The following is a 115,322-nucleotide window of genomic DNA, read 5'->3' as shown; positions in this document are numbered from 1 at the left end:
TAAGCTCTTAAAAACTCTCTTTACACTCCTCTTTCCAATTGTACTTAACTTCTTTTCTCGGTCTTGCTATCATGGAAAATCCTTTAATAAACCTCTGATAGTATCCTGCTAAACCTAAAAAGTTGCGAATCTCGTTAGGCGTAGTTGGTGATCTTCACTCATGTACAACTTGTACCTTGACGGGGTCAACTTTAATTCCTTCGGATGATACAATATGTCCTAGAAAAGTTACTTCGTTCAACCAAAACTCGCACTTGGTGAATTTGGCAAAAAGCTTCTCAACTCTTAGCGTTTCCAACATCGTTCTCAAATGTTTTGGCGCTCCTTCTCATTCTTCGAATAGATGAGAATATCATCTATGAAAACTAGGATAAATTTATCCAGTTATTGATGGAACACTCGATTCATGTGATCCATGAAAACTACTGGTGCCTTCGTCAAACCGAATGGCATAACTATGAACTCATAGTGCTCATACCTCATTTGAAAAGCTGTCTTAGGTGTATCCTCCTGTCAAAATTTGAACTGGTGGTATTATGATCTCAAGTCAACTTTCAAGAAAAACTCGCTCTTCGCAATTGATCAAACAAGTCATCTATCCTCGGCAAAGGATATTTGTTCTTGAGTGTCAATTTATTCAGCTCTCGATAATCTATGCACATTCTTAACGTGTCATCCTTCTTTTTGACAAAAAGGACTGGTGCTCCCCACGGGGATACACTACGTCTAATAAAACCTAACTCGAGCAATTCTTTTAGCTGAATCTTCAGCTCTTGTAGCTCCTTAGGCGCCATTCTATATGGTGCCTTCGACACTGGTGCTGATCCAGGTTCTAGGTCGATAGTGAACTCCAACTATCTTGTTGGTGGCAATCCTGGTAAGACCTCGGGAAATACATCTCTATGTTCCCTTACCACTGCTACATCCTCAAAGTTTTTTTTTTTTTTTTTTACTTGATTCTCCTTCATCATTCAAGTAAACTAGGTAAGCTTGTTCTCCTTTCTTCTTTACCAATTTCGACGCTTGAAGTGCCGAAACGATTGGAACTCTCTTCTTTCTATCAATGCCGTGAAAACATGTCTGTTCCTTCCCAGGTGGTTGGAAAGTTATCTGTCTCTTCTTACAATCAATCGGGGCAAAGTTCTCTTCTAACCAGTCCATCCTTAGAATAATGTCTACGTTCCACATAGGCATTAAGTGCAAGGTTCTTGCTTTCATCTTTAGTGATCCTAGCTCAAGCTCTAAGTTAGAAATCATGTGAGAAACTGTAGTAGCTCTTCCTACAGGAGTGATTACTCTCAACTCGGGACTAGCTTGTTTTGGTTCGAGTTTGAAGGTAACATTCTTCAACCAATTAAAGAATGCGAAGCTCCTGTATTAAACAGGATTCTAACTGATGCATCCAATAACTTGCCCAATACTACCTTAAAGTCCTGCCTTAAACCGGCACATAAAACTCAGACATCTCATCATCAGTATCCATCTTCTGATGAGCAAATCGTGATAGTTCACAGAATTCTCGGTTATACTCTACAACCGATTTCTTTCCTTGCATCAAACTTCGATAATCAGCCTCTCGCTGCTTACTGTACTCCTCTGTACATACTTCTCAAGAGTAGCCTTGAATTGTTTTCAGGTGTAGTTTACCAGTTGCTCGGGTGTTAAAGTCCTCTGACGTGCCTCTCACTAGTCTTATACATCAAAAGAATCTACTAGGATAACTCAAAAGTTGTAAGGGTTCAACCCTAGAATGACATCAAAACAAATTGTTCAAGAGACTCAAATGAATGACCAGAGGGTAGAATGAAGTAACTACCAGGTCGAACAAAAATGACCTAGAGTAAGAACTCATCTGGCTTTTCAACCGAAAGTTGAAACACATGGGTTTATAAACCCAAAACACGTCTACTGAGATTTGGATCATGCGGACTGGCCAGGTCCAACATAATCACTCCCCAGTCACACGGGATATACTATCCCGAACTTGGAAATTCTGTGTCTTCTAAACCCTCAACATACTATACATAACAAAACTTAAGTTCACACCAGCAAGCTAAAAGCTTAAACTCAGGGTCCTATGTTCTAGACTCTTGTTTCGAAAGTTCAATATTTTTCGACTCTCCTCTCATGTTGCGGTGGTGGTGGCGGAGTATTATCCCGCCTATCCTTCACATCACACTCTTGATGACATCTTTGAGGCATTTTTGAAATCACAAAAGGAAAACTCAACTCGACCAACGCTCTAAGCATCCTCAAAACTCAAGTTCAATTTACTAACTCAACTTTAAGGAAACCCTCACGGTCACCTTAACATTCATCTGTAAGGCAATAAGCACTCACGAAATGCTAACAAAAAGACCACTCTGGTCAACCTAATATATCCATCAGTAGAATGCCTCTTTTTAGAGGGCTTACATAAAGGGGTTATTTAAACCCTACAAAAACCATAGTATCTATCGTAATGTCCCTTCTAAACCGACACCATTAATAGTACTATGTCTCGGTCTGGACCTCCTACGGTAATTGCTACCAGTTAACTCATCTAGTTGCTACTTTAGCACACTAGGAACATCCATCTACTTAACATCAGTAGGGTACTATATTCGCATGCTTATCTATCATCATGTCAAAATCTCAAGTACCAGTATCTCCTAAGTAAGTTATATACATCGCAATGTAATTGCAACTAATCAAAAACGAGGGTGTACCGCGCATACTCTCAAGATCATCCTTAGCTCTAGCCTACATCGACTTCTCTTCTCATCCTCATCAACTCTAGCCCTCCTCGGCTACTTCTCATCCTCATTATCGTTTATCATTTTATCATCTTTGGTAACTGATACTCAAGGATCGACTCGATATCTACTACACTCTTCTAGAGTCCCTGGTAGAAAACAAGCATCCGGTCAGTAGATCCGCATAGAAAATCTGGGTATCTGTAACAAATCCCATCTCCTGTGGGTCCAATGCTCAAGACGACATGTCCCATCATATTGAGTGGATTTCTTCCTTGCTCAATCCTACCACTCGATTGGTAGCACGGGGACTAGGTGCACGATGCCATCCAGTCTAGTAACAACCATAAGGCTTTCATCCTTTCATAGTCTATGAACATGTGTTTGAAAATCTGCTAGGGTATCTCTGTACCACATACTGTACGCCTCGTCCTCGTATCCGATCTTTCCTGAGTTCAATCTCACAACAGTCCACTTTCGTACAGTGCCAACAGTCCTGGCCAACCTATAAGGAGAACTTAAAGGTGACTCTAGGAACTAACTCTACTTGGCTCCAGCAACAGAAATAAACAAAACATAACTTAGCAAAACTCCTATTAAGTAGTACTGTTATCTTAAAACTCAAGCTCAAAATATCTAAATTCTCATCTCGTCCCATCTTTACTTAGTAGGGAATCTCTCTAAACAATGATATTAGATCCCTTAATCTAAATCATCGTGACTCAGTAAGACAACTCAACAATTCTCTCTCAAAGCCATCTCCAAAGACTATGGCTCATGATACCTCCTCAAGTACCATTAAGGTTGCGTGAGCAAAACTCGCGTCACAAAACAACTCAACATATCGTACAATATCTCATTGCAGCATGCTAATAACTCATCATTAATCATGCTATTATACTCAAGCTCATAACTCAAACTCATAACTCAAACCAACAAGTACTTAAAGCAATTGCTAATTCTCTCAAGCTTTAGCTCTAAGTTCTCATTTCATCCTTCTACTTAGTAAAAAAAAATCTCTCTTAACAATGACATTAGATTCCTTCATCTAAATCATCGTGACTTATCACAACTGCTCAAACAGTTCTCATCACAAAACATCTCAAATACATCACATCATAACTCATAATTATGCATCCTCAATCATATAACATCATACAATACAAACGCTCTCATGATTCATCATGTAACATCAACATATGCTCTTACAACATAATAACTCATTATTAATCATGTTGTCATCCTCAAACTCAAACTATGCACCTTTAAAGTGTAACATCATAACTCATCATATAACCTCAACATCATGCTCTTCAAAATTTAACGTCAAATAAACTTTGAAATTTTACATACCTCGTTGAGCCTGGTGTGATGGTGCGCTGAGCTCACGGTTGTTAATAACTATTAGTCTAGTGACTCATTCTAGACTAAACTCAAGACTTCTAATTCAGAGCTTTCCTTCGCTCTGATACCACTCTGTCACAGCCCGCCCTAACTATGGATAGTTAGGCCGAGTGATCCACGACTAGGGATGGGGTTAAAGAAGAAGGGGAAGAAAAGGGGCGTCATTTATAGCCGTAAAACTTACTCATCTTAATAAAACTCGTCATTTTTATTCATTAATACTCAATTGAAAACAGTCTATGAAAGACAGCATAAAACTTAATTAATATCATTAATCAAGTTATACATCGTATGAAACCATTCTCTTAAGACTCAAAGTATGACATAACATACTATAACATCAACAACATCTTACAGCGGAAAGTAGCTAGACATATGTATGAAGACATATTCTAGACAGGTTAACTATTTATTAACAACCCTGGAGACTCCGCTCATTGCAGCACCATCATCACATCAGCTCAACCTGCACATTTAGAAAACATATGCAGGGCTGAGTACAAAAGCACTCAGTGGGCACGTATGCCTAGGTATAAAAATACATGCTTCAAAACTGTAAATTGTCATGCCATCATAATCAGTACAGCAAGGGAGTTTTTCGCTAAAAATGCCCAAGCTTACTAAGTTCATTTGTGATTCTTAAAGTTCGTCTGATCAGACTAAGTTCTTTTGTAATCTATCATATCTGAAACTGTGTGCCGGAGAGGTGGCCACCTCTCACGGTCACTTGACCGGCCAACCCGCTAGATGACTCACGGTCACTGGTGTACACTAGCCCTGGCAGGATAGCTATCAACTGCTCAGGACCCGAATTCGATTGCATCATTGGCAAAGCCAAAGCAGATAGATATCATACTAAAATTTAAACATTTTATGGCAAGACAATACTTGAAATAACTTTAACTCAAATATTTTGTAACGAAATAACTTGCTCAAATGTAACATTAAATTCATTTGATAGATATATAAAACTGAAATTAACAGTTAAATCATCTCATGCATTCATTCGTATAAGAGGCCTACGACAAGCAGGGGATCTCTATATACGTATAGTAAAAGTAATGCCCACCTCGTTGTGTCTCTGTATCAATGAGTAACGTCACTCTCTCCCTCAAGTCGTTACTTCCCAACAGGACCTTCATCGTTATGAAGAATTGGTGAGAAGTTATAAAAGAAACCTCGATTAATAATCTAATTTCTTTTATGAAACATTAGTATCTCTAATGTTCATCTCTCTTGATTGTTAATCAATATAACAATTATTATCTCTCGTCATTACTCATTAATTATAACATCCTTATGTTATAATTAGCAGCGCTTCAATTAAAAGAAATATTTAACACATCGAAAAGTCCACTTTCTTAGCAGATCTATTCGCTCTCATCTCGTCTAATTAACCAATTAGAAAGTTAAACTTTCCATTAGGCATGTATTTGAGTCACGGGTCAACAAGAATTGACTATGCTCAAATTCTAATTTCACTAAAAATTTCGGCATGACCTATTCATATATAATGTCAGCCACGAGATTTCAACGCGTGAATCTCACTACGTGAACTCGTCTCTCGACTCAAAACTTAACATCTTGACATCTTTTCAACGCAAACCAAACAATTCAAAATCATCAAAACTCTTTATCAGTAAACTATCATTTATACTCGACACCAATTGTTCGAGTGTCAGATACCAACATTTATGTGCGTTAATCATAACTCTCACAACTCACACCATTTAGTCATATCGTATCATCCATCAAAACAAATATAATCAAGTTGTTTTCTAGAAAGTTTTGCTGTTTTTGTGTCATCTTTAAAAATTCATAACAACCAACTCAATCATCATAAACTCTCATACCAATTGATCTCAAAAACTCCATGAAGTGTAGTTCACTCTAAAAATGGTAGTTAACCAAAAAGGTTAAAGGTTTTTGGAGATATTGCTCTTTTAGTGCAGGCTGTCAAAGATTGACAGTTTCTGCCAATTTTGTTTAGGCCATTAGAAACCAAGGCAAACCTTAATAAAATTCCATCAAATTTAATCAGCCAAAACTAAAGGTATCCTTGAAGATTTGGTTAAAATTTCACAAGAGAAAACGTTCATATGATCTGCCAAATAAACAATGAAACTCATACACTTTTACTGTTGGAAAAATATGACAGCAGAACAGGGCATTTTTGAAATAATAAACTGCTCTGTTTCAGAGGTCATAAAAATCGAAATCTTATGTTTTTAGAAAAGTATTGAAGTCTAGTTTCGTTTAAAAAAAACGGTGATGCAAAATCCTTCATGGATTAATAGATATAAACGTTTTTGTGAAGTCTACCAATAGTTGACAGATTCTGTCAAGGATTTTTCAAAATATCTTTAAAATAGCAAACATCATCCAAAAGACATGAAATTTTGCAGCGACGAAATACAGATATCATAGATAAACATACTAAAATTTCAGAGCCATCAAGCAATGAAAACTCATCGAAACATAAGCTTGAAACTGCTGTAAAATTTTGACAGAATTCCAGTTTTAATTTCGTTCAACAATTATCATCCATAAATTGTAAATCAATTAGCATGCTCATGTGATATCGTAGAACACATATACGCAATAATATTCATTATGCAACGTCTCAAACTTCACGAATTTAAATAATCATACTCTAAAAATTTATACAATTTTCGTGCTTGGAAAAATACGAATTTAATATATATCGATTCTAGCATACCCTTAAGCACAAATATCAAGTCAAAACGATCAAACAAAAATCGAAAGACAAGCTAATATGTGAAAAATGGGGCTGCCCTCATGGGTTTCATAGCTACGGTCCGTTCCGTTCTTACTCCCTTCATTAAACATGCTCAACATCTACCCAAGAACAACATACTAAAATTTCACGACGATCCGACGTCGTTTCAAAATAAAGTCGAGAATCGACGTTTTTCGACGTCGACGAAAATCGAAAAGAAAACCATCAAAACGTAGGTAGAGATCTTACCTACTTAGATACGTGATCGAAAAGATGATCGGCGCTCGTCTCGGTGCTCAAATCGGAAGTCAAAAGCTTGAGCTCAAGCTAAAATGAAAATGGCGTGAAGTGTGTGTGTGTTTTAGGTGTTGTGTGTGTGAATGTGTTTGTTGTTGTGTGAGTTGGCTGATATAGCCGTGTAATAAATGTGAGTGGGTGGGTTTGGTTGGTTGGGGGGTGGTTTGGGGTAGGGTAGGTTTAGATATTTAGGATATTAACCCGTTAGTCGTTAAATATCTCGTTTCGTCTCGTTTTAACGACTAACTACCCATACTCTTCGTTACTCGCCCTCTCAACCTCTACTCACTTTCATTGCACTCGTAATTCTATATAAATAAAGAAAACGCAAGCTCGTTCTCGAAATTCTGATAAACGAGCTCATTTCGTTTATCGAGAAATCCTGATTTACTATTCACTCGTCGTCCAAAAATAAAAACTTTCATTATTGGACTCGTATCGAAAAACTAAGAATATTTCTCGACGACGTGCACATAAGATTTTGAAAGTCGACAAAAAGACGAAATAGCAGTATTTTACTATTCATCGTCAAAAAGTCAAAATTTTGAAAAACGTCTTAACGGACTCAGATCTCACTTCCGAGTTCATCGTTCTCATTCAAATAATTATCTCGAATTATTCAAATACTCAAACTCAAATACGGATATAAAATCTCACATCATTCTCACATCATCGAAAGAACATCTCAACATCTTAAAAAAAATAACAAGAAAACTTCATATAACTCCTCATCTCTTTACAAAGTAAATCAAACAAGGGATCTAAACCCTAATTACTCAAACTCAAGAAATTAAACACGTCATCAAAAGCCCGGGTATTACAGCGAGGCAGCGCCGCCACCGCCAGCATCTTCCTCACCATCGCATTATTGGGCGGCGGAACCCTAGGATCGTACACGGCGAAGAATTTCCCCTTCCTTATCAACGGAATCGCCCAATCCACCGTGCTCTACGTGCGAGATCTACGCCTGGAGCAGCGGAGGAAGCCGATCGCCGCCGCAGTCCTCGGCCTCAGCAAGCTCAGATCGAGAAGAGAGAGAGAGAGAGAGAGCGAGAGAGAAGAGAGCGTGCGTGCAGAGAGAGAAGAGAAAGAGAAAAAAATGAGAGAGCGAGAGAGAAGAGAGCGTGCCTGCAGAGAGAGAAGAGAGAGAAAAAAATGAGAGGTTTGCCCATTTATATAGAAGGGCAATTTAGTCTTTTTACACAAAAAGTGGGTAAAATTTTAAGTTTTAATTTGAGTGGGTAAAATTTATTTTTGTTATAAGAAAGTGGGTACTTTGATATATTAACACTTTTTTTTTTGCTTTTTAAGGAATATATTTTAATCTTATGTAGTCTTTAGTAATTTAATATTTATATTTTTTATATAAATGATGAATTATATAAATAAATTTGATATGCATGCAAGAAAAATATATAAATAAATAAATATCCGTCTCACAAAAACATGAACGTTTTTCCATTTTGGGGTGTCTCACAAAAAACATGAACCTTTACTTTTTAGTACATCATGGCTCACCACTACTTTTCCTTAATTAATTCATTACTCTCACAACACCTTTTAAAGTGGGACTAGGGATGGCAATGGGCCGGATCTGGACCGGATCTTGCTTGGTCCAGATCCAGATCCGAATTTTTTGACTTAGGCCCAGATCCGGTCCAGATCCATTGGATCCAAAAAAATGAGATCCAGGTCCAGATCCATAAGATCCACAGGGTCTCGGGTCCAGACCCGGATCCATACTTTTTGTCTTTTAAAATAAATTTGTAAATCTTAAATTAATCCCAAATAAAATTATAATTATTGTCTAGATTTTCAACAATTATTCAAAATAAATGAATTAACCATATTCTACAAAAATATTATCAAAGTTTAATAACAATAAGAATATAATAATCAAGTACTAAATAACAGTGGAACAATGTGTCCTCTATTTTACATAGAAAAAAGAAAATTAATATTATCAATACAAATAATAATAATAATAACAATAATAATAATGATAATGATAACTAAAATTTAAATTAAAATAAAAGTAAAATATTATCTTTAATTGCATTATATATTATTTATGAAAAGAGATATATAGATTAGTCATAGATATTAGATTAGAGTTAGATAAAAATAAATAACATTATATATACTTATATATATTTTTATATATAAATGGATCCATGGACCGGATCTGGACCGGATCTGGGTCTCAGATTTTTTGCTCCAGATCCAGATTCGGAAATTATAGAAATAATCCAGATCCGGTCCAGATCCATTGGGTCCATTTTTCCTAAGGTCCAGATCCTAAAAAAAGGATCTGGATCTGCGGATCTGGATCGGGTCCAAGATCCATTGCCATCCCTAAGTGGGACCCATTTTTCACTTACTTTAACTCTCAATTAACATTTCTTAAAACCCGTGCATTTTTCTTTGTTCATGTTTTTGTGAGACGGATAATAATGAAAAGAAACACGTACCATATATGTATGTTAGCAATACTATCATTATTTTATAATATAAATAAATGTCATTGTTGTGATGTTATCGACTAATTTATATAAAAATATATAACATCGTATAAGATATACTGTATTACATTAGTTGAAAATAGAGAATACAAAAATAATAGACACATGTATGAAATCTTCCCCTCCAATGGCGTCTGCGCGCATTTAGACACAATTAATTTTCATTTTTAAATTTTACATGTGCACAAATTTGTTAGATCTCTATCCAATTTATGATGAGCCATCGAAGTCAACTACCGTGTGTAGAAGGGTATTATGGTCAATAACATATTAAATCCCAATGCAACTTCATAGTCATCCAAAAGCCAGCCTCGTTATAAAAAAAGAAAAAAAATGCCAGTCTCGTCATCAAAATCCGACTCGCCGCGTAAACTTTCTCGAGTATTCCATAATTTATTTTTCATGAGGTACGTCGCTCGTTGTTATTAATGAGTATTATAGCTTACAATCTATTCCTCAATAATAGTATTGATTTTATTTTCTGTCACTTGAAAATATTGTTGAGTTGTTGTATCTGCGAATGATGAAATACAAGTTTAGTTGCGAAAGAAATTAATGCGTTAACTGTTTTTATTACTATTTATTAGTCTATAGTTTTAATTTTAAGTTTGGTACTAATATATTAGTATTAAAAAAAGACTTAGGGGTACAAATTTTAACACCACTAGCTGAACACCTACCAGAAAATTAGTAGTTACATGCTCTATTACCTCTTTCATCTCATCATTTAGCATCGAAATTAAAGAATTTATATCTCGCAATGTTTTATTAGAAAAATCGTGCATGCATCATAAATTAGTTTTATACTCGAATTTTCAGTTGATGAAGTTATCAGTCGGCTGAGGTTGTGAGCTAAAGGTCAGCTGAAAGATTGTTAGCTAAGGTTGCGTTATCTTTTATTGATAAATTTATCATGGGAAAATGAGGGATAACAAAAATTAATGTCTTTAAATATCTCATTCCCCCCCCCCCCATTTTCTACAAAAGTGAAGAAACAAATGAGGTATTTATTTAAAAACTAATATTTTTGTTATCATTCATTTTTTCATGATAAATTTATGAATTAAAAAGAACACACCCTAAAGGTTAACTGAGAGAAAGTTGTTAATTAGCTTACTAAGTTTTTTTAGTTGAGAGGAGATTAATTAACAGCTAATTACTAAGATGATCGGCTAGTGGAGTTTGTTAGCGCTACGGCTGTCTAATTGGTTATTGGGTTTTGGATAATCCGTTAACCGAACCGAAATTCCCAGGTTTAGGTATCTAATAACCGAATTTTTTGGTTATCGATTCGGTTTCGAATATCATTTTTTTAAAAAAATTGGGTATCGGTTAACCCGATAACCGAAACGGGTTAACCGAAATAACCGAAAATTATTTAATATATATATTATATACATTTTAATTATTTATTCATTAATTTGTTTTTTTTTAATCGATTCTTAGTTTAAATAAAATTATGATATATTTAAAGTATAAGAATGAGCTTTAATTATCTAGCGAATAAGTTGCTTTGGTGTATTTTTTGGAGACTAGGGTTCAAATCCTTTATCTAGAAAATTATTTGGATTTTAATTTTTTAAATGAGTATTTCGGATACCCAAATAACCGAAGCGGTTATTGGGTAACCGAACACCTAAAACGGTTCGGGAACGGTTAGTGAAATATGGAAATTTCGGGTTCGGTTATCCGTACCCGAAACCGGTCGACATCCCTAGTTAGCACAATGGCTATTCGATTAGGTAGTTACTTTCTTGGAATTAAGCTAATCTCCAACGTTGTTCTTGTGGCTATAAATACAAGTTGATGCGCTACATTTGACTAAAGAAATTCTTGTATTCAGTTTAACTATAGGGGTAATTACCTGTAAATTCATAACGTTTACATCGAATTGGTTTTTGCACCTAATTTTATTTTTCTACTTTTAAATACCTAACCTTTCATTTTTGTCTCAAAATTGTCTGGTGCCCGATTTTTTTTACGCCGGCGCCGAAAATGCCACTGTGGCAGCCGAAATTGATGAGGTGGCAGCCGAAAATTAACATGGTGGTACTTTTGTGACATATGGAAAAAATATCTGAAAAAATTTAAAATAAAAAATACATGTGGAAAAAAATTAAAAAAAAAGAAAAAGAAAAGGAAACCCCCCTCCCCCATCGTCTTTTCCCCCTTCCTCCCACCCCAAACCCTAACCCCCCCTTCCCCCACCCTCTGTTGCCACTCCCAAACAGAAGCACACAATTTGAGGGAGAAGAGTCGAGCCCCCTTTGTTTTCTTCGAATCCAAGCTCTGGAAATCCGGACTTCAGCGACGACGCGGCGCACAAAATTCAGCGTCTGAGTTTTTGAAATTATGCAATTTTATGGTGAATTCGAGTTTTTGATTTTCTGAGTTTTTGTATTTTGGATATGTTGGTGCGGGCGGCGGAGAGAGAGTTGTGCTGGTGTGGAGGAAGAGAGGTGGATGCGGAGGCGGAGGTGCCTCTGTTGACTGTTGCCCGTCTGTTGAGGAAGAATTTGGCCATTGCGGGTCTAGGGAGGGGGATGGAGAAGTGGAGGTGCCGAGGTGGGGGCCGGATTTGGGGATTTAGGGCTTTGGGTTATAGTGCCGAGATGAGGTTTGAGGGAGAGACGACAGCTGTTGTCGTCGAAATTTCGGAGAGGAGAGGTTGGCGAGATTTGGGGTGGGGGAGGAGAAGGCCGGCGAGGTCTGGGGAAAGGGAGGGTGCGGCTGGAGTATGCCATGGCGGTGGAGCGAGATCCGGTGAAGCGGGTGGTCATGACCTGGGGTTTTTGGTCGAGAGGCAGGGGGCGGTGAATGGTGGCGGCAGCAGCAGGTGGGGGGAAGGGGGAAGAAGGGGGGAGAGGTGAATTAGGTTGAGGAAGATGATGATTTGGTAATTTTTTTTTTTTTGCCACATGTAAAAAATATATTTAGGTGTCAATTTCGACTGCCACCTCATCAATTCCGACTGTCACAGTGGCATTTTCGGCGCCGGCGTAAGAAAAAATTGGTCACCGGATAAATTTGAGACAAAAATGAAAAATTAGGTATTTAAAAGTAGAAAAATAAAATTAGGTATAAAAATCAATTCGGTGTAAACGTTATGAATTTACAAACAATTACCTCTTAATTATATTACAAAGAAGAGCACTTATAGTAGAGAAAGAAGGGAAAATAGTATTCAATGTTCTTGACTTGCAAGTTATATTATATGGGTTAGTTGTGATGTTGTAATTTCCATCAAGATAAATAAATTTATCTTTTCCCATCTCATGTACGCAGGTTTTATAATCAAACCAAGTAAATTTTGTATGTGCCGTATTCTTATTTTTTATTTGTTGATTGAGTTTGAAGATTCTTGGTGATTGAACGTGCTGCTCTAAACTTTGGCAATGGGTTTTTTTTGTTGACATATACTCCCTCCGTCCACGAAAGAACTTCCTATTTTTCCTTTTTGGGACGTTCACAAAAGAACTTCCTACCTATTTTTGGACTATACCCCACCACTTATAATCCTCTTACTTTTCACTTTTCACAACTCTCAATATTAATTATAACACTTTTGCACCACTCCCAATACACTCAACTACCTTTTATCCACTCTCAATACACTCAACAATATTTTTTTCTTAAAACCCGTGTCACTCCCTTCTAAGAAGTTCTTTCATGGACGGAGGGAGTAAATTTTTGCGACTATCATTGCTATTGAAATAACTCATGAGCGTAATTGGCATCATATATATAATATATCTATAGTGAAACTAGCTCTACTTAATTATGTGGCTCAAATTCTTTCATCTAAAGTCACAACTATATATCACTTGGTGGAATAAATTTGGTTAGTTACATGTTAATTCACACACAAAAAAAGGTCGTTAGTTACATGTCTTCAATCTTCTTATGAACATGGAGTGTCATATCACTCACATTTTTCGCGAATATAATATTGTAGCTAACTTTCTATAAAAACATCTCATGGAACACATGTGGGCCCTCCCCATGTTCGTATATCATTATTCACTTAGTTTTGAAGGATACATTTTCTCCTTTTTATGTTAGATCTTCAAAGAGATACTATGTTTTTTGTAACTCTTTTAGACTTTTAGTTGAACGTACGAGTATTCATTTCATGCTTCACGACTTCTCCATATGAATCTATCTAGCAAAGTCTGATTAAGAGGGCGCACCATTGAATTTATAAATTGTTTATGGGCTAATAAACTTCTTTAAAATATTTGATAAAATAAACTAAATTTTAAAATATTCCCTCCAAAAAATTACTTCATCTATCTTAAATTATTTTTTTGTAATCTTATATGTAACAAATATTTTTTAATTATAAATTTATTATTTTCATCACATATTCTTTTAAGTTTCATTTATTTTCAATTTTCTCTTTCTAATAAAAATTTCCCCTTTTTAACTTAGAGCAACAACACCGTGATTCACTGAGAGGTCGCGAACCCAACTTTAATGAGCCGCACAATGATACCAAGGGGGGTGACTTGGGCCGAGGTACACAAGGAGAGAGAAAAGGACGTGTTGCACACACTGCCCAATAATCGATTTTTGTTTTAAAAATAGTTTAAAACTTAAAATTTTACAATCTATCTATACATATATAAAAGCTGGTCCATCTAGCAAAAAAATTTTCCCGCTCTTTTACTCAATCTATTTTTGGAAAGTTAATTTATATTTAGAAAGTTCACTAATTCATAGGATGATATATATAAGTTGCGGGGCCCACTTGCTACAATCTATACAATGCTCTTTTATATCATGCAATTTATAGTTTTGTGAAAAATATCCTTTATTTTTGTGAATTTATATTTTTTTAGATAAATTTATATAAATATCCAATATTTAAAATTTAAAGTCACCAATATTTTTCAGTGTGAATTTATATAAATTTATATATATATATATATATATATATATATACACACATATATATATTGTGAATTTACCCGTGTGAATTTAAATATCCAATATTTAAAATTTAAAATCACCAATAGTAGATTTATGAATTTATACTTAGAATTTATATATTTTTAGATAAATTTATATTGAAATATCCAATATAAATTTATAGTTTTGTGAAAATTTATCAATTTCAATTAAATCTTTTGTGAAAAACATCCAATATTTAAAATTCATAATATAAATACATATAAATTGCATGGGATCTTGTAGTCATTTGCAAATGTGAATATTATTTTTCATTTACACGCAATTTTTGACTATAGATTGTTTTTCAATTCAAGAGAATAAAAACTTATTTACGAACTCTAGCAATATCTCATATTAATTCTTACTGATTTACACACTAAACAAAGGGATTGGTATGCATGATCAATGGGATTTTTTGTATGATCAGACGATGAAGAAGCCTTATTTCAAGGTATGCATGGCGTCAAATTTGTGGGAGAGAGAGAGTGATAGAGTGAAATGTGTAATTTGACAACATTCCTTATATATCTCCAAAAATGCAGCAACTTTTTATTATATCAAACCAAAATCAACTCCATTATCAAAGCATCTCATTTAATATAATATATTAAATATATAAGTTTCATATATATCTCCCATGAAATGTGCATCCCCATGGCCTATATAAACTAACTTTTCATGTTAAAATTTTACTTACACTCCCTTCTCATTTTGATATTCATCATTTCTCTAATCACAAGCATGCCGACCATGTGGTCTATAATAAAAAACTTGCAACCAAATAATGCCATATCTACAATTAAAATGAGACTTGTGCGTGCATACAACCGCTCATCTCAAAGCACCAACAATGTTATCAGCTATGAGTGTATTTTTCTTGATCGTGAGGTAAAAATTCTCTATTCACTAAACTATTATGTATTTAAGCATTTTTGCAACATTATTATGTTTTTCTAATTTAGTTATTTTTTTTTTAATATAGGGTGACCACATTCATGCTACACTTGATCGCACATTGATCCCCAAGTTCAAACATATCTTGAAAAAAGACAGTATTTATGCCATAAATTTTTTTTTGGTGATGCATGATTCCAACAAAAAGTATAGAACAACAACAAATGTCTACTATATTAAATTTATTAATAGTAGTCATATAGTTGAAATTTATGAAGAAGGTTTTCCACGCCAACTATTTAACTTTAAAAGTTTTGAAGAAGTGGCCTCCATTGCAATGACAATATGCTATTTGGTAATGTGTTTATTTCATTATTTCCTTATACATGCATATTCAATTGATAAACTCAAAATTCATATTTTTATAAACTCAACATTTTGATATATCTACATTATTGGTATGCATTTATATATGTAGATGTAATTGGTGTGGTTTATCACAAAGTAGTTAAACTGTACTTTGCAATGATGGAAGACAAGTTGAAGGGGTCTGAAATCTTGATATATAATGAAGACAAAGTAGAATGTTCGTCTACTACAAATGTTGTATATAAAGAAATTTTCCAAAATTTATAATAATAAGATGAGAAGTTTCCAATTGTCTTTTCATGTATTATTATTTTTACATTGATTTTCATGTAATTAAAAATGATAGTCTTAAATATATTTTTGTAGTAATATAATTGGTATAACAGTTGTATAATAAAATATTTTTAAAACTCATTTATTTTAGAGATTATACAAAAATGTCTTCGAGAATATGTTACAATAAAACTTTAACAACATATGTAATCCCGTGCATCGCACGGGTAAAACACTAGTTTTAACTAAATGTAACTTCATCTTTTATAGTATGCTACACATTGTACAGAAGCCTACACTCTTTAATGTGAGATTCAATACGAAATCAATTTAATGTGGCTTTTTTTATATATAATGCACAACACACCCTATAGAGAAGCATACTATTCTTTATGTGAGATTCAATACAAAATCAACTTAATGTAGCTTCTCTTTTTATAGTGTACTACACATTGTAGAGAAACATATATTTTTCCATGTGAGATTCAATACAAAATTAACTTAATGCAACTTCTCTTTTTATAATGCACTACACATTATAGAAAAACATACACTCTTTGATTTGAGGTTCAATACAAAATCAATTTAATGTAGCATCAACATATTTTTAATTCTAATTTTCAATTTTTATTTTTTTTAATTATAGTACTATTTTTCGATTGCTGCAATTTTTTAATCATTGTCTTTAATATTTTTATATTATTATAATGGGTTAATTACGCCAAAAACCATTAACTATACCTCTATTTCCAACTTTTCCATGAACTTTTATTTGTTTTTTTTTTATTATCAAAATTCCCTGAATTTAAAGGGTTGAACAATTTTTCCATGCTTTTTTGCTTCGGTGAAGCTCCGAGCTGACATGGCGCCGACATGATGCCTACTATGACTGAAAATTGACATATGGCAATTACGAGCTGACATGGCGCCGCCCTCTGAGTACTCTTGCCTCTGCCGTCGCCCTCTGTCGCCGCCCTTCTCCACCACCATCACCATATCCGCCACCCTCTGCTGCCTTCCTCTACCACCACACCAGATCCGCCGCCTTCATCTTCCCCCTCGCGCCGCCTAGGGCCTTCTTCTCCACCAGAAATTCTTCTTCTCCCACAGACCTCGTGCCCTAGCTTCTCCATCAAAGACTTGGCCGCCACCTTGGCCTTCGAACTCCGGCGCCATTGCCGTTTCCCTCCCTCTTTCCTGCGCCTCCCACACCCAAATCGAAACCCTAGGATCGTAAAGGTGGCGGCGCGCGACCTGGTGGCGAAAAGAAGGGGCCGTGTTGTGCGACCTGGCATTCAAAATCACAGCAGCAGCGGCGGCGTTGCAGCAGACCCGAGGCTGGAAATCTGATTTCGGCGACGTCTAGTGAGTTTTCCGGCTAGGAGGCATGGTTGGGGCTCAAAATGACGTCGTTTTACCCCCCAACTAAACGATGTCGTTTTGATTCACTGTCGGCGACGTCATGTCAGCATTCAATTGGGGGATTCTTGAAAGTCATGGAAAAATTATTTAACCCTTTAAATTTAAAGAATTTTTGATTAAAAAAAAAGTTCATGAAAAAGTTGAAAATGGAGGTATAGTTCTTGATTTTTGGCGTAATTAATCTTATTATAATCTTGAAATTTAAATTTAGGATAATTTTTTATTTAAAATTGGATATTTATTTTAATCTACAAATACGTTTAAATTGAGGAGAAAATCTAAATAAAGTTAGAAAGCCCAATTACAAAAAGCCCCAATGTATAAGAGGAGCTCTCTAAAAACGAAGACCATTCTGACAACTTAAAAAATCGTGAACTCGGTTTGAATGAGTGGTCTATTCTTAATTATTTCTTTCGATAATAAACTCATTCTATCTAAATTTGGAAGCTTGTGTTTCATAAATCATATAAACTCTACTAGCATCTTCCAAACTTCAATTTGGAGCTCGTGTTTAATCCAGATATGTCCTTTTTCCCTTTTCACAAGGTCCACCATTTTCTTGGATTTATATGTATACCACATGCTGTATATTGTAGTTGTAGACCACTAGAACCCCCTACCCCCCTTCTCACTTTATCTCAACTCTCAATTATCACGTGCTCAATTCATCCATTAAAGACACCTTTTTCTCTATCACACAAATTCAAAAAATATTAGACTTATTCAAGCACAAGAATTTGGTTAAAACTATTCCAACTGTTTGTCCGCCTAACTTCCCTTTTCCCATTTACTCCCAAATTTGTTTCCCCAACTTTTAAATAGGAGCATTCATCAACCACAATTTTCAGCTCAAAACATCTGCCCAAGGAAGGCTCTTTTTCCCCCCTATTCAGTTTGTCATTTCGTCAAACATGTGGAGTACGAAGAACTCATCCCATGGCCAGGGGAAAGGGAAAGCGCTCGAGATATCGAATTTCGCCCAAACCTGCAATCTTCTCAGTCGGTACATGAAGGAGAAGGGCACGCTTCGAGATTTGAATCTCGAAATCGGTGGAAAAGTTGAAAGCCTCGAAGCTCTAGGTAAAGCTTAATTTCTTGCAGCATACGTAGATCTGGCGAATTTTGGGATACTTTAAACTACTTTTTTTTTCCCCTTGTTTTTTTCCCTATTCTACAAGAAAACAACACTGATTATTCACCCTTTTCAGCTGGTAAAATCAGTTTTTTCCCTTTAATTTCAGTGAAGCCTGGATCATCTCTTGTTGCGCCGACACCTGCGAGCTCCGATTTAGCGATAAACAGTGGGAAATCGGCGCATACGGCGTTGGAAAATCCGGTGGATGATGCTTCCAATAAAGCTAGCACAAGGTTCTTTTTCTTTTTTCTGTTGTCTTCTTTCTCCAACTGCTTTGCTGCTTCCATTTTTTCAGGGCACTCACTGTTTAAACGTTTAATTCACTATCTTACCGTACAGCACGTTGAAAATGTTTTTCAATTCATTAATTAATTAATTAATACTATGAGCCATTATTCGTTTTAAAAAAAAAAAAGAATTAATTGGAGCCATTAAAATATTGACCCTCCGTGGCCTGTGAATTTTGATGCAATTAACTATGGGTCCGTAAAATTACTCTAGATTATATCATTATATTGGTTCGAGATTGAGTAGGCCCAAAATTATTTGAGATAAATAAATTTTATAATAGAGGGAAGGTCAGAGTCATAAGCGAATATTAGTTCTAAGTAGCAATGTCTCGAGATTAAGTCTGAGGTATGACATATATACATGAGAATATGTGTTTGTAGTTGAGAGGGATCGTCGCTAATTAACGAGGAAGTACAAGTATTTTTTTATCCAAGGTAACATAAGTTCAAATTGATATTTCCCACGAAGCAAAAAATGTCCTGTATTCTTAGAAAAATCTTTAAATTATTGTTTTTTTCTTTGCAATTTTTTTGTGCAAACAACCCTTATTATGAAATTAAATACTACAGCTCTTCCAAAACTCTCGAATTCAAAATTTTGAAAATCCAGCTCTTTATATATCAAGGATTTTCTGTGTGTCCGCTCCTGTGTTTACGATCAATGCGTTGAACTGAATTTCCCATCTCTTGTATTTCTCTTTTCAGCAAAGATGGAAGAAGCAAAGATCCCAAGAGCGCGCAATTGACCATTTTTTACTCCGGGAAAGTGTTGGTTTTCGACGATTTTCCGGCGGATAAGGTTCGAGAAGTCGTGCACGTAGCGAAAAAGAGCAGTTCGAAAATGTCTTACGGCATCACATCGAGCGGGGCCGTTCCGGAGAGACCGAACCCTGTGGCCTCGACGTCGGGTCCTCGAGAAGGGCTGCCGCCACGGCCTCAAGGTAAGCAGCCCGTTGGCATTTCGTCGAACACCTGCAAGGAGAGGATGAGTGGTAGCACAAATGAAGCTGGGCCGTCGAGTTCGGAAGCTCGAGAAGAGCTCTCACCTACTACTTCTGAGGGTAGTGGATCAGGTGATTGAGTCGTTTATTTCTTAGAATTAGCCTAAATAAATAAAAAGAGCATTGGATAATCAATTATTTACTAATATGAATTGAAACTTTGGAATATTATAAGACTATTGGTTATTTTATCTGATTTATGCCTCATTGAAAATGAAATCATACTAATGTGAATAAAAATACTTGATCATATATCTTATCAATCATAAAAAAATAAACTTCATTTTAAGAAAATGAATAATTTCTTTGAATTTTGTGCTTGTATATAATTTTATTTTGTTTGCAGATTTGCCAATTGCAAGGAGATCATCGCTTCATAGGTTTCTTGAGAAGAGGAAAGATAGGTATGCAACTTCTATTCTTTTATTTATTTATTTATAGTTTTGAATTGGAAGTATGATTTTGGAGGGGAAAACTTGATTTTTGAATACGGTTAATTAATTATTGGAAATATAAGGAGAGTCTTGTGCGAGAATATTGACAGGAATTTATAAATTTTAGTTGAGATCTTGAATTAAGAGATGAAATATCATTCAATAAGTTGAATATTTTCTTCGGTTACATCATTCGAAAAATATTTTTTAGGTTGAAACATGAATGATATTTATGATCTAGAATTGCTGATATGGAGTCTGGATTTTATCAATTTTGCAAGTGTGAATCATGGTTTAATACTATAAATTTCAGCTTTAATCCATGACTATCCACTTTCTTTTATTATTTGAAAATGCAAAAATATTAGTTCGTGGGATTATTCTAATTTTGTTATTAACCTTTCTTTTCTCTTGTTTGCAATGATAATTTAGCAGATGTATTTTATATGTATATATCGATGTAAATAGAGTAATTCAATTTAAAAGGTAACGGTGAGATTCTAACGATAGGATTTTTTTTTTCTTGTCTTACTGTGTTGTAGTTAAATAGAATTTTCATCAACGGCATGCAATATATATATATATATATATATATATATATATTTTTCCGATTGTGACATGAAATTAAATAAAATACATTAGATCCTATTTCTAATTAATTCTAATTTTGGATACTTATTAATCCATGCTTGTGGTTCCAGAGCTGCTGTCAGAGGGCCATACCATAATCAAGATCATATTGCCCCAATCTTCAAGGGTGATGAACCGATTGACCTAAACAACTTCCCTTCTCAAAAAGATTAGGGTTTCAAATTTTTCTAAGTTGTATAATTCTTTTATTAGATTAATTATAGTAACTTCTTGATCAATAAAGTCGTAGTATTGGTAAGCATTATTACATAACTTTTGTTAGATTCGAATATATTTTTATTTGGGTTAATAGCTGGAAAATACACGAACTATCACTGGATTTGCATATTGCACACGACCTTCAAAAATAGCTTTACAATACATCATCTTTTAATTTAGTTGCAATTTGCACACGACAAAAGTTCCGATTACTCTTAAGTTTGACCGGTGATGATGTGGACAATATTTAACATTACATGGCATTACTCATAACTTTTTTTACATGCTTGTCTTCTCTTTTGATATTTTGAAGAATTTCTTCAAAATAAATAAATAAATAAATAAATTTTTAAGAACCCCTCTCCCCTCTCAGAGGCCGAGCAATCCCCCTCGCTCCAACATCGAAAAATCGTAGATCTGGGGATTTTCCCCTAGGTTCGCGCGATGTCTCCGGTGATCCCGTTCAATGGCTCCAAGTCTGCACCGACCTCGAGAACCTCAAGTCGACGATGGGTTCATTTGCTGTTCATTTGGAACTAGCCCTTGTCGGATTTGCTTCAAGTCTGCACCGACCTCTAGGGTTTTAGGGATGGTTAGCAGATTTTCGTATTTTTTTTATAAATTTAAAAGAGCTTGACAAAATGACGTCATTTTACATGACTGCTGGTGCATCCACGACTGCAAATTTTGGGAGACACGTCATCTAAGATTTTATAGGGATTGTCAACTCATGTGCAAATTGCAATTAAATCAAAAGGTGATGTATTGTGGAGCTATTTTTGAAGGTCATGTGCAATATGCAAATTCGATGATAGTTCGTGTATTTTCGGGCTATTAATTGTAACACCCCAATTTTCTTAAACTTTTCAAACTAAAAACTTGAAGAACTAATAGTTAAAAATAAAATTTCTTGACTTTCAAAATTTAAACTAATTTAAAATCAACTTTTCGAAATCAAAGTAGTAACATGGAAGAAAAAGATAAACTAAAAGAAAGTGACATGTTCAACTTAAATTTCTATGGAAATACTAAATCTCTAGTCATTCTCGACTTCCATGGCCACCTCGAATTCAAAACTGCAAAACTGAAAAGATAGGGGGTGAGCGTATTTAAAATATACTCAGTGAGGAAACATGCACATATTCACAGACGCTTAAACATGCAAATAATTCACATTGTCATACACATATACTGAATTCTGAGTGTTTCTGAATTTCTGATCCATATTCCACCTTCTTCTCCGGCCTCTCTGGTCGGAAATCAAGTTTAGCAGGGGATTCAGTCGAGCCGCCCCCTACTCACTGAAAATTCCGGCGGGCGTCGCCGTCGGCCATAGATCCAGATCCTGCCATCACCCTCTCCAACGCCAGTCTTTACCTAGGAAAGAAAAAAAATTCTCCGATCCAAAATTCCTAGAAATCTGTCGCTCCTTTCTCAGAATTGATGGGCAATCGCCGCCCTATCGCCGGGGGTTATGTGATTCCGGTGGCTTATAGTCGCACTCACCTTCCCGTCTGAATTCCTCTCGCTCGAGTCTACTGAAGAAAATAAGCAAAGAAGCTCTAATTTCTCTCATCTGAAATCGTAATCGCCACCACCCTGCAACCTTCAGGGTCGTCGTCGCCTCAAGGCCGGAGTTCTCCTGTCTGCTCTCGTCTCTCTTTCTCTCTGCACGCCTTCGTCCAAACCGGCAGCCACCATCTGCGGTTCCCGGTGAAGCTAGCGCCTCGCTGCTTATCCCTCGCCCTCCTTAATTTCTCTTTGGAATCATATGCTCAAGGCAAAGTGGTAAGCCCTAATTCCTTACCCACCTTGGACTGCTGCTGTTGCCGCTGGAGTCCGGCGAACAGCCGCCACCTGCGCGGTCCGGGGAACGACAACCACCTACGCTGCTGTGTACTCAGATTCTGGCGATGCAGCTCTCCGTCGTCATCTCCCCGGGCTCGATTGAACAGGACAGTCGATTCCCTCCCTCAAGCTAAGTCCTATTTGGCCTCATTTGCTTTCCATACTGATAGAGTATCAATGGGGAACACAGATACTGGGCTTATCATCAATATTGGACTTATGCCATGAATTAGGGCAGAGTTTACACATACAAACACAATGAACAATCTTTTGATGTGTTTGCAATGTAAATCATTTTTTTGTAAGCATATTAGTCTCTGCCATTTCTTTAGCATCATTGACTGCATAATTTTGTTTATATTCAACCTCCAAGAGTGAATTGATGGCTGAATACAAACAACCCTCAGACTATAAAGTCATCACAGGGTCAGCTTACTCATAGATACACATAGATACACAGATAAGAAGGCATCACATGGTCAGCTTCCCACCAAAGATACACAAATTGGCACCACCTTAGATACACAAATTGGCACCTTAGATACACAAAGACAACACCAATACAGCAGAACATGCAATCGGCAGCAAAGACACACAATCGGCAGCAAAGACACACATTCGACAGCAAAGACACACATTCGGCAGCAACCACATAGAATAACAAGGCATCACCAGCCAATCCCCACCAAAGCACAACAACATAGCATAACAAGGCATCACCAGCCAATCCCCACCAAAGAAAACAACAATCACAGAACGAAATCACCTTAATCGCTCGGCCTCTTCCCGATCACGTCTGAAAGACTCTCTGATTTCGGCGATTCGTTGTGCCTCTTCCCGATCGCGTCTGAAAGATTCTCGGAGGGCTGCAATTCGCTTGGCCTTTTCCTTATCTCTTCTAATTTGTTCAGAGAGATGGAAGCCATCGGAATCGTATTCCGGCGGTTCAGAGAGAGGTTCCGGCGATGGTGAGAGAGAGAGGGCCGCCGGCTCAGTTTCCGGTAGCAACCATGGCGCAGCTTCGTAAGGAGGCAAAATCTGCTCCGATTCAGAGCGAGGGAGGGAGGCTGCCTCGGTTCGGATTCCGGTGGCGACGACTCCGATCCGGTGACAGGGAGCAACGACGACTCCGACTTCGACCCAGTTTCAGTTTCAGGCACGAATTCAACCGATTCAGAGATAGGGAGGCGCGCCGCTACGGATTCCGGCAGCAACCACGGCGCCGCTTTGGTTTCAGGCACGAATTCAACCGATTCAGAGAGATCGGGAAGAGGAAATTCAGTTTTTGGCACAAACGTCTCCCGCAACACAAATCCATCCAAAGAATCCATAAAAATGCCCTCCATCGATGAAGATGGAGGAGATTTGGATGGAGGTGGATTCATGAATGGAGAGGCCACAAAATCGGGAGAGAGAGAGGAAGCGGCGCTAGGGTTTTCAGAATGGAGAGTGAGAGAGATGAAGCGGCGCTAGGGTTCGAATGAATGAAGAGGCCAAAAAATAAGATTGCATCGTGCAAATAGGGAGAGAGTAATTAGGTGTTAATGATGATTTAATTAACTAACTTCACAATAAGGGGTGGGGTAATGAATGGCAAAGGGTAGCAATTTTAAATAAAGAGGGAGGGTAAAAGGGTACAAAAAGCAAAACAGGGCATTCAATTGTGGACACTTTTTAAAGGCCAAACAGGGCACTGAATCATGGACGGAGGGAGTATTCTACATGTGCATAAAAATAATTAAGTATATTGGTATCTTTGCTTTGCTGTTTGAGCTAGATGAATTTATGACTTACGAGCATGCTCTTCTTCATTTATAATGTGAATGTTCGTAATAAAATTTTACTACTCCATCCATCCACCAAAAATGGGGCACATTCTTTAGGCACGAATTTTAATAAAATGAATGATTAGTGGAGAAAAAGTCCCATCATTATTTGAAATGAGTGGTTGAGATTGAATTAAAATTTGGATTTTTGTGAATAAGGGGTATTTATGAGGATGAAATATACTCTCTCCATCCACGAAATGAGTATCCATATTTCTTTTTTCGTTCATCCACGAAATGAGTGCACATTTCCCTTTTTGGCAAATGTATCCCACAAAATTCTTTAATTAATACACTAAAAAAATGTGGGACCCTTATTCTATTCACACTACACCCAATACATTTCTTGAAACCCGTATCGTCGACAAATGATACTCATTTCGTGGACGGAAGAAGTAAGAAAAAGAGGTGTGTCCATGTCTTAAAAGAGAAAATGCTCCATTTTTTGTGATTGCCAGATATAGTAATTGTGCCATATTTTTTTATGGACGTAGGGAGTATTATAATATGTGTTTCTTTGATTGATAAATTTATCATGAAAAAATTAGGAATAACAAAAGAAATTATCTTTAAATTCTCTTTTTCTTTTTCCTTATTTTCTACAAAAGGGAATTTCATTATTTTCATTCAACCTCTTCACTTCAAGGTGGATAATATCACACCATTTGTAAAAAATGAGAAAAAATAAAGAGAATATTTAAATAGAGAATTTTTGTTATCCCTTTTTCGGGATGATAAATTTGTCAATATAACAAAGCACTTAACAAAAATAAAAATAGAAAATAATATTTTATTTGGGCCAGAAATTATGGGCCAATAGTGGAGGCCCAAATTAATTTACTAGTCAGTAGTCAGAAACTCAGAATTACGGTGTGAAGCACGACTCGGTAAAAGCTCGTCTAGACGTCTAGTCGTCTATATATAGCCCCTAAAAATGCCAATAAATTTCCCCCTTTTTTTGTGAGGCCTCTCTTTCATTCTTCATCTGTCATTTTCTTTTCTTTTTCTTTTTCTTTCTCTCTCTCTCTCTCTTTTTTTTTTTTTTTTTCCTTCTTCTTCTTTATTTTTTATTTTTTAATTTATTTTCGTTTCTTCCCTTTTCCTCTCGCGACAAACCCTACCACTGGAGAAAAAAATTCTAAAAAATTTCTTCGATCATCTCATCCGGATAAAATCATCGGTTACATTTCAATCGAAAATGCTGAATCAAAGAATAAAGCAGCAGCAACACCAGGCGTTGATGCAACAAGCTCTCATCCAACAGCAGTCGCTGTATCACCCCGGTCTCTTAGCTGCTCCGCAGGTTTTGAGTGTTTTTTGGTGCGATTGTTTTGAGTGTTTTTTGGTGCGATTGTTTGTTGCGTTTCACTGTTTCGAAAGAGATCTCGAGGATGTGAATGTTTGTCTCGTTCATTTATGCGATGTAAATGAAGTTTGTGATGGCTGTTGTCTGTTTTGCTATGCTGCGTTAATTGTCTAAGAGTGTGTAATTGTTTTCGTCCTCGGTAACATTGTGTTAATCTATTACAATTGCAAGTTCTCCAGGAACTGTTTTATGTTTGAGCTCGTTGGCCATTTTCTAGATTACATGCTTACATGTGTGTTAATTTGAGCTCATTTACTGTTTTAGAGGTTAATTTTTTAATTTATGTGCGCAAGTTGAGTTTAGTTCACTGACCTGAACTTTGAGCTTGCAACTTAATGTGAGGTTCCATGATTAAGTGATACTTGAGTGTTGAATGTAATGGCAGATATTGTTTTGAGTTCTTGCTCCAACCTCGTACGCTCCTTGAGTGTTGAGCTTGTGGGTGTACATAATGAACAGCGGGTAGCTATGATGATGTTTGCTTAGAGATGTCAATTTATTGTTGGGGTGAAGGAGAATGGTTGGTGTACAGCAAGCAGTGTCCTCCCCTTAAAGAAATAGAGATTGGTTGCTTACTATCGACACTGTTCATCCTCAGCAGAGAAAGGTGGATGGTAGCGGATGGATAAATTGATCGCAATCTGTGTAGGACACGAACTTTTGGAAAATAGACAACAGAAGCTGTCCTTAAACATTGAAGTAGACGTGCTAGGCTGATGTGAGGGTCGTTGTTCTTTGCTGTAGGTGAAGGGTACTTCATCCTAGGTTTATGTTCTGAGTCCTATCTAATCATGTCAGGCTAGTTCATCCATTTTATCAAAATTTTGCAGAACCTCCCTTCCCGGAAGGAAGAGCGTGAATGGAGACATGGAAGTTTATTTAAAAAACAGTACTATTTGGTTTCTAATGTGCTGTTAGTGATGTTATGGGAAACAAGTGTTATTTGGTATATGGAATGTGATTAGTTACAAATGGTTACAACTTACAATTTAGATGTTTCACATGCTAGTGGCCCAAGTTTTTCAATAAAATTCAATTTCACTTTGCATTTTTATTTCCATTTTGCACTTTTACTGCTGCCAGATTTCAAGACCTGTACCATGTGCATAAGCTTTTTTTCCTCTTCAGGCAGTGGATTACCTTAGGGGTGGATATAGTCAATTTGGGCAGATAGACTAGGTTTTTTTTTTTTCTTTATTTTTATTTCTTTTTTCTTTTCGCCTTCCATTTTGCAGATCGAACCAATTCCAAGTGGAAATCTGCCTCCTGGGTTTGATCCAAGTACATGCCGCAGTGTGTGAGTGTTGTTCAGACAATTTTTACCTTTTCTTTATTGTTCCCCTCTTCAATGCATGCTCCTGTAGCTTGCAAATGCCTTGTATAGTTCAAGTCACAATTTACTTTTTTGGGTGTAGATTGTGAGCAAAGTCTTTGCATCAATAGTCCTGCTTTCTGTCTTGTCTTAATGTATATGCCATTAAGGCCAACATGTGTGCAATATGTTGGGGGTTTTGTAATGTCTCCAACTCTCCTGTCATTGTATTATATGTGAAGCTGTTATGCTTGTTAGGCTATCGTTTGAAATCTGGAGGAGATTACTACTCTATTTCATTCTTTTGTATTTTGGAAGTTCATGGTTTTTGATATTTTGAGACAATGCAGGTATGTGGGGAATATTCACACACAGGTGACTGAACCACTTCTTCAAGAAGTTTTTGCTAGTACAGGTCCTGTGGAGGCTTGCAAGCTTATTAGAAAAGAAAAGGTACTCATGTCTCATATTTCTTGAATATTGTTTTTCACACTATTATTATCCATGTACGGGTTTGCATTGTGTGTATATAGCTGATGTTAACATTCATCACCTTTTTGCTCTACGCAGTCATCCTATGGCTTTATACACTACTTTGATCGTAGGTCAGCTTCACTTGCAATATTGACCCTGAATGGGAGACATCTGTAAGTGGGATATATTTGGATGTTAGAGCTTGCATTTTCATTTAAATTTTGATAGTAATGTGTAATTGTGTATTGTGATATTTAGGTTTGGGCAGCCCATCAAAGTTAACTGGGCATATGCCAGTGGTCAGAGGGAGGACACATCAAGTGAGTTTACATTATGATGTTTCACATTCATGTGGTATTTGTTCAACTTTTGTATATAACAAGATACCTTAGACTATTTTTTGCTCCATATAATCTCTTTTTGTAACTTAAAAAAATGTCTACTATACAGGCCATTACAACATTTTTGTTGGTGATCTAAGCCCAGAGGTTACTGATGCAATGCTGTTTGCCTGCTTTTCTGTGTACCCTAGTTGTTCGTAAGTTCCTCTTTTTCTCTCTGTTCAATTATTCAGAATGGAGCACATGGCCTTGACACTGCAGATTACTTTGACTTTGTTCTCGATAAGAAATGAATAGTGGGTCATAAGTTTCCTTTGGTAGCTATGTGTGGTTGGCCTAGTTTAGTAGTTGCTGATTGTCTCTCTCTTGGTCATAGAGATGCAAGGGTTATGTGGGATCAAAAGACTGGGCGTTCAAGGGGGTTTGGATTTGTGTCTTTCAGAAACCAACAGGTATTCTGCAGACTTCACCCGAATCATCTGAAAGAAACACTTTCCTTCACTTGGCTGAATCATTTGGATTTCTTGTGCAGGATGCGCAAAGTGCAATTAATGATTTAACTGGTGAGAACAGTTTGGATTGCAATCTTTGGATTACTTCGCTTTATTTAGAAAAAAGAATTGTCATTTGGCATCTTTAATCTCTTTAAATCGACAAGGGGGAAAACATCTACTTACCACTTTTCATTCGGCAACTTCTCAGGTAAATGGCTTGGCAGCAGGCAGATACGTTGCAACTGGGCCACAAAGGGTGCTGGTACCAGTGAGGACAAGCAAAATTCAGATTCTAAAAGTGTTGTAGAACTTACCACCTCAGGTCAGTAACAACGAAATGGAAGATGGTAACAATTGATGGGGGAATATGGGAAAGAAAACCTTTTGAGTTAAGCTGATACAGCATAAATTCAATAAACCTATCTGAAGCTTTTTGAGTTTATAAGATGATATTTTGGTTGTACAAAAATTGGCACTGAGGCACTGTTTTTCTGTCTAGAGTTCAACAAGAATTTTATGTTTCTGGACTTCATGCCTAACATTTTGCAAAACATTTTATCTCTGTGATCTCCTTGGCCGGAAATCGATGCTGAAAATGACTCCTTTTACAGAGGATGTTAAAGAGGCTGCAGGTAGTGATGCTCCTGAGAATAACCCTCAATATACAACTGTGTATGTTGGCAACCTCGCTCCAGAGGCAAGTCTGCTTTTGCTCTTTGCCACATCTCATTTACTGAAAGCATTTCGTACTCCAGAGTCCTTAACATATGTCTCTGGTATCAGTGCACCCCAACCTATATGTTTACTGTAGTTACGAAGTACTCCCTCCGTCCCATTATTAATGGCACGTATTCTATTTTGTGTTGTCCCACGTAATATGGCCTATTTCCATTTTGGGCCAGAATTAGGGGTTCATTAAGAATTTAATTAAGGCCCATATATAAGCCTAATTTATACCCTAACCTAAAACATTTTCGGTCCCTCACAAATCTTAATTATCATTTCATAGTCCTCTCTGTCTCTCTAACAATTTCTTCGCCGCCTTCCCTCCCCTCTTCTCCTCTTCTTCATTGCCTTCTTTTTCTCCCGAGTAAGATGACTGCGACGAAGACGCTGAGCGTGACAGCATCATCTCGCTTGACTCGGCTGCTCTATCCTTGTTCCCTTTCTCCTCTACTCTTCTTTGCCTCCTCTCTCCTCTTCTCTTCGATGGTGGTGCCTACAGCTCTGCAGTTCGCGAGCTTCACGCCCCACAACCTCAGAAAATTGAGGGAAATGCTTTATGTGTAATTGAGGGAAAAGCTTTGTGTGTAATTGAGGGAATTGTTGCTTGACGGCAGTTGCTTGGTTGCTTGGTAATTGAGGGAAAAGCTTTGTGTATAATTTGATTTGGAATGCCTATTCAATTTTTCAATTTTGTGAATTTGAGTTTGGAATTCGCTTGGTAATGGAGGACAGAGCTTTGATTGTAAACTCTGGCAGAGCTTTGTGTGTGAATTTGATTCAGGAGGCTGGGGTGGCTGAGTTGAAGAATCCGACCTTCGCCACTTCTTGTCGCACGATGACCGGGAATAGGAGAAATGCAGTTGGGTTGAAGACTTTATTTGATTACACTAATAAAAATTTAATTACCATTAAAATTTACACCACACATTTTCTTCCTAATTTTAATCTCCTAAATACCTGTGTCCAAAAGCAATGTGCCATAAATAATGTGATGGAAGGAGTATATTTTAATATTATCCAGAACTGGTATTTTGGAGGTTTATGTCCAAACATTCCTCCCTGTATATTTGGTCCGTCAATCGAAAATACCCTTGAGTGTTTAGTAAACTCAATTGAGTCCCTCTCCTGTGGTTAAACATAACCTTTCAAATTTGAATCTACTACACAATTTCTATATCTTTCTTTCTTGGTTGTGATCGCCAGGTAGCCCAGGTTGACCTTCATCGCCACTTTCATGCACTTGGAGCTGGATCAATTGAGGAAGTAAGGGTCCAGCGTGATAAAGGTTTTGGCTTTGTTAGGTACAGTACTCATGCAGGCGCAGCAATGGCTATTTCAATGGGAAATGGTCAGTCGTATCTCTGCGGTAAACAAATTAAGGTGTGTACTCGTCTACTTGTAATTGCCTCTTTCCATTGTTTTGCTGCTCATTTACGTTCCAACTCCTAATACGAGCATTTAGACTTCTTCGTCCAGCTCTATCTCTTAGTGGCATAACTTTGTTAATACATTCTTGTGCTCAGTGCTCATGGGGAAACAAGCCTACTCCAGCTGGAACTGGCTCAAACCCACTACCCCCACCCGCACCAGCATCCATGCCGGGCCTCTCCGCGGCTGACCTTCTAGCTTATGAGCGGCAAATTGCAATCGCCAAAATGGGCAGCATTCATCCTCTAATGCATCCACAGGGGCAGCATCCTCTGAAGCAAGCGTCCATGGGGATGGGCGCCGGTGCAAGCCAGGCCATCTACGACGGTGGCTATCAGAATGTTGCTGCGGCCCAGCATCATCTCATGTACTACCAGTAATGATGACAGATTTATCGGTATGTGAAACCTAAAACAACGGCCCCTCAGATCGAAGCTGTTGTTTGAGTGTTTTATGTTTGTAGGGTATTTTGTAAGATTTATGGTGGGCGGCCGAAAAACTAAAATTTGGTCGTTCACATATTACCTATGTAATGCTTTTTTTCCCCCTATCGAAATGAATGTTGAGTGGCTTCTTCAGTCATTTGCGTAGCTATATACGTATATTGTTTTGGCAAATTTCGTTGATAGCTTGTTTGCTTCAGATAGTTTGTACGCAAATTAGGCTTTTGATTTTGTTGCCTTTTCAAGTTGGTAGTATTTGAGGTTCGATTTGAGCCCTTCCATTTTGATAGGTGGAAATAGAAGAAAAGAAAAAAAAGGAAAAAATTGTTCCAGGTTGGTTTATGTTTCATTTGTTTAAATTTTGAGGAGTTGCTGAGATATCATTATTTTGATTTTGGAGGGAAACATAACTATTTATTTGTGATCATTTTCATTTAATATTGAGATTGTCATTATTTATTTCTGGACGGAAAAGTGTCTTTGTTTAATCATCATTATCATTTAATTTAGGGTTAATGACATGTAAATTACTAAACTATAGCCAAATTCTGGTCTGTGTACCGAATTTCAAAGTGTATTAAGGAAATTTCTAAACTATTAATTTGATCTGATTTGGGATCTCCGGAAAAGTTTCGGCGAATTATTGATGACATGGACCTCCAGAAAATCCTACGTATTAAGGCCGGACCTAATTCTAAACGCAGTCGTTTAGTCTTCAGAAAACTTCGTCGTTTTCACAGAAATTGCACTTAACCTTCTTCAATAAATTCGTATACCCATAACCCTAATTCACACTTGCGTAGCTTTATTTGCACATCATTCGAATCCGTCTCCATGGGCAAGTCGTCGAACTGGAACAGTGAAACTGGAGAGTCATTCTCCAGCTCGGGGTCGTCGGACCTAGGGTATAACCCACCCAACAACGCGCATTTGTGTAATTGGGCTCCTCGTCCAAAGCTCTGCAAACATGGCTTTGCGTCCTTGCGGACTTCGCACACTTCCGTAAACCCTTTTCGCCGCTTCTACTGCTGCAGCCTTCGAGGGGTAAGTTATTGAGTTATGGCGTATTTATTTGTGTTGATTTAGTATTCTGGTAAATTTTGATGTAGATTAGTTATGGCGAATTTATTGTGTTGAATTAGTCCAGAGAAGCATGTGGGCTTTGGGAATGGTTTGATCCGGAGTTGAATGACTACTACAAAGAGCAGATTTTAAAACTCAGGCTTCAATCGATTAGTGCTGAAGAGGAGCGTGATCAAGCCACAATGAATGCTGCTTTGAGCCGTGAAAGGATGGATACCAGAGAGCGTGAAAGCCATTCAGTGGTTGTGGAGCTGGATTTACTGAAGGCGAAGAACGACGTACTTGAAGGCACAGTGTGCAAAGATTCGGATGACGAAATGGTTTATTTGTGTGGTGGCTGTCTTGTTTGCTATGCTGTGGCTCTTGAAGTAATGTAGGGATTTGCTTAGGTTTTAGATAGGTTGAAGAGGACTTAGGTAATCTTCCTTTCGTATTAGATAGACCTATCTACAGTTGTAGGTAAACTTTGTTATCAATCAAGACTTGTGAAGTCTTGCTTTTGGCTGGTTAATGTAATTCTAATACTTCATCTTTAGTAATGTTAAAAGTTTGAGTATACCTTCGTTTCAGTTTAAATTAACAAATACAGAAAACACAAAACCAAAGCTGAGATCAATATATATGGAAATAACCTGGAATAAATATCATCTTGTTTCTTAAACTTCAATCCACAACATATACATCATCTTGTTTCATAAATCAAAATATACATCACCTTGAACTTGTAGCCACATCTTTTTGCCATGAATTGGTTTGATACCATGCTCATAAGCAGACAAATAAGTGTTGACAGAAAAATATTCAGACACATAATCAATAGGGTCACGGTCCATGTACTTGATCGCAGAAACAATATGCTTGCAAGGGATCCCTGTCAAATCCCACTCTCTACAAGAACATTTATTATGTCCATTGTTTCCCATTTTTACATGAACAACAAATATGTCACCTTCATAGTGTACTTGGAATGAATCATACATGGCAGGAAGTGCAATGCAATATGCACTTGCCATCAAATTCTTCTCCAACAACTTGCTTATGTTCGGAGTTATCTTACCCTTGACAAGACTCATGGCTTTGAATTTCTGTACCTGCCTAACCATCAAAGAAGACCTAATTTCTTCTAGCATGTGAATAACATGTTTACCCCGAGCATTTAATATATAACCATTAAAGCACTCACTAATGTTGTTATCCACACTATCATTCTTGGGGTAGGTTGAGATGAAGGCCTTGCAGAATTTGGTTGTGTCTCGTGCCATGAAATCCTCGAAGGCTGTAGGTGACTCCTCTTTCATTTCTTGAAGCGCAATTTTGAAATCAGCTTCGAATGTAGCATAAACTGCTCGAAAGAAAAGGTTTTTTAGGGTTTGACCCTTGTGAACCTTCTTCCAATTCATGTAGATATGGCGAGCACAATTCCTATGCTCGGCCTGTGGTGCCAACCTAGAAACCGCATTTTGTAATCCCTACAAAATGCAAGCTGACAATTACAAAGATACCTTGCATATGAATGTTAAGATTAAAATAGGAATAAGACATAACTGAATTTTATTACCTTTTGTTGGTCACTAATGAAGGTCCATCCACTTCCATCACCAAGCTCTAATTCCTTAAATAAAATTTCCAAGAACCAAGTCCAGCAGGCTTCATTTTCAGCGTTCACCACAGCCCATGCTAAGGGAAACATCCCATTATTGCCATCTTTTCCTGTTGCACAGAGAAGATGCCCCCCCCCCCCAAGTATGTTTTAAGAAAGCAACCATCAGTACCAATCACTGGTCTGCAGCTCGCTTTGAAGCCCTTTCTCAAAGCACTCAAACCAATATAAAGTGCTTTAAAAGTGTTATCAGCTTGTAAAACAAGCTCAAACTTCCCCTCAGGATCCACTCTTCTAAGCTCAGCAACATAATTCTTTATCATTCCATAGTGTTGGTCAACAGAACCTCTCACCATCTCTTGAGCCATTCTTCTGGCCTTGTATAGTCTGTCCTTAGGCACTCTAACTTTGAACCTCTCAAGTATGTCAGCACTCAAATCTTTTACTGATAGATTATATCTAACTCTGTAGACGTTCAAGTATCTTGTTGCTATCCACTGAGAACTCAACAGTTTGTTACTCATGGCTTTAGCACAAGTATGATCCCCACCACAAGATCTAATCATAAAAGTCCCATTAGACTGGACAGAACTAGCATAAAGCTTCCAAGGGCAGGGTAGAGTACATTCGGCCAACAATTTCTTCTTAGACACTCCCTTAAAACGGACATATCTACCGTTTTCTATGGCCCATGTTGTCAAAGCAGCCCTACATTGAAGACCATCCTGGAAATACATGCCAATAACTGGCTGCATTTTGCTGTGGTCACAACTAGGATCGTATACAACCCTCTTTACCCTCAACCTATTTTCGAACTCAGAATCTATTTCATCAGAGACAAATTCCTTTTCATCATTTTCATAATCAGAATGGTATGTGTGTTCCACATCGGCCTCAAATCCATCTTTTTCATTCATCAACTTAAAAACACTGTCAACTTTTTTTAATTTCTTTCGCATTTGAATGTTTTCTTCATTAGATATATAGTCTAGGTCTCCTAAGCTAACATCTGACAACTCACTCTCACTAGGTACATAATCTTCCTCACTACTATCATCAAAATATTCCATATTGATAAGATCATCAATCTCGGAATATGTAGCATTATCTAGAGGTCCCCAATCACCATCATCATATGAACCCTTTTCACACTCTACCACTGTGTCATGTAAACTATCACCATCACCCTCCCCTTCATCCTCGGAATCTCCCTCCCCCGCAAAGAAATCATCAAGATCACCATCACGCACACCATCATCATCTCCCTCAGACCAGACCCACTCTCACCATCAGCTTCATTAAAATATTCATCAATGCCCTCAGTATGTACTTCAGGCTCCCTCTCCCTCTCCTCAGTGACTTTGCCCTCAGAAACACCAAGATCTGTCCCAATCTTACCCCCATCCACACATACAGTAACTATTGGGTATCTACCCCTACATCTCAACATTTCCATTACACATTCGTCATTTGTTATTAGCTTATGTGTTTGAGTTGTAGGTATTCTGTAATACAACCCAGCCCAAGCCACATAATTCTTTCACATAATCAACAAGATCAAAGTACCCAAACCTATCGGGATCTAAGCCAACCTTAGTGTGAAACCCCCCACCTATATAATGTTGTTTAAGTTCATAGTGTAATGCCCCGCTCTTTTAAATATATATTAGATTAAACATGTGCATTAGTTATAAAATTCTTTTAATTATTTATTGTGACTATTTTATTCAGATAATATTATTTCAGCAAAAGTCTGTATAAGAGATACAGAGCTGCGATTTAATATTCAATCATGAATCAAACCAATAATTAAATTATTGGTTTAGCTACACGTTTGAGACCTTGCATTACCAGTTGATTGATTTAATAGTATTAGAAATTTTAGATTTATAACCGATTTCATAAATCGTGTTATTTAAATCAAATTGCTAGAATTATAATTTGAGATCATATGCATAATAATTTTATTATTTCGCGTTATATGTGTTAAGGTATTAAGTCGCGAATTAATTCCGACTTTCACGTATTAAATCTCAAGATTGAGGATTTAATTTATATAAATACGACGAGTATTTATTAAACGAGAATTGGAGAATTATTACAGGAACTAGGAGAAACTAGATCACGGCACTACACGTATTTCTCGATTTTTCATCCAACACATCAATTCCTACACTATTCCACCTTCCTCTCAATGCATCATTACTGCAGAAAATTTTCAAAGCTGCAATATCTTCCATGCAATCCAAAAAAAAAAGCCCCAATTTCAGGAGCAGATGATCACGCCGAGGCAAAGTTTTCAAAGGCGGCAGAAGAAAATCACGCCAATATCCACAATTTTCAAAAGCTGCAGATTTTCATCGTCTGCAATCCAAAATCTTCAAAGATTCTACAGTAATCTTCTCCTACTCCCTTCAAAAAAAATTTCAACCATCTTAAATTCCGTTGTCTGCGGAAGCTCCTCTATATAAACTCACAATTGTCAGTTCAATACTCATCACTTTCACTCCCGCAAAAGCAATACTCCATTGTATTGAAAACTCTTAATTTCTTCATTGCAAGAGCTCAAGTGAGCTCCCTTCGCCGGGCCGTTTATTCGCCGACCGGCCACTAGGCTCTGAACCGAGAACGTGTACTCGTTCCTCCATCTTCAGGCTACCAAATCCAACAATCGAAAGGCCGAAGCCTTCTCTGTTTTTCCCTGATCAAAGACCGCAATATCCTTCGGCGGCCAACGTCGAATTCCCGACTTAGCCACCGGCCAACTTACGGCTTTCGTTTCTCACTATCCTTACGACGAAAAAGGATCGAGAAACCACCGTTGTGTAGCCTGATCTACCTCGCACGAGGAATACTAAGTCGTAGACCTTCGCGGCTAAACACCATAGCGGAACGACGACCAGAAAACCCCCGACGAACAACTTCCATTAGTGCTCACTTGGACAAGGGTAAGTTGACGCCCTTATTTCGATGCATTCCCGTTTCTATTATATTATGGGAAATTTCTGGGGTATAGATGGGAGTGTGGTGAATATTTGTACAAAGTTTCATGTTATTTGAACTTCGTTTACTACCCTTTTAAAATTTGAGAAGTCTACTGCCAGTATCTGCTGAAACTGTCGTGAGGCAGATGATTAGGTTAATTATTTCAGTAACCATATTTTGATATTTAGCTCTCACATTTTTATTGTATGAATATATATGTGTTAGCTATCTGCATATAAAATTTGAGGTTATTCCGGTAACGTTTGCTATTTTTTCAAAAATCTGGACTTTCAGTTGGCAGAAACTGCCGAATCTGGTAGGCGATGGGAAAATCGCTATATCTCTTAAACTACTTGGAGTTTTTCAACATACTTTTTTTTCAATTAAACTAGACTCAAAGAGGTTTCTATTGATATGAAATTCGACTCCATACGAGTTCGGAGTAAAAACAGTTTATTAGTTGAAGTTGAATCTATACAGTTTTGTTGAGATGGAAATGATTCAAAATAATTCCTATTAAGGATTTTAAAGTTTTATTGTTGATAAAATATCACTTTTAGTTTATAAATGAGCTATTGATGTGTATATATATATATTGGTGATTGGCATTATTAAATGGGGAAAAGGAAAACGTTTTATGTTTATAGAATTATTCTTTATTTATAATAGATAAATAAATGAATAATATAAAATGGAATTTCCTACATCCTCAAAGGTACATGAAATATTTTGATAAAGGAAGAACGATTGTATATGAGTTAGATATAGTCGTTTAAGGAAATATGGGTAGTTAGAGAAATGAGTGAATAGTGATTCACTGCATTTGTTGTTATCTTTTCTATTATTCACTCGAACACATGTTTTCGTGTTATCAAATGTTCAAATAAACAAAAGCGTCTGAGTAACCTATCGCGCTAAGGAAAGAGAATCATTGTCTTAAGTAGCAAAACACTGCAATCAGGTGGGCATTACTTTTACTATACGTATATAGAGATCCCCTGCGTGTCGTAGGCCTCTTATACGAATGAATGCATGAGATGATCTAACTGTTAATTTCAGTTTCATATATATCAAATGAGTTTAAATGTTACATTCAAGCAAGTTATTTCATGACAAAATCTTTGAGTTAAAGTTATTTCAAGTATTGTCTTGCCATAAAATGTTTAAATTTTAGTATGATATCTATTTGCTTTGGCTTTGCCAATGATGCAATCGAATTCGGGTCCTGAGCAGTGGATAGCTATCCTGCCTTGACTAGTGTACACCAGTGACCGTGAGTCATCTAGCGGGTTGGCCGGTCAAGTGACCGTGAGAGGTGGCCACCTCTCCGGCACAAAGTTCCAGATATGATAGATTACAAGAGAACTTAGACTGCAGTCGAACTTTAAGAATCACAACTGAATTTAGTAAGCTTGGGCCTTTTTAGCGAAAAACCCCTTGCTGTACTGCTTATGATGGCATGACAATTTAAATCTTTACGAAGCATGTTATATTTCATAGTAGGCATATGTGCCCACTGAGTATTTTTATACTCAGCCCTGCATGTATTTCTAAATGTGCAGGTTGAGCAGCTGATGGAATGGAATGATGTTGAGCGGGTGTTCCTTTGACATTTCAAGAAATGTAACCTTGAGTATACATCTTCATATGTATATCTCACACGTTTTCCGCTGCAAAACACTTTAATTAGAATAACTCTATGTTATGAAGTTGTGACACGTGTTATTGGGTAACCCACCTTAATCAGTTCTCCTTTATGTGTATGTTTTATAAGTATCCAAATGATCATATATGATCCTAGCATTTTATCTATGAGTGACATTTCCATATACTTTAATGTTAAGTAATTGTCCATATCCGTTCCCACTCATTAATTCTCATCCCAAGTCATAATCCCGGATAAATTTGTCATTATGGGTTGCGGGCTGTGACACATAGTTAATGAACCTACCCCCATGGCAAATATGTAAACCAAATTCATCGTCACTGCAAATATGAAAATGAAATTTAAAATTACACACAACCCACAAAAAATTTACATAATCACAGCAGTCATAAGTGATAAATGGTCTAAACTTCAACATGCAAAACCCTAGAACAGTTTGTAGCCCAATATAAATGCACATAACGACACAAAGGTAGAATTTACTACAACAATAAATCAATTTTAACAATTTTGAAACCCTAAAGGTCCAAAATGCGACAACTTCTGATTTTGTCAGTATAAACAAAGAATATAATACACTTATTCCTCAAAAAAGTTAAACAAAGATAGAGGAAAGCATAATAAATTGGTTATTAATTTATCTTTTCGCCATTGTATACTGCTTGGGACCACAAAGCCACAGATACCCACGTTCTCGATTCGACAGCAAAGAGACAACGCACCAAAAACAAGCCCTGGGACCTAGTGTACTCTCCGAAACACGACAACTTTGGCGAGCATTACAAAAGCGAAGAATGAAAAATGAAAAAGTAGAAGAAACTCCTTCTTCAATTATTGAGAGGAGAGTTGACACAGAAATGAAGAGAATGATTAAAGCAACGAATGGAAAATGAAAAAAAAAATGATAAGGAAAGGAAATGGCACGACTTTTCAGTTTTTCCCCCCTAAACCCTAAACGACGACGTTTTCGTGCAGGGGTCCATTCGGATGACAGCTGGATAAATTTGTCCATATCCGTTCCCACTCATTAATTCTCATCCCAAGTCATAATCCCGGATAAATTTGTCATTATGGGTTGCGGGCTGTGACAGAGTGGTATCAGAGCGGTTCGTTCGCTCTGGCCCTAGAAACCTTATTCTATAAGAGTCGAGTCTAGTTTGATTCTTTAGACTTACATGGGTTTATACGGCACCGCTCAACACTCCATTGCATCGTGCTCAATCAAGGAAAGAAGGTAACTGTAGTTCAACGTGTTAAAGATGTTATTGTTCTAAGATGTTTTATGAATATGTTTATGTAAAGAGCATGCTATGATGAAATGTTGAATGTTTTGCCTTTCATGGCATATTTTCGCAATCTATGATGTTATGATCAGACGAATAATAGAAAAATTGACATATGTTTTCCCAGAGAACATAGATTGCTATAAGTTGCATGATCACAATTTCAAAAAGAACATAGACTACTAGGTTAGTAGGATATCTCTACAATCTAGATTCTTAAGGTGATGATGTAGAAGAATGAAAGAGAACTTAGAGCATTTCAGCTCCCTCAAGAAAACAATGATTCTTTTGAACTACAAAGAGGAATGAAAAGATATGTACGAGGTAAAGGAAAAGCACAGAATGACGATACGCGACGAATTCAAGGTAAACGTTGCATCAAAGGTTGAACCATAGTCTCTACGTTCGAATGTTCAAGTGCGACGGAACATCGAATCGACTTTTGCTATACGATAGATTTTAAGAATAGTGTGTTTCGCCTGTGTACGTATGTCTGTGTGTATATGTCTTAAGAAAGGTTTGGGGTTTGAGATCAATAGGATAGGGAACCTTAAGATAAGTTTAGTTGTCATGATGAGCTTATGTTTTGTTATGTATAGTATGTTCATGGCTCTCCAAGTTCGGGACGATGTTTCCCGTGTGACTGGGAGGTGATGATGTTGGACCTGGCCAGTCCACATGATCCAAATCTCAGTAGACGTCTTTTGGGTTGAAAATCCATGTGTTTCAACTTTCGGTTGAAAAGCCAGATGGGTTCATACTCGAGGTCATTTTGTTTGACCTAGTAGTTAATCATTTCATACCCTATGGTCATTCTTTTGATTCTCTTGAACAATTTCTACAACACCTTGCTTTGATGTTGTGTTGAGTTTGAGCCTTGCAACTCGTGAGTTGTCATAATAAGATCCCCTTGTTTGATAAGACCAAGAAGTGTTAGTCTACCGATATAGTATACTACCCAAACTATGGCTTCATATAATTGTGTCTCATTGTGATTAATTTCCTTAGCCTTACTTGAAGTGGACGTGTGGTATGAAGGTGAAGGGAAGGGAATTAGTGTATAGGTTTAGGGGGGGGACAAGTATTAAATGGTGAATAGTATTTGGTCTCCAATCATCCTTCCTAAGCAAGACAAATTCACTTCATTTTCCTCATTTTCTTCACCATTCGGCCACTCTCAATTTCTCTCCCTCTCTTCCGATTTTGCTCCAAAAGATCACCATAGATGAATCACCAAAGCTTCCAAGTTCACCTCAAGATCAAATCCTCCACCAAATCAACATAAACACCTTTCAATTCTTGAAGATTTCAAGAGGACCGTGGGTTTTGGTTTGAAGAGTGAGAAAGGAAAACTTTGATCTTTGTTTAATCTTGGGTAAGTGATTCTTATTTTTATAGATCTAGATTGTATGATGTTATATGTATATGCCTTGAGATGTGAAAGTTCGATGGAGTTTAGTTTACCCAAAATTGGGAACTTTTGAGTCAATGGTTAAGATGATTAATAGATGATGAAGATGAGTCCATGAGATGTATATGATGATGATTGATGGAGTAAATTGAGTATATGATGTCAATTGATGATTTTGATATGAGTTAGTTTAATAAAATTAGGGATATGTGTATCTATGCTCTAATTTGTAAATTGATGGGTTATATGTGAGATTAATTGGCTAAGATTGATAGATCTATGAATGGATTAAGGTATCATGTGTGTTTATTAAATTTCAAAGAGTTTACTTTAATAAAAATCAGGACTTTTTGCCTATGTGTTATTTAAGTGATTTTGGCTTAAGATATATGTATTTGAGCATGATATTAGTGTATAATTATGTTTGAGTAAGTCTTTTGTTGGCTAAGAAATTTTTTTGACTTAGTTTAGTTTGTATGAGTTTTTGAGTTTTCATATTTTGAGAAGTCGATGATTGATAAAATGAGGTCTAATTGCTTTATGACCATTATGTGAAAGTTTGTCATGTTTTATTAAGAGTTTTATGATGATACATGAAGTTTCATTAGAGTTTAGTTTACATGATAAAAAGGAATCTATATGTGTATAATGATTTATATGATAAATGAGATCATGTTTGAGTATTTGAGTAATTTTGAGCACGAAAATGAGAAGAGAATTTTAATGATGCGTTCGTTGAAATGTTTTACTTAAGATTTGAGGTTATGATGTAAGAAGAGAGTCAAGATTGAGTATGATGAGTATTATAATGTGCTTGAATGTTTTCAAGTGCTATATGTGTTTAAAATGAGCTTTGATTGGTTTTCATTGAAGGGATGTTGGGTTGAGCATTTAAGAGTTTGAGATGAGATTTTGGTGAATTTCGTAGGCCTACTGACCTACTGTGATCTATGGTTTTTAGATGTCTAATAGCTTTGAAAATTTTATATCAAATCCCTACATGAGTCTTAAGCACACCGGTAAAATTTTAAGTCATTTGGACTTCGTTTACTATTTTTATAAAATACAAAACCTAAACTGCACATTAATTACTACCGAGAATTTCAGAGAACAGGAGAAAGAGTCATTCATTTCAGTAGCTTCCTGTGTGATCTAGATTTCAACATTTTTATGGTATTAACCTTATTGTGTTATCTAGATATCCACCAAAGTTGAGCCCAGTTTGACAACGTTTACTAATTTTCAAAAATCCAAGTTTTCGATTGCTCAAAACTGCCGAATATGGTAGACTGTAGTAAAACAGTCATATTTCCTACAATACTTGGAGTTTTTGACTCTACTTTTTTTTATATGAAACAAGACTCGAAGACCTTTCTTTTGGTATGAGTCTCGAGTCCAAGAGGTGTCGGAGTCAGAACAGGTTAGATTTTGAAGTTGAGTCAGTGTAAACACAGAGCATGTTTTGATAATGTTTGATTGTGTTTTCTTATGGGCCTTAGGTGATTGTGTTGTCTATGTGTTTGAATGAGATTAGAAGAGCCTTATATGAGAGACAAATCGAGACTTAGAACCATGATTTTCTTGAAACCTATCCTTGAACTTAAGGATTTGAGATGAGTGGAGAGTTTATATAGAGTTAAGTAAGGAGATAGAATATGAGATAGAGCATAAGTTTCCTTTCATGTCTCTGATAACCATAAGTTTTTGATGTCGAGTCTAGAATAGTATCTCTAGACTTCTAAGAATGTCAGTAACCCTCAGCTCGCAGTCACACTGCCGCAACAAAGGTACAATAATAGTTTCAAAAATATACATATATGTATTTCAGACGTTATGAAAGTTTTTCAAGAAAATGTGCGCCTTATGTTTACGATGCTATGTGAATGCTTTTTGTCGTGTTTGGGACTACCCGAACCCATAACGACTCAATGAATGTATTTCGTGTTTGGGACAACCCGAGCCCTTAACGAATCAATGTATGTATGTATGTATGGTCGAGTTAGATTCCTTGAATCTTTCCGGCATAAGCAAAGTTTTCATGAAAGGGACATTAAATGTCCATATATGTTAAGGTTTCAAAAGAAACAGAAGTATGTATGTATGAAAGAATGAGAAAGCTTTATGTTGTCGTTTTAGGCTAGCTGCCTATACGATTAGAATGATGGGTCCTCTTACAAATCGTTTGAGTACCACCCAAGAATGCTTTGAGAATGTTAATCGTGATAGCACCGCTTGATCGATTTAAGTAAAGACTGGTAAGATAGAAATGTTTAACATAGAGATGTTACAACATAGAGGCAATGCTTTAAGACTAAGGATTCACTTGAGCTATTTCAATAGCGGTGAGATTAAGTTTTTCACATAAGAACTTATGTTGCTTATGATTATGATGTTAGTCGTGATAGCTTGGCTAGAACAACATAGAATGGACTTTCATGGTATCAGTAACTTATGATGAAGTACTTATTAGTAAGTGCTTTAAGTTAGAAGTTGACTTAGAGCTTTATAAGAGATAAGAAGTTGACATGATTGGGGGCGAAGCTCCCATTTGACTGAGTGATTCATCGTGCTGGGTCTGGTCAGCCCATATAACTAAGATCTCGGTGATTGTCAATTAGGATTTTGACCTTGAGTAGGGCGTCATCCCAATGTATAGACTCACACTATGTAGTTGTCACAATAAGATCTTATTTTACCACGATAAGCACAGTAATGACTAGAATGACTTAGTTTGCTGTCAGTTCTCGAAGTACTAGAAGGTGATATTCTCACAGTTAGAAAGATACACTAAGCATCAACCTATCTTTTGACCGATAGTCGGTAGAAACAAAGCAACTTCTGGAATCCCAAGTGGAGAACCAGGGCAGATAACTAGTATGATAGAGTTTTCAACAAAATGTCAGGACGTGCTCCAAATATGGTGGACACTTATGAGAAACGCGTGAAGGAGTTCGCAAACGAATGGCGTCATGAGATATTCAATTCCCCTACCAAGCCAAAGAAATATTACGTAGGAACAACCAACGAGCAAGACTCTCACCATCGAATCACTGCTACCAAGGGAGAATGGGAAGACTCCGACACAATCTGGATATACACCACCTCAAGATGTGGTGAAGGAAAGAAAATGGAATGAAGAAAACAACAGAAAATTCGAGAATAGAAAAAGAACTTTAGAATAAGACTTAAGATCTAACCCAGCCTCAGAGCCAACAACCTCACACTAGAAGGGTGATTGTTTCGGCTATAGTATCAAAAGCTCCATCAATAGGAATGTTCAAAGGAAGCAAGTATTTGTTTTAAACTTCAGAGAACTTGAGCACTATGTCTCATTAGCCCCAAAGTTGAATTACTTGACTTATGACTTAGAACTCGTTGTGGTTGTGCACGTGTTGGAAATTTGGAGATACTATCTCTACGGAGTTAAGTGTGAGGTCCTTATAGCTGACAAGAATTTGAAGTGCTTTTTTGAGCAAAGAGATTTCAATGTAAGACAACAGAGACGATTCGAATTAGTGAAGAATTATGATGGTACTATCAATTGGAAATTAAGATAAGATGTTTCACCACTAAATATGAAGTACTGATTGGTGATTGCCTTATTCGGTTTAGTAATTATTCACCATCCGGAGACAATATCAAGCTGTGTAGTTGCATCAATAGTTAAGTGTGAATTGCAAGAAAGGATTATGAAAGCACGAAATGAAAATGGATATTGGTGAGAAAATGTGTCTCGCCTCAAGAATAAGAAAAACGAAAGGATTCACGAAAGTCAGGAATAGTGCACTAATGGTTAGTGGAGGATTGTGGATGTATACACTGAATATTACGTCTCGCAGTTAAGAAAGTATGTGATTAAGAAAGATGAGATAGTCCAAGCTCAGGGCTTAAGTTATGAAGAGAAATCAGTTTAGTGACTAGATTGCAAGGTTCAAGTGTTACGAGGCAATAATATTGTTCTCGTCATGTAGTGGAACCATCACAGGATGGAAAAGGCTACAAAAGAGATGAATGAAACGAATGACTAGTATCACAAGCTAGAATACCAGGTATGCAAATTTCGGGACGAAATTTATTTTAAGGGGGGTAGTATGTAATGCCCCGCTCTTTTAAATATATATTAGATTAAACATGTGCATTAGTTATAAAATTCTTTTAATTATTTATTGTGACTATTTTATTCAGATAATATTATTTCAGCAAAAGTCTGTATAAGAGATACAGAGCTGCGATTTAATATTCAATCATGAATCAAACCAATAATTAAATTATTGGTTTAGCTACACGTTTGAGACCTTGCATTACCAGTTGATTGATTTAATCAATAGTATTAGAAATTTTAGATTTATAACCGATTTCATAAATCGTGTTATTTAAATCAAATTGCTAGAATTATAATTTGAGATCATATGCATAATAATTTTATTATTTCGCGTTATATGTGTTAAGGTATTAAGTCGCGAATTAATTCCGACTTTCACGTATTAAATCTCAAGATTGAGGATTTAATTTATATAAATACGACAAGTATTTATTAAACGAGAATTGGAGAATTATTACAGGAACTAGGAGAAACTAGATCACGGCACTACACGTATTTCTCGATTTTTCATCCAACACATCAATTCCTACACTATTCCACCTTCCTCTCAACGCATCATTACTGCAGAAAATTTTCAAAGCTGCAATATCTTCCATGCAATCCAAAAAAAAAAAAGCCCCAATTTCAGGAGCAGATGATCACGCCGAGGCAAAGTTTTCAAAGGCGGCAGAAGAAAATCACGCCAATATCCACAATTTTCAAAAGCTGCAGATTTTCATCGTCTGCAATCCAAAATCTTCAAAGATTCTACAGTAATCTTCTCCTACTCCCTTCAAAAAAAATTTCAACCATCTTAAATTCCGTTGTCTGCGGAAGCTCCTCTATATAAACTCACAATTGTCAGTTCAATACTCATCACTTTCACTCCCGCAAAAGCAATACTCCATTGTATTGAAAACTCTTAATTTCTTCATTGCAAGAGCTCAAGTGAGCTCCCTTCGCCGGGCCGTTTATTCGCCGACCGGCCACTAGGCTCTGAACCGAGAACGTGTACTCGTTCCTCCATCTTCAGGCTACCAAATCCAACAATCGAAAGGCCGAAGCCTTCTCTGTTTTTCCCTGATCAAAGACCGCAATATCCTTCGGCGGCCAACGTCGAATTCCCGACTTAGCCACCGGCCAACTTACGGCTTTCGTTTCTCACTATCCTTACGACGAAAAAGGATCGAGAAACCACCGTTGTGTAGCCTGATCTACCTCGCACGAGGAATACTAAGTCGTAGACCTTCGCGGCTAAACACCATAGCGGAACGACGACCAGAAAACCCCCGACGAACAACTTCCATTAGTGCTCACTTGGACAAGGGTAAGTTGACGCCCTTATTTCGATGCATTCCCGTTTCTATTATATTATGGGAAATTTCTGGGGTATAGATGGGAGTGTGGTGAATATTTGTACAAAGTTTCATGTTATTTGAACTTCGTTTACTACCCTTTTAAAATTTGAGAAGTCTACTGCCAGTATCTGCTGAAACTGTCGTGAGGCAGATGATTAGGTTAATTATTTCAGTAACCATATGTTGATATTTAGCTCTCAAATTTTTATTGTATGAAGATATATGTGTTAGCTATCTGCATATAAAATTTGAGATTATTCCGGTAACGTTTGCTATTTTTTCAAAAATCTGGACTTTCAGTTGGCAGAAACTGCCGAATCTGGTAGGCGATGGGAAAATCGCTATATCTCTTAAACTACTTGGAGTTTTTCAACATACTTTTTTTTCAATTAAACTAGACTCAAAGAGGTTTCTATTGATATGAAATTCGACTCCATACGAGTTCGGAGTAAAAACAGTTTATTAGTTGAAGTTGAATCTATACAGTTTTGTTGAGATGGAAATGATTCAAAATAATTCCTATTAAGGATTTTAAAGTTTTATTGTTGATAAAATATTACTTTTAGTTTATAAATGAGCTATTGATGTGTATATATATATATTGGTGATTGGCATTATTAAATGGGGAAAAGGAAAACGTTTTATGTTTATAGAATTATTCTTTATTTATAATAGATAAATAAATGAATAATATAAAATGAAATTTCCTACATCCTCAAAGGTACATGAAATATTTTGATAAAGGAAGAACGATTGTATATGAGTTAGATATAGTCGTTTAAGGAAATATGGGTAGTTAGAGAAATGAGTGAATAGTGATTCACTGCATTTGTTGTTATCTTTTCTATTATTCACTCGAACACATGTTTTCGTGTTATCAAAGGTTCAAATAAACAAAAGCGTCTGAGTAACCTATCGCGCTAAGGAAAGAGAATCATTGTCTTAAGTAGCAAAACACTGCAATCAGGTGGGCATTACTTTTACTATACGTATATAGAGATCCCCTGCGTGTCGTAGGCCTCTTATACGAATGAATGCATGGGATAATCTAACTGTTAATTTCAGTTTCATATATATCAAATGAGTTTAAATGTTACATTCAAGCAAGTTATTTCATGACAAAATCTTTGAGTTAAAGTTATTTCAAGTATTGTCTTGCCATAAAATGTTTAAATTTTAGTATGATATCTATTTGTTTTGGCTTTGCCAATGATGCAATCGAATTCGGGTCCTGAGCAGTGGATAGCTATCCTGCCTTGACTAGTGTACACCAGTGACCGTGAGTCATCTAGCGGGTTGGCCGGTCAAGTGACCGTGAGAGGTGGCCACCTCTCCGGCACAAAGTTCCAGATATGATAGATTACAAGAGAACTTAGACTGCAGTCGAACTTTAAGAATCACAACTGAATTTAGTAAGCTTGGGCCTTTTTAGCGAAAAAACCCCTTGCTGTACTGCTTATGATGGCATGACAATTTAAATCTTTACGAAGCATGTTATATTTCATAGTAAGCATATGTGCCCACTGAGTATTTTTATACTCAGCCCTGCATGTATTTCTAAATGTGCAGGTTGAGCAGCTGATGGAATGGAATGATGTTGAGCGGGTGTTCCTTTGACATTTCAAGAAATGTAACCTTGAGTATACATCTTCATATGTATATCTCACACGTTTTCCGCTGCAAAACACTTTAATTAGAATAACTCTATGTTATGAAGTTGTGACACGTGTTATTGGGTAACCCACCTTAATCAGTTCTCCTTTATGTGTATGTTTTATAAGTATCCAAATGATCATATATGATCCTAGCATTTTATCTATGAGTGACATTTCCATATACTTTAATGTTAAGTAATTGTCCATATCCGTTCCCACTCATTAATTCTCATCCCAAGTCATAATCCCGGATAAATTTGTCATTATGGGTTGCGGGCTGTGACACATAGTTAATGAACCTACCCCCATGGCAAATATGTAAACCAAATTCATCGTCACTGCAAATATGAAAATGAAATTTAAAATTACACACAACCCACAAAAAATTTACATAATCACAGCAGTCATAAGTGATAAATGGTCTAAACTTCAACATGCAAAACCCTAGAACAGTTTGTAGCCCAATATAAATGCACATAACGACACAAAGGTAGAATTTACTACAACAATAAATCAATTTTAACAATTTTGAAACCCTAAAGGTCCAAAATGCGACAACTTCTGATTTTGTCAGTATAAACAAAGAATACAATACACTTATTCCTCAAAAAAGTTAAACAAAGATAGAGGAAAGCATAATAAATTGGTTATTAATTTATCTTTTCGCCATTGTATACTGCTTGGGACCACAAAGCCACAGATACCCACGTTCTCGATTCGACAGCAAAGAGACAACGCACCAAAAACAAGCCCTGGGACCTAGTGTACTCTCCGAAACACGACAACTTTGGCGAGCATTACAAAAGCGAAGAATGAAAAATGAAAAAGTAGAAGAAACTCCTTCTTCAATTATTGAGAGGAGAGTTGACACAGAAATGAAGAGAATGATTAAAGCAACGAATGGAAAATGAAAAAAAAATGATAAGGAAAGGAAATGGCACGACTTTTCAGTTTTTCCCCCCCTAAACCCTAAACGACGACGTTTTCGTGCAGGGGTCCATTCGGATGACAGCTGGATGCCAACTTCGTTCCAGCGCAACAAAAAATCGCCACATGTGTAGATTACCCAAAATACCCTTGCCAGAAAATGGCCGAAGATCCCAAATCAGATCAAATTAATAGTTTAGGAATTTCCTTAATAAACTTTGAAATTCGGTGCACAGACCAGGATTTGGCTATAGTTTAGTAATTTACATGCCATTAACCCTTTAATTTAATATCAACTATATAACATTGACGATCTATTTCATAATGTCTTTGCCGAAACTTATTGATGTGATATTTCAACATTATGAAAGTTCATTGCTTCAAGTATTTTTATTTTCCCTTAATACTTATTTTGGCTAGTATAATAAATTGGTTTTTTGCACTACTCATATTTCAATACATGCATTCTTATAGATTCTCTCTAAATCTTTTAGAATAATAATCAATAAAGTTTTAGATAAAGTCAACCAAAACTTGGAGACTAAACTAGACTTTCCCATTCAAATTACGTGGATTTTATTCTATGTTTCAAATTTCTTAAGATATTTTTGGAAATTGCTACACTTGTTGAAGAAAAATATTTAGAAAAAAAAACCCTTTAAAATATACCAACATTTGGTGAAGTGCAAAACTCAAATGATTAATGTGAAAATGCCTTGGATAAAGTTAGTAATTCGACATTCACTAATATTTTAATTTTTTAAAGAGGCGTGCAAATAGTTCAAAATTTACAGTTAAAAATAGAGTAACCGAAAATTGACAATCCAAACACTGCTCAATTAATCTTTACTATAAATATACAGCAGATTTTAATTTTAGTTTCCTGCAAATAATACACAGAGCTCAACTCAAGTCTGCGCTCTCTCCTTCTCTCTCATCACAGGCACACAGCGAAGAACAAGCAAATCAATTTCTGCAATTGTCTCTTCAATTCATGAATTATATGCATTTTATCTGATTTTTCAAGTTGCCGAGACAGTGAATTCAGTTTGTAGAGATCCCTATAGTTATGGGGATCTCGTTTAAGGTCTCCAAAACCGGTAGGCGGTTTCGCCCGAAACCGGTGCCGTCAACCGCCGCCGTTTTACGCGCCGACGATGAGGAATTGAACGATGCGCCAATTGCTGTGTCGAAGCCCAGAACTGATGCCATTTCGGTGTCTGCTCGGAAGCTGGTGAGCTCGTCAATTTCCCTTTTCTATTTTTCGTAATTTGGCGATTTTGCAATTGTATACACCGGTGTTATAGGTTGTATGAATTGTAGAATTACTTTGCTGAGTCTTTGTGTGTGAGAAGGATTATCAATTTTGGTGAGTATTTGGAGTTAGAGCTTTTCATTCAGAATGAGTTCTACACGAGCAATTATGCTTTGGAGAACTCGTTTTTCCCTGTAGATTTTGGGTCTCAACATGTGATTTGGGTTTTTTATAATGAAATTGTATTGAGAATAGATGTTAATTGCCATGTTTGTTTTAAATATTAAAGATGATGAATTGTGTTTTAACCCAGTGAGAGCATTTTGTAACGATGTCTATTTTTATTTGACAGGTAGAGGCCAGGGAGCACAGGGGAATAACTAAAATTGGCGGTATGCTGATGTCTTCTTAAATATATACTTAAGATTTTGATTTTGCTCTACACATCTTTAAATATTTAGCTTCATGGTATGGTATTAATAACTATTGTGCTTTGTCTACGTTCCTTCTTCTCCAGATAATGAAGTTTCGTTCACTCTTAAACTTTTTCCGGATGGATATTCAGTTGGGAAACCTGTTGAGGTCTGCCATTCTTTGTCCCATATAATTTTTGCATGAAAGTAATTAAGGCTCCCATGTTAAAAATGGGATTTTTTTTGTGCTAAGTGTGTAATTTACGTGTTGCTTGACTATATTTACTATGAATCTTCAGAATGAATCTGGAAATCAGACATCTATTGATGTACCAAAGTTCTTGCATCCATATGATAGAGCATCTGAGGCTCTTTTTTCGGTAGGTCTGCTGTTTATATCTCCATTTTAGAGGAATTTAGCTCGTTGCATGTTTTATTCTTTATTTATAGCAGTAGGTTTTATAGTTCTATAAATTGTTCATATTAGAACTTATCTGGTTTTTCTTGTTAATTACTATTTTGAAGATCTTATTTTCTATTTTGGTGGAAGGCAATTGAATCTGGTCGATTGCCGGGAGATATTCTGGAAGATATACCATGCAAATATATTGATGGGACACTTATCTGTGAGGTGAGTTATCCAATGTTCATAATAGAGTTGTTAATGATATTTTGTCCCAACTTCTAGATCTTCATGTCTTGTTTACTTGTTGGCAGTAATGAAATATGAAAAGTGGAATAAGGAATATAACAGATCCTTATTTAATGTAATTCTTACCACAGGTGCGAGATTATCGGAAGTGCTTTCCTGAAGGAGTTAATGTGACTTCTGGCGAAAGCTCACCTGCAATTAACAGAGTGTCTCTTAAAATGTCGCTAGAAAATATAGTGAAGGATATTCCAGCTATTTCAGAAAATGGTTGGACATATGGTGATCTAATGGTAAGTAATCCTCTATCTAACTCGGTGCAGTGGAAGTGTATTTTTCTTACTTGGAATTATTATTTTTTTGGGTAAAGGAGGTGGAGTCTAGAATTTTGAAAGCTATACAACCGCAACTTTGCCTAGATCCATCCCCACAGCTAGACAAACTATCAGAAGATCCAGTTCAAAATAAGGTTTGTCCATTTTTTTTTCTTTACTTTATATGGTGATTAAATTTCATGTTTTAATTTTTGGTGTACCTTTATGTTTAGTTGAATTTAGAACTACGCAGCATGCGAAGGAAAAGATTGAGGCAGATTTCTGAAGCTAATAACCATGGAAAGAAGGCAAGCCTTGATAGAGTTCCGGAAAGTTCTAGGTTGGGAGATACAGGAACTTTAGTGCAGCAACTTGCCTATGAGAATACGAACAGTCAAAATAATGTTTCGAGTGCTATGCTTCAACTAAGGAGCAATAGCTTTGGGTCAGATGGTTCTCTTCTGCCCTCACCTATGGCTCCTTACCAGTCAAAATATAGTGGAGGTGGAAGCCCGAGAATGATGAAGGATCAGCGGACAGGAGCACTTTTGAATGCATCTGTAGGTTCTCCTGGTGGGCAGGACATGATGATCCCTTTCACTGATAACATTGCTGCTTCTCTTCATGGCAAGAGGGAAAATCCAGATGGACAATCATCTCCATTGACCAACAAGAAGGCTAGGATTGCGCATACAGGTGCTGAGGGGAATATGCAGCATTTAGGTTCGCAGATGGATACTTTACATGGATCTGAGTTGCACTGGAAGAACACATTAATGCAGCAGCAGTCAATTGGAAGAGGAATGCAGTATGCTAACAATGGCATGCAAAAGTTCCCTCAGCAGGTATTTGAAGGGGGTCTAAATCAGGAAGGAGGGCAGATGCCGTTCACTGTTGGACAGCAAGGAATAAGATACAACATGAAGGAAGAACCAGTCGAGACAGATAGATTGGACAAACCAGATGGTCGTGTGGCCATGGGAGAAACAGAATTAACAAATATTGACTCCCAGCAGTCACGGTTGCAGCAAAGGATGCCACATCAGATGATGAGATCCGGCTTCCCTCAGTCTCCATGGAACAATCTTGGACAGCCTCTTGATAATAATTCTAGAAAGGAGGACCCTTTCCAGAAGAGAAAATTGGTTCAGAGTCCTCATGTTTCTGGTGGAGGCTTACCTCAATCTCCTTTGTCGTCAAGATCTGGAGAATTTTCTAGTGGTTCTATGGGGCATCAATTTGGAGCTGTTGTAACTAGTGGGCTCGTATCATCACAAAAGGAGAAACCTGCAGTCACATCTGTTGGTGTTGGTGGCAACCCGTCTTTCACTTCAAGTGCTAATGACTCTGTGCAGAGGCAACATCATGCACAGGCAGCTGTAAAACGCAGATCTAATTCTCTTCCTAAGACCCCTGCAATAAGTGGAGTTGGATCTCCAGCAAGTGTCGGCAATATGAGCTTACCAATAAGTGCAAGCAGCCCTCCTGTTGGAGGTCAGGCTTTGGGTGATCAGACCACATTGGAGAGATTCTCGAAGATAGAAATGGTGGCTATGAGGTATCTCGATCAATCAATATTTCCTAATTTTTGTCATCATTTTGTTTTTTTCAGCCCACCAAATTATCAACTTAGACACCATATTTATATATTCATTATTCTGAGGTAAGCTTGATTAAATGACATTTTCATTAGTGTTTGTCCTTCTGAGCATGAAATAAGTCAGAACAACCATTAAAACCGGTTACTGAATCCACGCTAGGGAAACAAACTTCTAATGGCTTTCTTGTAATATGTGATATTAGATAATAGGTTGAATTCTAATCTGTTCTCAGATGTTGTCTTGTCTCAAATTATTGGTTTGATTTGTTAGATATATAATGAAACCTCCTTCGTGTTCCTTGTGCATGTTATCTTTTGCTTCAGGTTTCAACTTAATTGCAAAAAGGGTAAGGTGGATGAGTATCCTATCAGGAAGCCTACATATTCAGCTCAACAGCTGATGTCTTATTTCTCGAGTGATTCAGTCAATGAGAATTTGAAAGATGAAACATGTCAAATGCCACTGTCAAAGTCCCTGGTTGGTGGCAGCATGAATGTTTGCAAGACCAGGATTTTGAACTTTATCCAGACAGAGCGCATTCTTCAAGGTGAATTAACATTCTAAACTTTTTTACCATAACATCGGTAAACTGAATTTGGCTGATCGTTACAATTGATCTGTCAGGTAATAGCTTACAAGTTGTTCCAAAGTCCAGGACTAGGATGATCATGTCGGAGAAACCAAATGATGGTGCTGTCGCAATTCATATAGGGGAAATAGAGGACACTGAATACTTGGCTGCAGAGGATTACCTTCCAACATTGCCAAATACTGTAAGCTTTTATAATTTTTCTCTCGGCTCAGTGGGGATGGGTTGGTTCATGACAAAGAATCTGTTTTGCGGAAGTATCAATTTTTCCTATTAATAAGCACAATGGTTATTGCCAAAAAGGCCATATTTATATGATAGACTAGAAGATGGTTTCTATACATGGTGTTTCTTGTTTCTGTAATTGATTACTCATTTTGCTCCTTTCTTGAATGTTTGCTTACACAGCATATGGCCGACCTACTTGCAGCGCAGTATTCTTCACTGGTATGTTAGCACTTCCTAGTTAAAAAATTCAGTGATTGCGATTTAGTCTCATCTGCTGCTAATAATATATAGTTGAGCAGATGACACGGGAAGGTTATCACATGGAGGATCTCGTCCAACCAAAACCTGTTCGGATGAATCCTAACTCAGGGGCCCAGCCTAGTACTCCGGGAATTTCTCCCACCAATGCAGCACCTGAGATGCAGCAGTTTTCTGAAGGTGTTTCCATGCAACAATCGAGCGATGTTGCAAAACCTAGTAATAGTGGTAATTCAACCCCATCGCAGAACCTACAAGGCCAAAGGATGCTGCCTCCAGGAAGTAATCAGGCGATTCAAATGTCTCAAGGACTTCTACCTGGTGTTTCAGTGTCTTCAAGGCCTCAACAATCTGAACAACTGCCGCCTATGCAACAGCAACCTCAACAGCCACAGCAGCATCCCCAGTTCCAAAGGATGCTCCCAACGAACTCGATGCAGCATCTGAATAACATAGCTCAGAATGCTAGTATGCAGTTGGGACCTCATACGACAAGCAAGACTACAGCTCTTCAATTTCAGCTGATGCAACAGCAGCAGCAGCAGCAATCGCAACATCTTCAGCCACAGCAGCAGCAGCAGCAGCAGGCAGCAATGCAGAGAAAAATGATGCCTGGCCTTGGAAATGTTGGCATGGGCAATATTGGCAATAATATGGTGGGGCTTGGAGGCTTGGGTAATGTCATGGGAATTGGGGCTAGGGGTGTGAGTGGATCGGGTATTTCTGCACCGATGGGGTCTATGTCAAACATAGGAAACATGAATCAGAACCCCATGAATCTGACTTCTGCCACAAGTTTTGCTAATGCCATTAGAACCGGGGGGCTTACACAGCCGCAGGCAGCTTTCATGAAAATGAGGATGGGAAACCAAAACAGAATGAATATGTTGGGGAACCCACAATCAAGTATTGGAGGCATACCCGGAGCTAGACAGATGCATCCAGGATCTGGTCTTTCCATGCTCGGCCCCGCTCTAAACCGGGCCAATATGACCCAGATGCAACGTACAGCTATGGGTCCACCGAAGGTACCAGGAATGAATCTTTACATGAACCAGCAGCAACAACAACAACAACAACACCAACTTCAGCAGCAGCTGCAGTTGCAGCAGCAGCAACAGCAACTGCAGCTACAGCAGCAGCAGCAGCAGCAACAGCAACAGCTGCAGCAACAGCTGCAACAACAGCAACTACAGCAGCAGCCGCAGCCACAGCAGCAAGAAACAACATCACCACTGCAAGCTGTTGTTTCGCCTCCACAAGTTGGATCACCTTCAAGCGTGGGGATTTCCCACCAAATGAATCAGCAACAGCAACAGCAGGCCAGCCCCCAGCCAATGAGCCAGAGAACTCCAATGAGCCCACAACTGAGTTCAGGAGCCATTCATCCGATGGGTGCTAGTAATCCAGAAGCCTGTCCAGCCAGTCCTCAGTTGAGCTCACAGACCATGGGCTCAGTCGGTAGTATCGCAAACTCTCCAATGGAGCTGCAGGGTGTCAATAAAAGCAACTCTGTGAATAATGCTTAGTGCTGATGAGTTTCTCCATCTTCAATTAGGCCTCGTGACAACCAGGTAAGGCGTATGTAATTGGTCAAAATGAGAAGTCGAAATTGGAATCGAGGAGCATTGATAATTGATTGTGTGCCCGTTTAGCGAATAAAACATAGAATGAAGAAGCCCTTTTTAGTGGGAGAGAGTACATAATTCCTTTTCTCTTCAAAGATGAATGTGGTAACTGATAGAAATACTTATGTTGTAAAGCTGGGAGATATCATGCTTATTGTTGGACTAGGCTGATTTTGTTTATTCGATTTTATGTATTAAGTAGTAGAAGTTGGAGTATTACATTAACTTTGTTTAAGCTGTTAGCTGTCTCTTCCTTTTCAGTTCATCAAATGTACTAGGATGAATTATGCATTGCCATCTGTGTAGATGGACTACTGCGGTGGAAAAATAATCAAAGATGGCCACATTCAGCCCATCGATTGACCCGAAAAATTACTCCCTCCGTCTCACTTGACTTGGCTTGTATTATGTTTTGGATTGTCCTATTCGACTTGATTTATTTCCTTTTTGTATGATCAATTCTCACCATAATAAATCGTGGTCCACACATCTTTACAATATAATCTCATTCTTCTAAATAGTCACGCGAAAGGAATTAGGCCAAGTGAGTGGGACAAAGAGATTAGTATTTTGTAATTTATGCCATAATTTTTAAATCTATTTAATTTTAAGAAAATTATGAAAATACATCTCATGACTACCATGTATCAATAAACAAAATTATTGTGCAAAATTTAATTAATTTTATGCGAAGTTTGTTAAATTTAAAATTATCATTAATTAGTATTCCCTCCGTCCCACTTTAATAGGTTCACTTCTTTTGAACATGAAAATTAAAAAAAACTTATTTTTTAGTAGGATAGTAAAGTGGTGTGGTCCACACCAATTAAGTACAATTTTTTTACCTAAAAAAGAAAATAAGCCTATTGGAGTGAGACGGGGGAGTAACATTTTTAATTATAATGAATAGCGGGATAGTAATACTAATAAATTTATAATTTCTTTTTCAGTTTTCGGGTTATCCTAGGTATTACTAGAAAAATCAAGATGATAATAATAATAATAATAATAATAATAATAATAATAATTATTATTATTATTATTATTATTATTATTATTATTATTATTATTCAAAAATTAAAAACTGAAAAATCACACAACAAATGCCTAGAGTACGGATCGTAAACACTACACTGCAATTGAAGTTCAAAAATCAAATTACACACACAACCCTAGCCGCCGCATCACCACCTCTCCTCCGCCGGCCCGCCGTGCCAGCAGAGCCCGCAGGCTGCAGCCTCCCGCGTGCCCAGCACCGCGAATCCGCGAGCTCGCAGCCACCCACGCACCACTGGAGGTCCGCTACAGCCCGCCGCGCCGCTGCTCCGCCGCCCCCTGCCTACTCGCCCAGCTCAGGTAGTATAGATAATTAGATTGTTGATTGTTGAATTGTAGATTGTTTAATGTTGATGCCTATAACTATTTCAACTATGTTTTTAAAATAAATGCTATTTGCAGCTCAAGTAAAATGCTATTCCGGCAGCGTATTGATTTTACTCCTCTCATAGGTGGTGTGGTTTCTTGGTTTCAAATTGGATAATTAGACTTTTGATTCTTATAATTTGGAGCTCACACCACTGTGTGCATTTCTCCTTTTATTTTTTTGGATTTTAGGTTTATATGTTTTGCTTTAAGTGTAGCTAGTGCTGATGCTTGGTTGTATTGAATTCAGAATAGTTGTGTATCCTTGGTTTTCGAGCTTCTTGTGTTGGTCGTTTACTCTCGGATTTACAGATTAGGCGATGAGCTTATACTTTTCTAGTTGAAGTCTTTAATAGGCTCGTTTTTGAAGTCGTTGAAGAACTATGTTAGCTGCCAATATCCACCCGATTAGTTCCCCTTCTCCTGCAGTTGTTGAAAAATCTAGTAGTTTCGCTCTTTCTTGGCACACCGCAGCCCCTTTGGCCAAATTCAAGCCCAACCGTATAAGCACAAGCCTCAAATCATCTCTACAGTCGATTGCAGTTCCGGAGGTTGATAAAGATGCCACCTCTGCTCAAACCCGAGTCGAGATTTTATCTGAAGCATTGCCCTTTATCCAAAAATTCCGTGGCAAAACTATTGTTGTTAAGTATGGGGGAGCAGCAATGAAATCTGAGGCCCTGCGGGCATCTGTGATTGCTGATGTTGTGCTTCTTTCGTGCGTTGGCCTTCGTATTGTCTTTGTCCATGGAGGCGGACCCGAGATCAACCAGTGGCTTGGCAAGCTAAACATCGAGCCAAATTTCCTCAACGGGCTCCGTGTCACGGATGCATCGACAATGGAGATTGTGTCGATGGTGTTGGTTGGGAAAGTGAACAAGCAGCTCGTTGCGCTGATCAACAAAGCTGGTGGGACCGCGGTGGGGCTATCGGGGATCGACGGTCGGCTTCTGATGGCCCGGCCCTCGCCAAACTCCTCGCAGCTCGGTTTTGTCGGGGACATTGTGAGTGTCGACCCCACGATAATCCGCCCGCTCATTGATAACAACCATCTACCCGTGATTGCCTCGGTAGCTGCTGATTCAACGGGACAGGCCTACAACATAAATGCGGACACAGCAGCCGGTGAGCTGGCGGCAGCATTGGGGGCAGAGAAGTTGATATTGTTGACGGACGTGGCCGGGATACTTGAGGATCGCAATGATCCGGAAAGTTTGGTGAGGGAGATTGACATCAAGGGAGTGAAGAAGATGATTCGAGACGGGAAGATAGCTGGTGGGATGATCCCGAAGGTCGACTGCTGCGTGAGGTCGCTGGCTCAAGGCGTTCGGACGACGAGCATCATCGACGGGCGGTTGAAGCACTCTCTACTTCTTGAGATTCTCACCGATGAAGGCGCTGGAACGATGATCACTGGATGAGTATTGCTGGTAAACTAGTCATGCTTTTTAGCAATGTCAGTTTTAATTGCTTATGCGGAAAGGGAACCTTGTTGGATTTTATATTTATTTTCTATTTCCCCTTAAAGTTGAGAAATTGTCATATACTTTTGTGCTTGAGTTCTTGGAATGAAGCTCTCTCTCTCTCTCCCTGTGCATTGTAGCCATATAGTTTTAAACTAGTTTTTAAATTCCTTATTATTTTTATTTTTCTTACGGTTGTTTAAGTCAAATGGGACGAAGAGAATAATAAATTCGTAGCTCTCATTATTTCTTGAGCAATCAGATCGAGCGGGTCAAATGGATCGAAGGAAGTAATAAATTTGTAGCTTTCATTATTTCTTGAGCACTCAGATTGAGTAGAATTCTAGATCAAGATCACATTTGGTATCTCGCCTTTCATCTTCAATTTCAATTTTATATTTCAATTGTATATGCTTTACGTTTATTTTTATAATAATAATAATAATACTCCCCCCATCACAGCTTTTAGTATCCATTTGAAAGTGACGAATTTTAATAAAGTGGTTGAATGTGTTGTGATTGGAATAAGAGTTCACTTTTTTTGCGAGTGTTAAAATAATTAAAGTGAAGTAAGAATCTCACTTATTTTTATTAAAAATATAAATGAATACCAAAATATGGGACTGTCAAAATAGTTAGATTATATAATTAATTTTAATTTAATTTTTTGTTATTAAATTTCACTTTTATTAAGTAATTATTAAAAATGAAATTAATAAAATCATATATGATTTTTTTATTAAGTTAAATATATAGTAAATAATAGGTATAATTGGTGGGACAGTGGATCCTATCTGAAAAGCCCGAGTAGCATTCCATGGGTAATTGCTCCAAAAAGAAAAGGAAATAAAAATAAGACATGACGAAAAATATAAACAATTTACTAAAGAAAATTTCCTCATGCAAGATACTGTTTCTGTTTCAAAACGGATTCCAATCGTATTCTTTCACACTGAGTCCTGAGAAACTAAATTTCGACTCAACAAAGAGATAGAATGAACTTGTTTCAAGCTAATTCATGCAAAAACTTGCATCTATCCCCAAAGTGACACCTTCCTTGACCAAAATATCGACATCTCTGCTGGTGAATTGGTCGATTCCCTACTGCATTTGGTCGATCAGCACGGATTTGCTGTGAATATCCGACGTTTTCCTTATGTGTATGTTGTACTGGAAACTTGGGATGTCTGGGATTTGAAGAAATGATCCGAGGGTGAATAGGATAGTTCAGACGACGTTCTTCATGAAAGCTCCCCCTTGTCGGACTCTTTGAAAAAGGAACTATACTGGGATGCGAATCTGTGTGCTGGGCTCTTTGAAAGTTGCAGTTGGTAGCCAGCAAAGGTTGTCTTTGATGAAGATTTACTGGATGAATTGGAATGTTCAATTCTTGAGTTCTAGTATAGAACTGAGCTTCATGCTGCTGCTGTTGAAGGTGGTTGATCACTTCGTCTGGCTTTCTTCTCTCGTGTTCTTGTTTTCTGTTAGGATGCTCGTTTCTTACAACCCTGATATATACAAGTGACGTGATGATCATACACTAGGGTACATGTTTTGGCACGAGAAAATTCGTTATGGAAGATACTCTACACAAACAGAACTCGAGATTGAGAACATGATATAACTAGAGAGGTTTACTTACCTTGTTGATCTCTGCATTTTTCGCTTTTCTTTCTGCTGTATGCGCACCTCCCTATTTGAACGAGCAGCATCGCCTCTAGCATGCTTTTCGAACAAAATCCTCTGCCTTTCTCCTTCATCTTCCCATTTCTGATTGACCAGATGGGAAATTAATTATAACACTTGAATGATGGATAGATGCCTAAATATAAACACACACACACACACACCTGTCTCATCGTTTTCAACCTATAAAGATTCCTGCCTTTGATGAGCAAGGGATGCAGTGGAGGCAGTGGTTTCTCTCCTTTACTCCATAGCACTTCGATCTGCTCCAAGAAGGAAGATTGTTATTTTATCAGAGAAAGAGAGAGAGACACACACAGAGCCAAGTGCTGCTAATGCATTGCAAGAAGTACAACAAGAATCAAAGTTGATCGATGTGCTCACCGTGAACGTGTGCTGCTGCTTGGCAGCACCATAGCTCTCCTTCAAGATCCTCCCCGCAACAATCCTTGTTCCTAAAGGACCAGCCGTTGCACTACGAGACACTATACTAAACCTGAAAGATAAATCAAAACTCAACCACATCACCCAATAAGTTCGTATCAATTATGACATTTTACTTCCATTCAAATTCATCAGTAATGGTAAGAAATTGAGAAAATTTTGAGTGAGATGGAGAGTTACTCTTCATAAACATTCTGTTCAAAGATGACGATGTCTCCCTTGCAAGCATCACCTGCCACAATTTCGAAGTTCAGTTCAGACATGGAAGATCCCAAAATCGGCTCTTGGAGCAAAACACGTTAGAAAAGAAAACTCCCTAACTTTTTCATATACAATAATTACCTTTGCAATTCAACACAAAACTAGATGCTGGATACTTAGCCTCCCCACCACCATTGACAATACTGAAAAATATAATTACAGAGATGAATGACAAGGTGTAAACGAATATAAGAAAAGATTCAAACTCGGCTAAATTCGTGTGTAGAATCTTACTCTACGTGCTCCTTAATCCGTTCTATCAGTGTCTCTTTCTTGCCACTCAGTCTTAAACCATGTTTCCTTAAGTAAATCTTGCATTGCTCCACTTTCAATCTATCAACCCTACCATCTGCCATCCAACATTGCATAAGACCTCATTGATTCTCAGAAAATGTATAATCACACACACAGTCATGAAAATGCTCAACTAAAACACTAAGCAAACCTTCGATGATTTTCTGAATAATTTCATAGCTCTTTTTATCCTTCTCATCAAGCTCATCTCCCTCTTCTTCAACATCCATTTCCTCATCACCACTGGACAAATAAAACACTTCTCCATTTATATTTCAAAACAAACAATGCTCCAGCATTGATAAATTAAAATATAATCTCTACGCTAATGCACAAATCATTAGCAAAATATGGAAGCTCAAACATTTAAAAAACAAAAAACAAAATTAACACAAGTAGGCATCAACATTGAAGCTGAAAATGCTAAGTAAATAATAATTTTCTTCGAGATAGAACAAAATGCCGGATTAAATGTCGAGCGAGAGAGAGAGAGCTAATCGATTACTTGATCTTCGATCTCTTTGATTTCCTCTTTAGCGAGAGATTTGAGAGCGTCAACGTGGTCTCCTCGATATCGAAATCCGGGTCGTTTTGCGAATCATCGGAGAATCGCGAACTGGATTCGGATTCACTGAGACAGTCTTCCTCTGAAAAATCCATTATCCAAATCGAAATGTTGAGACCGCTTCAAAAAACAGGGATTTTTGGGAGTTTTAAGTTGGCTTCACTTCGTTGATTTGTGTGCTGTCTTCCATTTCCGGAAAATGTAACCGTTGCAAAAATTGAAGAGGCTTCTCAAAATGGATTTTGAACTTTTGGGCCAAATGCAAACTCTGTCGAATATGGGCTTTATAATAGTGTGCTTAAAGAATTACAAATTATAATTTTTAATCGGATAATTCTATTCTTTTTATTCACTATATCAAATTAAGATTTACTGCAATATCAAAAAAAAAAAAAGAAAAACAAAACCCTAATATCTTAATTATAAGGTTTAAATAAATATTACTTGATGGATAAGTTTGGTCAATTAGGGTTTCTGATAACTACCACGTTGATAGAACGTGTATAAATATATGTGCATCAGAAACTGGTTGCATCAGAAACTGGTCTTCTCACCACCCATAAAAAGAAAAAACACAATTATATTCTCTATGGCCTGACGTCTGTGTGCTAAGGAAAGGTCAAGGAAGAGAAATCAATTTCTTTTTCATCAATTGCTATGGCTTATCAAGGTTAGGATTTTTATAGGTTAGGATTTTTATTGACATGAATGTGAAAATCATGAAGTTCAAGATCCGTGCCTAAATTTATTTACATGTGGTATCAGAGCATGGTTTAAGAAACTCATGATTTTTCATTCTTTTATGAGCCGTAAATACTGATTTGAAGCATTAATTATGTATATGAATTGAAGATTTTGTCTACTGTATATATATTACGATGGGTTGGCTTTGAATTGAAAGTTCCCTTTTCATATGCCACGCTGCTATAATTGACAAACAATCAAATTGATATGTTTGTATTTGTTAAATTTATATCACTAATGATGTTTTTTAAAATTTATATAATAGCCCTGTATTTGAATCATGTCCTTGTAGACAATTAAATTTGTCGTCGAATTAAATCATGTCACGTGTAAATTCATGAATTAAATATTCAATTATATTTTCTATTTTATTAAATGGGATTTTATTCCTAATTAAATAGATATATATGATTAATATTTAATATAATGAATTAATGGGGTTATTGGCCACCTAAGGCCCAAGGCCCATACATGGAGGCCCAAAGCCCATAAAGCCCATGAAGCCCATCTCTAAAATCTATAAATAGAGGTGTTGGGGTGCTCATTATAACGACGTGAAGGAGCGGAAGATCGAAGAGCATAAAGAATTCTCTCTAGTATCACAAGTTGAAGTGGAAGATTGAGGAGTTCAAAGAATTCTATCAAGTCTTCGAGTATTCATCAAGTATCCTTCAAATCTTCAAGATCTTCAAGGCAACATTCAAGTATCCTTCGAATCTTCAAGTATTTGAGAATTCAAATCTTCAAGTATCATTCGAATCTTCAAGTATTTGAGCGTTCAAATCTTCAAGTATCCTTCAAACTCTTCAAGTATTCCTGCAAATCTTTGAAGTGATCTTCAAGTATCCAAAGAAATCAAGTTCGAAAGCTTCAAGGCGTTCTTACAAATTCCAAGAACGATCTTCCTCAAATCAAATCAACCAAGTCCCAAAGCTTCAAGGCGTTCTTACAAATTCTAAGGACGTTCTTCAAATCAAATCAAATCAAGTTCAACGTTCAATCCAAAATCATGACTTAAGTCCCTTGGATTGGCGTCATCAAATCAAGTATTTCAATAACCTTCGAGCTTGTTCAAGAATCAAATGGAAGAGAAGAATCAGAGGATTAACTAGATATTGCAACCCGCATAAATCTATCTTCAAATTCTATCAAATTATCTTTGTAACGCGTTTTGTATTTTATCAAATTGAAATACAAAAATTTGTGTTTACAAATTTTGGCACGCCCGGTGGGACATCTCTACCTCTCATCTCTACTCTTCACCAAAAATCTTGAACAATGTCAATTCAACCAAATACAACTACTCCAACTTCATCTAAAGGTTCTTCGGAAGGCATCGGTATGATCACGCGAAGCAAAGCAAAATTGATGCAAGAGGTGTCCAAGTCGACCTCCCGTCTTCCATCTATCCATGAAGAAGATGACAACTTTGAGAGAAGCTTCACATTCCCCACTGAAAATTATCAACTCCATGCAAGTGTCATGATGACAAACACTTCCACCATGGAGGAACAACTCTTGAACTTGACAAAGATGGTTGAATCTCTAACCAAGCACATCCAAGAGCAAGATACCCAGATTGCAAAGCTTAAAGGAGAAAAAGGAGATTCAAGCCACGCCAACAACGATAGGGAAGGCGAAGAAAGCGAAGAAGATGGAGAGAATAACGATGAAGAAATCTCCAAAGACAAATCAAAGAGTGATGGAAAAAGGCCTTCAGGAAAAGACATTCTCTTCTCGTCTGGTGGCCTCATTCCCATTGACCAACTCAAAGAGTTCATCGAAGCAACAATGAAGAATAACTCCGATGGAAGCTCCAAGTCATCGTTAACTTACTCCAAGCCATATACTCGGCGAATTGACAATATGAGGATGCCTCTTGGCTATCAACCACCAAAATTTCAACAGTTTGATGGCAAAGGAAATCCAAGACAACATGTGGCTCATTTCATTGAAACATGCAACAACGCTGGTACTTATGGATATCATTTGGTCAAACAGTTTGTTCGCTCATTGAAAGGTAATGCCTTTGATTGGTACACCGACTTAGAATCAAACTCAATTGATAGTTGGGAACAACTGGAGCATGAGTTCCTCAACCGCTTCTATAGCACTAGAAGAACTGTCAGCATGGTGGAGCTCACAAGTTCACGTCAATTCAAAGAAGAGCCAGTCATTGACTACATCAACCGATGGAGAAACCTTTGTCTCAACTGCAAGGATCGATTGTCTGAATCATCTGCCATCGAAATGTGTATTCAAGGGATGCATTGGGGCTTGCAATACATCTTGCGAGGAATCCAGCCAAGAACATTCGAGGAACTAGCCACAAGAGCTCATGATATGGAGTTGAGCATGATGGCAAGCGGGATCGAAGAACCACCCATCCGAGAACCTCGTAAATTCAAGCCAGAATTCAAGAAAGGAAGCAAACCATCCGATGAAACACTAAAGAAAGAATCCATGGCGATTAAGGCAACTTCGATGAAATTCTTAAAGAGAGAAGCTGGACAAGAAGGCAACCAGAACACTCTACGAGACAATCAGAACTCTTCCCGGGACTTGGGGCAAAGAAGATCTACCTTGAAAGAAATGCAACAAAAGCAATACCCTTTCTTAGACTCTGATGTTTCAGGAATTTTTGATGACCTGCTCAAAGAAAAGCTTATCGAGTTGCCAGAAATGAAGCGACCAAATGAAGCAGGGAGGACAGATGATCCAAGTTACTGCAAATACCATCGTCTGGTTGGGCACCCCATACATGATTGCTTCATCTTTAAAGACAGGGTCATGCGTTTAGCTCGAGAAGGGAAAATATCTCTTGAAGAAGACGCTACTGCTGTAAATATGGTCTCCACCGACTTGAATGACATCATAGAAGGTATTGAAGCTCTATATGATACATCCAACCAAGTAGATGAAGAACCTGAGATCAACATGGATGAAGACAATGATGCATTGGCAATCACATTCTCCAATGAAGACTTGCAGCTTGGATTCGAACCTCATAACAGGCCATTGTTCGTGAGTTGTTATACACAGGAGCAGAAAGTCAATCGAATTCTCATCGATGGAGGCTCAGCGGTCAATATTTTGCCACTAAGGACTTTGAAGCAATTGGGAATCCAAGTAGATGAGCTGTCAAAAAGTCGATTGATGATCCAAGGTTTCAATCATGAAGGGCAAAGAGCTCTTGGAACTATAAGGTTGCGATTGCTGATGCAGGACATGGATTCGACGGCGTTGCTTCATGTTATCGATGCCAAGACGTCCTACAATATGCTTCTGGGTCGACCATGGCTTCATGAAAATGGTGTTGTTCCTTCTACATTGCACCAATGCTTCAAGTACTATCAAAATGGCGCCGTAAGAAAAGTGGTTGGTGATCAAAAGCCGTTTACGGAAGCAGAATCACATTTTGCTGATGCTAAGTTCTATTTGGAAAGAACCAAAGTCTCAATGGTGAAAGATGATACATCACATGACGAGTTGAGATCTTGCCAGGAGAAAAAGAAAGAAGAATCTTTTCTGAAGATGGAAGGATTCACCATGCCTTTAACGAAGATTGATGCCAAGAAGCCAATTCACCAACCATTTGAAGGGTTTGTCCGACCAAAGCAAAGTAGCATCACAGATCATGAAGATCTCTCAAACAAAGAACTCTCAAAGCACTTTGGTCCGAAGGCATATAAACTCCTCGTGAATGCTGGATACAATCCTCAAGAAAGCTCTATGTCAAAGTCTCATTTGGAAAAGACTGATAACGCGGGCCAAAACTCCAAAGCAGGTTTGGGATATACAGCGCAGAGTCCCGTTCGTATCGCCATCAAAAGAGCTGCCACTAACTATGTTAGCACCCAACAAACCCTGGAATCGTCAAACATTCAAAGGGTTTCTGTTTTCAGAATGATGGGTAGAAGAGAAGCTCAACGAGTATCTGTCTTTAAAAGACTTGGCAAAGGCAAATCATGGAGACGAAGCAAGACAAAAGGGAGTGATGAACTGCACATAACAGAGAAATGGAGAAGTTTGATCCATCCTCGAATGAAAAGATACACCACTTTGATTATGTCATGTGGGAAAAAAATGAAAGCTCAAATGAAGACCACCATCTTCACACGAGATGCCATAGATCAAGAAGATAGAGAAAGTGTGGCTTCCTCTTACTACACTACTAATAGTGCTAGTAATCCAGTTCCTCTTCCTCATACTACTCAAAGTCAAGTGCGTCGTGAAATTGCAAGTCTCGTTAGAAGTGGCGTTATCACAACAAGCGTTGCAGAGAATCTAGCCTTCATACGCCAGATAAATGAAAGCATAATGACGTGTTTTGATTGCAAAGATCCTCGCCGAAAAGATGAAGACGATGTCACAGCAAACCATATCACCTCCTGCGAGAAAATGGTCGTTGGAGAAGAGAATTCGCACTTAAGCCCCAAAGAACTGGAAACTCTGGATGAAGAGAGACTAGAAGTCCAGCAAAATTGGAATACTATCAAACTCTTCCTTCAAGATCCTTCAACAAAGCAGTGCGAGCGCCCTCTTTTCAAATTGGAGACATGGCCCTCGCTGCAAGGAGGCCAATTGTTACCACTCTCAAAGGAAAGTTCTTGAAGTACTACTATCCTTGAAGGGTGGTAGAAGTTGAAGCATGTACATATGTATATAGTTCCAAAAAAAATATATATATATATATATATATATAGAAAAGCCAAAAAAAAAATGGAAAGCATAAAAAGCCAAAAAAAATAGAAAAGCAGAAAAGCCAAAAATGAGTCAGATGAAGAAAAGCAACAAAATGGAGTGTATGAAGACAGCTCCTTGACACACGAGCCTAAACTGCATGTTACTCCTGGCCCGCATGAGTATAAACTGTGTACGGCACCCAATCTCAAACACTTGTTGATCCTATGAACTACGTTTTGACTTGATCCCTTTCAAAAGGGTACGTAGGCAGCTTAGATAATTTCTAGGTTCAGTCATGAATTGTGTTTGATTATTTTCAATTTATATCATCAAAGTTATGATTTAAGTTGATTATGTGAAGCCGAATATGTCTCAAATTGGGAAGAAAATCAAGCCATCAAAAGAAGCACAAGCATTTGGAGAAGATGTCAAAATATCCATCACAAACCAAATAAAAAGCATCAAGAGAGAAATGATAGAAACTGCGGTTTGCACCAATACTAAGTAAATGGATTTTGATCATCCAAAGTTCTCTGAGCAGAGATCAAAAGTGACTCTGAAGTCTTCAAAATTCCGCAGCATTTCCTCATCAACATGTGCAACTTTATGTTTGTCAAACTCTCTTTTGAATTCTGGGATTGCACCTCGGACAATATGAAAGGAGGCACTATCTTGCTTGAAGGACAACGTCATCTCTGTCTTCCACCTCTCTATCATAGCAAGCTCTTCCTTGATCAAAGCAATTCGGACGATGGCTTCATTCTCCTTGGCTTAAGCATCAAGATGAAAATACTCAATCTTCTCGAGCCGTTGTGCAGAATTCTCCCAACTTCGTGAGATGCCAAACATAACAACAACCTCACTCAAACCAGATTCAAACAATCCCAGGCCTGAGCGCACCCAAGACCTGTCAAAGAATTGAGTCATGTGGCATTGAGGTCGGCTATGCATAGACAACTTCACTTCTCTCCAAGCTAAAGTTGAATTCGTTCGTGGAGTTGAAACACATGTTCGCCAAACATAATAGAACACCATTGAGTCATCTAGCCTGCTCGAATGCGCGCAAAGAGAAAATGTAACCAGCAATCTTCAAAGGTTGGACTCACAATGGCCCAGATCCGAGCGCACCCGAAATCTGATTAAAAGCCAATTGAGCCACCTGAAGTGCAAAGTTTACATCACTCAAATAAGGTCTTAGATGGGCTGCTGCCAGATTTTTGGATGAACTTTCCGGACATGGTCTTCAGTCAGGTCGGTGGAGACGTCAAGAAAGAAAAATGACAATAGATTCCGAACTTTGCAAATACTCAAAGCATCTCGTTTGGGGCAAAATCTGCCATGAAGTTGGTTAATGAGACCACGCCCATCTTGAATACAGCGATGGAATAAAGCATCAGTCTTTTGAAGATCACCATCATTAAGTTCTTGCGGCCACCAACTACAAGAAAAAGAAAAAAAAAAAAAAATCAGATTTAGAAATTTACTTGTATTAATAAAAGGTGAATTCAAGATTTGGTCAAAAAAAAAAAAGGGAGAGCCCAATTTTTCCTTCTCTCCAAATTCTCTTGGGCCTGTTTAAATAATTGGTTAAGTAAAAAAAGAAGAGCCCAAAGAAAGGGCCCAAATCTCCTTCTCACTCAACACAAATCTCCCTCACCGTCTAAAAAAGAAGAAAAGAGTAGTTTACCCTCTCATTTCTCTCGGTTGCCTCTCTGCCGCCGCCACTGCCTTCACGGCGGTACCGCCGCCGGCGAGCGCCCCCCCTCTTCCTCGATATCTCCCTCTTTTCCTCACACAACCGCCATCGTATCTCTGCCAGCAAGAGACAGGGACACAGCACCGCTCTTCTCCCTCGCGAAATCTGCCATTTTGGCTCCTCCTCTTCCGGCGAGGTCGACGCATAGTCGGTTGGTGTTGTCGTCACTGACTGTCCTCCCTTAATACTAACACTCCGCCGCCGCGCCATTGCTCTCCTCCGCCTTGCTCTGCTTCTGGTCGGATTTGGCAACTGAAGGACGCCCGCCTTCTCAAAGGATACAACAAGCTGGAAAAGAACGCCGCTGAAGATACGCCGCCGCCTGCTCTAGTCCCGGCGAGTCGACGGCAGCCGCGCCTCCTCACGGCCCATCCATTCTCGATTCTTCTCTCTCATATGTCTGCTAGAGATTTTCACAAACACCTTCTACCCATGGCTGTCGAGATCTGCGTCAAGGCTGCTGCTGGATCCCCCGACATTGTCGGAGACTGCCCCTTTTGCCAGAGGGTGCTGCTGACTTTGGAGGAGAAGAAAGTCGAGTACAAGCTGCATTTGATCAGCTTCGACACCAAGCCCCAGTGGTTTATGGAAGTGAATCCAGAAGGGAAGGTGCCGCTCATAAAGTTGGATGACAAGTGGATTTCTGATTCTGATGTTATTGTTGGTATTTTAGAGGAGAAATACCCAAATCCGCCTCTCCGCACTCCAAAAGCTGGTTCCGACTGCTGCAAATCCGACAGGTCATTGCTGCCATCGCCACCTTTGAAGACTCCTGCTCCGGCATCTATTAACAGTGTCTGCTCGAAGTCGCCGTCGGCCTTCAATCTTGCGCAAAATCCCGTCACCGACATTCGCAAGTCAGATGCTGCCTTCTCTCTCGACGCCTCTACTGTCAAAGCCCGATCTCTCCTTTCGCCGGGACTACGGAGCAGCACACGTCGCCGTTCGACGCCTCTACTGTCAAAGCCCGATCTCTCCTTTCGCCGGGACTACGGAGCAGCACACGTCATCGTTCGACGCCTCTACCTTCAACCGCCGCTAGAACGAAACAACCAAAATGAAGTTGCTTTGAACTATATATCAAGATGAAAAATGGTGTGAGCATGCTGTCAAAAGAAACGTCTCTTGCTACCAATGCTGCGGAAAGATGACGTAAAACACTCTTCTACAGTAACCAAAGAGCTAGAGCTACGAAAAGAGAGGTCTTTGGCTATGAAGGGAGGCTGCTGTGGAGATGAAAAAGAGGTGAACTTTGAGAAAAGAATGGCAGCTCTCGAAAGTACTCTTCACATGGCTATATTTTAAGAAGGCTAAGAAATGAAGAGGAGGGTAGCTGAAGGGAGATAGCTGCTAAAGAATGCTAAGGTTGCGAAAAGGAGGCTACTGGGTTTGTGAATGAAAGAAAGGAAGAGTGGCTCCTCTATTTATAGGCAAACTTCTCACCAAAAATCCTAGCTACCAAAATCCCTAAACATAGCTGCCAATGTACGAAGAGTGGAGTTCCAGCTATTCTTCCAGCTATGAAAGGCCCTTCAAAACAAGCTGTTAAAGCTTAAAAGGAACTACATTTAAAGTTGGCCAAAAGTAGAACTCAACCTTGCAGTGGCCAACAAATTAAAGTTGCTGTAGAGAATCACTAACCATAAAAGTGGACGGCTAAGATTGGAAGACAAAAGTGATCAAACAAATTTGAAATGGAAGCTGTCATGTAAAGTTTTCGAAAACTTGCTGCGAAAAAAAAAAAAAAAAGATAAAAGGGTAGTGGAGTTAGCTGGAATTGGAGTTGTGTTGCTGGAATAAGGGTGTCGCCACCTGCTGCTGTTTTAAGGCAAGATGCCTCATTTTAAAACTCCTTAATGACGTCTTGATCAAGTTAAACCACATAAAAAAAAAAAAAAAAGGAAAATATGTGGATGGCTAGGATCAAAGCAAAAGGGTATCAAGTTGGATCATACATCTCCTGCCAACTCATAAACAAACAAAAATATTAAATGGATACAGTACACTTTCAAGCATACTTCTCTCTCTCTTCGGTTTTATGGGAGAATTAGCAATAAGGGTGGGCTGCCAATTCCCTTCAAAAAGTTCAGATGGAAGGAAAGATAAATTGGGCTTAAGGCATGTCAATTAAATTGGGCCAGAAAAGTTAATTATTTACTAAGTCAATTATGTGAAAGTTGGGCTTGTAATTAATTGCTTTGACGGGAATAGCTAAGCCCAACACTTTCTTGATCAGCCTATGAAATGAGAACTCCTAAATACGAGTATAAACTATTTACAAATTCAAATTCAAATTGAAGAACTCCTAAATACGAGTATAAACTATTTACAAATTCAAGTCAAGAACTCCTGAATACGAGTATAAACTATTTACAAATTCAAATTCAAATCAAGAACTCCTAAATACGAGTATAAACTATTTAAAATTTCAAAATCAAATGAAGAACTCCTAAATACGAGTATAAACTATTTATAAATTCAAAGAAAATCAAGAACTCCGCGATAAGAGTTTAAACTATCAAGATATATTTCGAGACTCGTCTATTACCAAAGGCATTTCGTCCATAAACAAGTCTCGATGGGGCAATTTGTAGACAATTAAATTTGTCGTCGAATTAAATCATGTCACGTGTAAATTCATGAATTAAATATTCAATTATATTTTCTATTTTATTAAATGGGATTTTATTCCTAATTAAATAGATATATATGATTAATATTTAATATAATGAATTAATGGGGTTATTGGCCACCTAAGGCCCAAGGCCCATACATGGAGGCCCAAAGCCCATAAAGCCCATGAAGCCCATCTCTAAAATCTATAAATAGAGGTGTTGGGGTGCTCATTATAACGACGTGAAGGAGCGGAAGATCGAAGAGCATAAAGAATTCTCTCTAGTATCACAAGTTGAAGTGGAAGATTGAGGAGTTCAAAGAATTCTATCAAGTCTTCGAGTATTCATCAAGTATCCTTCAAATCTTCAAGATCTTCAAGGCAACATTCAAGTATCCTTCGAATCTTCAAGTATTTGAGAATTCAAATCTTCAAGTATCATTCGAATCTTCAAGTATTTGAGCGTTCAAATCTTCAAGTATCCTTCAAACTCTTCAAGTATTCCTGCAAATCTTTGAAGTGATCTTCAAGTATCCAAAGAAATCAAGTTCGAAAGCTTCAAGGCGTTCTTACAAATTCCAAGAACGATCTTCCTCAAATCAAATCAACCAAGTCCCAAAGCTTCAAGGCGTTCTTACAAATTCTAAGGACGTTCTTCAAATCAAATCAAATCAAGTTCAACGTTCAATCCAAAATCATGACTTAAGTCCCTTGGATTGGCGTCATCAAATCAAGTATTTCAATAACCTTCGAGCTTGTTCAAGAATCAAATGGAAGAGAAGAATCAGAGGATTAACTAGATATTGCAACCCGCATAAATCTATCTTCAAATTCTATCAAATTATCTTTGTAACGCGTTTTGTATTTTATCAAATTGAAATACAAAAATTTGTGTTTACAGTCCTATACTTCAGCCATGTGATTAACAGTAAGATATAAAATTCGTTTTATGAAATATTACAATTCGTTTTATAAAATATTTTCCGCTGCTTATGATTAATGAATTACTCGTAGGAATGCAAATGTTAAACTTGTTTACATCTTTATTAAGTCTTATATTTTTATTTATGTGTTACCAAGAACAGTACGTGTTTTTATATGCCATCATCTAAAACCTTATATCATATGCATAATTCTATTTTATGTATGACTATTTATTTAAAGTGGATTTGTTAATCACCAAAATGGTCAGATCAGGAAGTTCAATAAATCTCAAAATCATATAGTCAAACTTTAATTACTCGTACCGATGTGATGCTTAATTTGAAAAAGTTTGTATTTTATGAGTAATTAAATTTCATAATTATAAGGCATTAATAATCACCCAAAGGTGGATTGTCTCTTCTTATTAATTATGAATATAAACGTGATATATGAATGTTCTATTAAACTATTTAGTATATCCAAAGATAACTAGACGGTTTTTTAAAGCGATGTGTTCATTTATCAAATTACGATTAATTCATAAGCATCATGATGAATTTATGATTGTATTTTATTGTATCGCCCAAAGGAGAACATCAATATACATTTATTGTTTATCGATCCTGAATCTGTTTTAAGACATTCAAAGCATTAATGTAAATGAGTTATATTATCCTTGCAGTGTCTACCCCTGTTGCTCTTCATTCCCATGCTTTGTCAACTTCTCTAATTGGTCTAAACAAATCTGATTTCACCTTGGTGTATTGGATCTTGATTCAGCACTTGAGGTTGAAGAGCCTACTATCACTGATACTAGCAGTGCTGCTGAAAAGTCCGCCCATAATTCTTGGGTAAAGTCGAACAAACTAAGCCTAATGTGTTATGCGAATGAGTGTACAGATAACATCAAGTCTACCATTCCTAAAATTAAAAGTGCTAAAGAATTCATGAATTTTGTGAAAGAACGTTCACAAATCGGTGACAAGTCTGTTGCTGGGACCTTAATGGCTACGCAGACCACCATAAAATTTGATGGTTCTCATAGCATGCATGAACATCTCATTGAAATGACAAACATTGCAGCTAGACTTAAGTCATTGGGGATGGACGTGGATGAGAATTTCCTTGTGCAGTTTGTCATAAACTCACTTCCCCATGAATACAGCCCATTCCAAATGAATTATAAATGAACTTATTCAGGGGAAGTGAGTTTATGACAAATTGCACAAGGAAATTCTCATCCACATCCATCCCCTATGACTTAAGTCTTGCTGCAATGTTTGTCGTTTCAATGACATGTTCATGCATGCTACGAGAACCATCAAATTTCATCAGCGTAGCCATTAAGGTCATAGCAACAGACTTGTCAGCAGTCTGTGAACGTTCTTTCACAGAATTCATGAATTCCTTAGCACTTTTAGTTTTAGGAATGATAAACTTGATGTTGTCTGCTACACTCCTAAGCATATTCAATAGGAATGGGTTGTATTCAGGGGGAAGTGAGTTTTCACACTTCCCCCTGCTTGAGGAAATACAATTCGAACTAACCATCACCCTAATTCCGATCCCACCGAAGAAGCAGGAAAAGCAAAAGAAACGAAAGAGTGAAACGATACTCCAATGGACCCTAGTGCCACCGAAACACTGAAAAAAGGCCGAAGGAGCAAAACCGATCAAGAGCCGAGCAGAACCCACAAAACCGATCTAGAATTCGACGATGAAATGATGAGTCCCTCGCTAAATTCTTAGGTGGAGTATGGTATTTGAAATTTTTATTTAATTTTATATATATTAAATAATGTAAATTTATTTGTGGCTGCATAGATTTATTGTAATAAGTGAGTGGAGAATGTGACAGTTGTCACAGTAGTAGTGGCTGTATCTTTCTTTTAGGCCCAACCAAAATTCGCTTTGATTTAAAGTAATGTTGAACCTGCCTGTAAAATGACACCCTAAAAAGTTTGCAATTATTGATGTATTTTTATTCTTTTTTTATTTTTATTTTTAAAAAGTAGACTTACCGGCTAAATTATGAGAAATCAGAATCAAAGCCTCATTTTCATTCACAATGGCAGCTTATGCAGCTCTGGTTTCTGTTATGCATATCATAGATAACCTTCAGCTTCATCCTCGCCCTCCTATTTCTCTACACCTTAAACAACTTCACTCTCTCACTCAAAAGCTTACTTTCCTCCTAGAATTTCTCGAAGGTTATAACCCTCATCTTGGCTACACCACAGAAGCAGATCCCTTGGAGAGTCGCATTGCAGATGCAGCTCATGCAGCTGAAGACGTGATTGAGTCTCACATTGTGGATCAGATCACAAGTGAGGGGGAAAAGATGAGCTCCGACGCCTTGTATGAAGCTCTAGAGAAGGTGATCGAAGATATGGCGTTGATCGAAAAGGAGGCCATGGAAATCAAAGAGACTGTGGGAGTCCGACATCAGCTGCACAGAAAATCAACACCTCGATCTTCGTCGATTGGGAAGAAGAAGAAGAGTAGGATGGTGGGTGTTGATGATGTCTTGTATGCTTTGAAGGATAAGCTCACTTCTCATAGCAAAGATCTACAAATCATTCCTATTGCAGGGATGGGTGGCTTAGGTAAGACTACTCTTGCTTTAAATCTTTATCAAGACCGTCTTATTACGCACCATTTCAATATCTGTGTTTGGGCTACAATCTCCCAAGAATACACCATTAGAGGAATTTTGGCACAACTTCTTCGTCAACTAATTGATGAAGAAAGTGGTCATGATTTGAGTGTGAGTGTATTAGGAAATAAGTTGTATCAACATCTGTATTCTAGAAGATTCCTAATTGTATTGGATGATATGTGGAGCATTAATGCATGGGATGGAGTTAGGAATTATTTTCCGGATAACAAAAATGGTAGCAGAATAGTGGTGACAACTAGGCTATCAAATTTGGCTGTGAAATTAACCAACTCTCATAGCCTTGGGTTAAAACTTTTGAATGAGGCTGATAGTTGGGAGCTTCTCTCCAAAACTGTGTTTGGAGAAGATGTTTGCCCACCTGAACTGGAGGAAATTGGGAAGAAAATAGCAAAAGGTTGCAAAGGACTTCCATTGTCTATTGTTGTGGTTGGAGGATTTCTGGCTAAGTCCAAACATACAAGAGAATTTTGGGAATATATAGATGAAAACTTAAATTCAATAGTGAATTTAGAGGATAATGAGCGTTGCTTGAAAATATTACACATGAGCTACAAGCAATTGCCGGTTTATTTGAAACCATGTTTTCTTTATATGGGAGTTTTTCTCGAAGATGAAGAGATTCGTACCTCAAGGTTGATTAAATTATGGATTGCTGAAGGATTGCTAAAACCGATAAGTGGGAAAAGCTTGGAAGAGATAGCAAAAGACAACTTGGAGGACCTTACTGGTAGGAATCTCGTTCTGAGTCATGAGTTGGGTAGCACTGGAAACATAAAGAAGTGCAAAATTCATGACTTGTTGCGAGACTTGTGTCTGAGAGAAGCTGAAAAGGAAAGGTTTTATACACTCACTCCTCAAGGAATAGCAAATGCTGCCCAACGCCGCATTGTTATTTTAAAGGATGAAGATATAAACGCCTTGTCGCCCGTGTCACTAGCTCGTTCTTTGATGTGGAATCTTAATGAGAAGCTAGTAGTACCACTGCTTAGTTTGAGGTTACTAAGGTTATTGGACTCGAGTAGCTATCGATGCCCTGCAGATGCAAAATTCATAGAAAACGTGCATCAATTAGTTAACTTACGATTCCTTGTTTTCTCAGCTCCACTTAAGTCCAATTTCCCTTGTTCAATTTGGCTATGTTGGAACCTACAAACATTTATTGTTGATGGCGAGATGAAGGAGTTTACACCAACTGATATTTGGTACATGCCTCACATTAGGCATGTTCGCTTGTTTAGGTTTCTATTCCCGGATCCTCCTAACGGCCAAGATGACATTATTCTGGAAAATCTGCAGTCGTTGGGGATAGTAGAGAACTTCAAGTGTAGCAAGCAAGTGGTTGAGAGAGTTCCCAATATCAGAAAGTTAACAATAAATTATGATGAGCAAATTGATGATGGCAGATATTGTCTCGAAAATCTTGATTGCCTAGAGAAACTTGAGTGCTTGGCTTCTTGTTTTCTTGAAGAGATCAATCCAAGTGTGATGAGGCTAATTAGCTTCCCACAGTCTCTCAAGAAGTTGTATTTACAAATAAGCTCATCTCAATGTTGGGAAGACGTATTGGATAAGATAGGTGGCTTGGCGTTGCTTGAGAAGCTCACACTTGAATTCGGGTGCTTCGGAAAAGGGCAGTGGGAAACAAGTGAAGGCCAATTCCGGAGCCTCAAATACTTGTGTCTTGGCTGGTGTGATGGTCTACAAGTTTGGGCAACAGAAAGCTTCCACTTTCCCTGCCTTGAGCAGCTTCTTCTTTTCAGAGTAGATGAGCTCAAGGAGATCCCTTTCGAGTTTGGAGAAGTGTCCACACTTAGACTCATCGACGTGAGATATTGCAGCGATTCAGTTGTCGAATCTGCTCAAAGAATATTAGAGGAACAAGAGGATTTATATGGGGAAGAAGGAGCCCTTCAAGTCATAGCTACGCTCTGGAGCACCAATGAAGCACTCGAGAGCTTTGCAAGTCCCAACTTCAGTGTTATATGATACCACAACTAAGGTACAACAATAAAAAAATTGCAAATCTGGATTGATTCTGGTTTTAATTTACATTTTCTGATTTTTGAGTGATGGATCAATTGTATTTGTGCAGGTAGTGGTGGATGGATGGGAAAGCCACAAAATGAATCCACTTCTTGTATCCATATTTCAGTTGGTACTCATCTTCAATGTTGTTTTTTATAGTTCAACTTAATTAAACATGTCTTATGTTGTTATAGTTTTTAGTTTTGTTTTAAAGAAGAAGAATTGACTAAAATCCTAAGATTTGTTTAAAATTGATGATTATATTAAGTTTGAAATGTCGAATATCATCTTGGTAAATCTAATACTTCCTCTGTCCCATCAAGAGAATCCACTTCCATTTTTCACACATTATTCTATTCCATCTTATATGTAATTATTCTATTTTATCTTTATTTATTGTTCCGCATATTCTCTTCACAAACATTAAACAAGATTATTTTAGTAGTAATTTTTTTTAAAGCCAATTCAAATTAAGAAAGCGGACTATATTTAGGTCGGAGGCGATATGATTTCTCTCTTGTATAGTTTGTGATCTGGGGGAGGTTTATCAAATTACATGCACCTATGGTTTGCTCCCTTCGTCAAATAAAAACATGCATAATTTTTCTTTTTTGTTCGTAAAAACATGCATAACTCATTTATAATAATAATTCTCCGATTAAACATCATAATCAATGTGAGACTCTTTCTTCACTCACACTACACTTTACATGTTTTTTAAAACCCGTGCAATCCCAAACAATGCATGTTTTTTATGAGACAGATGGAATATTATGTTTCGGTTAAATTCGAATTTTATGTAATTTTTTAATTTAAATTCAAGACATCTTTCTTGTCGAGCTCTATTTGCGAGTTATTCTTCAAGAGCGGATTTTTAACATTCTATTTTTTATGCGAAGTGTGTAACTATGATTATTTGATTAATTAACTTGGTTTTGTCACATCTACCCAACTTTTTCAATGATACAAGGTTAGAGTTAAGTGCAAACAACAAGAAAGGCTTCTCATATCCCAAGATGTGTGAGAATATTCTCTTTGAATGTGTTTCTAAACAATTTGCTTAAGATTAAGTTGCGTTTTTTAATGGATTAGAAAACAATTAAAAACTTAAACTTCTCTTTCACTTCACAAATGACAAAACGGAAACTACACGCCAAGTTTCACTCTATTTAGAGCTTCTACGCAAGTAGGGAAAAACACAAGCTCAAGTTGAGGTGTGAAAAATTCTCCTTTTCTCAACTTAAGCCAAAAAAGAAAATGAACTACCAAAATTTCTTTTTGATGTAGCATAAAATATATTTATGATTGTAGAATAGGTACATATACATGTGTGTGATTGTGTGTAAATGAATCATTGTAATTTCTTAATTAAGCTTTAATTTCTTACACGTTTTTAATGGCAAGAATTTGGGCAATCTTGATTCAAGTTATTTCAACATTTATTTTTTTGTATGTTTTTGCAGAGTTTTTGAGTTGAAACTAAAATGATGGTGGCATCATCTGCAGTCTCCCCTCTTTGCACATGGTTAGTAGCAGCTTGCATGAGTTCATCAAGCGAAAATAAGCATTTCAATGAATTTTCAAATTATTTTCAATACCAAAAGAAGTTGAGAAGAAGGGGGAATTTGGTGGCTCTCACTACCAACAAGAATCGGGGGCGAATACAGTTGAGTCGAGCTCGTGATTCAGGTAAATATTTATACGATTATTATGAATTTATAAAATATTGGTGGCAACTGGCAAGTTTTTGGAGCTGATAAATTTTAAATTTGAGTTTTTTCGTTTATTAATTTTAGAAAAAGGTCTCAAGATGGCTTGGACGGAGGGAGTATTTGCTTTTCAGTATTTTTAACCCATGCAAACAATTCATAGCTAGAAATCATGCTTAATTTACTTCGATTTACAAAATACAAAAAAGAAAAAAAAAATGACACGTGTGAAGATTAATGCTTGACTTGACCTTTGTGTCAGACGAGGAGAAATCCGCAGTGGCTACAGAGACACTTATAAAATCAAAGAAAAGAAGGGTTGTTGTAACAGGATTGGGTGTTGTATCACCTCTTGGGCATGATGTGGATGAATTTTATGGTAACATTCTTCAAGGCATTAGTGGAGTTACCCAAATTGAGGCATTTGACTCTACTCAATTCCCCACAGTAAATAAATCTCCCTTTTTTATTCACTTCTTCCTCTTACTGTAAATTTAGTGGTTATTCGGTGCATGATTTCATCTCTGAAATCTGCAACAGCGAATTGCAGGAGAAATCAAGAGTTTCTCAGCAGATGGTTTCATCTCAAAGAAGATAGCAAAGAGAGCAGATAAATACATGCTTTACTTAATAGCTGCGGGTAAAAAGGCTTTAGCAGATGGTAAAATGAGAGATGATGTGATGCAGGAGTTAGACAAGGGTAAATGTGGCATTGTAATCGGTTCCGCCCTCGGGGGCATGAAGGTAATTTTGGACTCTTGTAAGTTAAGAGCTGCATGTTTGTCTTGTTGAGGTTGTTTCGTGTATGCTTTTTGATAGGTGTTTAGTGATGGTGTTGAGGCATTGAGGGTATCACATAAGAAGATGAACCCTTTCAGTGTGCCTTTTGCTACGACCAACATGGGCTCCGCCATTCTCGCAATGGACCTGGTGAGCCGCTAGGGTTCACACCACTCCACTTACATTTAAAGCGAGATTCTTACTTCATTGCCAACTTCACCCACAATTTATTAAAATTCGTGTCGTTAATAATGTGACAAATATTTTATGGATGGAGGGAATATGTGAATGCTGTCAAGTGCAGGGTTGGATGGGCCCAAACTATTCGATTTCCGCAGCTTGCGCGACGAGCAATATCTGTATTCTGAATGCGGCAAACCATATCATAAGAGGTGAAACTGTAAGTGAATGCATTAATTTTCGTGTTTTACTGCTTGTTTCTGTGTATCTGAAATTCGGAAACGTGCAGGATGTTATGCTTTGTGGTGGCTCTGATTCCCCACTCATTCCAATAGGTTAGCTCGGTTTCTTTTTTTATTTCCAACTTTTTCATGATTAATTGAATCATTGTTATTTAAATAAATAATAGGAATTGGAGGATTTTCTGCTTGTGGGATCCTCTCAAGGAGGAATGATGAGCCCACTAAAGCTTCTCGTCCTTGGGATATGGTATATATTTGAATTGCACTTGAGATTAATTTTGGTGTCTCGACATCAATTTTTTTTAATTATTTTTGTATTTTTTCATCAATTTCAATATGGTGTGACTTAGTTTAATTTTACAATTATTATCAAGAGTTCACTCGTCCAACTAGAATTTATAATTATTTTTTATATTTAATTTGTATTTTTATAGCCTAAAATTATTTAAGTTAATTATTCCAAAATCAGGGTATATTAATTTTAAAATTTTTAATATTTTGTAATAAATGTTAATTAGAGCTCATAATAGAGCAAATTTTCATTGTATAAAACTTATACTCCCTCCCTCCGTCCCCCAATTTCATGTCATTTGAGAATGACATGTGTTATAATACAATTATTGAGTGTGTTTAAAGTAATTAAAATAGAATAATGGTCCACCTAACCAGGGGGCTTAGCTCACCTGGCCACCGGGTCCTCACTTAAGTGATGAGACTCGGGTTCGATCCCCATTGGGAGCGAATTTGGTGATTGGAGAGATAAGGTGGGCTTGGTGATTTCTTGGAGTGTTTGGGTACTAATTGTTAACTTCTAATATTACTGACTTATGACAAAAAGGGCATGAAATTAAGGGATGGATGGAATAATAATTATTATTAAAATAATTAAATTAATAGCAAGACATGAATAATCTATACTAATAGAAAAAGAGCTTAAGGCATCCTAAAACACAACTTGTGGATTGCCTATTTTACCCCTATTATATATTTTATTTTAAGGTTATTTTACATATTATATATTTATAAGAATAGATATTACATTAAATCTATGTGATATATATCTATAGCTATTGATAAGGCTTATAGATAAATATATCCGGTCAATAAGTTATCTAATAAAAGTAATGAATTAATAGATTTTCTAAAATAATAGATTATCAAATAAAATAGTACAACATAAAATGTGGGATAGAGGATCTTATCCGGATAAATTGTGTCTCATTTAATGATTCAATTGAAATTTCATAAATGATTCATAGGAATAGATCACATTGATCCTTAGCCTCTCGTAGTAATAGTATCATAGAGATCCCCTTAACAGAGCATAATAGGGAACACAAAAGTACATATACACAAATGTGTTTATATGAAAACAAAATCACATAAATATACTAACTCAGAAAACATACTACTGTATAATGCAATATAAAAAAATACATAAAAATACATTATTGTATACATAAAAATATATAGATACTACAGTACTACGGGAGGACTGAGATGTATCTGATCCTAATCCATGATCCATATATCCTCACACTAGTGCTATATAAGTTGTCATGTAAATAAGCACATCTTAATTATGAAGCGTAAAATCATTGGTGGATCATTTTCGAGATTTGGAATTAATAAATTTCTGCTACAGACCTATAATTTGTATAATGGTGTAGCAAGGCGATGGATTGGTTATCGGAGAAGGCGCAGGTGTGCTACTACTAGAAGAATTGGAGCATGCTAAGGTAATTAAGCTTCGATAAAATAATCGAGCACACCAGATTCTCTTATGCCAATTACGTTACACCTTCTATTTCTCGCTATTGTAGAGAAGAGGTGCGACCATATACGCAGAGTTTCTAGGGGGAAGCTTCACATATCATACAACACATCCACTCGCTCACGGTACTAACTCCTCTAATTTTAAATTAATCGTGTTTTGTATCCTCAATTTTCAGCATTTTTTTAGTAAAGTATAATTTTTTTTTTCTATTCAAAAATCCCAACAATCAATAGTTTTTAAAAATGTTCGGCTATATAAAATTTGGCGATGGAATGATGAGTCACCCTGCTAGATTCTTAGATGATTTTTTTTCCACATCACCCAATAAAACAATGTCATTCCACCTCACAATCCTACAAAGTGACTCATCATTCCATCTCCAGATCTTGTATACCGGGATGTTTTTCGGGAAAAACGCTAAAAATTTAATTAGGGACATAAAACATGATTAATAGACAACGAAACGCAACTCAATTAATAAAACCCTTCCCCTCCAACCATTAGGTCGGAGATTCAAGTAAGTCATCAAGAGGGAAAACAAAGAACCATTATTTATCCTCTTTAAAAGAAAAAGAGAAACACGATTAACCCATAAATTTTCATGACAACTATTTTTTGGTAGATGAGTATTATGTTAAGCTACTCTTTGATTGCAAATTCAGGTGAAGGTTGTATTCGTTGTATGGAGACAGCATTGGTCGAGTCGGGAGTGGACAGAGAAGATATCAACTATATAAACGCTCATGCTGCATCAACACCAGCATTCGACTTAGCAGAATACCAATCTATTATACATTTGTTTGGGCAAAATACTGAGGTTATTACATTAGGATCTTGGTCTACATGGAATCTCCCTCGCTCACTCTCTCTTGGAATTCATTTTTAATTTTTATTTTCCTCAGCTAAGAATGAACTCTACGAAGTCTATGATCGGTCACCTATTAGGGGCTGCTGGGGCTGTCGAAGCTATAGCAACTATCAAGGTAAATTTGATATAGATCAAATGTTGTAGTAATTAGTCTATTTTCCTGCTAAGACAATTGACTATTTGATTTTGATTTCATGGTGTAGGCCATAGAGAAAGGATGGATCCATCCAAATATCAATCTTGAACATCCGATCCAAGGCGTGGTACTATTTTCGTGCTCGTTTCCCCATTCAATTTTTCTGTCATATCTCATATATAAATATTATGTGTATATTTATGATGTCATTCAATACGTTTCAGGATTCAAACGTTCTCGTTGGCCACAAGAAGGAACGTCTCGTCGTTAAAGTAGCACTCTCTAACTCGTTCGGCTTTGGGGGACATAGCTCGTCGATTTTATTCTCCCCTTGCTACAAAAACTGATTTTTCATGTATATGGCGATTACCATCCTAATAACATGCAATGATTCAATTTTTTTCATATAACATGCAACAAGAGGTGGTCTTCTGTGAGGTCGATGGACTAATAAACCCTAATTAAGTCGACCTCACGGTCAGCGGGTCAGGTCAACCTCATAGGAGTTTTTGCCTACTTAAAAAGTCATGAGATACACGTAATTCTTGAGGCTGATAATAAAAGATGAAAAACGATTTGAAATTAACTGCAATGCTCATCTGATCAAGGTGCATAAATAAAACTCGAAAAATCATGTATTTTTTTTTAATAAAATGAAACGCAAACTTCGATAATTAGTTGGTGTAGGAAGATAAAATGCATATGCTATATGTTTCTCAGAATCAATTCGTCTCATAGTATGAAATCTCTATATTTTCCGACATGCTTAGTTTCCAAAATCCTCAAAAAATTGGAAGCTAGTTTCAACGGATCTTTTCTAGTGGTTTCAAAAGATAAAACGATAGAGGGCGCCAAGAAACTGCAATACCAGGTTAGCAAGATCGGAGCAGCTCGTCAAACAGCAAATGAGTGAAGGATCACCAAAGCTTGTTCTTGACCCAGAAGAGGAGAAACACAACTCCTAGAACAACAGCAACGGGGGCCCATTTCCGAATCAAAGCCTACAGTAACGATGAATAAATCCGTTAATAGAGTCTGATAATTCATAACAGATCATCTTTCTATGAACTTAAGAAAAACAACTGATGCATTTTTTATGTAGAACACTCCATGCTTCTGTTTGGAGTTAGTTCTGTTGATCAAATCACTCTGTCATGTTCGATTAAAGCACATGTTTCCTGTTTATATTGGTTTTCTCAAAACAGCAGAAGATTTGGGACTCACAGTAAGATGTCAAAGTTGGTGTACATCACGTAACTTTTAGCAATTTTGAACAATAAAAGGAAGTTAAATATCATCTTCAAGGAGTAGTATATGATTTGTGTAGAGCAGGTTTACAAAGGAGTTAATTTCAAATGAGTAACAATCAAACATACCTGACGGTTCAAATCTTTTGCCTTCTCTGCATAAATGCGGGATTCCGATGTTAAGCGGCTGGACATCTGGCTGACCTCTGAAAAAGATATAATCATTAGAGATGCATGATACAAGGACTCATGAATGTAAGCAATGAACATAACAATCTAGCCTGCATAATTCAAACAAAGAAACAAGCCAACCTCACCTGTAATGTTTCCTTCTAGTAAAATGGTATTCAAAACATAATGCTCATTAAATACAAAGAAAGTCGGGAGCAAGTTATTAAGATCTGAATAGTTGAAGAAGTTCGACGAGGAAATCACTTACGGTCCAGCTTTTCACCAACACCAAGAACTTCTTGTACATTGCGAGTCATAATCTGGTGAACTTCATAGAGTTCATCATTCAACTTTGAAATATTCCGTTGAGTTCTTGTGTCCTGGTACAATTTCTTTGTCTTCTGTATGAATGTGTCTAGAAAAATGCAAGACAAGATCGCGATAAAAAAAGAAAAAAAAGTGTAGTACATGTCCTTTTAACAAAAATGAGAAGAATAGTAAATGTAAGAGAAAGATAATGAAATAGCTCACCAAATTTGATAAAAGCATAAGGTCTTGCAGCAGTTTCAATCTGATTCCCATATGCACGCTCAAATTCATTCTTGAGGTCTTCTAGATATTGAAAGGAAAGCTTCTTAGGATATGCACGGTCGCACATTGTCAAGTAGCACACACGCCCTTCAATAATATAACTAAGCAGCCACATTAAGGCTTAACTTTACAGTGAAGATGAAGAAAAGAATACTACTAATAAAAACATTTTAAAACCATGTTGACAACTAAATTTTAAAGTTGATCTCCTAAAGCATGTTGCACAGCTGTGTGAGCTCAACAGTTACTGTCTCATAATGGCAAAAAAAATCAAGAAAGCAAGAGTGTGCTGTCATATACGAACTACTAATGCAGAAAATGCCAATAGCACACGAATATGACAGGTAAAGTCAGCAAATATGCATTCCCAATTTCCCGGCACAACGACTAAGAATCATTACAATCAACAAATGGCTAGGAAATGATATCCCCCTCAAAAGGAGCTTATTGTAGACCGCATTACATGGACAAGACACTAGTTAGATATTATTTTCCTAAATAAAGCTATACACATGCATCTCTGATACAACATTTTGGTGAGTCACTACAGTTAAACTAGCCACCAGCTTAAACTCAATACATGTAAACAGGCAAAAAATCAATCATAATTATTAGAAAAGTGCAAAGGATACTGAAATATATAAGGCCCTGTTTCGATAGACATCCTTGATGCATCATTCTGGCCCCTTGACAAATTTTTGAACAAAGACTTCACTTGCTGTTTATAAAAGTCGGCATCAGATACATCACGTCCATCATCCAGACCCTCCGCTAATGGAAGGCCATCAGTAACACGAGCAATCATAGTCAACTTCACCATTGTTATTTCTTGAGCTCACACCTGCAAAAGTTAATTAAAATCAATAGGTGATGATACAGCTAGTGTCAAAACGAACAATGAAATGAGCTTGTAGATACAGAAAAACTAATTCTCATTATAGAGGTTGTGGTGTTCTTACGGCACAAATATTGGAGATCGACATTGATCCAAGTAAACGTGAAAACCAAAAAAATCATTAAAAGATGACAGTAAGTAACAACTGAAATAAATCCTTTGAGCTGTTTCTAAGAAAACAACATCGCAATATACAATCATCTACTTCGTCTTCTTTGGTTCCCATCCATGTACACGAATATTCGAATATACTAATTAACTCACTTTAAGAGAATATGCCATATCGAATACAGGAAAACGCTAGAAAATTATCCTTCAACATATTTAAATGGAAAGGAAAAACTGAACGAAGTGCTGGTATGAATTCATGAAAATCAGCTGAGCTTATAGATTAAATAATGAACTTCATCATCCGAAAACGCATAAAAATCTAATTATTTTCTCAACCTCAACGGAAACGCGAGAAAATCCAGCTCTGGCCGATTTTCCCTTCCACTTTCACTTTCCTCGATCTACAACAATTCAACTACCACAAAACACATAAAATAAGCCAAAACCCGCTCAGCAAACTATTAACTAGCCCGAACATCTACAAACGCATTTTAGCCAATTTTCAAAACAAATTAACAATCACAAAAGAAAATTGATATTAAAAGGACAAATGAGCTAAATCAACACAATCAGCTACCTTTGACATGCGTCTGTGAGCTCCTTCCGGTGTACTTTTCGTGAGCCGCCGATCTTCAATTAGGTTCAACGATTACAGAATTGTACCCCTAAAATAGATCCTGCGCTCAAAATTCGAACGATCTGAACGAAATATCGCGACAACAATCAAGGGCCAATGGGGAAAATGAGGGTAATGAAATGTTGTCCAAATTTTGACTGAAATTGTGAGAGGGCGTGCGTGAACTTTTATTGGCTGTTTTCGATTTTTCACGGCAACAGGAAAATGCATTTACGTTTTGTTTTGGACAACTTTTCCTAAAATTCATTTCCTCTCATTTTCTCTTTCCAAGTAATAAACAAGCAACTTTTGGGGAGTCAATTATTTTTATTATCATTATTTTTTTAGAGCAATTATTATTATTATTATTATTATTATTATTATTATTATTATTGTTGTTGTTGTTGTTGTTGTTGTTGTTGTTAATATTACCCTATCTGTCCACAAAATAATTTTTTCTTTTTTTCTTTTTAGAGGTCCACAAAAAAACTTCATGCCTATTTTTGAACCATAACACACTACCTATAATATACTTATGTGTGAGTTTCTGATATAGCCAAATTGATAGTATGAGTTTTATTAGGGCTGTAAACGAGCCAAGCTACTCGTGAGCTATTCGACGTTCGACTCGATAAAAGTTCGTTCGATAATTTAATGAACAGCTCGTTTAGCTAAACAAGCCAAGCTTGAGCATGACGATGCTCGGCTCGTTAGCTCGTGAACAAGCTCGTGAAGTGATTTATCTTAAAAACATAAGATTATTCATTAAATGTCTTACTATATTTTATAGTATATGTAGTAATATTTGGATTAAGTATCTAATTAACATGATTTATTTACAAGAAAATAGTAAATATATTATATTTTTGTGAATAAAATAACTTATATATTTGAAAATTAACTTATTTATTAGGAAAATAACAAAAAATTTAAATAAAAATTTAAATTTAAAAAGCTCGATTAGGCTCGACACTGTATTCGACTCGATTAAAGCTCGATCGATAATTAATCAAACAGCTCGATTAGCTAAACGAGCCAAGCTTGAACAAGACACTATTCGGTTCGGCTCGGCTCGTTTACACCCCTAAGTTTTATAGCCATTTTGATAAATACTCCCTCCGTCGGTGATATCATTTCCACATTTGTCATTTCGGTCCGTCCGCGATATCGTTTACACTTTCATTTATAGAAATATGGTCCACAAACTTCCGACGACCTTGCGCTGGCGGATCAGATTCTGTAACCTCGTCGTTGGAGGCTTGCACCTTCTCATCTTCTTCATGCTCTTCATCTTCATTTTCCTCATAGTCACGATCAAATTCAGATGCCATAGTCACAGTGGCACAGGTAAGGTGGTTGACGGCTGCGACAATAAAAATTCAAAATGGGTGAAGAAAACCAGTGAAAAGAGAAAAAACGATGATGAGGGAGAGGAAAAAGAGAGAGTAAATGTGGGGACCAAGTTAAAACTTTTAAAGTTTTTAACTTGTTAGTTTTTTTAATAAAAAAAACGACTCTCTCATAAAATATGGGACCTATGAAGATTAGCTTTGTCTTTTTTACATTAAAGTGGTTGTGTAACTCATATATTTATCAAAGTGGCTATAAAACTCATACTACTACTTATCAGTTTGGCTTTATCAGAAATTCACCCTTAAAATAACATCAATACATTAAGAAAGAATGATAAAGTTTTTAATAATGAAAATTAATACTCCCTCCGTCCCTGAAATAAGTTCATCTTTTTCCTTTTTGGGACGTCCCCCAAATAAGTTCTTCTTTCTTTCTTTCCATTTTTGGACAACTACCCCACTAATAATAATACTTTATTTATTCTTATTTTTCACTTTTTCACCACTCCCAATACTAATTATAATTTATGACACTTTTTCACCTTTTCACCACTCCCAATACTAATTATAACATATTTTTCTCCACTATCAATACACTTTATCACTTTTCCTTAAAACCTGTGCCGTCCTCAAAGATGAACTTATTTTGGGGACGGAGGGAGTATTATATATAGAAAAAATAATAGGATTATATTGTGCGTAGAACTATAACAATATGAGTGTCTATTTGTAGAGAATTGAAAAGTAACAAAATTGATGTTTTTTATTTTGATATAATATATAAAATATATTCAACATTTAATGTGATATCAAAATAAAATTTAATGAACTAATAATATATTGACACTTGTTACAAAATGAGTGAGGAGACCTTGTGATATCTTGTAGGTGGAATATTTTTTTTAATTAATTGCTGAGATGACCGTTGATCACCCCATTGAATAGTCATTGTTATGTTCAGTTTCATGGTTAGCCCTAGTTATACTATAGACCTATTATAGATTTTAACTTATTTCAAAACTTTCTTATAATTAGTAAATTTTATACTCCCTCCGTCCCACAAATCTTGACACATATTCCTTTTTGGGCTGTCCCACGAATCTTGACACGTTTCTAAATATAGTAACAATTATTACATTCTCTCTCCTACTTTATCACCTTCTCTCTCATACTTTATCACTTTTATACTATATTACCTACACACTTAAAACACTAATCTACAACTCCTTAATTCTCGTGTCAAAACCAAACGTGTCAAGATTCGTGGGATGGAGGGAGTACTTTTTAAAATGAAATTTTATATTTTTGCAATAACGTTATATGTTTTGTTTTAATTAAGGGCCTGTTTGATACCCCTGATAACCCTAGATAAATTAGTTATCAGGGGTTAAATCTCTGTTTGATAGCCAAGACACGTTTACTCTCAAGCCCGAGATATTGTCTCGGTCCGGTGCTATTTCACTATTCTTCCGAGGAAAGACATCCAGCCCTCACCCCCAGTTACCTATGCTCTATTTGAACAGTAACACATATTAAATTTAGGGAGACAAATTTACCCTCCAGTAACCACCATTTTATATGACTAGCAGAGGAAACGTGCGTTGCACATGTTATGCTTGATAGTATAATGTTATGCTAAAAGTTACCATCATATTTAATGCAATACTCAAAATATCATTGAAAATATGATTGTGAATAAAATTTGAAATACCTATTGAATATAAAAAAAGTTAAATATTGCTGGTAAATAAAATATTAAAAAGTAAAAGCAAATACGTGAACTACTAATTAGTCTAAACTATTAAATGTGATCTATATTCACATCAAATCTTTTCTACTTTGACTTTTATGGGTGGAGAAAATTTCTCTCTTATTTTTGCTTCCAGAGATAAATTTTTCCAACGTGCAGTCATCATTCTCTTCATCGTTATCGCTTGTAATGTCAATATAATCATCAAGAATTTTTCTTGTGATTTTTCGTTTTCCCCTTCCTTGCACTTCATGAGGCTGCAGTACTTATAATTCTGCCACTCCAGCTTGCATGCTTGGTCTTTTTAGTTGTTTTTTTTCTCCCACTTTATTTGACATGGCCTTCTTGCCTATTTTTTTCTTTCCGTTTTTTTGCTTTGTCTTGGGTGCCTTCTTAACTATTTCTTCCCTTCCCTTCTTCCTGATCTTTTGATTGTTCAATTGATGGTACCATTGATAAACATGCATTTTTACCTCTTGGTGTGTCATATTTGATGTTTAGTTATGAGGATTTTGTGTGTTTGTTGATATATTTGAGCTTATATTCGTTTATGGTCAAGAACTTGTTACTTGCTTGTGTTTGAACGAATTTTCAGAAATAATGAAGCAGAATTTGGAATAATTGGCTGAAATACAAGTTGTATTTCGTCTCAAGTGGAGTTCGTGAGCGCAAACGGATCATAAATCGGAGTTCGAACGAGAGAGAACGAGCCAAAACAAAATCGCTGCGCAAAATTGTCAGGAGTTCTGTTTCGTCACGCGGGCCAGCCATGCGGCCGCGCGACGTGGCCGCGCGAGTCGCCGTATTTCCGCCCAAAATTCATTTTTTTAGCGATTTTGGGTATTTTTGAGAGCTACAAGACCTAGGGCATATAAATACTCTCCAAGAACTTATTCTCTGAACCTTTTTATCCTCTTTTATCATATTTTACTTTTCCTGAGAGCTAAGAGAGACGGAGAACGGAGCAGAGCAAGATTGAAGATTCTCAACTATACTACGGTTTTATTGTTGAATGGTTATTTGTATTTTTGAGATTTTGATTTCTAGTCATATGTCTATGTGTGGCTAAAATCCTTTTTCCCAGGGTTTAGGGAGTAGATATGATTTGAATTTCTGACTGTTTGATTCAATTAATTGGATTGTTATTCCTTTCTATGTTCTTGTTTTAATTGTTTGCTTTATTGATTGGCCACCAATTTAGCATAATCATAGGTTTTAATTTGAGATCGGGAGATGATAATTATTACCTGAACTAAGAACATATAACACATTTATTTTAATTCTAAAGGGAATTGATAACTGTGAGCGCATTAATCCTACGAGCTTTTAGGAGTTGCATGTTAGAAGTGTGATCCGGGGACAGTAGCCTTGCATGTAATCAACGGTTTGTATGCCACGGGAGTGGGTATAGACTAGTTTTGAGATTGCCTTAGGAATCATCTGATTAATTGAATTGAACATGTTAGTTAGGAGAATCTGTTGAAACCTTTACCTTGGGAAATCTTCTCTTATCTGTTTCTCTGTTTCACAGCTTGATTTATTTTTCTTTCCTGCTGTTTATTTAGTTTGTTCTTTACAACAAAAACTCTTAATTTTGTTTGTCCAGATAGAGTAGAATAATTTAGGATAGGAATTGGTTAATTCAGTCTCTGTGGAATACGACCTTGCTTGCTACTGTACACAATTGCACCCGTACACTTGCAGCGTGTTAAAATAAAATAGCGAACAAGTTTTTGGACCATCGAATTCATTACAGCCTTCATCGGGTCACATTCTATCTTTTGGATTGCACTTGCTATAAGAGTTAGCTTTCCCCTATCATCGACTTTTGCATGCTTTATAGTAGTTATACCGTATTTTTATTGAATTTTGAGCTGCTAGACCTTTGTAGTATGTAGAATCGTTTTGATCTTGTGAAATTAGGTATTTAAATTACCATGATGAGTAAATTTCTTTAAAAATTGATACTTGTTATTTTGACAAATGACTATTGATGAAAAAAATAAAAACTTACGTGACTGATTGATGAAATATACTCATCCACCGAGCATCCTACATATACTGCTGCAACCTCATCGAACATTGTAATATTTACATCATAATCTCCTTGTAGGACATTTAAGGTCATTCTAAACCTAGAATTGTATGTTAATATTAATGACATGTATTTTTGTATTAATTTTTTATGTGTTTGTATTGGTCATTACCTGGGTGTTGTCTCAACAACCTCCTCGTTGCATTTTTTGCATATTGTGGTTTCAGCATTCTTTGGGCATGATGTTGAGCACGTTTTACAGGAATTATACCATATTGATGCTTTATTTTCAACCACTTGAACTATTCCCATAAAACAATAGTAAGATTCCTGGAAGATCAAAATAGAAGATTGTGATAATTAATAAAAATAAATCTCAATTAATATATAAGTATAGATAAAGGACAAAAAAAAAAGGAGCAAATCATTTACAATATTATTCTATTCGATTTCTATTGCTTCACGTTAGGCTTATAATGAATAGGGAATGCATATTCAATTTGTTAGGTATTACCTTCGACTAGGGCTGGTAAACCGGTGCCGGTTTTTCGGTTAAAACCGTAACCGAACCGAAAAAACCGGTTATCGGTTAACCGAAAACCGGTTTTTTCCGGTTCGGTTCGGTTACCGGTTAGTATTTCAGCTGTAAACCGGTTAATCGGTTTAACCGGTCGGTTAACCGGTTAAACCGATTAACCGGTTTTTAAATTAAATTAATTAATTAATATTATATTATATTAAAATTTAAAAAACCCCACAAATAGTTAGGGTTTGAGACTTTGAAATTGAGTCTGTCACTCCCGCCTCCCCTTGCTTGCTTCCCATTCCCACCGGCGCCTCCCTTGCCTCCCACCGGCACCGGCGCCGCTGCCTCCCCCGGTGCTCAGCCAGTCAGCCTGCACTCCGCCGAGTCGCCGACGCTCTCCCAGTCCCAGGTCCGCCGCTGGCCCGCTGCATTTGCCATCACCAACCGCCGCCCGCCGCCCGCCACCCCAGCTGCGTCACCTCGTTCACCGCACTCCGCCGGCGCCACTCCCTCCTTGTTCTTCTTCTTCTCGGCGATAACTCATTCCGCCGGCGTTGCTCCCTCCGCCAGCGACCAGCGTCGCCCTCTCCGCCGGCGTCGCTGCTGTGCATTCAGGTATTAACGAATAACAATCTCTTCTTTACTTTCTTTTTTAGGCATCGTCCAATTTGGTTTTTGGAGGTGGTGACTTGGTGTTAGAGATGAAATACTACTGTTGTCTGCTAAATGCTGATTGGAGTTTGGGTGTTCAATTGCTCATAGTTTTGTGTAAATAGCTATTGTAATTGTAAATTTTGTGTCAATAGCTCATCAAGCAAATCAGTTAGCTGCTGTAGCCTGTAAATAGCTGCTGTAAATTACTAGATTTTGTGAAAATAGCTGCTGATTGGTGTAAATTTTTGTGTGCATAGCTGCTGTAAATAGTTGCTGTGAATTGTGATAGAGTGTGATTTTGAAAATTTATTAATTCGAATTTTTTGGAAATTAACCGGTTAATTCGGTTAACCGAATAACCGGTCCGGTTAACCGGACCGGTTATTCGGTTAACCGATCCATTAACCGGTTCGGTTATCGGTTAGGCGATTGGGCCTTATCCGGTTCCGGTTAACCGGTAAACCGGTTCGGTTTTAACCGAACCGACCGGTTTACCAGCCCTACCTTCGACAATATATGCTGATTTTCTTTAAGGTCTTTCAATGTCACTTCCTTTGCTTTTTTCATTTAATTTTTTGGATCATTCTTGATGTTGTTATCCTTAATAGATCATAAGTTTCATATGATCTGCATTTACAACATAAGAATAACACAAGTTAAATGATTGATTGGATTAATATATTAATGAAATAAATAATTAAAAGAACAGTTTCCATTATCCCATACCTTTGCTCGATATGCTTAATCTCTGGACATTCTGGTGAAGTTTGTAATACGGATCTCAATGTACTTTGCAAATTGCAAGGCACCTGATATGCACTGTATTTTGTTATTTATGGTGCTAATGTATAAATTAATGTATTTTGTTATTCATGGTGGTAATATATAAATTAAAATTTTAACTGTGCATGATTTTCGCAAAAACTTTTTTGCAATGACATTTGTGATAACAATAATTGGATTTTGCTCTAAAACTTTTTGTAGCTTATCTCCTTCATTTATTGTCATATCTTCCTAAAGACTGATGTCCATAAATTGATTTTTGTATCATTAAAAAGAATTAAAAGTGTAATTATGAATATTTTTTATTTGTATTTTATAAAAAATATTATTATTTAACGAACAAATAATTACATCATATAAAAAAATACTTACTCTTTGTTGAGGATAGTTATGTCTCTCACTGTTTTTTAATGTGCACCCGATGTGGTTTTCGTTGGTATCATTTTACTATTTTCAACTCGTACCAAAGACATCTGCTCAGTATACACATGTTAATAATATACATGAAATATATGTTGTAATTAGTAATTAGTAATAATAAAGAAAAGGAATCATTTGAGGCTTACCAAATTCTTCTTTTTTTGTCAAACTTTGATTCTATATCTTTGAACTCAACAAAATTGTATTGTATCTTCATATCAATACTATCGAATGTTTCGGTCACATCAGTGTACTTTTTGAGAACAATTTTTTTTTTCGGAATGTATGCTAGGATATCGTCCATCAACCTGTCTAACCTCTCCATTAGAGATTAAATATGTTTTATCCGCCTCATATTTTCAGACAAAATTATTTATATTGCTCCAATTTGGACACCCTGCGAAGTTCATAAATGTAAACTTAAAATTCAATTTAAATATATTTGTAAGTTTAAATTTTTGTATAGCACATACCTCGTTGTCCATCATTATCAATTTATTAAACCTTGTACTTAAGTTAATTCCACAAACTATTTCATGTCCTGTAACACCCCAATTTTCATAAACTTTTCAATATAAAATCTTTGAAAACTAATATATAAAAATAAAATTTCTTGAATTATAAAAGTTTAAACCAATTTAAAATCAACTTGTCAAAACTAAAGTAGTAACATGAAATAAAAAAAATAAATAAAACGATAAACTAAAACTTAACAAATTCTACAAAAATGTTCAATGTAAAATCCTTATCACTAGTCATTCTCCACTTCCATGGCCACCTCGACTCCAGAACTGCAAAACTGAAAAGATAAGGGGGTGAGCATATTGAAAATATACTCAGTGAGAAACCATGCAAATATTCACGTACACATAAACATGCAAATAATTCACATTGTCATACACATATTCTGATTCTGAGTGTTTCTGAATTTATGATCATGTACTTGAACATGATATTCTGAATTACTGATCATGTACTTGAACATGATATTCTGCGTTCTGATCATGTACTTGAACATGATATTCTGCGTTTCTGATCATGTACTTGAACATGATATTCTGAACATGTATTTCTACATGGCTGAGCAAGTATTATCAAACATGAACTAAAAGCATATTCAAACATACATGAATATAACAACAAGCATATAATCCCTCACCTTAAAGTCGAAGCTAAATAAATCAAATTCGGAATTAAGGTCTTAATAGCGCCGCACCAGAAGAATTCGTCAAAATCGCAGCTGAACAGACCAGTCAGCTTCAAGCCTTTGTTTGAAGCCTCAAACGTCCTCAAATCGTATTTTGCCCAGAAATACGACTTCTTCGTCTTCGAGAGAGCTTTCCGTGGCCGCCTGTTTCTCTTGAATCGGAGTTCTGTGGAGGAAGTTATGGCCGTTCTCCCGAAACTGCCAGAACTTGATTTCTTGCGAAAATCTAACTCCACACGTTTCTGGCCCTCTCTGCTCTCTAAAACCCTAATTAATTAGTGTGTCCGTCTCTTTTAGGGTTTGAAAATAGATCCCATATTTATACTAGTTTTTAAAGAGTTCTAGTTCTAATAGGAAACAAAAATAATACTAATAATAATAGTCTAGATAAAATTAATGGTGCATATCTATATGTATCATGTAATTATTTAAAAAAATAAGCTATACAAGAAAATACTATTAATTAAACTTATAAAATAAATCTAAATTATCGGGGTGTTACATGTCCAATTTGTAAAACTTTCAATCGTATTGAGGAGAACCTTTGATTTGTATCTAAAGTTCTTACTGATTGTGTTGAATCAATCGACATAATTTCTGCAATAATAATAATAATAATAATAAATGAAATCTTCAGGTAATATGCAAATTAGTATAAAATTAATATAACTACCGCTAATCTCTAACATTATATAAAATACATGGGTTTCTTTAAATGACAAAAATAAAGACATTTTTTATTGTTAAGTTACAAATTAACAAATAAACAGCACAAGTATACAGGTTCTCGTTAATGTTCATGTTCTGCTGAGATATCTCTTCTACTCTATCCACTGCAGTATAAATTATAACTTAGCTATTTTTGACATGATAGAGCACTATGAACATGTCTGTGCAAAGTGGACATAGAGTTTGTCGGTGGGTCAAAGATTGGAACTTCAACAAAATTGTTATTTGTATTAGGTATTTGTCTAGCTTAGCTTCATTTGTTTCTGTCTAAACATGTGTCTGTTCTTCAAAATTACTCCTTGAGGTGATGAATAGGGTGTTGATTTTTCATTGTTACTTTCATATGTCAAATAGTCGTTCATCAAGAATGCTATGGAGCAAGAAATGTTAATGACCTTACTTCATAGGTCTGTAGAGCCTGTGAAACACTTGATATTGATATTGAGAGGGAATGTTGCCTATGTCGTGTGCTGCTGCTGAATTGGAATTTTATTGAGAAAAAGAAAAACGAAAAAAACAAAGAAAACCCGTTGAAGGCACAACAGACGCAAACTAACGGGCTACGAAACTATAACGGCGAAGACCCAGAGGGAAAAACATCGTGAGATGAAAAAAGAGTCAAGAAATGTGCAGGAGCTACATAGCAGGAACCCCATGACAATCAAAAATCAAGAGCATCATTCTCCGTATGATTATAAGAATCTATGATGTCCCCCCAACGTTGATTTGAGACCGTATGAATATCAGAATCCATGATGTCCCCCCAACGTTGATTAGAGACCGTATGAATATCAGAATCCATGATGTCCCCCCAACGTTGATAAGAGACCCCCGTCATCGCAAGAGCCGCTGCATCCCCGGGAATATCCGAAGGTCTACTAATATTGGAGCCTGGAATAGCAGGATGTCGTAACCGGTGCTTTAAAGAGGTATCAGAAACCCCCCTTTTCCCGAATTGCTTGGTAGCGCCCTTAGGACGCCCTCTGCCTCGCTTGCCCGTAGGAGCTTCAGTGAGCTCGACTGTTGATGAGGCTGGGCGAACCTGATCAAGAGGCATATCACTCCTCCCCGAGGCCACACGTGTAGAAGGTTGCTGTCCGCCAGTTGCATGAGTCGAGTCATCATGCAGAGGAACGATTGAAACACCAGACTCAGGGGTGCGAGCGATGCAAGGCGCATCCTGAGATGCTGAAGTCGTAATAGCGGCTGTGGGAATGCCACTACTAGAATTAGGCACAACATGTGTGGTAGACACTGACCCAGACGGTTTCTCGAGTACCACTTGGGAAGCATGTATGCCCAAAAAATCTGGTTCAGTCATCGTAGCCGCATCGATCCCATGACTTGAATCCTCAATAGCAAGAACGTTAAGACAATTGGCTTTAGTAGGAGAAGTTGCCCTCAAAGCCGGAGAACCCACAACCAACACCGGTCCCCTCGGCGTGAACTGCTGTTGCTCCGTCAAAGGAGCAGCCTGCTGCTGCTCGGGCTCTTGCTGAGATTGTGAGCCATCTGCCGCCTCCTCTGAGAGTAGCGCAAACCGATTTTTATCCTGAGTTCGCGGGGAAAGTTGCTGCTTCTCCTGCTGAGTATGTCCCGAAGCCGGAACCACCTGCCATTGAGGACCCTCCGGCACCGGTCTTTTGAGAACCTCTGCTGAATTCTTGCGACTCCCTGGATCAGTTTGGTTATCTCCCTTAGTTATCACATTTTCCTTTTCCGAATTCACCTTAACCTGATCTGTGATCTCCACTCGAGGTTGTTTCTTATTGCAATTATCAACACAATGCCCAGTGATCCTGCAATGTGTACAGTAAAGAGGTAATTTCTCATAATAGAATTCTACGTGATAAGCCATATCATCTCCTTGAACTTGCATCGACTCTTGCAGCGGAAGCGATAAATCAACTTCGACAAGCAGCCGAACATAATGCCCAACATCGGCATAGGCAGACGCCCCATCAATTTTAATAGAAGTGCCAACAACGTTGCCAATAGCTGTGATAACTTCAGGATGCCAGAACTCCACAGGAAGATTATATATTCTAACCCAAACTTGGCTCAACGAAGAAACTTCCTTATAGGGATTAAACCCTTTCACCCACTCCCTCATACGAAGGGATCCCTTCGACAACTTCCAGAACTTTCGATCCTTAACAATGTTCTTATCCTCCATTGTATCAAACTTCAAGATATAAAAGCCCTTACACATTGGAATCAACTTCCACTCCGATGAAATCTTCCATATCGATTGTAGTTCCTGCTTAAGTTCAGCGGTAGGACGAGGCGTATCACCTTTTTCCAATAACAGTTTTCCAATAATTGCGTATCGAAATTCCTCAAACCGTTTCTTGCAAAATTCAGAAGGCAAAGAAAGAGTAAAGCCATGACCTGATTCTTGTGCCTGAAGCGCCGTGAACTTATGAGCAAAGACATCTGGGCGTCGCAAAAGGCGGGGGGCAACCGCACCAGCGTAAGAACCACGTTGATTATCCGGGAGAAAATCCCTCTTCGCGCCGGAGCCATCAGGATAGCAAGTCTTTGTCGCAGCAGCATGAGAAGGGTTATTTCCAGGAGAGAAATGAGTGTCTAGTGTCGTCGGTTGCACCCCCGTAGAGGATCTGGCATCGACAGTGGCTAGAATACTCTGTTCGTGGGCAGAGATCAGATCTTTTCCCCCAGCAGCAAGCGGAGGCAAGGAATCAGCCGGTTGTTCAAAATTCGCAGAAACAGATGGGAGATTTAGGAATCCCTTATCTTGAGTTCCGGCCGACGAGGTGGCCCGAGCAGCCGAATGAATCATCGAGTTAAAGCTTGAGTGAGGTGAAGCTCCCTTATCATGAGCTCCGGCCGGCGAGACCGCCGGAGCAGCAGGACGATCGTGAGAGCACGTCTGGGGCGAGAGCGTCGCGCTGTGGGCGGCGCGCTGCTGTGCTCTGCAACAGATCGGAGGTGGGGAAGGCCGTAGGGGCGCGGATCTGGCTGGGAACTGGGCGTGGTCGGCGGTGCACGCTGCTGCAACTCACGCTGCTGTGCGGCGGCGCGCTGCTGTGCCTGCAACAGACCGGAGGTGAAGGCCGGAAGGGCGCGGATCTAGCTGGGACTCGGCGCTGTGGGCGGGGCAGGCAGGGGCTATGCGCGGCGGAGATCGCCGACGACTTTCTTCAAAGATTGGCGCCGATTTCTGATCTGCTGGGAGCGACTCTGCTGCGGCTTGAAGCAGGGACTGTCAGCTGATGCGGAGGCGTTGGTGGCGACTGAAGGAGGCGCGCTGCCGGGCGACCGGTGGAGGCTGACGCAGTGAATGTTAGGCGGCCGTTGACGGCGGCTGAGGCAGAGGCCCGAGTGATGGCGCGGTTGGAGGCGAGGGCTGTTCCCTTTTAGGGCCTGCGCTCTCTCTCTCGAGAGAGCATTTCAAATCAAGCTTCCCCCACACACCCAAAGCTATGTCGTGTGAAAGGTGTGGATCTTATTACATGTTTTCCCTGGTTTAGGACTAAAATCATTATATCAGAAGCACTTATCATGGTCTCACTTATATGTGTTGGAATTAAGTTGGTTTTACTTGTTTTGACCCTCTTTATGTGGCATTCAACTATAGTGTAATCGCTAAGTGGGGAAAAATTATGCATAAGTGTTTTGTTAGTAGGAGTCATTAATTGGTGATTTTATATATATCATAGGAGAAAGATATGTTAGATGAATTGTGCTTTTGTATCACGTAGTTGCTTACAAGATTACTCCTGGGGCTATTCTACTTGAAAATAACTATATTATGTGCTATTAGAAATATGCCCTTCAACATATACTACAGATATCCGATTAGGTTATTAACTCTGTATCACTACTCCCTCCACAATGTGTTATTGTGAAATACGTGGCTATATGTTAAGAGGGTATTTGTAATTAACAAGTTTAGTTAGGTATTGATCTCAAGGATAGTTTATGTGATTGAACCTAATATCAATTGCTTAACATATATTTTGATTGAATTTTATTAGCTGATTTTAAAACTTAAACCATATGTACAATGTGGTTGCAAAATTAAATATAATATGTAGTCATGAACTATCACATAATAAGAGCAATTGGTATTGTGGTTTATGATGTCAACATCACATGACTCTTTCAATTTTATTAAAATTAATGCCTTGTCTTCATCGTAATTGTCTATGTATTAGAATTTCATTGGCAAGTCGAATAGTTTCATAATCTATAATAACGTTAATGTTAAGTTTTGTTTTATAATAAATCCATATAATAATTTTCATAATTTAATACTTAAATAAGCTAGCAATCGAAAATAACTTCAACATGAGAATAATATATAAAACTTAGCAACATATATACCTTGTTCTTCTCTGGAGATGAAAACCTTCTTTTTAGGGCTTATCCCCACCTTTTACATATGTATACATCATAGTACCATTTAAATATAATGAATTGTTGCATCTATATATCTTGTATACTCGTGAAACTTACATTCAACTATTCAAGGCTTCAAGCGAAAGTGCAACAGACTTCAATCTAATGGAGAGATACTTATCTTTGATCAGAAACTTTTTTACGCTTCAATCCGATTTACTTATCTTTAATAATAAACAAAAAATCCCCTTTAGGAAAAAGTTTTACTTATTTTGACTCATGTTATTTTTAATTATCTAAAAGAATAACAATCCAACAAAAAAAACTAAACCAATATTGTGGCCCAACCATCGGTTTAATTGAGCGTGCTAACGTAACGGTATTTGACTACAAAAATAGACATACAATAACATGAACTTTACCTATATATAAGAGTTGTAACTCTCTCCTGAATTTTTCTCCGGCCAGTTCGGCGAACTTCCACATAAATTAAAGTTTCATCAAAGTATTAAAGAAAGATAAGATCTACGAGATGTTGTATGTAGCTGATGAGAGTCGATGGTGAGAGATGCTCGCAGTGTCGTTTGTAGAGAAACAAATAGGATTAAATTAAAGATGAGATTTGGGAAAAAAAAGTGATTGAGAATTTGTCCATTTGCTCGTCTGCGTGCCTTATTTCTTACACCAAAGACATAACAAGTCTACTTTTAAGATCATAATTTAAAACCATCAAAACTCTAGTGGAGCAAAATATTGTTCTTTTATCAGGATAGAACCATCCGTAGCTATTACACTACAAACTATTACACTACAAAAAAGCGCAGAAATACCGGCGGGAATTATCGGCGGCCCACCGACGGCAGATGACATACTTATTAAATACATAAAACCGATAAATACTAAATTGGTAACTTATCCATAAAAGTTAAAATAAGTAAGAATATCATAGATATATCTGCAAAAAAATAGTTTACACATTTTATAATAGTAATAGATAAATAAAATATACTATTACATTACACATTTTATTTAATTTATTTAAGGCCATTATCTTAGGGCTATTTGCAAAAATAGGCCATTATTTTTCGAACTTGCAAAAATAGGCCGATTATTTTAGTTTTTTGTATTTTTAGGCCACATGTGTACCCAATCAGGCTATTTTGGGCCACATTTTGACCCCAAAAAATGGCCTATAAATGCTAAATTGAGCTCAAATGTGGCCTAAAAATGCCAAAAACTAAAATAATTGGCCTATTTTTGCAAGTCCGAAAAATAGTGGCCTATTTTTGCAAATAGCCTTAAGATAATGGTCTTAAATAATTTTAAACTCTAACTCCTGTATACGTGGATGCTCCTCTAGAGAATCCACTGCTTTTTCTGGAGAAATTAATGTAAATTTGTTGACATACATAAAATTTTGTTTTGAAATTGAACAATTATACTTGAGTAAATTTAGTTTAATTACCTTCTCAATGATGCTACATATTCCTGCCTTGTCATATGCTTCATTTCCTCTATCTCTTTCTCATAGTTACTCATCTAAATCATGACATCGAAAAACACATAAATTTTGTGAAAATTTTAATATAATTACCGAATTTAATTATAATATACCTAAAATATAATAATAAAATTACTCACTGGAAAATTTGTAGTTGTGATAGTTCCCCAATACTTCAATGCTGCTAAATCATAAGCTTGAGTAGCCTTATCTTCCTTATCATAACCATACTGCAAAATTATTAGAGAATTATTACAAAGGCAAAGACTTACCCAAGTAAACTGCAGTAGCATTTCAAAGTTAATTCAAACTCAAATAAGACAGACAAGGAAAGAAACAAAGAGTTAAATTCAAGAAAACCTCATAATAATAATAATAATAATAATTTGAAAAAATAATTCCAATAATAATAATGGCGACAGTTCTCCTTCATACCTTGCCTTCCTTTCCGAGTCTGTCCCTCTCTTCTGCAACTATTATCCCACAAATGTGCCTCATATGATCATATCCCCCTGTCCACCTATGCCTGCCAAAAAAAAAAAAAAACCTAATTCAATCATAGCCCTAATGAAATAAATAATTTGTTCAAAAATCCCTATCACCAAATTACATAGTAGAAAATTATCATCTAAAAATCTCGAACTCAAAAATTAAAAAAATATAGTCCCCATCAAGCAAACCTTAATAGATAGACAAGGCCAAACTAAGCAAGAAAAAAAGAAATTGAATTTGTGGGCCACATGAAATATTATTACAAGAATCAGATTAGATGATTAAACCTCGTTACACCTCGGTAAATAATTATTTATAAACACAAAGAATCAGATTAGATTATCAAATTACACCTCGATAAATAATTATTTATAAACACTCTTTAAATAGGATTAGATTAAAGATTAGATTTTCGAAAAAAGTGATTCCAATCATATTTAGAGTTCAATTAGTACACAATGTGTATGATAATAATATATATTTATTAGCATCGGTTAAGAATACAAAGAATTGTGATTAGTGTGAGATTCTTCTATAATAATAATAATAATCATAATAAAATGATATTACATTATTGCCCTTAAAATAAATTAAAAAATAGGGTCATAATAGGCAAATTAAATTTTGTAAAGCAAGACTCTTTTATAAAATACAAAGAATTGTGATTAGTGTGGGATTCTTCTATAATAATAATAATAATCATAATAAAATGATATTACATTATTGCCCTTAAAATAAATTAAAAAATAGGGTCATAATAGGCAAATCAAATTTTGTAAAACAAGGCTCTTTTATATAATAGGTATAGATTTATGGGAGGTGCCGGAGTCGATGGGATGCGGCTAGGATCGGTAGTATTTCAGGGGCAGTGGGGTGTTGGGGAGTCGACGGGAGGCGATGCGTAAGAATTGGTTTGTTTGTTAGTTTGATTATTCACCGGACGAGATGGATTTTTTTTTTTTTTTTTCATGTTATTGAGGAAGAAAGGGGGAGGTGTTTTGCCATGGAAAAAATGAGGTGGATGGTGGGGATTAGGGGTCTACCGTGGAGTGTTGGGGTGGGGGAGGGGGGGTTGTGGGTCAACCATGGAAAAAGAGGAATCGTAGGGGAGAAGAGGAATAGACCGTTTGGGATGAGGGGAGGACGATGGTGGGGGAGGGCTCTGGTTTGGCCGAGGAAGAAAAAGAAGAGAGAGGGGGTGAGGGGGAGGGGGGTAGGGCCGGGGGGGAGGACGGTGGTGGGGGATGGCTCTGGTTTGGCCGAGGAAGAAAGAAGGGAGAGGGGGTGAGGCGTGTTCCACCTCAATGACGTGTTGATGGGTTAGAAATAGTGTTGTTGTGTTACTTTTTTTTTCTTTTTTTAATTTATTAGTTAGAGGTTAAAATGATAATTTTTTAATTTAATCTAGAATTATATTTTATCTATCAAACAAAAATACTAATTATCTTAAGTTTATATCTTACCTATCAAACCCATATAAATAATAATAATTTCACTCAATCCATATTATTTTATCAAGATTTTACTTATTACACTTTATCTAATTTAGCAAATTATTTGTTGATATTTACAATCTTAAGACTGAAAATTGTAAATAAAGATATTTGGTAGGACAAAACTGAAAATTTTCCTTAATTTGCATTGGCACCAAAAACAGTTCATACATAAGAAACTCTTCAGCTGTCAGTTCTACTTTGCTAGTCTTTTCTAATTCCCCAAAACAGTTGTTATATATTCTATACTTTTTGACATCCTTCAATTTCCCAAGTTAATTGTTTATCCCTCGACCTGTATACTCCAATTTGTGTATCTACAAACCCTAAATAGTGTTAATTGCCGTTGTATTAGTTAACGCAAGATGAACCGTAGCAGCGGCGGCAACCGCCGTGGCGGTGGCAATCGTGGCGGAGGACGGCACTATGCCCCCAGAGGGCGATCGGCGCAACCCACGCGTCAATGGGTCGTTCGTGGGGCAGTAATTTCAACTACTTTTTTTTAGTGTAGCTATCTGTTTTTGCTGGTCTTCCGTAGCTTGTTGGTCTTCTTCTGTTATTTGCCGTTGAATGCTGTGATTGATGATTGCGGTCAATTTAGTAGGTCTTCCATGGACGAAATATATACAATGTTTATATTTTAGAATATTTAGGTCATTTCTAGTTTTGATTGATTTCAGAATTTTCAAATTATAAGTTATCCTAAATTTGTTTCCCTAGTTCCAAATTTCAAGTCAGAGAGGAATTAAAAAATAAAATGTGTGTATGTTTCTGCACTTTCCATGGTCTTGCTGTTCTGTTTGCTGTGATATGAAGTTGTTGTAGTTAATCACACTAAATCGTTATAAGATGTGTATTTAATTTAAGAATCCATTTTCCCTTCCTATGATTTTAGCTTTTGGAGAGTTACCGTGTTTAAGGTGCTAGGTTCTTTGATCAATTATGGAATCTCTATTGACGTGTTCTATTTCACGATTTCAGGTTGGGGCTGGAGCTCATCTGGATGATGCTTCTTCCGGAAGTGGATCTTCCGAGATTGGAAGGAGAAATTCCGAAACAGCATCCGTTGATAGTGTAACAAGGAAGTTTGATGCTATGTCGTCTTCAGAATATCCAAGTGAACTCAACCCTGAATCTCACGGATCTCTTAACGAACCACCAAATGATGGGAATTTGAAGGGAGTGCAAAATGTTCCTGAAACAGAACCAACACTTCTGAATGTAACTCCTATTGGTCCCTGTGACGACAATTACTTTCCTTCGTTACCAACAAACCCTGAGCTGAATGAGAGCAGTACGAGTATAAAATCGAGGGATCAGAATTTAGAAAATTGCAGTCCATCACGCTTCATTCCCACATCTCCTGAGACAGTTGGTTGTCAATTGTCTCCTGAGGTTCAAAGTGGGAAGACGACTTCTCCTGAGGGAACTAGTGGGGAAACTAAACATGATAGTCCTGATTCGAAGCACGATAAATTTTCTTTTGATATCTGTGAGGAGAGAAGTAGTAATCTTGTGAAGCTGAAAACCCCTCTGCTTTTGAAAAACAGAGCTAAGAGGATAGAAGAACGCCGAATGCAAGAAGACAATATAAAGGATTATAGGCCTGGCATGATTCTTCTGAAGGGTTATCTTTCTTTAGAGGAGCAGGTGACATATTATGCTTACCGAATATTTGAACTGGTTAGCATGTATTTACATTGTATTGGTTTAATATTCTGCTTTAGATTGCTAGTATATATTGAGTATTGAGATGAAGGTAGCTTTGTCTTAGATTAAATAAGGTTGAAACTTTTCATGCAATTGTGGGGCCTACACAATTAATTTACGTTTTATGATTTTGTGTTAATAGAGAAGGATAGTGATCATGTAGCTTGCTCATTCTCTACCTGGCCTGCTGAAAACAAAAGAAAATATAATAAAATGATAAGTTCAGAAAAATGGATGCAATCTTCTGAGGAATATATTATTGATCATTATAAACATTATAATGTGAGATTTATGAAGCATTAGCCCTTTTTTTAAAAAAAACTCTTTCTTTACCTGTATTTAGGTCAAATTGGTAAAGTCATGCCGTGACCTTGGTAGGGGTCCTGGAGGTTTTTACCAACCTGGTTATCGTGACGGAGCAAAGTTACACTTGAAGATGATGTGCCTTGGTAAAAATTGGGATCCCGAAACAAGTAAGTATGGTGATAAGAGGCCTGCTGATCAAGCCAAACCTCCCCCTATTCCCGATGAGTTTCAGAGGTTGGTTAAAGGAGCAATCGAGAAGTGCCATCAGTATTTAGAGTCAGATCATAAAATGATGAAAGCTAGAGCTATACTTCCTCCAATGTCTCCAAACATCTGCATCATCAACTTTTACACAAAAATGGGCAAGCTTGGTCTTCATAAGGTTTGTGCATTCATTTCCCTTCTGATTCCTGGCGATGAAATTTTTCTTAAAGATCTGTTTAACCTGGCCATACTTTATGTTCCATGTTTTTGAAGAGTTAAGATTGCTGTTTTCTGTGCTTCTTTAATGAATATAATCATTCTTTGTCGACTAAACTCTGGTGGTTGGAAGTACTGATTTTGCTCATTAACTTGTGCTAAATGTTCTAACGTTTATGTAGGACAAAGATGAAAGTCAGAAAAGTTTAAGGGATGGACTTCCAGTAGTTTCTTTCTCTATTGGGGACACTGCTGTATTTCTGTATGGGGACGAGAAGGATGTCGACAAGGCAAAGAAAGTCGAACTGGAATCAGGGGATGTGTTGATTTTTGGTGGCAAATCTAGGGATATTTTCCATGGAGTTAGTAACATTTTAGCGGACACTGCTCCGAGAGGTCTTTTGGATGAAACACATCTAAAACCCGGTCGTTTGAATCTCACCTTTAGAGAGTACTGATGTGTACGTCCCGGTATGTTGCTCCGTTACTTCCTCGTTTTCTTTGTTTTGAAGCGAACAAGATATTACATTGATAAATGCAAAAGAGCTGCAAGTATAGATTGTGCAGATAATTTTTTTTCCACAACTGAATGATGAGCTTAGAATTCTGAACATTTGATGTTTGTATGGCGATGCTAATCCAGTTGAGCTTTTGTTATAATTACATTACACCCATTCATAAAGAGCATACTACTTTCTGACCTCACTTTTTCTTTTTTAACTACGGCCACTCACCACTCATTTCTATATGATCCACACTCCATTCAACCACAGCCATTTATTTATTCTTAAAACCCGTGTTCATCAAAAATTCTATACTCTTGGTGGACAGAGGTAGTAATACTTATTGGGAAACTATATATATATATATATATATATATATATATATATATATATATATAGGGAGAAGATCCGTAGAGAACTACAAATTAAGTAGAGTACGGAAAACAAATATAAAGTTACGAATAAGTCTATAATTTCGATGAATAAGTTTTGTCCTAGGTTCGAATCTTGAGAGGGACGAGATTTTATATATTTTTTCTGTATTTTTACTCAATACACATTCATTAGTTATTCGATATATTCGTTAAATTTATAGATTTATTCATTGTTATCCGTTCTTTACTTATTTGCAGTTCTCTACGGAACTCAACTAGGGGTGAGCATCGGTTCGGTGCAAAACCGAACCAAAAACTCAAAACCGAAAACCGAATCGACGGTGAAAATTGAAACCGAATCGCACCAATAGGGGGCTCGGAACCGAACCGAAACCGAACCGGTAAAACCGTCGGTTTCGGTTCGGTGCACCGAACGAAATGTGCAGTTTTTTTTTTTTTTGCTTTTTTTCGAAATTACCTATTAAAAATGGTAAAAAAATGCACAAATTTCAAATGTCAAATCCCCAATGATAATACCAACATCACAAAAACACAAATTCTAATGTCAAAGTTTAACAAATAGCAACATAAACAAGTCTTAGCTCCAAAAAAACAAAAACATAACAAGTCAAGAACATGTCTTCCATTCTTCTTCCTTCAAACTTTCTTTTGCTTGAAACCTTCAAGTCTCCATTTCATCATCATCGACTTCACAAATTCCAAGACTTATCAAAGCTACAAAATAAAGAGAATAAACAATCAAAGAATGATATATTAAACAAATTACTTAATAAATAATTGACAAATAAAACATTTTATGATTATGATGCTTAAATATTAAATAAAAGGTAATAAACATAATCACAAATTGCCCAACATGCCAAAATAAACTGTTAACTAATGGCGCTGACCCCACCATCCCTTCCCTCAGCCGCAGGTTAATAAGGAAATTAAGTTATTGTCTACTGCAAATAATTTAAATGGCAATGGATCTAAAATAACTAGATTTACATAATTACATTGAAGAATTTCCAAAGAAGGCGCGAGGCCAAAGAAGGCGCTGAGGCCTTACCTTTTGTTGGAAACGGCTGCTGCTGAGGAGTCGCCGGACGGAGGCGCCGAGGGCAAAGAAGGCGCTGAGGAGTCGCCGGACGGACGGGGGCTGGGCTGTCGCGCCTGGGCAGGGGTTAGGGGACAAGGGCGACAGTCGGCAGCAGGGGACGGGGATGCCTACACACGCGCCGACGATCGCCGGACTGCCGGAGACGGAGGGGCCGGAGGGAAGATCTGGGAGGGAGTGGCGCGCAGAGAGACAGAGTGGAATGGGAGGGAGCGGCGCGCAGAGAATGGAAGACTTAGGGTTTCTTAGTTTAGGTTAAAACTTAAAACTAAAATTAAATATATTATAAAATATAAAAATTTAATAAAATATTAATATTAGTCGGTTCGGTTCGGTGCAAAACCGAACCAAAACTACAGAACCGAAACCGAACCGAATTTTTTCGGTTTTTGAATTTTGGAACCGAACCGATCACCAATAGAATTGGCACCGAACCGCACCAATACGGTTCGGTTCGGTTCGGTTTTGACTATCGGTTCGGTTTCTGCTCACCCCTAAACTCAACCCCCCTATATATATATATATTTATTTATTATATAGAGAAATGTTCTATTGAGAATGTTATTTTTGGTTTAAATGAGAAATGATAACGAATAAATCAATAAAATTTATGAGTAAATCAATGTAATGTACAAATGTTCATTTATCTAGGTTTGAATCTTGGACGGGGTGAGATTTTAATTACATTAATTGGATATGGTTATTCATGCATTATATTGATTTATTTAGGGTTAATTGTCTCTAAATTTATAAACTTTGGTCAATTTCCATTTTTTTTTTCACAAACTTTGAACTTCCTATTAAAAACCATCAACTATCAATTTTTCCCAATTTCTCTATCAAGCACATTTTCGGCCAAAATTGAACATACGTGGAGCTGGATCTTGCCGACGTGGACATGCCGAAAATTATTAAAACGACGTAATTGTATCTCTGCAGATACTTCCTCGCCTTCGTGCTGTTTTCGTCACCGACAGCGGCTGCGCAGCGTATGTGTTGCAGAGGGTGTGGAACCCCGAGAGCTAGCCGACGTAGCCGTAGAGTCAGCAGAAGTGGAATCGGCAGGGGATGCAATTGCAGCCTTGGTTTTTTTTGATGGGGCGGCGGCATTTGGGTTAGGGTTTGGTGTAGGCGAGGATACATATTAAATGCATTAATATAATTAGTACAAAAGTTATGTTCATAAGAATCAAATCGCATTTATGTAATCACAAATTCTCCTGTGCATCCGGGTGATAGTGTCATTTAATGTTAGTGTCATTTCAAATATAATATTAGTGTTATTTTGCGACAGTGTTATTTATATAACATGATAGTGTCATTTGTAAAACAAAATAGTGTTAGTAACATTTCAAGATAGTGTTAGTGTCATTTAGTGTAAGTGCTAGTGTCATTTTGCACCCGAGTGCACAGGAGACCACCACCTCTTATGTAATTATTGTCATTTATATCCATCTGCAACAAAACATGAAAAACAAATTAATTTCACTATCAGAAATAAAATGATAACATAGAAAAAAAAATTAAGTTACACATTTCTTCTATTACAGGCGTAACATATCTTTTAGCAGTAGAAAATGAAAAATTAAAGCTATTTGTTTTTTATTATTCAAATATTTTACGTGAGTCACATTCATGTACATTAATTTAATCTCGTGAATAGGTTGGTGCACCGGGGAGTAAGTCCGTCAGCATGCCTAAAGCCGATCTCATGCCGACGATCGGAAGCTTGAGGAAACCTCCGGAAGGATCGAAGACGCACGAGCTCGCCAGCATTGTGACTTTAAGGTGACACAGCTCCGGCACACTGAGCAAGGCCATGTCAGCAGCGTCGAAAGAGAAGGAATAAATTCCGGCAAGATTTGTATTCGTGGATTTGATCACCTTCTCCAAAAACACGACGCCGCAGACGACGTCGACTCGTGCTTCCGGGATCAACGGGTACGTCTTCACGGCCGCGATGGACGCGTTGATGCAGGTGACAATGCCGGCTAGAGTGACGTTGCTGTTTAGTTTTTGAGGAGAAGCTTGCGAGACTGCAGCTGCAACTGAGACAAGTGTCATGACAAGAAATGGTGAAGGAAACCCCATTTTTTTAAATTTAATTTGCACATTTTGTCATGCAATCTTAATTATAGAGGAAGAGGGTGGGGTGATTTTGAGGCAGTTTAGAGTTTGAAGCGTGTGATTTGCCTTTTGCTTTACTTGTAAAACATTGCTACTCATGTCATGTACATGCAGGAGAGCTGAGGCTTCAACTTCATGCATAGTTTTTGGATTTAGATAAAATATATACTCCCTTCGTCCCAACTTTTAGTATCCAATTGAGAGTGACACGAGTTTTAATAAAGTGATTGGGGTGTGTATTGTGAGTGGAATAATGATCCACCTTTTTATGTGAGTGTTAAAATAATTAAAGTGGAGTAAGAGTCTCACATACTTTTACTAAAAATAGAAATGAATAAAAAAATATGAGACATCCAAAAATGAAAATATGAATATTAAAAGTTGAGATGGAGGGAGTACAATTCTAGCCTTTTTGATATGGCAAGCAGAAATTATAATCATATACTACATAAAGATATATAAATAGTACTTTATTTTTTACTATTATGTATCCTTACACGCTTATACGATTTACATAAATTTTGTGTGTAATTAAAATTGGTTTAACAATACAAATAATAATGTTACACGAGTTTTGATTACATACATAATTCGTGTAAATCGTTGTATGTGTGTAAAAGCATATATAATAGTTAAAAGTGGATATTATTTTCATATGTACACGATTAGATTTTCTATTACTATATGCTTTTGGCTAGAATATATAGTAGGGTGTTGTCTCTTGATTAATTTATGGTTTGAGTAACCTTCATTTGTGTGGTTTTTTTTATTTTTTTATTAGGTTAATTAGCTATAAATTCATAAATTATTACTTAATTTTGGTTTTTTCTATATAACTGGTCTTTTAGACGAGGGACTAGGATTTCTGAAAATTAGGGATGGGATTTCTGAAAATTCCAATGTCACGTCAAAGTTCGTCGCATAGCCACTTGCAATTAAGGGGCTTAAACTATAGTATATATTTTCTTAATAAATCGTAAAAATTATCGGCATTTTGTGAATTGTTGTGTAAAAGCTGTCATCAACATATGCCGAATCAAATGAAATTTATTTTTTCGAAATCTCAAACTTGAAATATATTCACCACGAGTTTTTTCTGTCTACACCTCTTAGTCAAGGACCACAAAACACAAAACCAATGCTTAGCATTGCCTAGCTAACACCAAGTTAAAGAAATTTAAAGCTACATATATAAATAGCAGTACCTAGCTATACATTACACAAATTAAGTAAATACCTACACATTACACAAATTAAATAAACAATCAACCTTCATAAATAAAAATGAGATTTCACCAAAGTGTAGTAATCAAATCCCCACCCTCTTCCCCTTTATATACATCTACATGGCACAAAATCTTGATGAACTCCAACTACATTAGAGCAAAAATGGCCTTTCTCTCACTTCTCATTGCTCTTCTCTCTCTAGGGTTCACACAATCCCCTGCTCAAACAGTGGAAATCAATGTGGTTCTTGCAGGAATTGTCACTTGCACAAATACTTCTATAGCCAACGCAAGAACTTATGCAGTAATCCCACAAGCAAAAGTTGAATTTGTTTGTGGGATTTGGATTTTAGAAAGAGTGATCAAATCAACCACAACAAGCAATGCAGGAATCTACACCTTTGCCTTCGGCCCCAAAGATATATTGCTCAACAACCCTGAATTATGCCATCTTAGAGTGACCTTTCCTTCCTCTTCATGCAGCTTGGACCCCCCGGGGGGCGTCCTGAGGTTCCCGATCATTGGGATCCGGTCATCGTCGAGCCTGTTGACAGAGTACATTGCCGGGTCGCCAAGCTATCTCCCCGTGTGAAATAAGTCATCATTCGTTTCTGTGTGTGTTGACCTAGTGATGAAGAATGTCTGAGGCTAAAGGTCTCAAGTTCTTTAAAATTTATTTATCTATTAAAAAAAGTTATCGTTTAGTGCTACACTCAAATGACTTTTACTTTTGAGGATTAATTAAGATAGATATAAAATAATGTATGTTGATCCATTGTTTACTAACATGGATTAAGTAATGCAACGCTTTTGAATATCCCAATGTTCTTGATAGTTTATATCGCTCGAGATCATTTTACTCGATTCATTTCTCATTGAAAGGGTGAGATCGGATCAATCCTAATAGTAAGGTGAAAAATACTCAATCGTGTACTTTAGGTTCATTAATTCAATAAAAAAAATAAATCGTTATGAATGTGTTTGGTCGCATAATGCCCTGCGACTGTTTGTATTGTTATCGTGTCGTTTTGTGCTACAGTTAATAAATTACTGTAGTAGTTGGTAGTTTGTTTCTGTTGAGTTGTATAGATTATAATACGCTGCGTATTATAGTCACGTTATAGAGAACGTGAAACTCCACTTCCTCACGATCACGCAAGAGAGTTCTTTACAATTTTGATATCTGATATCCTTCAAAAGACGGCAACCCTAGCTTTTAATCTTCAACTACCTTCAAAAGAAAAGCTAGTCCTACACTACGGGCCTCACAAATCAACCCACATCAAAAAATATAAAGTAAATACTCCTCAATTTGAAACACCCAAGAGTATGGATCTTCACCCCCAAAGCGAGGAACATCGAGACGAACAGGGGATACCCGAAATGGTGATGGAGGTTCATTCATCCCTGATCCAGAGGTATGTGTTGACTTGATGAGCTCGATAATTTCATCTAACTGTTTCTGAAACCCAGCTTGGGATTGGCGGAGTTGTTGTTGGCCCTCTGAGCTGAGACGCACAAAGGCGTCCACCTGGGCACTAAGCGCGCCGAACTTCTGCTGCAAGTCTCCTGCACCATGCTCCATGGTTCAGCGCAATGAAAGCACCAATAATACGCTGCGTATTATAGTCACGTTATAGAGAACGTGAAACTCCACTTCCTCACGATCACGCAAGAGAGTTCTTTACAATTTTGATATCTGATATCCTTCAAAAGACGGCAACCCTAGCTTTTAATCTTCAACTACCTTCAAAAGAAAAGCTAGTCCTACACTACGGGCCTCACAAATCAACCCACATCAAAAAATATAAAGTAAGCCCAAGCCCATTTAAAATAAAACAACGATAAAAGAAACTAAGGAACTTGATCAGCATCAATGGTAGCGCAGGGGCTTCTTGATCTCGCGACGAGGTCTCTCTGTCGCGATGATTCCCGTAGTTTGTTCTTCACCTGATCTCTGCGACGTATCAGATTAGGCCGTTGGAAATGGCTATTCTTTTCATCTTATTTATGTCCCCATTGAATTGTCTATTAATATAATCTTATTAAGCTTTTGGGAAGCCTAATTGTGCTCAAGGCTCTATTCTTATTGCCTAGTTCCCTAATAATTAGTGCGATATTAGACTTGAATTTGAAGTGTATATATGTTATCTTCAAATAAAATTTCTTTCTTTGAGACATAAAATATATACATATGTTGAAACTGAATATATATTATAATAAATTAATCAATCTATTCATAAATAAATAAAAACACAAATCTATATAAAAAAAAAATACAACACAGAATTTTGATGAAACTTGAATAAATGATTTCTTGCAAGAGAGACTTTGCTGTCATCTTCAAATAAAATTTCATAGTTTACTTAAGATGTACTTAAAGGAAGTTGATCGATCATCATTCTCGTGTATCAAATTCTCCTTTAAATGCTTAGAAATATGGGAAAGTATCACTTAAATTCCAAAAAAAAAAAAATGTTTTACTAATTTTTTTTAAATTTATCAAAAATATTATTTTAAATTCTGAATTATAGCGTCTTATAAAAAATGCCCTAAACTATCGAAAATATCAGGACCCATTTTTTTTTTTAATAAATTCAAAATCTCAATAGTCAGTCAATAGAATGAAGGAATAACTCGTAGAGACAAAAAAAAAAAAAAAATCAGGACCTTTTACAACACGACAATCCAAATATCATAAAATGAAAAAATCAGATACCAAGAAGCTCAATATAGTACACCTATAAATAAAAAGATGATGATTAGCACTTAAAGTTTTGAT

The 115,322-nt window shown here is 37.0% G+C and overlaps 14 protein-coding genes and 3 long non-coding RNA genes across 33 annotated transcripts; 10 read left to right on the top strand and 7 right to left on the bottom strand.

Moving 5' to 3' along the window:
* Positions 1–4,328: 4,328 nt before the first annotated feature.
* LOC130990726 (uncharacterized) lies at positions 4,329–7,978 on the bottom strand. Its single transcript, XR_009090966.1, has 3 exons — positions 7,129–7,978; positions 5,209–5,275; positions 4,329–4,605 (listed from the first exon to the last, which is right to left on the bottom strand). It is a non-coding gene; the product is annotated as an uncharacterized LOC130990726 (long non-coding RNA).
* Positions 7,979–18,109: 10,131 nt separating this feature from the next.
* LOC130990718 (jasmonate ZIM domain-containing protein 1-like) lies at positions 18,110–22,232 on the top strand. Of its 2 annotated transcripts, XM_057914952.1 has the most exons (6): positions 18,110–18,689; positions 18,851–18,977; positions 19,740–20,107; positions 20,382–20,439; positions 21,171–21,226; positions 21,754–22,232. In XM_057914952.1, exons 1-6 carry the CDS (start codon positions 18,521–18,523, stop codon positions 21,903–21,905), a joined length of 930 nt encoding a protein of 309 aa, XP_057770935.1. In that variant the 5' UTR covers positions 18,110–18,520; the 3' UTR covers positions 21,906–22,232. The 2 variants fall into 2 exon arrangements, with proteins under 2 accessions (XP_057770935.1, XP_057770932.1); XM_057914949.1 differs by lacking the exon at positions 21,754–22,232 and having other exon boundaries at positions 18,299–18,689; positions 18,818–18,977; positions 21,171–21,457.
* A 3,713-nt stretch (positions 22,233–25,945) lies between these two features.
* Positions 25,946–31,711, top strand: LOC130990704 (oligouridylate-binding protein 1B-like). Of its 2 annotated transcripts, none has more exons than XM_057914932.1 (12): positions 25,946–26,295; positions 27,594–27,655; positions 28,021–28,123; positions 28,241–28,317; positions 28,403–28,464; positions 28,595–28,682; positions 28,862–28,937; positions 29,018–29,048; positions 29,188–29,301; positions 29,591–29,676; positions 30,909–31,085; positions 31,229–31,711. In XM_057914932.1, exons 1-12 carry the CDS (start codon positions 26,191–26,193, stop codon positions 31,511–31,513), a joined length of 1,266 nt encoding a protein of 421 aa, XP_057770915.1. In that variant the 5' UTR covers positions 25,946–26,190; the 3' UTR covers positions 31,514–31,711. The 2 variants fall into 2 exon arrangements, with proteins under 2 accessions (XP_057770915.1, XP_057770920.1); XM_057914937.1 differs by lacking the exon at positions 25,946–26,295 and adding an exon at positions 26,749–27,003.
* Positions 31,712–31,893: 182 nt separating this feature from the next.
* On the top strand, positions 31,894–33,215 carry LOC130990713 (uncharacterized). Its single transcript, XM_057914942.1, has 2 exons — positions 31,894–32,620; positions 32,719–33,215. The coding sequence occupies exons 1-2, from the start codon at positions 32,411–32,413 to the stop codon at positions 33,034–33,036; spliced, it is 528 nt and encodes a 175-aa protein (XP_057770925.1). The 5' UTR covers positions 31,894–32,410; the 3' UTR covers positions 33,037–33,215.
* A 136-nt stretch (positions 33,216–33,351) lies between these two features.
* LOC131009535 (uncharacterized) lies at positions 33,352–35,715 on the bottom strand. Its single transcript, XM_057936937.1, has 4 exons — positions 35,590–35,715; positions 34,432–35,524; positions 34,218–34,336; positions 33,352–34,128 (listed from the first exon to the last, which is right to left on the bottom strand). The coding sequence occupies exons 1-4, from the start codon at positions 35,713–35,715 to the stop codon at positions 33,352–33,354; spliced, it is 2,115 nt and encodes a 704-aa protein (XP_057792920.1).
* A 14,782-nt stretch (positions 35,716–50,497) lies between these two features.
* Positions 50,498–56,802, top strand: LOC130990695 (protein PHYTOCHROME-DEPENDENT LATE-FLOWERING). The gene is made up of 12 exons (XM_057914925.1): positions 50,498–50,859; positions 51,233–51,272; positions 51,398–51,462; positions 51,593–51,673; positions 51,844–51,924; positions 52,077–52,235; positions 52,313–52,411; positions 52,490–53,814; positions 54,181–54,404; positions 54,482–54,630; positions 54,855–54,893; positions 54,974–56,802. Exons 1-12 carry the CDS (start codon positions 50,695–50,697, stop codon positions 56,459–56,461), a joined length of 3,915 nt encoding a protein of 1,304 aa, XP_057770908.1. The 5' UTR covers positions 50,498–50,694; the 3' UTR covers positions 56,462–56,802.
* A 793-nt stretch (positions 56,803–57,595) lies between these two features.
* On the top strand, positions 57,596–59,573 carry LOC130990670 (acetylglutamate kinase, chloroplastic). Of its 6 annotated transcripts, none has more exons than XM_057914914.1 (2): positions 57,596–57,916; positions 58,329–59,573. In XM_057914914.1, exon 2 carries the CDS (start codon positions 58,366–58,368, stop codon positions 59,401–59,403), a length of 1,038 nt encoding a protein of 345 aa, XP_057770897.1. In that variant the 5' UTR covers positions 57,596–57,916; positions 58,329–58,365; the 3' UTR covers positions 59,404–59,573. The 6 variants fall into 6 exon arrangements, with proteins under 6 accessions (XP_057770897.1, XP_057770879.1, XP_057770891.1 ...); XM_057914896.1 differs by having other exon boundaries at positions 57,629–57,916; positions 58,323–59,573; XM_057914908.1 differs by having other exon boundaries at positions 57,647–57,916; positions 58,295–59,573.
* A 732-nt stretch (positions 59,574–60,305) lies between these two features.
* On the bottom strand, positions 60,306–62,952 carry LOC130990662 (zinc finger CCCH domain-containing protein 62). Its single transcript, XM_057914888.1, has 9 exons — positions 62,636–62,952; positions 62,282–62,373; positions 62,071–62,185; positions 61,918–61,979; positions 61,756–61,807; positions 61,516–61,627; positions 61,296–61,394; positions 61,088–61,215; positions 60,306–60,953 (listed from the first exon to the last, which is right to left on the bottom strand). Exons 1-9 carry the CDS (start codon positions 62,788–62,790, stop codon positions 60,452–60,454), a joined length of 1,317 nt encoding a protein of 438 aa, XP_057770871.1. The 5' UTR covers positions 62,791–62,952; the 3' UTR covers positions 60,306–60,451.
* A 275-nt stretch (positions 62,953–63,227) lies between these two features.
* LOC130990619 (putative late blight resistance protein homolog R1A-10) lies at positions 63,228–78,516 on the top strand. 3 transcript variants are annotated; one of them, XM_057914845.1, is made up of 5 exons: positions 63,228–63,365; positions 74,102–74,270; positions 74,996–75,168; positions 75,660–78,098; positions 78,192–78,516. In XM_057914845.1, the coding sequence occupies exon 4, from the start codon at positions 75,761–75,763 to the stop codon at positions 78,083–78,085; it is 2,325 nt and encodes a 774-aa protein (XP_057770828.1). In that variant the 5' UTR covers positions 63,228–63,365; positions 74,102–74,270; positions 74,996–75,168; positions 75,660–75,760; the 3' UTR covers positions 78,086–78,098; positions 78,192–78,516. The 3 variants fall into 3 exon arrangements, with proteins under 3 accessions (XP_057770828.1, XP_057770830.1, XP_057770825.1); XM_057914847.1 differs by lacking the exons at positions 63,228–63,365; positions 74,102–74,270 and having other exon boundaries at positions 74,701–75,168; XM_057914842.1 differs by lacking the exons at positions 63,228–63,365; positions 74,102–74,270; positions 74,996–75,168 and having other exon boundaries at positions 75,203–78,098.
* Positions 64,020–64,659, bottom strand: LOC130990658 (uncharacterized). Its single transcript, XR_009090965.1, has 2 exons — positions 64,243–64,659; positions 64,020–64,116 (listed from the first exon to the last, which is right to left on the bottom strand). It is a non-coding gene; the product is annotated as an uncharacterized LOC130990658 (long non-coding RNA).
* Positions 70,314–70,970, top strand: LOC131009525 (uncharacterized). Its single transcript, XM_057936926.1, has one exon. The coding sequence runs from the start codon at positions 70,314–70,316 to the stop codon at positions 70,968–70,970; it is 657 nt and encodes a 218-aa protein (XP_057792909.1).
* On the top strand, positions 78,234–84,219 carry LOC130990628 (3-oxoacyl-[acyl-carrier-protein] synthase II, chloroplastic-like). Of its 4 annotated transcripts, none has more exons than XM_057914850.1 (14): positions 78,234–78,254; positions 79,588–79,813; positions 80,096–80,280; positions 80,374–80,577; positions 80,653–80,763; positions 80,918–81,013; positions 81,083–81,128; positions 81,203–81,282; positions 82,706–82,774; positions 82,859–82,934; positions 83,475–83,629; positions 83,715–83,795; positions 83,884–83,943; positions 84,041–84,219. In XM_057914850.1, the coding sequence occupies exons 2-14, from the start codon at positions 79,609–79,611 to the stop codon at positions 84,161–84,163; spliced, it is 1,491 nt and encodes a 496-aa protein (XP_057770833.1). In that variant the 5' UTR covers positions 78,234–78,254; positions 79,588–79,608; the 3' UTR covers positions 84,164–84,219. The 4 variants fall into 4 exon arrangements, with proteins under 4 accessions (XP_057770833.1, XP_057770846.1, XP_057770839.1 ...); XM_057914863.1 differs by lacking the exon at positions 78,234–78,254 and adding an exon at positions 79,318–79,338; XM_057914856.1 differs by lacking the exon at positions 78,234–78,254 and adding an exon at positions 79,325–79,440.
* A 214-nt stretch (positions 84,220–84,433) lies between these two features.
* On the bottom strand, positions 84,434–87,726 carry LOC130990647 (25.3 kDa vesicle transport protein SEC22-1). 2 transcript variants are annotated; one of them, XM_057914880.1, is made up of 7 exons: positions 87,409–87,714; positions 87,168–87,246; positions 86,458–86,666; positions 85,766–85,926; positions 85,503–85,649; positions 85,193–85,269; positions 84,434–84,817 (listed from the first exon to the last, which is right to left on the bottom strand). In XM_057914880.1, the coding sequence occupies exons 3-7, from the start codon at positions 86,643–86,645 to the stop codon at positions 84,734–84,736; spliced, it is 657 nt and encodes a 218-aa protein (XP_057770863.1). In that variant the 5' UTR covers positions 86,646–86,666; positions 87,168–87,246; positions 87,409–87,714; the 3' UTR covers positions 84,434–84,733. The 2 variants fall into 2 exon arrangements, with proteins under 2 accessions (XP_057770863.1, XP_057770859.1); XM_057914876.1 differs by lacking the exon at positions 87,168–87,246 and having other exon boundaries at positions 87,409–87,726.
* Positions 87,727–102,418: 14,692 nt separating this feature from the next.
* On the bottom strand, positions 102,419–103,020 carry LOC130990613 (uncharacterized). The gene is made up of 3 exons (XR_009090963.1): positions 102,910–103,020; positions 102,734–102,807; positions 102,419–102,645 (listed from the first exon to the last, which is right to left on the bottom strand). It is a non-coding gene; the product is annotated as an uncharacterized LOC130990613 (long non-coding RNA).
* Positions 103,021–104,609: 1,589 nt separating this feature from the next.
* LOC130990591 (uncharacterized) lies at positions 104,610–107,775 on the top strand. 4 transcript variants are annotated; one of them, XM_057914821.1, is made up of 4 exons: positions 104,610–105,236; positions 105,736–106,404; positions 106,808–107,152; positions 107,373–107,775. In XM_057914821.1, the coding sequence occupies exons 1-4, from the start codon at positions 105,120–105,122 to the stop codon at positions 107,646–107,648; spliced, it is 1,407 nt and encodes a 468-aa protein (XP_057770804.1). In that variant the 5' UTR covers positions 104,610–105,119; the 3' UTR covers positions 107,649–107,775. The 4 variants fall into 4 exon arrangements, with proteins under 4 accessions (XP_057770804.1, XP_057770799.1, XP_057770797.1 ...); XM_057914816.1 differs by having other exon boundaries at positions 104,888–105,233; positions 105,736–106,437; XM_057914814.1 differs by having other exon boundaries at positions 104,890–105,236; positions 105,736–106,437.
* A 3,059-nt stretch (positions 107,776–110,834) lies between these two features.
* On the bottom strand, positions 110,835–111,278 carry LOC131009518 (uncharacterized). The gene has a single exon (XM_057936913.1). The coding sequence runs from the start codon at positions 111,276–111,278 to the stop codon at positions 110,835–110,837; it is 444 nt and encodes a 147-aa protein (XP_057792896.1).
* Positions 111,279–112,703: 1,425 nt separating this feature from the next.
* On the top strand, positions 112,704–113,132 carry LOC131009512 (uncharacterized). Its single transcript, XM_057936900.1, has one exon. The coding sequence runs from the start codon at positions 112,704–112,706 to the stop codon at positions 113,130–113,132; it is 429 nt and encodes a 142-aa protein (XP_057792883.1).
* The last annotated feature ends 2,190 nt before the right edge of the window (positions 113,133–115,322 follow it).

This window comes from Salvia miltiorrhiza, chromosome 1 (assembly GCF_028751815.1).
Source record: "Salvia miltiorrhiza cultivar Shanhuang (shh) chromosome 1, IMPLAD_Smil_shh, whole genome shotgun sequence".
Lineage (NCBI taxonomy): Eukaryota > Viridiplantae > Streptophyta > Magnoliopsida > Lamiales > Lamiaceae > Salvia > Salvia miltiorrhiza.
Note: the sequence above shows the minus strand (reverse complement) of the source record. Positions and strands in the feature narration are given on the sequence as shown.

Bases quoted from the DNA above. Each gene is read 5' to 3' on its own strand.
- LOC130990718 (XM_057914952.1), top strand. From the start codon at position 18,521: ATGTGGAGTACGAAGAACTCATCCCATGGCCAGGGGAAAGGGAAAGCG. The intron at 18,690-18,850 runs GTAAAGCTTAAT...CTTTAATTTCAG, and splicing joins TGAAAGCCTCGAAGCTCTAG to TGAAGCCTGGATCATCTCTT. The intron at 21,227-21,753 runs GTGATGAACCGA...ATTTTCCCCTAG, and splicing joins TATTGCCCCAATCTTCAAGG to GTTCGCGCGATGTCTCCGGT.
- LOC130990704 (XM_057914932.1), top strand. From the start codon at position 26,191: ATGCTGAATCAAAGAATAAAGCAGCAGCAACACCAGGCGTTGATGCAA. The intron at 28,318-28,402 runs GTAAGTGGGATA...TGTGATATTTAG, and splicing joins ACCCTGAATGGGAGACATCT to GTTTGGGCAGCCCATCAAAG. The intron at 28,938-29,017 runs GTATTCTGCAGA...TTTCTTGTGCAG, and splicing joins TGTCTTTCAGAAACCAACAG to GATGCGCAAAGTGCAATTAA.
- LOC130990713 (XM_057914942.1), top strand. From the start codon at position 32,411: ATGGGCAAGTCGTCGAACTGGAACAGTGAAACTGGAGAGTCATTCTCC. The intron at 32,621-32,718 runs GTAAGTTATTGA...GTGTTGAATTAG, and splicing joins ACTGCTGCAGCCTTCGAGGG to TCCAGAGAAGCATGTGGGCT.
- LOC131009535 (XM_057936937.1), bottom strand. From the start codon at position 35,715: ATGGAAATGTTGAGATGTAGGGGTAGATACCCAATAGTTACTGTATGT. The intron at 34,337-34,431 runs GTACTGATGGTT...TGTTTCCCTTAG, and splicing joins GAGCTGCAGACCAGTGATTG to CATGGGCTGTGGTGAACGCT. The intron at 34,129-34,217 runs GTAATAAAATTC...TGCATTTTGTAG, and splicing joins TCATTAGTGACCAACAAAAG to GGATTACAAAATGCGGTTTC.
- LOC130990695 (XM_057914925.1), top strand. From the start codon at position 50,695: ATGGGGATCTCGTTTAAGGTCTCCAAAACCGGTAGGCGGTTTCGCCCG. The intron at 52,412-52,489 runs GTTTGTCCATTT...CTTTATGTTTAG, and splicing joins AAGATCCAGTTCAAAATAAG to TTGAATTTAGAACTACGCAG. The intron at 54,631-54,854 runs GTAAGCTTTTAT...TTGCTTACACAG, and splicing joins TTCCAACATTGCCAAATACT to CATATGGCCGACCTACTTGC.
- LOC130990670 (XM_057914914.1), top strand. From the start codon at position 58,366: ATGTTAGCTGCCAATATCCACCCGATTAGTTCCCCTTCTCCTGCAGTT.
- LOC130990662 (XM_057914888.1), bottom strand. From the start codon at position 62,790: ATGGATTTTTCAGAGGAAGACTGTCTCAGTGAATCCGAATCCAGTTCG. The intron at 61,628-61,755 runs GTAACTCTCCAT...TTTATCTTTCAG, and splicing joins GAACAGAATGTTTATGAAGA to GTTTAGTATAGTGTCTCGTA. The intron at 61,216-61,295 runs GTGTGTGTGTGT...CTGGTCAATCAG, and splicing joins GGTTGAAAACGATGAGACAG to AAATGGGAAGATGAAGGAGA.
- LOC131009525 (XM_057936926.1), top strand. From the start codon at position 70,314: ATGGCTGTCGAGATCTGCGTCAAGGCTGCTGCTGGATCCCCCGACATT.
- LOC130990619 (XM_057914842.1), top strand. From the start codon at position 75,488: ATGGCAGCTTATGCAGCTCTGGTTTCTGTTATGCATATCATAGATAAC.
- LOC130990628 (XM_057914850.1), top strand. From the start codon at position 79,609: ATGATGGTGGCATCATCTGCAGTCTCCCCTCTTTGCACATGGTTAGTA. The intron at 82,775-82,858 runs GTAATTAAGCTT...TCGCTATTGTAG, and splicing joins AAGAATTGGAGCATGCTAAG to AGAAGAGGTGCGACCATATA. The intron at 83,944-84,040 runs GTACTATTTTCG...AATACGTTTCAG, and splicing joins AACATCCGATCCAAGGCGTG to GATTCAAACGTTCTCGTTGG.
- LOC130990647 (XM_057914876.1), bottom strand. From the start codon at position 86,645: ATGGTGAAGTTGACTATGATTGCTCGTGTTACTGATGGCCTTCCATTA. The intron at 85,927-86,457 runs GTATCCTTTGCA...GTGGCTGCTTAG, and splicing joins ACAGGGCCTTATATATTTCA to TTATATTATTGAAGGGCGTG. The intron at 85,270-85,502 runs GTAAGTGATTTC...TATCTTTTTCAG, and splicing joins TGTTGGTGAAAAGCTGGACC to AGGTCAGCCAGATGTCCAGC.
- LOC130990591 (XM_057914814.1), top strand. From the start codon at position 105,120: ATGAACCGTAGCAGCGGCGGCAACCGCCGTGGCGGTGGCAATCGTGGC. The intron at 105,237-105,735 runs GTAATTTCAACT...TCACGATTTCAG, and splicing joins AATGGGTCGTTCGTGGGGCA to GTTGGGGCTGGAGCTCATCT. The intron at 106,438-106,807 runs GTTAGCATGTAT...ACCTGTATTTAG, and splicing joins CTTACCGAATATTTGAACTG to GTCAAATTGGTAAAGTCATG.
- LOC131009518 (XM_057936913.1), bottom strand. From the start codon at position 111,278: ATGGGGTTTCCTTCACCATTTCTTGTCATGACACTTGTCTCAGTTGCA.
- LOC131009512 (XM_057936900.1), top strand. From the start codon at position 112,704: ATGGCCTTTCTCTCACTTCTCATTGCTCTTCTCTCTCTAGGGTTCACA.